Below are 144,179 nucleotides of genomic sequence, written 5' to 3' on the forward strand. Positions count from 1 at the left end.
ATAGTTAGCTCCTGTACTACATAGACATTATTTAACAGAATCTACTCCGTGTTTGACAGCTGCATAGTATGCTATTCCACTATTGTTTTAGTAGGTGTCCGATATTACCTGTACTTGCTCCATTGAGTTCTTCATATTTTGTGTGTCACTGCTATCCACCGTGCCAAACAGCTTTCCTTCACTTCCCTCCACTATCCAACCATTCTCTTTTCTTCATACTAGTGTCTGTGGTACTACCTGTTAAATGATTCAGCTGTGGCCTCAATTTACCATATGAGAGTAATTCTTGGTACTCTTATTTCCTCTGGAACTAACTCACTCACACAATCTAGAGAACAATGTTCTAGAATTTTGAGGCTGGCTCTGAATTGTATTCAGTACTCCTCCCCTGACGAAGTGTTGTCATATCAAAGTTATAACGATCCTCCTGCCTAAAATTGGCATGCCACCTAAAAGAAAGGAATCATTATCAGTTCTCTCTCTCTTCTGGAAATGCGTAAACATGGGAAAACTGTAAAAATAACTTCATCTCTTCTAATTTCAAATAGGGGAGAAACAAAATTTCTAAACCGCATGATACATATCACACCAATAAAAATTATAGTAACACTAAGAAAATATTTCTAACATGAAGACCTTATCACAAACTATTTATCCCAATTTCTGAATGTGTATCCCATTAAATAAAACCACAGTAATATGTTTTACAACCAATACATGAGAGGGACTGCAAGAAAGTTTTCTATAAGAGCCAATCAGCCACTGTTTTCATTTGCTTGCAGTATCAACGGAAATTATGCATCATATTTTCAACAACACTAGATTAAGTGATAATTATTTGAGAAAAACCGCCAGATTTTTGCCATGGTGCTAATTGCATAAATCTGGCACCAGATGAATTTAAAAAGCACCAGATTGTAACCCTAACTCGACCAACTGCGTTTTCGCTGCTGTGAGCTGAGTCCCAACCAGCTGAAATGGTGTATGAGCAGTTATGATCATTTCTGTCTGTGTGTGACCCCGTGTCTTTGCAAATCCCAAAGCTGTCAATCAAATGTTCAAAAATTTTAGATGGGAAATAATTTAAAGACAGTACTCTCTGTGAGAATCGTCATCAGTTCTCACAAGTTACATTTATTTACCATTATATATATAAAGATATATGTGCAGGTGAAAGTAATAGAATGAACTATGTAAAAGCAACTATTACCATGTACAATGGAGACAATAAACCCTGAAAATTAGTTACTTCTTATTATTGTGTATAATTCACAGTTCTGAGCATTTCTCCACTTCACTAACAACTAAACTTCCATCTGTTACATATTATAATATAGTTTAAGTTGGAACCAACAATGCGTTAAGACCATGAGCTCATGAACACAATAAGTTGCACATTCCTCATCAAGTATACAGAAAAATTAAAAGTATTCAGAAGCATGCAACTGAAATCTTTGCTTTGAAGAGCAGTTACTATTTCGAAATGAATGCATCAGATATCACTGCTCAAAGTAAAAGTCTGCTTCGAAACAATCTGAAAAGGTACTCCCCATATGCAGTTTGCGTGCACCCTTGTATAGAGCAAGATGATCTCCAAATTGCAATGTATACAAGAGGTTTTCATTCAGATGGGCATGGCTAAGCAGAACAAGAGGATAGGAATATATGGACAGAGAGGGGTGGTAGAAAGAAATGGACTAGAAGAAGATTGTAATAAATAAATACCTGAGTAATCCTATGTACTTAACTGGTTATCTATGCAATTACAGGTAAGTATTGTTAACAAACAAACAGCTTTTTTAAGTAAGTATTTTTATCAAACAGTTAATGGGAAGTTCGATGAAAAATACTGTTTATTTCATAATTTTTCAATAAATTAGAATATTTAGTCCAATTCATAACCTGAAACAGTCAACTTTAGAATTTCGTAACTATTATTTTTAGTGTTTAAACGGAAAGTGGAATCAAGATTGTGAAAGTTAAAATTCGTTAATTTTAGAACCAATGTGAAATTATTATTAAATTCTAGAAGTTTTTGTTAGTGTACAGAAACGATTTTATACGAATTACAAATGAGTGCAAACAAATGACAGTGTGAAAGAAGTACATTTGTATCATTAAATACGACCAAAAGATGTTAAAGCATCAACTTTGCCTATGTGAGACGGTATGAGTGTGTCTCCAGATACCTCGAGCAATGTGCATTATGACAAATGAAATCATGAACATACATTAGTGGAATCAATGTGTTTACATCTAATGTACTTGCAGCAGACTGAAATCGGAGGAAAGAAGATAATGCGTAATGAATGGCAACATCAATGACAATTTGTTCCATAAGTGTGTAAATATACTTTCTCCTTAGAATACTATGCACAGAGGAAATTTATATTATCAGTCATTCATGAACAGTGAAATTTCATCCTTCACCAATAGTTAAAAGCTGCTACTTACATATGTAGTATATGTCTCAAACTTATCATTGCATGGGCATATGAAAGACATGGATTTTCACCACCTTTGCAGCAGTAGTTGGTGATGGGTTAGGTTTTTGTTTACAGCATGAAATGATAATGAATAATCAATCATTTCATTAAAAAAGCAACAGCCTTAAATATAAGTATTCTATGATATAGAAGTTAAACTTATTTGTCTGTAGATGAGTTTTTACTAAAACAATGTGGTGCCTTAGTTCTACTTAGTCTGCTGTGTGAAGCGTGTACATAATTATGGAATTCGTCTATTCATCTTCAAGTGGGATTTTAAGGCACTTTTGAGTTCAGTACCTTCAAATGTTCATCTTCATTGAGACCATTTAACACAAGACACTTTGGCATGAAGTATGTGCATCCTTTTTTTTCCACCTACCCAGAATGCAACATTTCTCGTGCCTTGGCTCTAACGTCACACTTTACATTCATCTACAGTCCACACTACTGGTGAAGTAGTGATGTCACGTGAGCCTGAAGCTGGGTACAGACAGCTCCCAAGATGGTCACTCCTTAGCGCACTCTTATCTTATTAGCATTTTGACCACATGTGTGTTACTTCAACCAGTATTACTCCAGCACTAATAAGAATTAGCCAAAACTGAATTAAAAAAAAAACTTTTATGCTCTTGACAAGGGTTAGTATGTAGCAAGCATATTCTTACATCTGTCTAAGGCATTCTGATACGGTTGACCATAGGATGCCACTAAATAAGTTAAAATCATTAGCAGGGAGAGATGTAGTTAATGACTGTTTCGGATCACACTAGCAAATAGGGTACAAATATATGAGCAGTTTAACTTCAGGTATGACTCAGCTTATGGTGAAACAGTTACATGGGAGTAACACACAGTGAGGTATTTGGACCAACACTGTTCCCAATAAATATATATATAACAACATAACCAGTAGTGCTAGTCATGAAGAAAGGTTTCTCTTTGATTACAGAAACGTTGTAGTCACTGAATGAACAAGAGAAATACTTGCAGGGAAAGCAAATCAAACCCTCAAGGAAGTTTACAACTGGTCAGTATGCATCAAAGCTAAATTAAACATAAAAGCCATGAATTTCAGTTTGAACGGAAAAAACACTTCACTGTATTTGCTAAAAAATTTCTTGCAGTGCATACTGGTTATCAAAAATGTTCAAATGTGTGTGAAATCTTATTGGACTTAACTGCTAAGCTCATCAGTCCCACGCGCACACGCGAACGTCTGCCGGAACCAGCCGCACAGTCCATGACTGCAGCGCCTTAGACCACTCTGCTAATCCTGCGCGGCTACTGGTTATTAGTTAAAGCAGTGTGAATACAAATAATTGCAAATTGAATGTCATGGTTCTGTAGCACAAAGAATTGGCATAGAACAGCAGTATATTACATCATCTCATACACTCAGCCATATACCTCGCAGCCCTCTTATATCCACAGACTGTGCCACTGCACGTGTGACCACAGATAGGCCTACACAAAGACTACCGATGTTTGATAGTAATGATCTGTGCATATATTGGATTGCTTTATGATGGTATATATACATGCATTATTAGGAACTGCACTGTGGCGACCTCTCTTCAAGTTGAGTAAGAAAAACACCTGATCCATTCTTTGCCTGAACAAACCACCATCTCGCTTTATTAAATTCTTTGCCTAACAAATTTCCACTGTTTCCTTTAGCACAAAGTCCCATTAACATTAAGTCACCTCTAGAATTTCGTCATCATTATACATTAAAGTGTGACCAGTGTCTATACAGTGCTCTGCCACAACCCATTAATTTGGCTGTAAGATGAATGTACTTTGAATGCTACGTGCATCTTTCATCTTTCTGAGTTTTGCAAGGTATCTTGTAAACAAGTGATCCTTAATGGAAACCAAAGGTGTTGTCATTAGTGGAAGGCTTTAATTTGCGCTTTGTGGGGCTGTGTCCTAAACTTGCGAATGTACCATGTGTGGCAGGGAACACATGAATTTAAATATGTCAACTCGTTCCTAAAATCTTAGTACCTTGCATGTCAGTTGATAGTATTCATTCATTTCAAAAACTTTCAAGTGTGAATGCTCATCCTACAGATTACTCATCAGCAATGTTATGTGCTCTGTGAGCCAACATTCTGAGAACACCTATTGTCTGAGAAAGGTAGTGGTCATCCAGATCCAAGATTTGTGTAATTTCGCTTAATCACTGCAGGAAAATACCACGACGACTCCTTTGAATGGGCAGAGCCTATTTCCTTACGCATTTCCTAATCTGAGATTGTGCTCCGTCTCTAATGACATCATTGTCGACAGAACACTGAAAGCTAAAAGATAGTCGAAATTATTTAAATGTAAATACAATTCCATATGACTACTTCTAATAAACTGTATGTCACACAGTACACTCGTCATTGTGATGAGTCACCCTGTTCGTGAAAGGAAAACAGCTCTCCTTTCAATTTACATTGCAAATTTAATATTTTGTGGGTGAAATTTACACTATGTGATCAAAAGTATCTGGACACCCACAAATACATATGTTTTTCATATTAGGTGCATTGTGCTGCCACCTACTGCCAGATACTCAATATCAGCGACCTCAGAGCCATTAGACAACGTGGGAGAGCAGAATGGGGCACTCCGCAGAACTCACGGACTTCAAACTTGCTCAGATGATTGAGTGTCACTTGGGTCATACATCTGTACATGAAATTTCCACTCCTAAGCATCCATAGGTCCACTGTTTCCAATGTGATAGTGAAGTGGACACGTGAAGGGACACATACAGCACAAAAGGGTACAGGCCGACCTCGTATGTTGACAGACTGTTGACAGACTGTCGACAGATGAAGAGGGTCATTATGTGTAATAGACATCTATCCAGACCATCACATGGGAATTCCCAACTGCGTCAGGATCCACTGTAAATACTATGACAGGCGGGAGGTGAGAAAACTTCGATTTCATCGTCGAGAAGCTGCTCATAAGCCACGAATCACGCCGGTAAATGCCAAACGACGCCTCGATTGGTGTAAGAGTCGTAAACATTGGACGATTGAACACTGAAAAAGCGTTGTGTGGAGTGACGAATCACGGTACACAACGTGGCGATCCGTTGGCAGGGTGTGGGTATGGCGAATGCCCAGGGAACATCATCTGCCAATGTGTGTAGTGCCAACAGTAAAATTTGGAGGCGGTAGTGTTATGGTGTGGTCGTGTTTTTCATGGAGGTGGCTTGCACCCCTTGTTGTTTTGCTTGGCACTATCACAGCACAGGCCTACATTGATTTTTTAAGCACCTTCTTGCTTCCCACTGTTGAAGAGCAGTTCAGGGATGGTGATTGCATCAACATGATCAAGCACCTGTTCATAATGCATTGCCTGTGGCAAGGTGGTTACAAGACAATAACATCCCTGTAATGACTTGCCTGCACAGACCTTGACCTGAATCCTATAGATCGCCTCTGGGATGTTTTGGAACGCTCACTTCATGCCAGGCCTCACCGACTGACATCAATACCTATCCTCAGTGTAGCACTCTGTAAAGAATGAGCTGCCATTTCCCAAGAAACCTTCCAGCACCTGACTGAACGTATGCCCACGAGAGTGGAAACTGTCATCAAGGCTAAGGGTGGGCCAACACAATATTGAGTTCCAGCATTACCAATGGAGAGTGCCACAAACTTTTAAGTCATTTTCAGTCAGGTGTCCAGATACTTTTGATCACATAGTGTGTTTAGTTTAAAAAAATTCATGTCATTCCTCCTCACCATAGAGGCACACTACAAAGATGTCCTTAACTTATCTACAAACAAGCAGGGTCCAGCACCTTTTACTCAGAGTCACTTGTAAACAAACTGATCAACAAGGGTGACAAGGCTCTGTCCAGAGCCACACTATCACTGTTGAAAAATACTTATTAAATAAAAGTATGTCTAGATCACAATATATTTAAACAAATCTGTAATCTCTTTATCAGAGCTTTTGCTAAAAGGAGAGAGAGAGAGAGAGAGAGAGAGAGAGAGAGAGAGAGAGAGAGAGAGAGAGAGAGAGAGAGAGAGAGAGAGAGAGAGGGGGGGGGGAGGGAGGGGGGGACCATAATAAATAAGGAAACCACATCAAAACTTAATAATGAATCATAATTATATATATGATGAGCATACTTTCTGACAACCAGTCTTTAAAACAAGGGTATGTTTTTGCCACTGTCATATTTGGAGAGTGAATGTTACTCACTATTGGTCTCATAGGAATCCCTTACTTATGGATTTTTGGGACTTCTAATCTGGCTCTTGTTTATCCAGGGTGCATGCACAATGGCATGGTCCTTGTGTTTAAAAGGATGGAGGAGTCCTTTAGCTTCAGTCCACTGGCTCATTCTGAAGATATGTCCTAAGTAACAGATAAAGAAAAAGGTAGTTTATGGTTGCACAGCCAAATTCTTATAAATCAGATTGTCATCAGCTTTTTGTGCCATCAGAATTGTATCATCAGTGTGTAATAGCCTGATACTTTTAGTTACATATTATTCATATGTAGTCTCAATTTTTATCTCTGAAATTTTTTCATGGGAACAAGAGTGCAAAATTAAACAATGAACTTCAAAAGAAGACTAAGAATAGTAACAGAAAGATAGGAATCAAGCTTATTGTAAAAATCTTTTCCTAGTACTTGGGATAACTATACTATGTAAATATATTTTCCAATCAGCTATAGAAGTGGAAAATAGTCTAGATAATTATTGTACCAACAGCCTTATCCATGACCACAGAAAGATATCTAAACTTACATTTAGCGACAATAAACATAGAATTCGAAACAGCACGTTCTACCAAGAATAAAATTACAAAATAAATTGGCAGAAGGAGATAAGGAGGTAACAAAGTTATCAAAAATAGCATTTAGAAAGTATCTGTTGCACAATATGCTCTATACAGTGAAGGGTTTATTAGAGAAGTCAGTAGGGTCTGATGAAAATTTAACGTAAGTAAATAACAATAAAACATCTCTTAATTCGTAAGACAGTTTTCCACAATTTATTTTTCTTTTGTGGAAAGTCTTAGACCAAACCTCTCCAGTGCATGTTACTAACATCTCATCCTCTTTCTGAGCTCAACATCTCGTTAATTCTTGTGGGATACTGACTCAATTTTTCAGACATGTAAATTGAAAGTTGTGGTAGACAAAATGGAAAACATTCATTGTCATGTTCCTTGTAGTGTGAATGCTGCGCATTATAAAATTGTGTGTGTAATGTGTACAGTTATCAGTACTGGGAAATTAATGTAGTGTAGCAACAACTTTTTACACTATTAGGTAAGTTTTCTGCAAGAATATGTAAGCAAAACTGAACGAGGCTGCATTGCTTTAATTGCACTTATTTTGTATTCGGAAGGATGAAATCTCCACCAGGCCACCATGAATTCCATTTTTCGTTTTTTCATTAAATTATTTCTCGAAAGTGTGGTGATGGTAGCTTCTGTAAGGCCACAGGCGATGAACTTTCTATTGTTAGTCAAACTAGAACCTTAAGTAAGTTACATATACACACATATGGAACTGCTTTTATTCTGTAAGTCATATACCAAGGCATGTCGAATCTCCTTGTAAAAGTGATCTGTGGGAAAAATTTGGACATTAAATACGTAAAAAAACTTTTATCTGAACTTGACATACATGTCAGAAACAGTGCCTCAGCTTTTTAACTGAGTTTAGATACAATTTTACAGACTTATTTATGAGTAGATATTTCTTAACAGCCATGATCTACGCAAGTGTATCTGAGTAGCTCTCGTCCAGGAGAATTTGTCGTTCTAATTGCTGGACGTAGAACCGTGCCGACCAAAGAAATGAGCCTCCATATGGCAGATACCACAGGCCACGTGAACAGCCCTTCTAAGGCTGGTTGAGCACTTCGAAGTTGAAGCGGCAGTTCTCGTATTCGTCGATGTACTCCTGGCCGGGCTTGCCGTCGCAGGAGGGACCCAGGTAGTGGATCAAAGCGAAGTCGTGGCATTCCACGTTGCCGTTATTGTTGCAGTCCTGGAACAACGATGCCGTGAGTGCCATAATATTTACTTGTAAACAAACTAATGTTAGCAACAAAGCTACAATCGGAAAATCTTTACAGTAGCACTTTGAATTAAGGGTAGTGATAGTGCCTAGAAAGGCAAAGGGAAGTAGATTTTTCTCATTTAATCGACAATGATTCCAGTCTCAAATCCTATGCCAATGCACTCAACGTGAATGTAGCTACTATGCTTATCAATGAAAAGGTACCCCTAATACCACGCCACTAGCTATGTGGAAACTTAGAGAGGTAGGCCACAGGACATCAAAGCAGCACATGCAGCGTGTTAGTTGCTACATGACTGAAGCTAATTCCATTCCTACATGCCTATACATTTAATTTGGAATATACGAACCTTTTTTATTTGCTGCATATCCTTTTTCGTCCCTAAACTATGTATTTTCAGTTAGTCATTGTGGACCTAATAGCTTTCTTTTATGGGGAGAGGGGATCATAAAAAGAGTTTCTATACTTCGTTTAGGAAAGCTAACATATAAAAAAATCTGACGGAAGTTTTGCATTAGCTAGTTTTTGAAAACTGAACAGTTATACTTTCTACACTGACACAGCAATAACAATGCCTAACTAATTCACACTAGCGAAATACCCCTTCATTCTTCGTAAGCAGCAATTTACCCTGTTAATGTCAAACAGCCAGTCTGTAAATGAAAAAAAAATGCGATCTTTAAATTGTGGGAATTACTGCAGTCATATCTCAAGATACGAATCAGATTTGACACGTTAACTAATCACTGCTAGGTATGAAGGAAGTGGTCACTGGGAAAAAGGGTCTAGTGCAGCAGGGGATACAACCCGTCGGCTTTGAACAATGACGTCATTCCTTAGTCATAGATCGTAATGTCTTCACTTCGAGGCATAGATAATAAAGCAGTTCTGTGTTCTAATAAGCACTATCATTAAAATAATTGAATAAAATAATTGAATGTAAATGTAAAAGCGATCGCTTGATATTGGGTGCATCATTAAACGTGTGACTTAATTAACCTAATTATTTGTTTCAAGATATTGCTTAATAAAGTAGGATCAGTTTATTCTATCTCGTGAGATTTTTTTTTAAAACAGCCAAAAAACACTTATTAGGTAATGAAGGAAGCTGCTTAATAAAGTAGGATCAGTTTATTCTACCTCGTGAAATTTTTGTTTTAAAAAGCCAAAAAACTCGTATTACGTACTGAAGGGAGCTAGAACACTAAGAAGAATCGCTTCTCGGCTTTTGACAAGATATTGCTTAATAAAGTAGGATCAGTTTATTCCATCTCGTGAGATTTTTTTAAAAAAAAGTCAAAAAAACACTATTGCTTAATAAAGTAGGATCAGTTTATTCTATCTCGTGAGATTTTTTTTTTAAAAAGCCAAAAAACGCTAATTAGGTACTGAAGGGAGCTGTTTAATAAAGTATGATCAGTTTATTCTATCTCGTAAGATTTTTTTTTAGAGTCAAAAAACACTTATTATGTACTGAAGGGAGCTAGAACATAAAGAACAATCGCTTCTCGGCTTTTGACAAGATATTGCTTAATAAAGTAGGATCAGTTTATTCTATCTCGTGAGATTTTTTTTTTAAAAAAAGTCAAAGAACACTTATGCTTTTGACAAAATCAATGTTTATCCCTCTCGCATTCCTTTGTTTCTCAACATTCTCCTCAGCTCTTTCATCTCTGTAATACATGCTCTCTGGCGACTTGTGACGTCATTGTTCAAAGCCGACGGGTTGTATCCCCTGCTGCACTAGTCCCGGGAAAAAGAATGTAACTGTCCGAAGACTGAACTCAAGGTCTTTGGACTGGAAATCCAGCACTTAGCTACTAACAAACATCCTGAAGTATTGCATTAAATACGCACTAAATGAGTAATTTCGACTACGTTTGTGGGCCAACTAATAAAATAATCCTGTGATAATTGTTTGGTAGTAACATTGTGGTTTTTATATTCGTTCTTGTGCAACAAAAACACAAATTGTACTCTGAAACGCTGAATAGTCGAACAATAGTAGACAACGAAATCTTATTGTATAGGCATTTCTAATGTATTATCCCAGCACAAAATACTTTATTCACGCAGAAAGGAATACTTTATTTCCACAAACCACCTTCACGATTTGCGTCTTCCATGTTAATTTTAACCACCAACTGTCTGCGTCTTCATTTATCGGACATACTAGCGCTATGAAGTCAAGTTCATTACAATTTTTGCAATCAATAGTGGAACAATCTGGATTTGTCCTTAAAAATTACGAAATTCATAGTAGTTACGTTTTTTATAAATTACATGGATCAAAATTTAGTCTACAGAAAGTGGTGTGGAAATCAAATGGAGAAATCATCGCCGCAAATTCGACTTACATCATGATTCTTTTACCGAAGCTAAATTAAATAACATGAACAGAGTGCACGAAGATCTACTTTATTTCTGCATTCCAGTAATTATCTCACGAAACATGTGTTGGGGTTTGAGCGCTATGTTACGCTCATATCCCAACAGAGCTGTTCCTTGAGTTTCTGGACCTGTGTTGAAGTTGGAAATGTTTGTATGTTTTTATAGGAGACGGTTCTGGTTTCTTTCATCGGCACTTGTTCTTGATTACGTTAGTTCCTTTCAGGTGTTGACTACGCTGTCGGATGCCCAGGGCGGCAAATCTAAATGAGGCCTGCTGTCTACTTAGAAATTGGTGTATTTGTGTTTAAAATTTGTAAAAAAAAAAAAGAACCAGTATAATGGCTGATAAGAAATAGAGTGTTTATAATACGTGTTCTTATACTGTAGGAATTGTTATACATACTGCTGAAAAACAATACCCTAAAAGGACTGATTAGTTGCACCATGGTACAAAGCGTGATTGAGGGGTTATAATGTTACCGATTCATTTACCACGGTCATGGCTCTCAGGATGCCTGTCTGTGCGTCCTCTGATTTTGCAGGCAGTAGCTGTGCTGAGTTTAGAGGTTAACAGTGTTTGCAGCATTCATTCTAGGATACAACGATGTCCCATCGACGAGTTCGTTCTCGTGTTGAACAGTGTCCGCTATTTGAACGTGGCCACATTGCGGGCCTGTGGGAAGCTGGAAGAACGTATCGACGGATATATCGTGCTTATCTTCCGCAGTGCACACTAACTGAATTGTAATGAGCGCTCCAGCGAGTATCAGACAGTGGGTCCTACAACTAATTCCCATCTTGATGTAGAAGATGAGAACGAAAAAAATATAAGTTCTTTGCGATTCCAAAACTGATGATGCTAGAGGGAACACATGAGAATGCATGAATTCGAAAAAGATTTAAGGAATGACGCGGCACTATCGTAACCTTGAACCCTGGACAACGCAGTATCCAATCCATGTTTTTCCAGCTACTGTTCAGTACCTAACTGTATCCTCTGCTGTCCTCTACATTTAGTTTGCATACGTATGGAGCCTCTAACCCCAAACCGCCATAGATTCACTGAAAACATTCTGGCCTTCGTTAGGGATTTGATTACAGATTCTCTGGTTCTGGTGGGCTCCAAACGTCGCGGCTGCCGAATGAATCTGTGCCATCTTAGTTTGAGGCAAAACATGGTTGATAATTTCTACACAATCCAAGTAAATGTAAACGGCACGTTGCATCACAGCTGTTTGCTCGATATTGCTAATTATGTCTCTGGTGAGACAAATTTCTGCAGTTCGTTAAGATAGTTGAATATTAATGCGTTTAAGACACGATGATGCTGTTCTGCAGTGCCACGTCAAACTTTCCTTAAAACACTTATCTGTAGCTCGGCACGTCTTGTTTCAACGCTAAGCGTGCTGATGTTACCATTAATTAACCTGGTTTCCAGAAACTGATGATAATGAGCGTGTTTGTTTCGGCCTTCCCAAAGACTGAGACAAGCATTAAGGCTTTCTTCCACGTTCGTGTTAGCTCTTAACTGACTGCTTGTAGAACTTCACTTGCAACGAAATTGATCCAAATATCGTTACCACAGCCACACCATCTGTAATTAACACTGTCAAAATTTCGCATCGCGGTGCCAGTAACATTCCTATCCAATTCGACCGACCTTTCGTCACCAGTATCGATAAAATTCCTTGTCCACCTACACGGGCTCTTCATTTTGTTAGTGATAGTTCGATGATCTACTATTTACTTTTATTATTGTCTGTTTTACTTTCATTACTTTTTATTTCTCTGTAACCTCCTCAACATAGATACTATTCTCACTATAGTTTGAACAAGTATCTTCGTTTAGCACTTCTTGTCTGCCCTAGTACTGTGCATTTGAACACATTTGAAGTAAGGTGGAACTCCGTGCACAGTTAATATCTGTATATGTGGCTTCTTTCAGATATGTCCAGAAGAACAGACTCCATTTTTGATCCAGCAGCCACTCCGAATTAGGACGCAAATGAATTACAGACATGGGCAGCGAGTGGGCATTGATGGAAATAAATGGGGAAGTTATACCGATAAAACCTCACACTGTAAGAGGGAACTACAATGGCCATAAAATTACAAATTGTTGACAGAGAAGAAAGGAAGAAGGCGGAAGAAGAGAGGAGGGAAAGAAAGTAACTAGAATGGGGCATGAAGGAAGAAGCACAGGTAGACAAGAGACACTCAAGATAAAACAGACCCCATTAAGAAAGTAGTGGCAAGGCAGAGGGCAGGGATGAACCACCAAGCCCAGTCGAAGCCAGTCCAATCAGGGCGAAAGGGGGAGCAAGCTGGCCTGCCATCCCCTCCACCACTGATAAGGTTGAATGTCCCAACCTTAAATAAAGCGATAAAAATCCCCATCATGAAGAAATCGTAAAAATACATCAGCAGCTGTGGCATTGTCAGCTAATGGCACAGGTAGCGAGTCAGGAAGGCTAAAAGTCTGTCACAGGGCGGCTGAGTCGGGACATTCCAGTAAGAGGCGAACCGCAGCCAACACTGATCCACAATGACAGAGAGAGGGGTCCTCACAACGGAGGAGATAACCGTGAGTCAGCCAAGTATGGCCAATGTGGAACCGGCAAAGGACGACAGAGGCTTTACGAGAGGCCCATAGGAGGACCGCCACATAGTTTTAGAATCCTTTATCGCCCTGAGCTTGTTCGGTGAAGAAAGAGTGTGCCATTCTACATTCCAATGTCCTAAATCCTGACAACATAATGCCGAGGAAAGGTACATTTCTGGAATTCCAATAGCAAGAGAGGGCCCATTAGTAGCCAATTCAGCCAGTCGATCGGCACGTTCATTGCCAGGGATCCCAACATGGCCTGGGGTCCCAACATAGCCTGGGGTCCAAATGAAATCCACTGAACGTCCACGTTGATCAAGGAGAGAAAGGGAGTCCTGCATAGCTATGACCAACGGGTGGTGAGGGAAGCAATGGCTGACAGCTTGCAAACTGCTCAAGGAGTCACCACAGATAGTGAAGGACAGTCCTGAGCAGAAGGGGACATGGTCCAGTTAGCACAAGATGGCTACCAGTTCTACAGTAAAAACACTGACGCCATCTGGCAAGGAACAAAGTTCCATGTGTCTCGCATAGGTATTAGCATAACCAGTGTGACCAGCAAGCATGGAGTCATCAGTATAAGTCTGAACCCTGGAACTGAGGAGACGACAGAATTGGTGGCAAAGGGCCTCCAGAGGGACAGAATCCTTTGAATTGATGGAGAGATCAAGACAGCTGTGGTCGAGAGACACACGATGCAGGGGTACATGTGTGAGCAGAGAAATGAGGCGGTGAAGGGAAGTGTTGGAGCTCAGAAAAGAGCGACTGAATGTGGGCAGCCATTGGTAAGCCCACACTGTGGCCGCCGCTGCGGGAGGTTGATTTTCATGTATGAATAAAGGAGACTATAACTAGGGTGCTTTGGGGTGCAGCGAATTCAGAGTGCGTAAGATATCAGCTGTTGTTGGCACAAAGCTCGCAGTGGTGGAATCCCCGCCTCTGCAAGAAGGCTAATCATGGGGCTAGTCCGGAAGGCACCACTCGCAAGTCGTACGTCACAATGGTGGATGGGGTCCCTGGGCCCCCTGTAGATGGCGCCCACAATGGAGGAAGTGATGTAGATACAAAAATCGTCAGCATACAAAGAGGGGGACACTGTCGGCTCAGCAGCCGCCACCATTACATTAATGGCGACGAGAAAGAGGCTGGATGCTCAGCACAGAACCCTGTGGACTGTGGAGCCCCATTTTCTTGCCGATGGGAAGTGCTGTAAGAGGAACCAACTTGGACCCTGAAAGAGCGACAAGAAAGAGTTATGGATAAAAATGGGCAGGGCGCCACGAAGGCCCCATTCGTGAAGGGTGGTGAGGTTGTGGTGGAGCCATGTGATGTAGGCTTTATGCAGGTCAAAGAAGACTGCAATGAGGTGTTGCCAATGGGCAAAAGCAGACCAGATAACACAATCCAGTGGGCCAAGTTATTCACCGTAGAGCTGCCACAGCGAAAACCACCTTGAGTCGATGACAGAAGGTCGCAGGATTCAAGGATCCAAAACAGCCACCAACTCACCAGGCGTTCAAGGAGCTTGCAGAGGGTGTGGGTAAGGCTAATTGGATGGTAGCTGTCCAACTGAAGAGGTGGCTACCCAGGCTTCAACACAGGAATAACATTGCTTTCCTGCCACTGGATAGGAAATACCCCCCTCACTCCATGGACAGTTGGAAAGGGTCAGTATACGAAAGTGGCCAGCCATCGATAAGGGCTGGAGCATTTGGTTATGTATATGATTCAGTCCAGGAGCCATGTTGGGACAAAGGGCGAGGGCGCTGGCGAATTTCCACTCGCTAAATGGGGCATTATAAGGCTCCAAGCAGCGAGAAACGAAAGACAAAGGCAGTCGTTCCGAATGCTCTTCCAGGAGAAGGAACGTGGGCAGAAACTGTCGATGCAGAGGCTTGGGCAAAGTGTTCAGCGAAATGCTCGGCGACAAAGTCCGGATGGGTAAGGGCAACACCATGCACAGAGATTCCTGCAACGCCAGTGGGAGGACGATGGCCAAAAATTCGCCTGAGTTTCGCCCAAACTTGTGAATAGGGGGTGTGTGGTCCTATGGCAGCCACATATCGTTCCCAGCAAATCTGTTTCTGAAATTTGATTAGGTAATGGGCCCAGGCGAGGAATCGTTTAAAGACCAGAAGGAGAGCAGTAGAAGGGTGCCACTTGAAACATTGAAGAGCACAATGGCGGTCTTTTATGGTTGCAGGAATTTCCAGAGTCCACCAAGGCACCATCTTCCGATGAGAGGAACCTGAGGGAGAAGAGATGGCTGAAACAGCTGCAGAAAGAGTGTCAGCAGTCAAAGTCTGTGTAGACTCATAAATACTATGTGTTAGTACAGGGGGGATTGTAGCAGAGGAGAAGGCACCCCAATCAGCTTTAGAGAAGGCCCACCTGGGAGAGTGACTGAGCAAGATCTACTAAAGGAAGGTCAAAACAATCAGGTAATGATTGCTGTCACATAAGTCATCGTGGACACCCCAGTGAATGGAGGGAAGAAGGCCGAGACTGCAGATGGAGAGGTCTATGGCAAAGAAAGTGCCGTGTCCCACACTAAAGTGTGTGGAAGCGCTGGTGTTTAGGAGACAGAGGTCAAGCCCAGTCAGAATAGCTTCAACTGTCCTGCCCAGAGTAGTAGTCGTGTGACTACCCCAAAGAGGGTTGTGGGCATTGAAGTCCCCTCGAAGCAGGAAGGGAGAAGGGAGTTGCTGAAGGGTGGTTAGGACAAGGGATGTGGGCAGCCTGTCAGGTGGGAGGTAGAGATTACAGGTTGTGATTGGAGTGGCCAGATAGACCCTGACATCAATTGCTTCCAGAGTGGTTTGCAGGGGAACCTATGTACAAACAATGTCCCTGCAGACCAAGGTGCAAACAACACCAAAAGCTTGCAAGGGACCAATTCATTTTCGACAGAAAGTGTGGAACCCCCGAACGGTGGATGAGTAAGAATTGATAAAATTGCTCTCCTAGAGAGCAATGCAAGCAGCAGAGTAGGAGGAAAGAAGGGGCTGCAACTTCAGGAGGTGACGCAAATAGCCATTACAATTCCACTGGAGGATTCTCAAGGTGGGGTCCAAATGGGAAGCAAATTGACCGGAGCTGGTCACACCGCCGAGTCACCATGGGGTAATGTCCATATGGGTGGTTCAGACTCTGTTGGTTCATTGGCTGGAGGAGGGGAAGGCGGCACCTCAGGGGGTACTGGATGGGCCTTGCCCTTGTTCTTGTGTTTCTGCTTCTTCCCTTATGAAGGAAGAGAAGGGCAGACTGCAGCGAGGTCTGGCTCGGAATTACACCTGGTGATCTTGGCGCCCACTGGCCGCAGATCCTGTGGCCAATGTGGGGCTGCAGATCTCCTTTCAGGGGGGTGCTGGGTAGAGGAGTCCCAGCAGCAGAGGGGGAGCAGCACCCGAAGGGGTGGGTGTGGGTACTGATGGGGAGGGAGGGTAGGAGAGTGAGGTTGAGGTGGAAGGTGTGGGGTGAATGGGGTGGGGCCGGGACGAGGAGGGGGAATGGATGTAACAAGTAGGAGTTATAGGCACAGGATGGAGCCGGTCATACTTTCGACAAGCCTTGGTCTAGGCAAGTCGATCTAAGGTCTTGTACTTTTGAATCTGTCTTTCTTTCACAGACACTGGGCATGTTGGCGAGCATGGAGGATGCTGCGCATTACAATTTATGCACACTGGTGGGGGAGCACAGGCGCGTGCACCGCCCCCCGCCCCCCCCCCCCCCCATGGAGGGGGTTGCCACAGTCACTGCAGAGGGGATCATTGGTGCAGCGGGAAGACTTGTCCAAACCGTAGGCATTTAAAGCATCTCATCGGTGGTGGAATGTAAAGTTTTACATCACATCGATACACCGTCGCCTTTACCATCTCTGGGGGGGGGGTATCCCCCCTCGAAGGCCAGGATAAAGGCACCTGTATCTGTGCAATTGCTTTAAGGGGCTCACTGTACACGGTGGATTAATCGGACTCCTCGCCGCTCGAGCTTTGCGCGGAGCTCCTCGTCAGTTTGGAGGAGAAGATCCTGGTGGAAAATGATGCTCTTTACCGAATTCAAAGATTGGTGGGGTGCAACAGAGACTGGGATGTCACCGAGATGGTTACAAACATGCAGGGCTACAGATTGGGGAGCAGAAGATGTCTTTATGAGCAAAGAACTGGACCGCATTTTACTCATGGATTCCACTTCACCATACTTATCTTCAATCGTCTCCACGAAAAACAAAGACTTGGTCGTGGCAAAACTTTCGCCATCTGTCCTGGTACAAACCAGATATCAAGGGAAAGGTTTCAACCCAAGCGAAGGAGCTTGATCCTCTTCCCAGGGTGTGGCCAGGGAGGGGAAGGCCAAAGGATCAGAAGGAGGAGTGCCATGTCTTCTATCACTCTTAGAGGCGGCCACAGAATGGCCAGGATGTTCCAGGAGTTCTGATGCCCCAAACTGATGAGCATCGACACCTTGACATACACGAGGCGGTAACAGCTCAGGTACTAGCAGTGTGATCCCTGTGTTGTCAGGGGGCTCAGCCAAGTGGGTGCTTAACAGCCCCACCACATGGAATAGCTACTGTGCTGGTGACCTAGCAGGAAGAGGGGAAAAGGGTGGCGAGGGGAAAAGGGTGGCGAGGGGAAAAGGGTGGCGAGGGGAAAAGGGTGGCGAGGGGAAAAGGGTGGCGAGGGGAAAAGGGTGGCGAGGGGAAAAGGGTGGCGAGGGGAAAAGGGTGGCGAGGGGAAAAGGGTGGCGAGGGGAAAAGGGTGGCGAGGGGAAAAGGGTGGCGAGGGGAAAAGGGTGGCGAGGGGAAAAGGGTGGCGAGGGGAAAAGGGTGGCGAGGGGAAAAGGGTGGCGAGGGGAAAAGGGTGGCGAGGGGAAAAGGGTGGCGAGGGGAAAAGGGTGGCGAGGGGAAAAGGGTGGCGAGGGGAAAAGGGTGGCGAGGGGAAAAGGGTGGCGAGGGGAAAAGGGTGGCGAGGGGAAAAGGGTGGCGAGGGGAAAAGGGTGGCGAGGGGAAAAGGGTGGCGAGGGGAAAAGGGTGGCGAGGGGAAAAGGGTGGCGAGGGGAAAAGGGTGGCGAGGGGAAAAGGGTGGCGAGGGGAAAAGGGTGGCGAGGGGAAAAGGGTGGCGAGGGGAAAAGGGTGGCGAGGGGAAAAGGGTGGCGAGGGGAAAAGGGTGGCGAGGGGAAAAGGGTGGCGAGGGGAAAAGGGTGGCGAGGGGAAAAGGGTGGCGAGGGGAAAAGGGTGGCGAGGGGAAAAGGGTGGCGAGGGGAAAAGGGTGGCGAGGGGAAAAGGGTGGCGAGGGGAAAAGGGTGGCGAGGGGAAAAGGGTGGCGAGGGGAAAAGGGTGGCGAGGGGAAAAGGGTGGCGAGGGGAAAAGGGTGGCGAGGGGAAAAGGGTGGCGAGGGGAAAAGGGTGGCGAGGGGAAAAGGGTGGCGAGGGGAAAAGGGTGGCGAGGGGAAAAGGGTGGCGAGGGGAAAAGGGTGGCGAGGGGAAAAGGGTGGCGAGGGGAAAAGGGTGGCGAGGGGAAAAGGGTGGCGAGGGGAAAAGGGTGGCGAGGGGAAAAGGGTGGCGAGGGGAAAAGGGTGGCGAGGGGAAAAGGGTGGCGAGGGGAAAAGGGTGGCGAGGGGAAAAGGGTGGCGAGGGGAAAAGGGTGGCGAGGGGAAAAGGGTGGCGAGGGGAAAAGGGTGGCGAGGGGAAAAGGGTGGCGAGGGGAAAAGGGTGGCGAGGGGAGGGGAAGGGGGAGAGGAGCCTGTACCATGGAATCTAGGCTGGGAGTTCATCCCCAAATGGCTCACAGAAAACGTTGGAAATAAATCTCAAACCCCAAGGGGAGCAAAAACGTCGAAAAGGAGATGGAAACAGCAAACTAAACAATATCTCATATCAAAACAAAGCCGGGAGGGTAGCCAGGGCGATATAAAGAAGTCCACCAAGAGGGAAAGGAGGGGGCAGGGAGAAAGGAGCAAGGACAGGGAAGGAGAGGAACAGGGACGGTAATGCAGTCTGGAAAAAGGAAGGAGACTGCAATAGCTCGGGGCCCCATGCGCGCCACACACGTACCCACAATAGGAACTGTGGGCCCCCTGGGGAGAAATGGGGAAAGTTGAAAACTTGTGCCGGACCAGGGTTCGAACCCGGATCTCCCGGTCCGGTACAAATTTTCAACTTTTTCCATTTATTTCCATCAATGCCTGCTCGCTGCCAATGTATGTAATTCATTTGTGTCTTAGTTCAGCAGCGAAGCCGAGGAATTACTTCTTTTATTAGCCACTTTCATCTGCGGGATACCATTTTGTTAAATTCTCAAACTATTGGTACACACAAAATTAATAAAAAATTGCGCAATGCCACCGCCTCATAAGTTACTATCTTCTAGTGCATTTTAGTGAACTAAGACTTACCGCGTCGGTTAACAACGCTAAAACGACGTTTTTATTACTTAACGAAATAGCTCCTTCATGTCCTTTGGTAGTCTAAAAAAAAACACACACACACACACACACACACACACACACACACACACACACACACACACACACACACAAAGCTGCATTTTTCATTATTTTGATAATAGAGCGACGTACCTTGCCGTACCGCGCCATGTAGAGCTGCACGGTCTCTAGGGCGCAGAAAGTGTGTGTGGTGCAGCGCTCGAAAGCTGGAACACGAAGCACACTTATTACACGTCGCTTATCAATAACAAAAGTAAAAATGTGATTTCAACGGATCTCCTAGGGAAGTGACTACTTTCAAAGACACAAAGTATGAGCTATGAGCCGTATACAATATCGTCCCCATCAACAACGGTTCTCTTTGACAGCTATTGAGTTACCTGTACAGAAGTAAGACATCTGCAACAACAACGGTGAGTGCAGCCAAACGAATGGACGCAAAATTTTCGTTTAAAAATCGCTTGATATAGTTCAGATACATATGTATATAAAGTCATCAGTATGAATCATATACGGTTTCCCGAGGTTTGTATCCAGATTTCGATACCTGGTATTTCCCTCGTCAAATGCGCTGCACTGCTGTGTGTTTCTACAGAGCACGATGATGTCATCACAGACATTTCTGAGCCCACAAAACGTTCCCATATGTAGTTGATATACAAATATCTCCCAGCTGGGAGTGTGGAATAAAGGCTAAAAAGGAAAATAAAAGTTCACTGAAGTGGCTGGATCATCACTTACAAAATACCACAATGAATCAGCCTTCCTGACAGTACATTAAAACCACCTCCCTGATATAAAACTTTCTGGCAGATTAAAACTATATACCAGACCGGGACTAGACCCTGGGACCTTCGCCTTTCGCGGGCAAGTGCACTGTCGAATTATGTAAGTACGACACACAAGCCACCATCACAGCTTTACTTCTGCCAGTACCTCCTCTCCTACCTATCCTAATAGTTTACGGAACAAAGTCAGAGCCCACACAGTATCTTAAGTCTTACCACATTTTCGTATTGTCTGCTGAAATAGAGGGCATATCAACTGAAACTAATCTCTGCCCTCCTCCTATGAATACAAAACATTTAGGTGAACTGGCGAAATGAAATCTGTATGCCAGTAGTGCCACACTTTTGAGGGGCCTTCTGTCAAAGGAAGGAACCATTGGTCATTGTGCTGTGCCCTATTCCAAGGCGAGTGCAGTATATTTTGTCCCAGTGGCCGGACATGGTCGATGTTTATTTCACCGCAACTTAATGTCTGTCACTTCCATCTACTTTTCTCATCTAAGCATACCTCAACAGCGAAAATAAATCATGTAAGGGTACAGGACAATTTACATTTTAGAGACATGATGATCTTCCTTATTTCAGATGAGGATGTGAGATTAATTTTTATTTCACTAAATAATTTCTGTATTGCTTCAGTTTAATGTCTTGCTATCTGCTCTGAACTATTTGCACATCAATTTTTTAGAAGTAAATGTTAATAATTTTCTAAACATGAATTGACTTTTACAATGATCCCATCAGCATTAACAGAAATAATGTAATATTCTATGGCTTCTTTGTCTGTCCCTCTCTTTACCATATTCTATAAAGATTTGATTTTACTGCTGATCAGTTTCCAACAACGATGTGCATGGTATAGGACTTGCAACAATTTCTTGATATGTTACGGCACTGTTTGCATTACGCAAGTATTTGTGGGCGTTTTGTGCACGCGTTTTTTCGTTGTGAGGAGTCTGATACCAATAGTGACCCATGGTTTCCTTAACGAATTCCCATTATTACATTTAATACTCTTTTAGAGAAATTACTTTCAAAAATTGATACAAAATCTTTAAGAAATGTCTAACTTAGAGCTAGCAACAGGCTCATTGTGAACTTTACCTTGGTCACCACTTTTTAAGCTTTCTTTAAAATCTTCAGTAGTATTATTTTTAATCAGCCTCATTGGTTTCTTTTACTGTTTCTGGCTGTACATGTGGCTATGTTAGCTAATGTGACTAATTGTGCATCGTGAGCTGACAATCAGTTTACCACACTACAGTCGAACGTTTTAGACTTTCGCGCGTTGTGTGACTATTTATAATGGTACTGCCATCTTGAGCAATATAAGACTGCAAATTTATGAATGATGCTACATTATAGGTAGCTAACTGGACATTTATATTACTTTTCCTGTCAGACCCTCCCCCCCCCTCAAGAAATTTACAATACAATCATTGATTAATTTAATAATCCCTTGATTGCGAGTGATTCCGCGGGTAGTATGGTAAATTGCTAAACGAATCTGTAAGATAAACTCAGCTAAAACTACTGAACAGCGAAGTTAGTCCCTCTGCTACCCATCTATAATTATAGCCATATACACTCCTGGAAATTGAAATAAGAACACCGTGAATTCATTGTCCCAGGAAGGGGAAACTTTATTGACACATTCCTGGGGTCAGATACATCACATGATCACACTGACAGAACCACAGGCACATAAACACAGGCAACAGAGCATGCACAATGTCGGTACTAGTACAGTGTATATCCACCTTTCGCAGCAATGCAGGCTGCTATTCTCCCATGGAGACGATCGTAGAGATGCTGGATGTAGTCCTGTGGAACGGCTTGCCATGCCATTTCCACCTGGCGCCTCAGTTGGACCAGCGTTCGTGCTGGACGTGCAGACCGCGTGAGACGACGCTTCATCCAGTCCCAAACATGCTCAATGGGGGACAGATCCGGAGATCTTGCTGGCCAGGGTAGTTGACTTACACCCTCTAGAGCACGTTGGGTGGCACGGGATACATGCGGACGTGCATTGTCCTGTTGGAACAGCAAGTTCCCTTGCCGGTCTAGGAATGGTAGAACGATGGGTTCGATGACGGTTTGGATGTACCGTGCACTATTCAGTGTCCCCTCGACGATCACCAGTGGTGTACGGCCAGTGTAGGAGATCGCTCCCCACACCATGATGCCGGGTGTTGGCCCTGTGTGCCTCGGTCGTATGCAGTCCTGATTGTGGCGCTCACCTGCACGGCGCCAAACACGCATACGACCATCACTGGCACCAAGGCAGAAGCGACTCTCATCGCTGAAGACGGCACGTCTCCATTCGTCCCTCCATTCACGCCTGTCGCGACACCACTGGAGGCGGGCTGCACGATGTTGGGGCGTGAGCGGAAGACGGCCTAACGGTGTGCGGGACCGTAGCCCAGCTTCATGGAGACGGTTGCGAATGGTCCTCGCCGATACCCCAGGAGCAACAGTGTCCCTAATTTGCTGGGAAGTGGCGGTGCGGTCCCCTACGGCACTGCGTAGGATCCTACGGTCTTGGCGTGCATCCGTGCGTCGCTGCGGTCCGGTCCCAGGTCGACGGGCACGTGCACCTTCCGCCGACCACTGGCGACAACATCGATGTACTGTGGAGACCTCACGCCCCCCGTGTTGAGCAATTCGGCGGTACGTCCACCCGGCCTCCCGCATGCCCACTATACGCCCTCGCTCAAAGTCCGTCAACTGCACATACGGTTCACGTCCACGCTGTCGCGGCATGCTACCAGTGTTAAAGACTGCGATGGAGCTCCGTATGCCACGGCAAACTGGCTGACACTGACGGCGGCGGTGCACAAATGCTGCGCAGCTAGCGCCATTCGACGGCCAACACCGCGGTTCCTGGTGTGTCCGCTGTGGCGTGCGTGTGATCATTGCTTGTACAGCCCTCTCGCAGTGTCCGGAGCAAGTATGGTGGGTCTGACACACCGGTGTCAAGGTGTTCTTTTTTCCATTTCCAGGAGTGTAGTTATGTTCATGAAAAATTTCATTAAAATTGTAAACATACGTAGAAGTGGTCTCCTGTGTCTGTCCCATGCCAAGTGTCATAGGTTATATTCTGCATGCCGTGCATCCGTAATCTAGCCAGAATCGTACAAATGCACTGTAAAGCTGCAGCGTGGCTCAGCTTCCATATGAAGCCGTCGTTATCAGAAGGATTTTCTGTTTACGTTGGTTCACATGTCCTAGGGAAGTAATGACGTACCACAACAATCTGAATCATACCTGGTTAGCACAGTACTAATCGTTGTCTGATAAATGCCTCGATTTTAATTTGTAATGTGAAGTTACGGACTGATAGTTCTTCCCTCAGATTATCGTAACTGGGTACTCCATATGCTACGAATGTTTATAGAAAAAAATCACTTCAACCATCTTGCGTAGGGTACAGCATTCCATTTTTCTACGAAGTATCAGAACTCTATATCGTGTGTATAAAGTTTAACGTCTCTTCTTCGGAGGCAGAGCATCAGCTTAGCTTGAGGAGAATGGAGTAAGGAAGAAGCTGTCGTCATTTCCAAGGAACCACGCCAGAGTTCCGCCCTCAGGAACTAAGGGAAATTTCAGTTAACGTAAATGTTGATAGCTGAAAGTAAATGTGAGCCCCATTTTTATTTAACGTGTGTTCTGGGTGTCTGCCACTGCGTCATCCATCTCAGCAATACTTTCAGGTAAGGCAAATATAACTTTTTTGTTGATAGCGGATGTGGTAGAACACCGACTGTTGGTTGAAATGAAAAAGGTTCTTCAAGGAACTGCAACGATTCACGTTTTTCTGTAACGGTTTTCTTTCAGTTAACAAGAGAAAATTCGAGTCATTTCGAATAGGTACAGATTCATACGAGACAGCTACAGTTTGTTGTGAAACCTATCTACTTTCGATATGTTGACGGGACTACATGTTTAAAACAGGTGGTAGGCATGAAACATCGTTCGAAATTTTACTAAGTACTTTCTCCAAAAATTGTTTCGAACAGGACCCCATACGACGTTTACGTGGTTGCCGTAACATCCTCTACCTGTTAACAAGAAACAATCCTGATGAAATAGAGAGCATCATAATAGGTACAGAGATTGGTGACAACATGGTGATTGTAGCTAGACCTAATACCGTAACATTCAAATTCACCCAAAATAAATGCAAATACAACTGCATAAGAAATTTGATAAAAATATGCCGGACGCCTGCCTAACATACAGTCTGTTTCTTTCAAACTATGTAGGCGTAGATCAGATGTTACTTAAATTCAAAGAAATAGAATTGACAGAAAACGTGAGTTTCATGCCAATCAAATATTGAGAAGCGGAACAGATTCTCCATGGTACACTAAACACGTCACAACAATACCACAGAAGAAAGGGATGCCCTTTTTAAAACAAAAGAAAAAAGCAGATCTCCAATATGGCCGACGTTTTACAGAAGCTCTGAGTTTAACGCAAACTTCATTGTACCCCGGGTCACATCAGCACACTAGAAAGGAAATAGGAGTAATCATCAGAGTTACAGGCTCATGTCACTGACATACATTTGCAATAGGATTTTGGAGCACATTGCGTTCTAACATCGTTAAACACTTAGAAGAAAACGATCTGTTGATACATAGCCAGCTCGTATTCAAAAAATACAATTCTTTGGCTCTTTATGAGAGCTATCGATGGCTCCCTATTTCTAGATTTCCGTTATGGTTTCGAAACTGTACCTTGCCAAGTGGCTCGTAATAAAATAGCATGACTATTGAGTATCGTCTCAGTTGTAAGTCTGCGTTTGTGATATCTTATCAGAAAGATCCCAGTTAGTAGTAACTGATGGCGTCATCGACTCTGCCAGATTTGATATCTGGCGTTCCAAGAAAGCGTTATAGGCACTTTTTGTACTCCATCTGTATAAATGAGCTAGGAGACAATCTGAGCAGACCGCAGTCTGTTTCCAAATGACGCTTTCCTTTACAGTCTAACGAAGTCATTAGGAGATCAAACTAATTGCAAAATGATTTAGACATAACATCTGTATGGTACGAACGGTGGCTATTGTACCCGAACTATAGAGTGAGAGTTCCTCCAGGAAAGCATTAAAAATTCCATTAAACTTAGGTTACACGGTAAATCACACATACATGAGGGTTGTCGAGTCAACTAAATGCCTGGGAATTACAATTACAAACAATTTAAATTTAAAGCATCACATAGAAAACGTTGTGTGGAAGGCGAACCAAAGACTGTTTATTACAGGCAGAGAAATTAACACGTATCTACTAAAGAAACTGCCTACACTACGGCTGGCCGTTCTCTTCTGAGCATTGTTGCGCGATATGGGACCCTTACCAGATAGGATTGACTTACCAGGTAGGAATGACGAAGGACATCGAAAAATTCGAAATAGCAGCACGCTTTGCATTATCGTGAAATCGGGGAGATAGTGCTACGAACATGATACGCTAGCTGAGGTGGACGTCATTAAAAAAGCTTTTTCTTTGCACAGACATCTTAACACGAAATTTCCGTAACCAGCTCGCCCCTCCGAATGATTTTTTTAATCCTACCTAAATAGTAATTGCAGTAGAATTAGAGAAATCAGAGCTTGCACGAACATATTTATTCCAAGTGTAGCAATCTAAACGCTCTGAAAATGGCTCTATGAACCCTCTGCTACTCACTTAAGTATGAATTGCAGAGTTGTCATGTGCATATTGTTAGTATCGTTTGGTTCGACACATTTTGTGTAACGTTTTTCAGTGAGTATATTCGATACTAGCAGTGCGATAATCCTGTTCTGTGGTCTACACATTTACCACGTATGATTTCCTTAGAAGGTAGGATAGAGGGAGTCGCACAGTGATATACCTGCTGAATATGGTGCTTGTTTTCCCCACAGCCAAAGCCCCGTGTGGGCAGGTGCACTATCCTGATAAAAGAGGACTTTCTTCTGCACCGATCAATGTACACTGTGCAACACAAAGGATTACTTTTTCGGAAACCCGTAATTCGTCCCCCAATGCGACGTCGAAGTTTGAAATTTGGCTCAAAGGTGCCTACAGTCTTCCTCTGTTACTGGTGCAAAAGCATGGCGCACCCCGACGTCACCCTCGGGATCGGCGAAGCTTCAACAGCAAGGTGTCGATAAATGCAGGGGGGGGGGGGGGGGGGGGGAAGAGGTTGGAGCTCAGAAGTTCACGTGAGGTCGAAGGAGATCGAATGTTGTCACGTTGGCATCAAGCTTCACCAAAATTCCGACCAACGCCACCGCGGACCTATCTCATGATGGGAGAGATCGTCACACCCCTTCTTATGCAAATTTCACCACTTCTTTTGGCGCGCCTGCGATGGAGATCAGAGCCGCGACGCACAGCGTTGAAAGCAAGCTGTTTTCTTATGGCTGGCCGAGGAAAACATTTCAGACACACCACCGCTCAGATCTGATGCGGAGATGGGTCAGGGGGTGACATGAAGGGCGTCATTGAAACCACCACGTTCCTTGGGGCATTGATTCCTACACATCTTGCAGTCGTTAACGATAGCTCTCAGTGCGATAAGCAAGAGGACGACTTTCTCGACATTTGACACTGCTTACACCAACACCGACTCAAAGGAAGGTCTCGGCGCTTGTTGGTGACGTCACGTCAGCTAGGCACGGCGAACGCCAGGTCTGTTACAGGCATACTCATAATGGTAGTGTCTCCCTCTGACACAGGAAAATGTGTAACTACTGGCGGTAGTTGACCAACACACATTGTTCTGAGAGATTTCTGCAATCAATTAATTGTGCAATTCATTACACTTCTTTACAAATAATGTACTCCTGAACTTAAATTTCCACCTGTTTTAAGGATTGAATTACAAAAATAACTTCATGGTCCAGCAGCAACAGAATTCGTGTTTTTTAACTTATTTGTAAATCTGAGGAAGTTACGTTTGTACTGGGTTGCTTTTACAAGAAACTGAACATATTGGTGCTTTTCTTGAGGTATCTTGGTTGACTATGGGGTGAGGAGCACTGATTGTTAATGAAATATCTTGCGATTGTACACTTTGGGGGAGGGGGTGGCGGACAGAAGAAGAGGCAAAAGAGAAATACTTGTTTTATCAAATAAAATTTTTTATCTTATAAAGTTTCTCCTTCAGTTGCAAGAGGGGTATATTTATCTTTTCTAATGTGCATGTTTAAAAAAGTTTAAGTTCAGCAGTATTTTCGATGTATGAAGCTATTTTGTTTCCTGTTTAGAATTCCTTTCGTTGAAAACGACTGTAATCTAATGACTGGCAACAGCTGAACATTTACACATGTATATTAGTTCACATTTCCAGTGACGATGTCAAACGGAAATAAATAAATAAATAAATAAATAAATAAAAGGAAATAGTTCATTGTAAGGGGGTTGGGGTTTGGAGTAAGTTTCGATAGCAAAATGGATCAAGTAAATATAGTTACTTGAATGTAAAATTTTCGAAGCTTGCAATGGGGCAAAGCATCTTCTCATATTGATCTACGTTTGTTTGGACAGGATTCAGTAATACAGAACTATGATCTTCATTTGTAGCTTTACGATAGTAAGAAAATCTTTCATCTAAATAAAACTGCAGAATCCAAAACAATACCAGACATTTTGTCCAAAAATAAGGGATTTATAGTTATAAGCACGCCCAGGCGTTTCTGCCTGCAACAGACCTGGCGTTCGCCGTGCCTAGCTGACGCGACGTCACGAACGAGCGCCGAGGCCTTCCTTTGAGTCGGTGTTGCTTACACCCGCCGGACGATTCAACACTTCTCTCTTGACATTACGAGCCAGCAACTCCACTGGTCGTCATCGCATCCCCTTGGATTGCAGTGCGACTGTAGTTTTTGCTCTGATGTTCAAGGTGGAACCACTGAGGACCATTCAAAACCATTCGACGAAATCTGAATGTGATCCAAAGCGGCAAAGGGTGGTTATGCTTTTTCAGCCTCCTGTTTTGCGACCTCCTGTAGCCCGACCACGGAGGGATGCGACATTGACAAACATGTGAATAAAAGGACAAAGGGTTCGTCTGAGAACATGCAGTTGGGCAACATCGTCGGTACCAACCGCCCTCCTTTGCTGAGCACTTAAAAAATCGGCCTGTACAGTGATAAGCCACGACGAAGTTACAGGTGCCTGCATGTCGCTAGTGGAATTGGAGGTGTCAGGGATTGTGTGCTTGCAGGCGCCTAAGATTCCGTCATGGCTTGTCTTTGTACAGGCTGATTTTTAAAGCGCTCACCAAAGGAGGGCGGGTGACACCGAAGATGTTGCTAAACGGCGTGGTCTTAGAGTGATCCTTTATTCACAGAAGTGTCAATGTACCACCATCCGGTGATCACGCCACAGAAGGGCGCATGGCTGAAAAGGTGTAAGTAACGTTTGCTCTTTGAATCACGTTCCAATTTCTTCCACCCTGTAAATCAGAGCAAGAATTGCGGTAGCGCTACACTGCAAAGGAATGCAGTTCACGTTCTGTAGATAGCTGACCCACGATGTCTCAAGAGAAGGGTCGTAGAATATTTAATTAAAAGTAATTTAATAAATTTATTGAAGTTAATTTACGACAGCCAGGAACTGAATCCAGGCAGTTCACTTGTCAGGCGAACATTATGCGACAGAACCATACACAATGTCGAAAACAGAAACTTGCTTTGGGTAAGTAATGACACTCTGGAAGCACTTCTAACATTCTGCGTGGTGTCTGTTCTAAGTCGTGTCTCCCTACCACTTTCGCGCAACGACGCTCTGAGCGTGTTTTTTAGGGAATTGACTAGTTTGAACCTGGGACCTGTTGCTGGTAGGGAGACGTCAGACCACACATGACATGTAGAATTCAGAAGAGTTCAGTGAGACTAGCGATGATATAACCAAATGATTTCAGCGTCAGCTCCACTGCACTCCCTGTAAAAGAATCTTAATACTAACTAGATTTAGTGGAAGGGGTTCAAGGCTTTCCTATTTTTAGTTAGCTGGTAAAATAACGTCGAAAAAGCAGTTAAGTTTACCATTGGAAATTTTATTCTACTCACAAAACATTGTTTATAAATTGCACTATTGATAAAAGGAAATGTTTTAATAAAGGATGGTAAAAACCAACTGCGTTCAACAAAAATGTGAACGAATATTCCCTGAATGGGTTTCCAAATTCTACAATGGATCGAAGGATGATCTATGCTATATCACATCTACAATCTAGGTTTAAATTAAGTTTCACAAAAGAGAAAACTTACAAAATGGTCTACAGTGACCCTCAATTATCTTTCATTACTTATCTAACTTGCCGTAAATTACAGTGGCTGATGTGGCTTCTCAATAACTATATAACAGAAAAATCATCGCGTTTCAGATTTTTACTTCAAGTGGCAAATGTGAACACCATGAGCTTTAATTGACGATCGACATTAGTATTACGCAAAAAGGGGGTATAAGAGATGAGACTTCTGCAGTTCTGAGTGAAGCTTTATGCGCTGTTATGTGGCATCGTGTTCGTTCATTACCATGTCGGTGTTCGTCAGGGGGCGGCGGGCAGCACAGCTCCGCTCACCTCGCCGTCTCGGAAGCAACTCCCACCTAACTTCTCCTTACTACAATTTACCGAAGTTGGTTTAAAAAACTATCTGGCTGTGTTTTCATCTGACCAATCAGGGTCTCAATGTTAACCTTAAGCTCCACCTACAAAAATTCTGTCTATCCAATGAGAAACGTTATACTTTTCGTGGTGGGGGAATGTTTTTAAAGTTTGCAACGTAACAGAGACGCGAAAAAGTCTCACGCTAAAACTTGCAGTTGGGGTGGTCCTAGCGGTTAGCTGGCCACGTGGGTGTCTGTCCCTTATCGTAGGGCCTTCCAGCTTAACACGGTTGTGCTCTCTGCTTCTGTTCTCGTTTCTCCCGTCAGAACTGCGTCTGCCTCACGGTGGGAAGGTATGACATGCATTTAGGCATTTTTGTGTTAGTCTGTGGTATTCCATTTGCTCACTCGTTACTCGTATTACTTTGGTTAATTTAATGTCACGATTTATTCGGAGCTATGTGACATACTACTGGATTTGTTTATCATGTCAGGGTTTTCATGGAAGGTGTTGGATTTGCCTGACACCTTACACACTGTTTTCTCGAGAATTTTGAGAGTCGAATGGGCCTGCTTCAGGAATGATATTTAAGCACGGAACTTCACGTACCGGAAGTAAAGAAACTTTTGAGTAACTCACCATCTTCGGCATCCGGCGAGGTCCCCGGAACAATGGGTGAGCCAGCGTCGAGCCAGTACGGCTTGGTGATCTGGAAGAGGCCGCACACGCCCTTGTTGCAGCCCAGCTTCGGATTGCACCGCGAAGAGGCCTCACAGATGCACCCGTAGCACGAGTCGAACGTCGGGCGAGTCACGTTGGTACCTGGCAGTGGAAAGTAATTATGAATATGGGCGCTCTCAGCATTTGCCGTGCTCGAAAACTCCTTTTCTGAAGGAGTGTAAGTATCTAGATCAAGTAACTTCCTTTAAGCAATCTGTCACTGTTCGCTGATGACTCTGTAGTGTATAGCGAAGTGTCATTGTTGAGTGGCATTAGCATGATACATGATGACACTGAATTTCTGTTTGGCGTGAAGAATGCGCGGCTTGCTCAAAATGTAGAGAAACGTGAGTTAATTGAGCTGAGAGAGAGAGTCGTGTAATGTCCGAATACATTACTAGTGGCGTACTGCTTGACAGTTACGTCAATGAAATGTATAAGCGTAACGTACCAAAGAGACATGAAATACAGCTAGCAGCCAAGGTCGGTAGTAAGAAAGGCGAATGGTCTGTTTCTTAAAGGATGTCTTCTATGTCTTTTGAGTTGTACTAGAAGCTTTACTTACCTAAACCGGTTTTCGGGTTTATAACTCATCATCAGTGTATCTCGTACAGAGGAACAAACATCTGTATATTTGCAGACTGAAGTGACAAACCAAAATTTGTTCCAAGTCAGGACTCCCACTGACTAGGCAAATGTGCCACCCACTATGCCAGCCTTGCACAGTGACTTTGCAAAACTACAAACACTACCCTAGTATGCCTTCCTCCTCAATCCAAATTCCCATTCACGCCTAAGCCCAATTGGTACTCCCCCTAAATTAGATTAAAGCACCTATATTTGCGTGGTATACCACGGTCGAGAGGTAGAGTCTTAGTAATCAAAAACGTCCTCGCTACCGGGTTCTAAACCCCCTAGCGCCTAAATTTTGATTAATGATCAGCATTGGTGGCCGAAGACTTCCGGCATAAGAAGTCTCTCTCATTCTGCCAACGGCCTTGTCAAAGACGGTGGAGGAGCGCACAGAGGTTCAGGGCACACTTGTCTCTGGAGTGGGAAACTGCCCTATAGGCAGAAGAATCAGCAGTGATCAACGGCATGAGGAAGCAGAAGGCAGTGGAAACCACTGCACTAAAGAGACATAGCGTTTATCCACATGACATGTGACCTGCAACTAAGGAAGTGTCATGATGATCTCTCCATTGGCAGAAGATTCCGTAATGGTCCCCCATTCGGATCTCTGGGAAGGGACTGCCAAGTGGGAGGTTAACATGAGAAAAAGATTGAATAACCAACGAAAGGCTAGCGTTCTAAAACTCGGGGCGTGGATTGTCAGAAGTTTGAACAGGGTAGGGAAGCTAGAAAATCTGAAAACGGAAATGCAAAGGCTCAATCTAGATTTTCTAGGAGTCAGTGAAGTGAAATGGAAAGAAGACAAGGACTTCTGATCGGATGAGTATAGGGATGATATCAATAGCAGCAGAAAATGGTATAACGGTGTAAGACGTGTATATTTCTATTGTCTACTGTCAAGCCACAATTTATGAAAGATGTTTATATTTTATTAATAGGATTAAGTAGGAATAATTAATATTTGTCATGTTGGAAATAATTGTGGTAGCAGGGAACGTCTGCACCAAAGTATTGTTGGCAGGAGAGAGCACACATTGATATAATTTTAAAAAGGGCAGGAGAGACCGCGTATGGATAAATTTTAAGAAAAGAGCGGGAAAGACCGCGCATTGATACATTTTGTAATTGTAGCAGGGATTGTCCGCACCAGAAAGCATTATTGGCGGAAGAGACCGCACTTTAGCGTTCGTATGAAGTCAGTAGTAAGCGAGAAGTGGAGCAAGTCGGTAGCAGGTCCGAAGCGAGAGGTTGAGAGGAGTCGTGTGTGTGCCAGCGAGCAGGTATGATTTAGAAGAGATTATAAACGGATGTACAGAGACATCAACTATTATCATAAGAGGAACTAATATAATTGAATTATTTTTTTGAGAAACTCAAGACTACTGAAGGTAGGTTTGCACAATGCTAGTTGTAAGATTATTGTAAAAAGTAAGTCCCATTTGCACGTTTGTGAAATTATTTCATTCAAAATATAATTAATTTTTGCCAGCAATATTGCATTACTTATTATAATCCATCCCAAAAACCATCAACGTAAAACTTTGCAAAACTTTATCGTTGTCAAGCAAAAATTTTAACTATGAATTACGTAACTTCAGTCAAATTAATTAAAGAATAACGTCAGCTTTACTGTTAAAGAAAAATGTCCGCTTTGGTAATAAAAACAGCCACTTATTATGACAGCCCACCAGCATCTAATAGAGTACAGTAAAAGAGTGTAAGTATATTCATGTCGCAGTTCGATGTAGCAGTCAGATGGCGATCCAGTAACAGTAAAAAAGGTAAGGAACCGTTTTGAGTTATTGCAGGTAACGACTGAGGGCCACGACGACGACACATATGTTTCGTCGAAATAATCAGCAAATCACTTATAGTAAGTAGCATTTAAATTTGTATGCGAAGATTGAAAAAGAATTAATTTCAAAGTGAACATTTCATTTGTTATTATTAAGCAAGAGATAGAAATCCTAAGGGAAGAATTCATAGGTTATTGAAGGGAAGGTTGCGTACAAAGAGAGAGAGAGAGAGAGAGAGAGAGAGAGAGAGAGAGAGAGAGAGATGGATGGTTGGTTGGTTGGTTGGTTGTTTGAGGTTTAAGGGACCAAACAGCAAGGTCATCAGTCCCTTGTTTCAAATATGGTCCATTCCGCTAATGGGACACCTCAAGAAAGTCCGAACAATAAAAGGGAAAAGCTAAAAACGTAAAAGGACAGTCATGTTGTCAATGGTAAAAACAAAATGAGGGAAGTCAGCAGGAGAACGAACCCAACACTATGCCGAAGCAGCATAGGCAAGACCACCTGTGACTTAAAAGGTGCAACCGCTGGAATGTACGTATGGGAAAAGGAAACTAACCAATCCTTAAAAAAAGGGTAAACACAGAGTAAAAGGGGAAGAAAAGAGGATCTCGGTCAGGGAGGTGAATCGGGAATCTCCGAACACGGCGTACAGTGGGAGACGCCCAAACACTCACCGCCCTGCCCCAACACCACAGACACATTAAAAACTTTAAAACTGAGAATAAAAACCACTCTCCCGGAGGAAACCGAGAACCAGAGAGACCATCCGGGAATCATCAGCCAACATCAAAGGTAAAGTGTGGGGGAGTCTGTACTTAGCACGCAGAGCCAAAAGAAGGGGGCATTCAACCAAAATGTGGGCCACTGACTGGAAGGCTCCACAACCACATAGCGGGGGTGGCTCATCACGCAAAAGAAAACCATGGGTCAGCCTGGTATGGCCAATGCGGAGACGACACAGTGTGGTCGAGTCCTTGCGGGAGAGGCGAAAGGAAGAACGCCATGGGCCCAGCCAGTGTCACCTTAATTGCACGAAGTTTATTAGACAGTGGAGTAGCCTCCCAAGAATTGGCACATGACTGTGCGAAGTGGGATTTGATGTGAAGCCGTAAATCCGCTGCAGGAGGGGTTACAGAAAAGGGGGTAAGTAACTGCTCCCCCAGCCAAACGATCAGCGAGCTCATTACCCGGGATACCCACATGGCCCGGGACCCATAGGAAGTCAATGGAACAAGCAGCACGGTGAAGATCAGCGAGATGGTCATGGATGGCAGAGACCAAGGGATGGCGCGTAAAACACTGGTCAATAGCAAGAAGGCCACTCATCGAGTCCGTACATAACAAAACGCGGTTGAGTTGGGATTGTTTAATAAAGGTAAAGGCCCAGGAAATTGCCATCAATTCCGCAGTAAACACCCCACATGTTGGTGGCAGCAGATGACTTTCCGTTCCAACAAAGGACGTGAAGGCATACCCAACATGATCAGCAGATTTAGAGCCATCAGTGTAAAAAACAACAGCATCCCGAAACTCCCATAAAATTTGGCGGAAAAAGTAACGGAACACCACCGGGGGGATGGAATCTTTCGGACCGCAGCGGAGATCCATGCGAATTCGAGGCCGAGGAACTAACCAAGGAGGGGTGGAGGGGAGGGAGCGAGGAAGACAGGACAAAGAAAAAAGCTGAAAATCACGGTAAAGAGACGCAAGGCGCAGCCTAACCGGTAAACCCGCCCGAGGGCGGGAGTCGGGTGGGCGACGTCCATGATCTGGGAACAGGATAGAATAGGAAGGATGAGTGGAAGAAGAACGGATAGTGAGGGCATAAGACACCAGAAGCTGGGACCGCCGAACAGAAAGGGGGGGATCCCAGCTTCAACCAGGAGACTATCCACAGGGCTAGTAGGGAAGGCACCGGTGGCCAAACGGATACCACGATGGTGGACTGGATCCAGCACGTGCAGTGTGGAAGGAACAGCTGAACCATGAACTTGACAACCATGGTCCAAACGTGACAGAACTAGAGCACGATAAAGACTGAGGAGGAGGGAATGGTCCGCACCCCAAGAGGAGTGGGCAAGGAAGCGAAGCACATTGAGTTTACGGAAACATCCTACCTTCAGGAGTCTGATGTGGGACAGCCAAGTGAGCTTGTTGTCGAAAAGAAGACCCAGGAAACGAAACTGTGGAACCACAGGCAATCTTTGTGCAGCGAGACAGCTCTGGATCAGGGTGGACCGTAGTACGGCGACAGAAGTGGACCACCCGCGATTTTAAAGGAGACAATTGAAACCCGTGTGAGAGGGTCCATGCAGAGGCACGCCGTATAGCCACCTGGAGCTGCCGTTCTGCAGATGGCATCGAAGAGGAACTAACCCAAATGCAGAAATCATCCACATACAGGGCAGGGGCGACCGAGGGACCGACAGAGGCCACAAGTCCATCGATAGCAATGAGGAAAAGAAGGACACTCAAGACAGAACCCTGTGGGATGCCCATCTCCTGGGTCCGTGGAGAACTAAAAGCAGTACCAACTCGAACTCTGAATGACCGATGGAACAGGAACTGGCGGATAAAAATCGGGAGTGGGCCCCGAAGACCCCACTGATGACTGGTTAGTAAGATGTGATGGCGCCAGGCCGTGTCATAGGCCTTGCAAAGGTCAAAAAACACTGCAACCAAATGGCGGCGCTGGGAAAAAGCCTGCCGAACTGCGGATTCCAAGTGAAGTAAATGATCGATTGGAGATCGTCCCTCTCGAAAGCCAAACTGGTAAGGGGACAATAGATCCCGAGATTCGAGGACCCAAGTGAACTGACGGGCTACCATCCATTCAAGTAACTTACAAACAACATTGGTCAAACTAATTGGCCGATAGCTGTCAACAGATAGGGGGTTCTTACCAGGCTTAAGGACAGGAACCATGATGCTATCCCTCCACTGAGAAGGGAAGTCACCCTGGAGCCAGATACGGTTAAACACCCGAAGAAGATGTTGCCGTTGTGGAGCACTGAGATGTTGAAGCAGTTGGTTATGAATGGAATCTGGGCCAGAGGCCGTATCATGAGAAGAAGATAGAGCAGAAAGAAATTCCCATTCAGTAAAAGGTTCGTTGTAAGATTCTGACTCACAAGTGGTGAAACATAAGGTGAGAGCTTCAGCCTGCTGTTTTTTATGAAGGAAAGCAGCTGGATAGGAGGCTGACGCTGATGCCACTGCAAAATGGGTCGCAAGATGTTCTGCGAGAACTAATGGGTCTGCACAAATGCCATCTGGGAGGTGAAGGCATGGGAGGGTGGACTGCCGATGGCAACCTTGGAGAGAGCGAAGTGTAGCCCATACCCGTGACAGAGGGACAGTGGAACCAAGGGAAGAAACGAATCGTTCCCAACATATCCGCTTGCTCTGTTTGATTAAATAACGGGCTTTAGGGCGAAGGCGCTTAAAGGTAGTAAGGCTGGCTACGGATGGGTGCCTCTTAAAGTGTTGCAAAGCTCGACGGCGATCACGGATGGCAATGGCCGTACTCCACCATGGGACTTGCCGGCGACGAAATGGCCCAGATGAGCGCAGGACATTAATGCTAGCAGCGTGAACAATCGCGTCAGACACGTCACGTAGGACGTCATTAATACAACCCGACAAAGAGGGAGAAAACACGACCTGTACAGTGTATAGAGGCCAATCGGTACGTTGGGAAGACCAACGAGGTAACCTGTCCACCAGGGAGCGGGAAGGGAGCGAGATAATCAACGGGAAATGGTCACTATCACAACGGTCGTCGTGTGGCGACCAGTGTAATGAAGGGAGGAGAGAGGGAGAAGAAAGATAAAGATCAATGGCAGAAAAGGTACCATGACCAGCACTGAAATGAGCAGGGGACCCATCATTAAGAAGGCACAAGTCGTGGTCTGCAATAAACTGGTCTATAAGAAGACCCCATCTAGACAGAAAGGCACTGCCCCACAAGGGATGATGAGCATTAGAATTCCCAAGGAGAAGGAAGGGAGGAGGAAGTTGCTGAAGAAGGGCAGATAAGGCAGCAGGTGTAAGAGCCCTGTCAGGAGGGAGATAAAGATTGCAAACTGTGACCGCAGAGTCTAAGTGGACCCTAACAGCAACCACTTCCAATGTAGTTTGAAGAGGAATCCACGTGCTAGCAATGTCCGTAAGGACCAACGTACAAACGCCACCAGAAGCCCGCAGGGGTCCGACCCGATTTCGACAGAAAACACAGAACCCATGGAGGGTCGGTGAGTGAGCATCAGTAAAAAGAGATTCCTGGAGAACCACACAAGCTGCAGAGTAGGACGAAAGAAGGGATTTCAATTCCGAAAGGTGACGATAGTATCCATTACAATTCCAGTGGAGAACCACAGAACGATGATTTAAATGGGGGCTGAACACGCTAAAGCCAGTCATACCGCCGGGTCCCCACCCGTCACCGACAAGGAGGGGGTGACATCCATGAACGACAGGTCAGAATCCGGTTGTGAAGTCGGGGAAGGGACCCGGTGAAACCAGAGGCTCTTTGTCCCAGGACTTATGTTTCTTCTTCTTTTCATGCTGAGATCGAGGAGGGCTGTGTGGCATAAAGGAGCCAGCTGCAGCAAGATCAGGAACAGAAAGAGACCGGGCGACCTGGGGACTGACAGACCTCGGCTCTCGCAGTCGTCGCGCGGCAGCAGACCTTTGGCCTGGAAGGTGCCGGGAAGGGACATCCCGAGAGAGGCGCCCTTGACCGGCAGACGCCGAAGGAGTGGGACACTTCTCCGGCTGGGGAGGGGGAGCAGCGCCCAGAGGAGAAGGTGTGGGAGCCACAGGGGAGGGGGGGGGGAGGAGAGGGGTCTGGGATGGGGGTAAGGAAGGGGGAGGAAGGGGTGAAGATGTAACCAAGGCGTAACTAGATGTCATGGACACAGGGTGAAGGCATGTATATTTCTTACGGGCCTCTGTGTAGGTTAAACGAACGAGGGACTTATACTCCTGTATCTTCTTTTCCTTCTTATATACTGGGCAATCTGGTGAACGTGGAGAATGACTACCATGACAATTTACACACACAGGAGGGGGAACACAGGGACCTCCCTCATGGAGTGGACATCCACAGTCACCACAGAGAGTGGCCTGTGAACAGTGGGCCAAAACGCAAGCACTTAAAACACCTCATAGGAGGTGGGATGTACGGCTCCACATTACATCGATAAACCATAATCTTAACTTTCTCAGGGAGGGTATCCCCTTCAAAGGCCAGGACAAAGGCACCAGTATCAATACGATTGTCTTTAGGACCCTTCTAAACACGCCGAACAAAGTGAACACCCCACCGTCCGAGATTGTCCCGAAGTTCCTCATCAGTTTGAAGGATGAGGTCCCTGTGAAAAATCACACCTTGTACCATATTTAGAGACTGGTGGGGGGGTAATGGACACAGGAATTGTGCCAAGATGGTACAGGCACGAAGGGCCGCAGATTGGGCAGCTGAAGCAGTTTTGATCAGCAACGAACCCGACCGCATCTTGCTCAGGAAGTCCACTTCGCCAAACTTGTCTTCAATGTGTTCCACAAAGAATAAAGGTTTGGTATTGGTGAAAGTATCTCCATCAGTCCTGGTGCCAACTATATAATGGGGGAAAGGTTTCGCCCCTAGCCGACGGGCCTGACCCTCTTCCCAGGGGGTAGCCATGGAAGGGAAGGCCGAAGGGGCAAGAGAAGCAGCACTTGAAGAATCAGTGCCACGCAGAGAGACGGCCGCAGAAGAACGGCCAGAGTTTTGGACCCGTATGCATTTCATGTGCATAGCGTCCGCCCTGATACCACTCACTCCGATCAGGGGCTCTCCTCACAGCCACATCAAGGGCCATCTGGCACAGCGGCCATTGCCGGGAGTTCTGATGCTCCAGGATGACGAGCAACCACTCCAAGGCATGCATGAGGTGGTCACAGCTCAGGTATCAGAAGTGTGATCCCTGTGTGTTCAGGGGGCTCAACCAAAAGGGTACATAGCGACCCCACCACACAGGCTGGCTACTGTGCTGGCTATGCACCCTAGCATCAGACAACTACGTGAAAGAAGAGGTGGAATGTACTACGAGGGCGCACGTCAGAGACACTAGGTAAGGTGCTCTTCCCCAAATGGCTCACACTACGGAGGAAATATTTTGTAATGGAGGTCAAAGCCCAGAGGGGGACCAAGGAATGCCAAAAGAAGGAGATGATTACGCAACAAAGCCGAATTGTAAAACCAACAGAACCAGGAGGATAGTGGGGGCCAACATAAGCAAGGACACCAAGAGAGGGAGAGGAGAGGGGGACGGGAAAGGAGCAAGGAGGGGAAGGGGAAGGGGAAGGGGAAGGGGAAGGAAATGCAGCCCTGGAGAGAAAGAAGGCTGCAATAGCTCGGGGCCCCGTGCTTGCCACACACGTATCCACAAAAGAGTTGTGGACTCCCTGGGGGAGGGAGAGGGAGAGGGAGAGAGAGAGAGAGAGAGAGAGAGAGAGAGAGAGAGAGAGAGAGAGAGGAGATGGGAAGGTTTCAACGGGAGTAGGACTCGTTATGAATAGAAATGTAGGGCAGAGAGTGTGTTATTATGAATAGTTCAGTGATAGCGTTGTTTTTATCAGACTCTACAGGAAACCAACACCGACAATGATAGTTCAGGTATACATGCCGGTGAAGAGATAAAGTATATGAGGATACTGAAAGGGTAACAGTACGTAAAGAGAAATGAAAATCTGAGTCATGGGTGACTGGAATGCAATTCTAGGGGAAGGAGCAGCAGAAATGGCTACAGGAGAATATGGGTTTAGGACAATGAATGGGAGAGGAGAAAGACTAATTGAGTTCTGTAATGAATTTCAGCCAGTAAAAGCAAATACTCTGTTCGAGAATCACAAGAGAAGAAAATATACTTGGAAAAAGCCGGGTGATACGGGAAGGTTTCAGTTATATTACATCATTGTCAGACAGATTACGGAATCAGATACTGGGTTCTAAGGCGTACCTAGGAGCAGATATAGACTCGAATCATAATTTAGTAGTGGTACAGAGTAGGCTGAAGTTTAAGAAATTAGTGACCAAGGATCAATACTCAAAGAAATAGGATACAGAAGTACTAAGGAATGACGAAATATACTTTAAGTTCTCTAAGGCGATAGGCACAGCAATAAGGAATAGCTCTGTAGGCAGTACAACTGAAGAGCGACATCTCTAAAAAAGGCAATCACAGAAGTTGCAATGAAGAAAATAGCTACAAAGAAGGTATCTGCGAAGAAACAGTGGGTAACAGAAAAAAATACTTCAGTTCATCGATGAAAGAAGAAAGTACAATAATTTTCACGGAAATTCAGGAATACAGAAATAAAAGTCGCTGAGGAATGAAATAAATAGGAAGTGCAGGAAAGCTAAGACGAAATGGCCGCATAAAAAATGTGAACAAATTAAACAAATTATCGTCGGAAGGATTGACTGAGCATATAGGGAAGTCAAAACAACTTTCGGTGAAATGAAAAGCAAGGGTGATAGCATTAAGGGTGCAACGGGAATTCCACTGTTAAATGCAGAGGACAGAGGGGATAGGTGGAAAGAGTACTTTGAAAGCCTCTATGAAGGGAAAGATTTGTCTGGTGTGATAGAAGAAGAAACAGGAGTCGATTTAGAAGAGATAGGGGATTCACTATTAGAATCAGAATTTAACAAAGCTTTGGAGGACGTACGATCAAAAATAAAGCAGAAGGGATGTATAACATTCCATCAGAATTTCTAAAATAATTGGGGGAAGTCGCAACAAAACGACTATTCACGTGTGTAGGATGTATGAGACTGGCGACATACCATCTGACTTCCGGAAAAATATCATTCCCACAATTACGAAGACTGCAAGAGATCACAAGTGCCAGAATTTTACAATCAGCTTAATAGCTCATGCGCCCAAGTTGCTGACAAGAATAATAAACAGAAGAATGGAAAAGAAAATTGACGATGTGTGTGACGACGATCAATTTGGCTTTAGGAAAGGTGAAAGCACCCGATAGCCAATTCTGACATTGCGATTGATAATGAATGCAAAACCAAAGAAAAAACACGATACGTTCATAGAATTCGTCGACCTGTAAAAAGCGTTCGACAATGTAAAATGATGCAAGATGTTCGAAATTCTGAGAAAAATAGGACTAAGCTGTAGGGAGAGAAGGGTAACATACAGTATGTACAAGAGACAAGAGAGAATAATAAGAGTGGACGACCAAAACGAAGTGCTCGTATTAAAAAGCGGGAGACAAGGACGTAGCCTTTCGCCCCTACTGTTCAATCTGTACATCGCAGAAGCCATGACGGAAACAAAAAGGAAGGATATCAATGATACGATTCGCTGATGACATTGCTATCGTGATTGAAACTCAAGAAGAATCACATGATCTGTTGAATGGAATGAATAACGAGTACAGAGTATGGATTTAGAGCAAATCGAAGAAAGACAAAAATAATGAGAAGTAGCAGATATGAGAACAGCGAGGAACATTATATCAGGATAGATACTCAAAAACTAGATGAAGTTGAGGGATTCTACTGCCTAAGCAGCAAAATAACCAATGACGAACGGAACAAGGAGGGCATCGAAAGCAAAATAGCAATGGCAAAGAGGGCATTCTTGGCCAAGAGATGTCTACTTGTTTCAAACATAGGCCTTATTTTGAGGACGAAATCTCTGAGAATTTACGTTTGGAGCACAGCATTGTATGGTAGTGAAATATGCATGGACTGTGGTAAAACAGGAACAGAAGAGAATCGAAGCATTTGAGATGTGGAGCTATGGACGAATGCTGAAAATTAGGTGGACTGAAAGGTTAAGGAACGAGGCGGTTTTGCGCCGAATCAGAGAGGAAAGGAATATGTGGAAAACACTTATAAGAAGAGACAGGATGATAGGACATCTGTTAAAGACATCAGGGAATGACTTCCATGGTACTAGAGTGAGCTGTAGAGGGCAAAAACTGTAGGGGAAGACAGATATTAGAATACATCCAGCAAATCTTCAAGGGCGTTGGTTGCAAGTGCTACTGTGATAACGAAGAGGTTGGCACAGGACGGGAATTCGTGGCCGGCCACATCAAACCAGCCATAAGACTGATGCCTAAAGAAAAAAATGCCTGCGTTTCAGGCAGGATTCCCCATTTCGTTCGATGATGAGGTGCTATTCAAATCCAGTTGGAGGGACTCTGCAATGATGTTATTTTAGTGGGAGTACCAAGTGGGCTTAGGCGCGAATGGGAATTTGGATTGAGTAGAAATGCATACTAGTGTAGTCCGTGTTTTTTCCTCTCTATCAGATGCCACTGATGGATTACAAACCCGAAAACCTGTTTTGGCAAATAAATATTTCTAGTGCAGCTCATGGTGTATAGGTGTCTTGATAAATACCTGAAAGCTGCTGAGCACCAAGCATTCAACATTTTTTACAAGGTCTATTTCGTTTTAATGTGACGTAGCTCATCTGTGAAGGGAACCGTGTACAGAACACTATGTGTGTGTGCAAAAAAGGAATTTGCACCATTTTTCGGAGACTACATTACTACAGATCCCCCTCTCTCACTGTCGACCAAGTTCCAAAGTTCCAAGGTTGGGGAAGGGAGTACAGTGCTGAATGATCGTTTGTGGTAAAGACAGCCTTACCCCTCATCGCAAAAAAGGTAGTTGCTGCCCCAGGATACAGAGAGCTTAACATAGGTGTGAATAATGTACGGATCTGTTTCTGTGTATATATATATATAACTGGATAGGCTGCCCGCACTATTTCTAGTGACCGAGCATAGATGCCGTGACCGAATACGTAGCACGTAACTTCAAACACGTTACACGTGTCATTATTCGTGTGGTGTCTGTCTCTCTCTCTCTCTCTCTCTCTCTCTCTCTCTCTCTCTGTGTAATCATGCAGCGCGAGGAAGCCAGTGCAGTAAGATGTAAGATTGAAACCAATGTTTACACATTGAAGAAACTGGAAGGTCTAAAAAGCCTAGTATGGAGTAAATTTCTGTTGGTTGTAGACGAAAACTGTGCGTCTACTGGGTACGTATCGTACATAAACTGCTCCACGTTATCGTGTTTCCAGTCGGGAACCACTCATTTAAAGAAACACAGTTGCAAGAAACCTCACAAAGATACAGCTCCTTCACGGATATCGGCAGTAATAAAAAATAGTATTACAGCAAAGTGTGTTGCCATGTGTGCTACAGATATGAGACCTTTTAATGCTGTTTCCGGTGAAGGTTTCAGAGAACTAGGCCAAGAATTAGCACATCTAGGTGCGCATTATGGAGAAGTTAATGTGGCAGATGTCATGCCACATCCCTCTACTATAAGCAGACATGTCAAAGAACGAGCTGATGCAATACGAAACAGCATAATGCCTTCTGTTATTGCAGAAGTTCTTAATAAAATATGTGCTGCGACAGATGATATGTGGACTGGTTCGCAAAATCTGGTGCACTATTTAACGCTTACAACACATTACATTAACACAGATTGGTCTGTTGCGAACAATGTTTTATTTACAACAAAATTGCCGGGAGTTAAGAAGACGGGAGTAAATATTATGATAGAAATTGAAGAGAGGGTGGGTGACTGGGACATTTCGCCGGACATCTTGAAGTTTTTTTTTTGTCTCCGACCAGGGCGCCAATGTAATAAAGGCTTTGGAAAATCACGAAAGGATTCCTTGTGCTGCTCATTGTATAAACACACACTTAGCCATAGTTTCGATGAAAACTTCTTGCTAAATCATGCCCCGAACATCGCATCAACAATAAATACTGCAAAATGCATTATAAGGTACATTAAGAGAAGTAGCCTCCGCTCGTCTTTGAAATCATCCTTGAAACTAGAGGCCTACACACGCTGGAACAGCTTATACACTATGCTGGAATCCTTACACACTATTATCATAGATCCTTCAAGTACTGTGTCATCACCACCCAGAAAGAGAGTTCGTTTCAAGGAATGAAGGAACAACAGATCATCCGCAGCAGATGAAGTAGATCTCTACATTTTAATGTACCCCGGAGATGACGTCTTAAAGTGGGGGAGCAGACATGAAACAGATCTGCCAGGCCTGGCTGCAGTTGCACGACGTATTTTATGTATCCCAGCAACAAGCGCACCTAGTGAAAGATGCTTTAGTAAAGCCGGCATGTTACTAACAAATCGCCACAGCCAATTAAATGCGGAACGCGTTAGTGATTTACTGCTGATAAACAATAACTATAATTTTGTTTCTGTTACAAACATGTGAAAAGTACGACAAGTCACGTCTGTAAATGTTTAATGTTCTTTGTATACTTTCTTTATAAAGATGGTTGTCTTCTAGATTACAGGGACAACACTTATTTAATATTTCCTATTAATGAAAGGAAAAATATATCTTCTGTTTGGAAATGAGACTCGTCTTCTATCCACGATTGTATTGAAATATCATTTTACTTCCCAATTACTTTACTTTTGTATTAAAAGAGAGAGAGAGAGAGACAGAGATAAATACAGAGTGTGTGTGTGTGTGTGTGTGTGTGTGTGAGTGAGGCGTTGGATTTGCACAGTACGGTGCAGCGAGCCGGGGCGAGGCGAGATGAGAAGTCAGCGGTGACCGGTTATGCTCGGTTATCCGCGTGTTCGGAATCCGGACAACAGACATGGGGCGAGTACGTGACCGAGTCGAGTCGTGTGGGGCCGGACACGAGCGGCTCGGTCCCCCCTGTCAACAGGCGAGCTGTGACCGGTCAAATATTGAGCGTTGCAGCACTATTATATATATAATTTCGGTAATTGGCTAGTGCTCATGAGACGAGCCTTATTCATTAAATGACAGGAATTTTATTATAGTGTAAGGAAATTCTAACAGAAAGAAAGTTCAACATTCAGCAGAGTATCGACTTGCAGATTATCGTTGTTCGCGCTGGGCGCACGATTTGAGTCACAGCATTCATGAGATGCTGAAGTGGTGGAGTATGTGTCATGGCACAACGAGAAAATTACTGTTCAGCTAGGATTCTCGATATTTATGATTCGTGCGAGATCTTTTGCTTCATTTTATTTATTTTTTGGCTTAGTTAAATTATCAGTATGAAGAAATTTTTTGAAGGTCGTCATGGCACAGGTATTTTCAGACTATTTTTGGTTATAGATTTTTATGCAATGAACTACAGAATAAATATGTAGTCTGTTGAAATATACGGTCGTCATTGTCCGCTTCATCGTCGGATCCTGACAATTTTTAAAGTACCTTTAAAATCAATAGAATTATATTCAACAAGTAGAGACTGTGGTCGTTACAGTTTACCAAAGGGTAAAGCAGAGTTGGAATTGGAGAAGAGGATTTATTTCAGATGGAATGTTACATAGTTACTTACCCGAAAAAATCAAATGGTTCAAATGGCTCTGAGCACTATGTGACTTAACTTCTGAGGTCATCAGTCGCCTCGAACTTAGAACTAATTAAACCTAACTAACCTAAGGACATCACACACATCCATGCCCAAGGCAGGATCCGAACCTGCGACCGTAGCGGTCGCTCGGCTCCAGACTGTAGCGCCTAGAACCGCACGGCCACTCCGGCCGGACTTCCTTACCCGAAAGTTAGCTTTAGCACGACAGTGCTCTGTTAGGTGTGGTCCTATTGCTAAGGAAGGAGGGGGGGGGGGGCATTCCACTGCATTCACATCACTTTTCTGCTGTTTTACCCTATCATTTTTAGAGGGACCTTAAGTTTGGCGGCGGCTCTGAATAAATACTTACGCGATTTTGGCTGTCTTTAGTAAGTAAATCAGATCGCTCTTCCCTGGTCTTCTCAAAATGAGAAATTTCACATTAACCCTAGCAATACCAAGACAGTTTCTATAACGCGCATCACCGGGGGAGGGGATTTGTGTCGACCCGAAAAAGAAACCAAATTCGTTAACTGTTGTTGAATTACATTACCAAAATAATTTTTTTTGAAAGGTACTGATGTGTAAGTATGGTCCAGAACCTGAAAATACCTCTTAGCACGCTCTTAACAATATAAAGGCAATTTCAATAACGTGTAGGTCTTACTAGCAACTTCGTGCTCACAAAAAAGTTTTTTACAAGCTGGGCCACCATCACCACCCACCTCTCGTGACCCCTTGGTATTGCGAACAAATCATTACTAGAGATGAAATGAAGTGATAGATGAAAGAAGAAATCCTACGGCCTACTGAAGACTAGAATATGGATCTTTGTATTTTTAGCCTGACTAGCCGTCACCGAAACATGCGCCTGTGTCTACAGTTTTATAGCTGCTTGATTAAATATGTCTGTACGAAACGTTCCCCGTTTTCTGTTAACGCTGTCAGTTTCTTCATTGCAATCACTGTCACCACATCCGCTGTTTGGGACCACATCCTGCCAACATCTGGGCTTGTTTCCTCTGTCAGCAACTCTACATAGGCGCTACTCTTTTTGTACTATGTTACGTTGTCAATACCGTGAGATAAAAACTCAACGGAGTACGAAACACTACTTGGCGAAGAACGGGAACTTTAGTCAGATACTCAATGTTGTATCTAAGTGTACCGTCTCCAGGGGTTTCCACTCTCTTTGAAGCTGGGTGTAAATTAGACCTGAATCTTTGCTTTCGCCGTTCCCAACAGATGGCAGTAGCGGCAAGTGGTGGTGCAGGTGCGTCAACGTACGAGCCCCAACCCCACTATTTGCGGGAAACTAATTTTCTGCTTAAACATGAAGAAATCTGCGGTTGAGGCTCATAAAATGCTGGGTAAGACCTCTGGTGAGGAACCTGTTAATGAAGGAACGTGCAGAGAATGGGTTCAGCACTTCAAGAACTGCGATCTTCATGTCTAAGGGCGGAATGGCGGTGAAAGAACGTTTCTAAAACTACTGAAACCGACGGAACCATCACAGGAGATCGTTGTCAAAGAAACTGGTGCATCTGAGCCAAGCACTGAAAGACAAACGGCTATAGTCCACCGATAGACATGAGAAGGTGATTTTTCAGCATGACAATGTTCGACCCCATGTCGCAAAAATCGTCAGAACGTACTTGGAGACGTTCAAACGACAAGTCCTAGCTTACCCGCCGTGTTGTCCAGACATTGCTCACTCTAACCACTACCTTTTTCGATCAATGGCACACAGCCTAGTTATCTCAAATTTCCTGTCACATGAACAAGTGCATAATTTGATCGATTCGTGCATCTGCTCAAAAGACGTCCAGTTCTTCCACCGTGGAATTCGTATGCTACCCGAAAGCTAATCGTAAATGTTTAAGTTCTTCGCAATAAATCGTCTAACTTCGAGAAAAACGGTGGAGGCAAAGTTGTAGATCTAATATACGAAGATGTTCAGTATCTTACGCCACCAAACAACTTCTTTCCATTAAATGACATAAGATGTAATTTGTGTATCACAACAAGAACAACAGCGATTCACAACCTACAACAACCTACTACATATTTCACCATTCTGCTATCAAAATGCAAACTCCAGGACAAATGAAGTTCACGAATTAAAAAGCCTGTATATCTTAATTCTCCCTTTTTTCGATCACTAGAATTTTAGAACAATTATAATTAGTGATATTTAGAGAAACCGATCTGGTGAATCCAGGTGATGAGGGAAAGCAACTGTCCATGTGGACAAGAGCAGCGATCTGAAGTCCTGCTGTGAAATAGACATTTGTGAATTTCTCAGTTATATGTGCAATTACGGTCTGTTGTCGTTGAACGGTATTCTTTTAAGTGGATCATCCTATCTGACAAGGGAACCTCCCCATCGCACCCCCCTCAGATTTAGTTATAAGTTGGCACAGTGGATATGCCTTGAAAAACTGAACACAGATCAATCGAGAAAACAGGAAGAAGTTATGTGGAAGTATGAAAAAAAATAAGCAAAATATACAAACTGAGTAGTCCATGCCAAGATAGGCAACATCTCTGAGAATTTGCGCTCATGAGCGCCGTGGTCCCGTGGTTAGCGTGAGCAACTGCAGTAGGAGAGGTCCTTGGATCAAGTCTTCCCTCGAGTGAAAATTTTAAATTTTTTATTTTCAGACAATTATTATCTGTCCGTTCGTTCATTGACGTCTCTGTTCACTGTAACAAGTTTAGTGTCTGTGTTTTGCGACCGCACCGCTAAACCGTTTGATTAGTAGACGAAAGGACGTGCCTATCCAATGGGAACCGAAAAAGTTTGATCGCAAGGTCACACGTCAACCGATTCCTCCACAGGAAAACACGTCTGATATATTCTATACGACACTGGTGATGGCATGTGCGTCACATGACAGGAATATGTTGTCGACCCACCTAACTTGTACACTTGGCGAATGGGTAAAAAGATTCTTCTACCTTGCCCGATTTAGGTTTTCTTGTGGATGTGATAATCACTCCAAAAAAGTGATCGCATCGGACGGACAGATAATTGTCTGAAAACAAAAAATTAATATTTTCACTCGAGGGTAGATTTGAACCAAGGACCTCTCGTTCTGCAGCTGCTCACACTAACCACGGGACCACGGCGCCCGCGTGCTTCGGTTGTCCTTGATGTTGTATATCATATGCATAGACTATTCAGTTTGTATATTTTGCTTATTTTTTTGATACTTCCACACAATTTCTTCCTGTTTTCTCGATTGATCTGTGTTCAGTTCTTCAAGGCCTATCCACTGTGCCAACTTATAACTAAATCTGAGAGGGGTGCGATGGGGAGGTTCCCTTGTGAGTGTAACATACAGATAAATATAATAAGACAAAAATTTACGATTTGGTTCACATTGTTTTTCAGGACAAACGGTACGAGACATGCACCGCCGTTTCTTTTAAGGAGCTCGCGTCACTGAAGCACCTTGCATTATGCAACACTGCGACAATATACTCAAGTTGTAGAAAGATATGTAATTAAGATAAATATGATATTAAATGGAAGAATTACAGTGAACAGCTGAAGTACAAACAATAAGTTTAATATAAATCGATATCTAATGTTTCTGTAATAGTTTCAACACCGTTCATTTTAATCTCGTTCTTTCAAAATCATTTTGTATTAGGCCTACTGATCGGATACGGTAATGCTTTCCATGGTTCTTCGTAAACAGTATTGCTGCAGTTTTCGTAAGGTTTAGGGCGATTTTATTGTTCTTTGCCCGTTGTTCGGTGACAAGTTGTAGCTGCATCCTGTTGACAAGTTGTTCGATGTTCCTCCCAGATGTTAGGAAGGCCGTGTCACTGGCGTACAAACTGGCGGTGACGTGCTGAATGGTGGGAATGTCGTTAATATACAAATTAAACAGGCATGGTGATATCATCGCTCCCTGTGGGGTGTCAGGTAAGACAGTTTTCAGTGACGATTTCTTCCTATCTATTTGTACAAACAGACGCCTATCCTGCAGAACGCTATCAATCAGCTCTATGTAACAGTCGGGGAGACGGGTTTGATCGACTAGTGTGACTATAAGCTTGTCACGCCACACCTGATCATATGCCTTTTGATATCTAGGAAAACTCCAACTGTGGAGTTCCGACTATTCATGTTGAGTTGTATGGACTGACGCGAAGCATCTGAAGCTCCGCCGATAACCGTGGCTGGAAGCCAAACTGTTCATGGCGGATATTATTTTCTTCCAGATAGTCTTTGAGACGCTGTAGTAGCACCCGTCCCAGTATTTTGCAGATTGTGGGCAACAGACTAATCGGGTGGTAGCTGTCTGGCAACGTTGGGTTTTTTCCTCTTTTGGGAATAGGAATCGTCTTCACCGTCTTCCAGTCTGCAGGAAAGTAGCCGTTGAGTAAGCAGCTCTTGATAATTCGAGTTAAGAAAACGATGGCCTTCCTCGGAAGATGCTTAATATCGGCGTTGGTCACAGAGTCCTTGCCGGGCGCCGAGTTGTTCGTCTTCCTGATGAGTTTTATAATTTCAGCGGGAGTACTAAGAACAGGCCTCTTGTGTGGGGAGCTGGCGAAAGTTGGCTATTCGCTATCTGATACGGCCCTCTTCCCTTGCATACTCTGCATCCTATGGGGGCGGAGCGGTCAAGCGGTTTTCATTTACATCGGCATACAATTCAGCTTGGCCAAGAGAGTAGTTTAAGAGGCCATCGGGCCTCGTATTGCTCTCTTTGGTGGTCTCGGTTGGCGTAGTGCCCTGACAAGTTGCCACTCTTCCCTAATCTGTAGAAACATTTCGTCCATCTGTTTCCCAGAGGTCTTGCCGCCATTCTTCAGCTCGGCGGCGTAGCCGTCTATCTTCTTGATTTCTATATCGTTGCCATCGTTTTCTTTGAGTATTCAGGCGATGCTTGAAGTCGGTGAGATGAGGAGGCAATGTTTCAAATCGATGCTCATGACGAAACGTATCAGTCGCTGCACATCTTGTTGCCTGTTGGATTTTAGCTGTCAAAGTTGCCACAGCGATGTCAATTTCCGGAATTGTAGAGACTGCTTGGGTCGATCAGACATTGTTAAGGTATGTCGCAAAGAGATCCCAGGTGACAGATCTGGAGATAGGAGGAGGTATTGGGCGGCCGCCACCCTCGAGAAGTTCTCGTGCTAGTTTCTGTAACGGGTGGTTGTGATTTTGGGACAATGGAAGGAAAGCTGTACGATCCATTACGGCCATGAGGTCAAGATGGCAACCATCCTGTGCTTTGTTATTACACTTTTCAAGCAGTGCTCGTCACTACTCATAACCCTTATATTTCAATGTTCCACAGACACTCATCACTGACGTAACAGCGTGTGTTAAACTGATCGAAATTGCTACAGGGTTATTCTTTTAATTATAACTTTGAAGTTTATTAGTTTATTTATATTGCAATTTCTGTTCTCGAGGTCAGATCTTACTACATTGTACGAACACCTTCAATCCCGATATTGGAGCGATGGACGTGGACGAGGCATAATGGTACTTACATTCGTTCGACTACTTCATTTGCTTGCTCTTGGCTAATTGAGCTTGACTGACATCTTTCCAGACGCTCAACGACCAAGTGCTGGGCCTACATGCGTGCCATCCGTTTCGAATCTATCACATATTGATGGTACAATGCTCGACGCATCTTCCGAAATTTAGTTCAATTTTTTAAATGATGCCATCTTCAGTTTGAATCTGTCCATTCTTCTTGCAGGCTGCTGTTTTTCAAAAGAGTACGATGTATACATGCACAAGTTTTGTAGGAGTTAGAATATCTATTGTGTGCGTAAATGTAGGTGAATCAGCGAATGCACTATTACACCACTGTTACCATTACGTTGTGTCGATCCATTCCGCCGTTGGGCTGGAAGGATTGGTGACACAGAGCAGCTCGTAACATTTATACTTGAATCGAAGGAACAGTTACTGGAACTGTGACGAAAGGCACTTCTTCATAAGCAGTTCACAAAAATACATTATTATACGTGGCTGATGTGGTACTTTGAACTGTGGAAGGACAATAAACGTAAAGCACAGATGATTCATCTCTTCTTCCCACCTGTAGCGTAAGATTTCGTACACGAAGAGGATACCACATCTCCACGCGACGAACGAATAAGGAAAGACAGTGCGTGAGAAATTCAAGTGCCTGCTACACGAGCGCCTTCTGCGACCGGTGTTATTACGAACGACTGCGTGAAAAAGGAGAAGCGCTGGCGAGGTCAGAGCTAGCTGGAGCGCCGTATTTGGAGGTCCACAAACCTCAGACGCGGCGGTAGCTTGTGTACCTGTGGAACAAACTGACCGTCTCAGTAAATGGAAGGAAAATGTGCCATTCTTAGGGCAGTACTAATGGAATAAGATAATATCCGAAATAAGAATAAAATGGTAAGGTACTTGGTACAAAGTTAACTTTTTATATCTCTTGGGCTAGATAGTTCGGTTCGTATTGTGTGTGTGTGTGTGTGTGTGTGTGTGTGTGTGTGTGTGTGTGTGTGTGTGTGTGTGTCAACTATACGCTGTACACAGATACACTTCCCTCGCCCGATTTGAAGAAAGAGTGTCTAATAGCTACCAGTAGATTATTCAGATTATCGCTATTAATGTATTTAAATAGAAACAGATATGCACTTTTATAAAAATTACGTCAATGGGTTCATGTGTAACCTATTTCTAAGCCTCTACGAAGAATAAAAATGGTTCAAATGGCTCTGAGCACTATGCGACTTAACTTCGGAGGTCATCAGTCGCCTAGAACGTAGAACTAATTAAACCTAACTAACCTAAGGACATCACACACATCCATGCCCGAGGCAGGATTCGAACCTGCGACCGTAGCGGTCGCTCGGTTCCAGACTGCAGCGCCTAGAACCGCACGACCACTCCGGACGGCACGAAGAATACGAAAGAGATGTTAGAAATGGGGATGGTACAGAGAGTTACGTGAAATCGGGAAGAGATAATTGGTAAACATTTTTAAAAAGGGAACCGTAAAAGGAAGACTTAACACTTTCTTTTTCTTAAAATTACACCAAAACTACATTATTTTGTAAACTTTTTGTAGGTTAATAAGTGTCACAGATCATACAAATCATATCAAGTATTTTATATCTTTCATTTATTTTATTTTTTCAGTATTCAAAGCCACACACTGGTTGTGCCCTCGTTGAACATGAAATTATTCTCTGCATGTCCTAGCATCTGTTGTTGCACGACACTCTTATCATAGGTAAGAACCTATTTTGTTGGGCATGAAAGCAGTTTTTACAGTAACTTTACTAATACTGGGGAGTATTCCGTATTCCCTCCAGCGACATACATATGCACACAGATGAGATGCCTTGTCTCGCGGCAGAGTAACGCGGAAACCTGCCACGGGTGGGGCGCGGAGCGTAATACGGGCAGACCCACTGACCCACGTGTTTACTAGTACTTGCCGGCGGCAATAGGTCGGGCGGTCGGGCCACTTAGTTCTCGCGCTGAGATCGGCCAACGCGGACTCTGCTTTCGCATCGCGCGGTGCTCATGGTTCCCCGTGGTAGTTTCCATCAGTCGCACTTGTGCTCTCGCCTTGCTAGACTCAGTGGTGTAGAGATTCTCTGCTCCCCGTGGTTTGACCCGCACGTCGAGTTCTCTCCCTTTCTGGTTTCAGCTCCCAATTTCCCAGTAGTGCATACACCGTCGACAACAATAGACACGTCTGTGTCAACAGAACGGTTTGTCATGCCAGTGCAGATACAAAAGACTGTTTTTATTATTTCCTTGGATAGCATAAAATATTTACACCTTTATGATTTCATCATGTTATTATGGAAAATGTGTTAGATTATTAAATACAAAAATTGCAAATCACGAAATTAGGAACCGACTTCACTAACATTACTGAAGATATCAAATATTATATACAAAATAACAGTTGGAAACCCTTGCGCAAAAAAAAAAGGCTCTGAGCACTATGGAAGTTAACGTCTTAGGTCATCAGTCCCCTAGAACTTAGAACTACTTAAACCTAACTAACCTAAGGACATCACACACATCCATGCCCAAGGCAGGATTCGAACCTACGACCGTAGCAGTCCCGCGGTTCCGGACTGAAGCGCCTAGAACCGCACGGCCGCCGCGGCCGGCTAAACCCTTGCAGGAAAGAATGATTTAAGATATCATAACCATCAAATGCAACACCAGAAGGCAGGGGGGCTACTGTTTTCTCTCGCCTTACCCACAGAAATGGAAAGAATAACTGCAATTAATAATAAGATATTAATATTAAACATGATTACATACAAGCTAATAAATAGGTAAACAAGTTTAATTGAATGTAGTTGATGAACAATGAGATAAAAAATGGCACTTGTAAGGTGCCTCTTATGTGAGGAAGACATTTTTACCAGTTTTAATAAATTATTGTCTCTTATTGATGTATTCACGATAGTTAGTAAGTGCTGTTGTCCGTAGCCGGCCATAAGTCGGAGAGCATTTCCCACGCTGGCTGGCTAGGTGACGAAACGACCATATCTCGCGTGTAGTGGGGTGGGGCTCGGCGCTGGACTCGGCAACAAGCGTCAGCCTGGGAAATATACATGACGGGAAGTACCGCCATCTCGGCGCCAAAGTCACCGATTTTGTTTATTTATATTTAATAATTAAAGTCATTTATGACAACATGAATACTAGGAGCAGCCTCTGGATGTTTAAAACTATTTATCATAATTTTGCCTCGTTAAAATTCACACCCGTTCATTAACAAATGCATATCTTAGTAAGTACGAACTTGATCGGAAATCCACGAACTGTGACGAAACTAGTAAGAGATACGGACTGCGCGCCGAAGTCGGCAGTCGGCGTTAAGAGCACTTCCTGTCTTGTTCGATGGTAGCCATGCTCTCCGTTACGAGTAATTTGTGACATGAATGTTTCATTATTGATCTAATAGGACAAAGTGATGCTACGGCATTCTGAATGTTAATTTCGAGTAGATAGATACACCAAAGTTGATCGACAGCAATTTTAGATAATTAGCTTCCATCGACAGAGACATCCAATGCGCCAATGAAGAATCTGCACGGGACGACATTTACGAGAGCTGCACCGCGCACAGGTAGGAGGAAATCCGACGACACGACCCACCAAGGCGGATCAAGGAAGGTTCGACTTACACTCGCAAATTCCGGGTGGAAATGCTGACCAGTCATACTGTACGCCACATATACCACCCTCTACGGACTCGCGGCTAAGCTAAGTAATAACAGTATCAGTTTAGAAGCGAGAGAATCTTGCACACTGCACACAACGGCTGAGAAAATATTGTAACTGATCAGCTTATCTGTCAGAGCACAGATGTCAGCAAGGATGCCAATGTTCAGTCACCTCGCGGGAGACAAACCATCAAATTTTGTTTACTTACGACATTAAGGAACAAACAATATACTTAGTCTTTCAGTACAATTAATTCAAAACTGCACTTTGCCAATAAAGGCTCGTTTACGATGTTTTATATGAACTGTTTCATACAGTACGTAAATATTTTCACACTTAGAAAAAATTGTTTCGGGGGAAGAACTTTTTTTCGTGTTTTACATAATACATAACGTCGTAGTACATAACATCATTTTGACACTTTAGTTTGAAGGAACTGATTATTTGCTATTTTAGAATCAAGAGCTATTGGTTATCACGATAATAGAGGACAATATCCGCCGATCAGTTAAAATGTTTCCCCTCTACGGGAAAACACGAACATAGTGAAATTATGATTGCAGGTCGTAGACACATGAACGACGACATATGGAAGTCTGGGTCTGACTGATGTGTCCTCTAAGGGCCGTAGTCATTAAGGCGATCGCTCGCGACAAGCGGGAAATCTGGGTTCGAGTCCCAGTCGTCATTCCATTATACAGCTGGAGGTTGTTCACATTCGCAACTGCGAATACATTTCATGCAGTGAGTCACAGGTGCTAAATTATTGTTCAAAGTCACCTCGTCATTCAAAGACACCACATTTTATGGAAGCCAAAAGTAAACGTGTAACAATTGCTATCTTAACTGAAAGTTTATTCATAAATTTCGTATCCAAGAGACGAACTAGGAGGATTTGTATGGGAGGGGTTGCATTTATCATTAGTTTTCGAAAACAAAGCAGTATTTCTCACAAAATCAAATTTTGAGAAATTTGTTTATTAATCAACAAACATGCAAATACTTGCAGTTCATAATAGGTACCTACTACGTAGGACTCAGAGTAATTTGTGTGAAAATTATATTTCTTTCTTCTCAGACAGGTAACGTTTAGGTACAACGAAATACTTCCTGAACTCACATTTTTTTTTTTTTTTTGAAATTTTTGACATTGGCTGGTAACATTACATAAAGATAGCGAAGTGGAAGCTTTAAGCTTTCAGAACCGAAGGCAGTCTGGCATTTTCAGTTGCTAAGAGAATGGCGGCGAAAAGTGAAATATCTGAGAGTTTACAGCACTTGGGTCTAGGTACACCTGCTGCAATTCAGTATCCGTGTTCTGGTATTCTTCAGACTGATGCCGAACTGATTATTCTGTATGTATGGTGGCGCAGGGTGCGAGTTTGCTTGGTGAAAACCGTTCTTTCCCTGGGGGCAGGGAGGGAAGAGGGAATGCCAGCAACCGCCTTTCCCTGCCTTTCGTTGCATACGACTTTGTTTCTCATATTGTTACCTGAGAAAGTAACTATTTCTCTGGTGTAGTTTTGCGTTGTTAGCTGGGTAGCACGCAGTCACACGTTGTACGGTTTAGCACTGTACAGAATGTGTATTTCTCATTTAAGCGAAATTCTGTTGTCCGACAATAGGTGAGCGGAGTGAAATGTAAAGAAAAGCTGCAAGGGGTAAACTGAAGTATATTTCTGTGGCGTCACAAGTCAAACAGTTATTTTGTAATACTGCGGCAATATCTTTACGAACTTTACAAATGTGCATTCTTGTGCATCTAAATTCCAGGCGTAAAATTTCCGCTGCTACGAGTGAAACACCTCATTCATTCATTCATTCATTCATTTCCGTGGATACAATGAAGAACGAGAACCTTCAGGAATATGCAACAAGGAAACGTATTCACTAAGAAAAGACAATTAAATCACTGAAATATAATCTGTATACTTTATTAACAACAGAATATCGTTACAGTGCTTAATAGTGTTCATACTGAAGATAATTACCTTCGACAAATTAGGGAGAACGATGCTACGGAAAGTAAAAAGCTGCTGCCTCCTCAGACACACTAAATAATTGCAATCTCTCTCTTAATTGTAGCTTCGTATTTACTTTATTTCTCTGTTGCTTTTCGAACAAAATAGTTACGTACATGCTGACTGATTTCCAGCAATAGAGCGACAAATAATATGAATCAATTACTGGTGCCTTTTTGCACGCTAATTGTTACAGGTGCCAGCCACAAGGTAACCATTCAACATGTTAGTGAGTGGGAAGCAACGAACGGTTTTAGGTATTAAAAAGCTTCCATAGAAGAGTATTTTGAAAATTTTCGCTGCCAGAAAACTAGTAAATAACTGCAGTTGTGTTTTAGCAACACAAACAATACGCACTGTTGCCCAAATCAAACTCCTTTTCATCACGGTTCAAGATTTCAAGATGAACGACTATGTACAGCTTCTGTTTTCAGAATTTAACTGGAAGTGAAAGTAACACACACACACACACACACACACACACACACACACACACACACACACAGAGAGAGAGAGAGAGAGAGAGAGAGAGAGAGAGAGAGACAGAAGAGAAGTCTAACCGTGCTGGAGGGAGTCCAAACATAACAAGACATTGAAATTATAGCCAGACTCTTCCAGCAGTCCTCTAAAATAATTTACAATTCGTGGTGGAGGTGGTACAGGATGCATGTGTACTATAATATCTCATCCCACCCTACTGTTGAAGGGTGTGTCATACTACAGCGCTAGTGGAGGATATAAATACATGTGCTAACGACAGTGTAGCGTCTGAACGGTGTGTATAACAACTGCTGTTGACAGGCTAATTTCTAAGACGCACGAAAGTGTGCGCGCACAGCGATAAAAAATAGGAAACAAATACTTTGAACCAGTTACATGGAAAAAATTTAGCGGTATGGCGGCATCCGCATCGGAGAATCCTTTTACGGTATTATTTGACATCATTAATCTGTGTGGAAGGCTCTAATAGACCCAGTCCCACATCGAAGGGGACTATATTCCTCTCCGAGGATTGAATTATCAAATTAATTTTAGATATTATTTAATGCTTGAGCTAAGCAATATGTGTATCTGTCGATTTTGGTTAAACAATTGTCTAACTTTGAGTCACTATTCACACTCTTACTGAAGTATGCCTCACGCAGGAGTGTGCTGCAAGAATAACATGTACTGTCCACTGCCTAATCTCTTGGAGACAACTATTTAAAGAATGTTGCTTACTAACAGCGTCATTATACACTTTATAAGAAAAGTAGGCTGTTTAGGTTTTTATGTTGGTAACGCCACGCAGAGCTCTGTATGAAAATCACTGACCGTGCTGTGTCCAGTCTGTGGCTGGTTGGCATTGTTGAAACATTCGCTTGTGTAGTGTTGGGCAGTTGGATGTTAACAGCGCGTAGCATTGCGCAGGTGATTCACGAAAGGTATAGGTTATCGTTAGTCAGGGCCATTCTTCTGTAGGGATTATTGAAAGTCAGATTGCATTGCGCTAAAAATATTGTGTGTCAGTTTTGTGATGATCAGAATAAGTAAAGAGAGAAATGTCTGCGAACGTTCAGTTTTGCTCAGCTGTTTGAAAATCAGATAACGTAAGAGGTTTACCATCACAGTAAGTCATAATTTTTCTTAGGGGACGTTACAAAAGGTGGTTGTGAAGAATTAAGTCAAAACTGGTAAATGATAGTACCAATCATAAACATAACACGACCAACAAAAATAGCTCCTCGACCTGCAGCTTGACCTTACTCTTTCACTAAGAGGACAAGATAGTATAGATGTAAAACCATAAAATTGTTTTAAGATCTTCCTAGTGAATCGATGGTTCCAGCATACAATAAATACAGTTTTAAAAAACTAAAATCTTTTTTGCTTCTTAACGACGTTTACTCTACAGATGAATTTCTGAGTAGATAATATTTACATGTGGTTAGGTTAGATTCTTTAAGTTTTATTGTAGATAATTAAGCATTAAGAACAGATCAATTACGTCATTGTCGAGCATATGGTGATGTTTTAATGGAGAAAACCTATCTTACTGTAAACTGCCTGACAATTCACATCACAACGAATTTAGCAAATACGATCCACAGAAAATTGTTGTTGTTGTGCTCTTCAGTCCTGAGACTGGTTTGATGCAGCTCCCCATGCTACTCTAACCTGTGCAAGCTGCTTCATCTCCCAGTACCTACTGCAACCTACATCCTTCTGAATCTGCTTAGTGTATTCATCTCTGGGTCTCCCTCTACGAGTTGTACCCTCCACGCTGCCCTCGAATACTAAATTGGTGATCCCTCGATGTCTCAGAACATGTCCTACCAACCAATCCCTTCTTCTAGTCAAGCTGTGCCACAAACTCTTTCTCCCCAATCCTATTCAATACCTCATTAGTTATGTGATCTACCCATCTAATCTTCAGCATTCTTCTGTAGCACCACATTTCGAAAGCTTCTATTCTCTTCTTGTCCAAACTATTTATCGTCCATGTTTCACTTCCATATATTGCTACACTCCATACAAATACTTTCAGAAACGACTTCCTGACAAATCTATACTCGATGTAATAAATTTCTCTTCTTCAGAAACGCTTTCCTTGCCATTGCCAGTCTGCATTTTATATCCTCTCTACTTCGACCATCATCAGTTATTTTGCTCCCCAAATAGAGAACTCCTTTACTACTTTCAGTGTCATTTCCTAATCTAATTCCGGCAGCATCACCCGACTTAATTCGACTACATTCCATTATCCTCCTTTTTCTTTTGTTGATGTTCATCTTATATCCTCCTTTCAAGACACTGTCTATTCCGTTCAACTGCTCCTCCAAGTCCTTTGCCGTCTCTGACAGAATTACAATGTCATCGGCGAACCTCAAAGTTTTTATTTCTTCTCCATGGATTTTAATACCTACTCCGAATTTTTCTTTTGTTTCCTTCACTGCTTGCTCAATATACAGATTGAATAGCATCAGGGAGAGGCTACAACCCTGTCTCACTCCCTTCCCAACCACTGCTTCCCTTTCATGTCCCTCCACTCTTATAACTGCCATCTGCATTCTGTACAAATTGTAAATAGCCTTTCGCTCCCTGTATTTTACCTCTGCCACCTTTAGAATTTGAAAGAGTATTCCAGTCAACATTGTCAAAAGCTTTCTCTAAGTCTACAAATGCTAGAAACGTAGGTTTGCCTTTCCTTACTCTTTCTTCTAAGATAAGGCATAAGGTCAGTATTGCCGCACGTGTTGCAACATTTCTACGGAATTCAAACTGATCTTCCCCGAGGTCGGCTTCTATCAGTTTTTCCATTCGTCTGTAAAGAATTCGCGTTGTATTTTGCAGTCGCGACTTAATCAACTGATAGTTCGGTACTTTTCAGATCTGTCAACACCTGCTTTCTTTGGTATTGGAATTATTATATTCTTCTTGAAGTCTGAGGGTATTTCGCCTGTCTCATACACTTTGCTCACCAGATGGTAGAGTTTTGTCAGGACTGGCTCTGCCAAGGCTGTCAGTACTTCTAATGGAATGTTGTCTACTCCCAGGGCCTTGTTTGGACTTAGGTCTTTCAGTGCTCTGTCAAACTCTTCATGCAGTATCATATCTCCCATTTCACCCTCGTTTACATCCTCTTCTATTTCCATAATATTGCCCTCAAGTACATCGTCATTGTGTAGACCCTCTATATACTCCTTCCACCATTCTGCTTTCCCTTCTTTGCTTAGAACTGGGTTTCCATCTGAGCTCTTGATATTCATGCAAGTAGTTCTCTTTTCTCCAAAGGTCTTTTTAATTTTCCTGTGGGCAGAATCTATCTTACCCCTAGTGAGATAAGCCTCTACATCCTCTAGCCATGCCTGCTTAGCCATTTTGTACTTCCTGTCGATCTCATTTTTGCGACGTTTGTATTCATTTTTGCCTGCTTCATTTACTGCATTTTTATATTTTCTCCTTTCATCAAGAAAATTAAATATTTCTTCTGTTACCCAAGGCTTTCTAGTAGCCCTCGTCTTTTTACCTACTTGATCCTCTGCTGCCTTCACTACTTCATCCATCAGAGCTACCCATTCTTCTTCTACTGTATTTCTTTCCTCCATTCCTGTCAACTGTTCCCTTATGCTCTCCCTGAAACTCTGTACAATCTCTGGTTTAGTCCGTTTATCCAGGTCCCATCTTCTTAAATTCCCACCTTTTTGCAGTTTCTTCAGTTTTAATCTACAGTTCATAACCAATAGATTGTGGTCAGAGTCCACATCTGCCCCTGGAAATGTCTTACAATCTAAAACCTGGTTCCTAAATCTCTGTCTTACCATGATATAACCTATCTGAAACCTTCTAGTATCACCAGGGTTCTTCCATGTCTACAACCTTCTTTCATGATTCTTGAACCAAGTGTTAGCTATGATTAAGTTATGCTCTGTGCAAAACTACCAGGTGGCTTCCTCTCTCATTTCCTAGCCCCAATCCATATTCACCTACTACGTTTCCTTCTCTTCCTTTTCCTACTATCGAATTCCAGTCACCTATGACTATTAAATTTTCATCTCCCTTCACTACCTGAATAATTTCTTTTATCTCATCATACATTTCTTCAATTTCTTCGTCATCTGCAGAGCTAGTTGGCATATAAACTTGTACCACTGTAGTAGGCGTGGGCTTCATGTTTATCTTGGCCACAATAATGCGTTCACTATGCTGTTTGTAGTAGCTTACCCTAAACTATTTTTTTATTTATTATTATACCTACTCCTGCATTACCCCTATTTGATTTTTTATTTATAACCCTGTATTCGCCTGAGCAAAGGTCTTGTTCCTCCTGCCACCGAACTTCAGTAATTCCTACTATATCTAACTTCAACCTATCCATTTCCATTTTTAAATTTTCTAAACTACCTGCCCGATTAAGGGATCTGATATTCCACGCTCCGATCCGTAGAACGCCGGTTTCCTTTTCCTGATAACGATGTCCTCTTGAGTAGTCCCCGCTCGGAGATCCGAATGGGGGACTATTTTACCTCCGGAATATTTTACCCAAGAGGACGCCATTATTTAACCGTACAGTAAAGCTGCATGCCCTCGGGAAAAAGTACGGCTGTAGTTTCCCTTTGCTTTCAGCCGTTCGCAGTACCAGCAAAGCAAGGCCGTTTTGGTTAGTGTTACAAGGCACAGAAAATAATAACAATTAAAAACGGAGAAATGCACCTTGGCATACAGTTGAAAGCGTACGAATGTGGTTGGTAGTGCAGGATGAAGATTTCCAAGTACTTCCAACTCCAAATTCCCTCGATGCTAATTCACTTTCAAATCTCTGGGAATACATCTATTATGTTTGTTATGTGAAACCTCTGCCACGCACCCTGTAACTCTGGGATAGCCGAGAACTGTACTCACGTGCAGTGCGCAGGCACTCATGCCAGTTGCTCTTTCCAGAGTGGACACTTCCCGCTCTATGCCACGCTGTCCGGCAGGAAGAGGGGGTGGGGGCAAAACAGCTAAAGCTCCGGATCTTTTCCTAGTTCATATTCTTCAGAAACAGATCGCAAACAAACCAGATATTTTAGTATTCAATTATTTTTGGCCCAATGGAGACATAAAATCTATCTGGCACAAACCGTCGGCATACAGAGGGATGTGGACAGTTTGCAGATTTGTGTCACTCAGATTGACACGATATCTTGAGTTATTCAGTTTCACAATCGAAAAGCCTTGCATGCAGTTGTGTTGCTTGGAGAACTGCAACCTCATTATGGCGATATGGAAACTCTCCAAGGAAAACAACGTACTTGATGGTTGTAATTAAACTTTTACTACTTGAGCCAGTGTAGACGAGAAACAATTTACTATACTCGTGCCCATCTTTATAGGATGGAGTTTCAGACTGTGAACTGCACGATTTGAGTTGTTAGTAGTGTGTCATGACTTGCTGGTAGGAGCCGATATGGTTACGGCGACATAGTGTTGAAACAAGGGTCAGAGTACATTAAGGATGTCAACACTGGGCCGGACAAGCTGAGTCAATTGTAAAGCTGTTTTATCAAATCAACTGCAACAGTGCTGCTGCTCCTCAGGAGTATCGATGCATTAGAGAAATATGTAGACATCCTCTTTCCCCTCCGAGACTGAAAATGATTTGGAAGATCGAGTTTGTAAGTAGGCTGTTTAGGTTTTTATATTGGTAACGCCACGTAGCGCTCTGTATGAAAATCACTGGCTGTGCTGTGTGCAGTCTGTGGCTGATTTGCATTGTTGTTGGCCATTGTAGTGTTGGGCAGTTGGCTGTTAACAGCGCGTAGCGTTGCGCAGTTGGAGGTGAGCCGCCAGCAGTGGTGGATGTGGGGAGAGAGATGGCGGAGTTTTGAAATTTGTAAGACTGGATGTCATGAACTGCTATGTATATTATGATTTTTCAACACTATTAAGGTAAATACATTGTTTGTTCTCTATTAAAATCTTTCATTTGCTAACTATGCCTATCAGTAGTTAGTGCCTTCCGTAGTTTGAATCTTTTCTTTACTTCGACGATTGTGTAATTTTATCTCTAGTCCGGTGTAGGCAGTCGTGAATGCAGATGATTGTCAAACTGGGCAATGTTTGTAACCTAAAATGGAGACATAGTACGCAGTGTGTACTGACAAACAAACAATAATTTGGACGAGGAATGAGGTCTCTTAAGAACTAAGGGCACATAGAATGTGTGAAAGCAAAAAGCGACAAGTGCTGTGCTTCGTTACTCTAATAAAAAAATCCGTATGTTCGAACAAAAAACCAATGGTCCTGCGTTCTGAAACACTGCACGCTCTTCACGATTGTTTGTGAGAAAAAATAACTTGAGTGTAATGGCAATAGACTTATCAAAGTTAATCCACTGCTTGCGTTCATTTCTGAGACTTCTCACTCTTCTCCCAATGCACGAGATTTAAACGTCAGATGGCGTTTCATTGGCGCTGATTCTGGAGAGCGCAGCAGTGAAAGCTAAGGGAAGATGTTCTGAACCGTTGCATGACCGTTGCTCAACGGCCGCAAACATTTTCTCGGCCCAGTCTGTACGTCCAGCTATGATACAGGGTGTGAATGGTGATAGTTTACAGCGTACCACAGTGGTGTATGGGTAGTAGAGACGAAGAATTTCATGTGGGTAGGGCTGGTTTAAGGCCCAAGCAACACAGTCCGCTGCTTGGAGCGCCAAACTGGGAGTGGCGCCGCATCTAAGATTATAGCTAGTAGCTGCAAAATACTAGCACGAATTCTTTGAGGACGAATGGAAAAAACTGGTAGAAACCGACCACGGGGAAGATCAGTTTGGATTCCGTGGAAATGTTGGAACACGTGAAGCAATACTGACCCTACGACTTATGTTAGAAGAAAAATAAGCAAAGGTAAACCTACGTTTCTAGCATTTGCAGACTTAGAGAAAGCTTTTGACAATGTTGACTGGAATACTCTTTCAAATAATGAAGGTGGCAGGGGTAAAATAGAGGGAGCAAAAGGCTATTTACAATTTGTACAGGAATCAGATGGCTGTTATAAGACTTGAGGGACATGAAAGGGAAGCAGTGGTTGGGAAGGGAGTGAGACAGGGCTGTATCCTATCCCCGATGTTATTCAATCTGTATATTGAGCAAGCAGTAAAGGAAACAAAAGAAAAATTCGAATTAGGTATTAAAATCTATGGAGCAGAAATAAAAACTTTGAGGTTCGCCGATAACATAATTCTGTCAGAGACAGCAAAGGACTTGGAAGAGCAGTTGAACGGAAACATACCGACACCTCGAAACATACTGACACCCCAAAATATAATCTCAAAATGTGATTTTAACTCAAAACGCCGACCTCCAGAAAAAAAAAAGAACGCCGACCCCCAGGAAAAGAAACGCCGACCCCCAGGGGAAAAAAAAAAAAATATTCGCCGACCCCCCCGGGGGGAAAAAAAAAAATTCGCCGACCCCCCCCGGGGGGGGAAAAAAAAATTCGCCGACCCCCCCCCCCCGGGGGGGAAAAAAAAATTCGCCGACCCCCCCCCGGGGGGGAAAAAAAAAATTCGCCGACCCCCCCCCGGGGGGGAAAAAAAAATTCGCCGACCCCCCCCCGGGGGGGAAAAAAAAAACGCCGACCCCCCCCCCCCCCGGGGGGGAAAAAAAAAAACGCCGACCCCCCCCCGGGGGGGAAAAAAAAAACGCCGACCCCCCCCCCGGGGGGGAAAAAAAAACGCCGACCCCCAGGAAAAGAAACGCCGACCCCCCCGGGGGAAAAAAAAAAATATTCGCCGACCCCCCCCGGGGGGAAAAAAAAAATTCGCCGACCCCCCCGGGGGGAAAAAAAAAATTCGCCGACCCCCCCCCGGGGGGGAAAAAAAAAAAACGCCGACCCCCCCCCCCCGGGGGGGAAAAAAAAACGCCGACCCCCAGGAAAAGAAACGCCGACCCCCCCGGGGGAAAAAAAAAAATATTCGCCGACCCCCCCCGGGGGGAAAAAAAAAATTCGCCGACCCCCCCGGGGGGAAAAAAAAAAAATTCGCCGACCCCCCCCCCGGGGGGGAAAAAAAAAATATTCGCCGACCCCCCCCCGGGGGGGAAAAAAAAAAACGCCGACCCCCCCCCCCGGGGGGGAAAAAAAAAACGCCGACCCCCCGGGGGAAAAAAAAACGCCGACCCCCCGGGGGAAAAAAAAAACGCCGACCCCCGGGGGAAAAAAAAACGCCGACCCCCCGGGGGAAAAAAAAAACGCCGACCCCCCGGGGGAAAAAAAAACGCCGACCCCCCGGGGGAAAAAAAAACGCCGACCCCCGGGGGAAAAAAAAACGCCGACCCCCGGGGGGAAAAAAAAACGCCGACCCCCGGGGGAAAAAAAAAACGCCGACCCCCGGGGGAAAAAAAAAACGCCGACCCCCGGGGGAAAAAAAAACGCCGACCCCCGGGGGAAAAAAAAACGCCGACCCCCGGGGGAAAAAAAAACGCCGACCCCCGGGGGAAAAAAAAACGCCGACCCCCGGGGGAAAAAAAAACGCCGACCCCCGGGGGAAAAAAAAACGCCGACCCCCGGGGGAAAAAAAAACGCCGACCCCCGGGGGAAAAAAAAACGCCGACCCCCGGGGGAAAAAAAAACGCCGACCCCCGGGGGAAAAAAAAACGCCGACCCCCGGGGGAAAAAAAAACGCCGACCCCCGGGGGAAAAAAAACGCCGACCCCCGGGGGAAAAAAACGCCGACCCCCGGGGGAAAAAAACGCCGACCCCCGGGGGAAAAAAACGCCGACCCCCGGGGGAAAAAAACGCCGACCCCCGGGGGAAAAAAACGCCGACCCCCGGGGGAAAAAAACGCCGACCCCCGGGGGAAAAAAACGCCGACCCCCGGGGGAAAAAAACGCCGACCCCCGGGGGAAAAAAACGCCGACCCCCGGGGGAAAAAAACGCCGACCCCCGGGGGAAAAAAACGCCGACCCCCGGGGGAAAAAAAACGCCGACCCCCGGGGGAAAAAAACGCCGACCCCCGGGGGAAAAAAAACGCCGACCCCCGGGGGAAAAAAACGCCGACCCCCGGGGGAAAAAAACGCCGACCCCCGGGGGAAAAAAACGCCGACCCCCGGGGGAAAAAAACGCCGACCCCCGGGGGAAAAAAACGCCGACCCCCGGGGGAAAAAAACGCCGACCCCCGGGGGAAAAAAACGCCGACCCCCGGGGGAAAAAAACGCCGACCCCCGGGGGAAAAAAACGCCGACCCCCGGGGGAAAAAAACGCCGACCCCCGGGGGAAAAAAACGCCGACCCCCGGGGGAAAAAAACGCCGACCCCCGGGGGAAAAAAACGCCGACCCCCGGGGGAAAAAAACGCCGACCCCCGGGGGAAAAAAACGCCGACCCCCGGGGGAAAAAAACGCCGACCCCCGGGGGAAAAAAACGCCGACCCCCGGGGGAAAAAAACGCCGACCCCCGGGGGAAAAAAACGCCGACCCCCGGGGGAAAAAAACGCCGACCCCCAGAAAAAACGCCGACCCCCAGAAAAAACGCCGACCCCCAGAAAAAACGCCGACCCCCAGAAAAAACGCCGACCCCCAGAAAAAACGCCGACCCCCAGAAAAAACGCCGACCCCCAGAAAAAACGCCGACCCCAGAAAAAACGCCGACCCCCAGAAAAAACGCCGACCCCCAGAAAAAACGCCGACCCCCAGAAAAAACGCCGACCTCCAGAAAAAACGCCGACCTCCAGAAAAAACGCCGACCTCCAGAAAAAACGCCGACCTCCAGAAAAAACGCCGACCTCCAGAAAAAACGCCGACCTCCAGAAAAAACGCCGACCTCCAGAAAAAACGCCGACCTCCAGAAAAAACGCCGACCTCCAGAAAAAACGCCGACCTCCAGAAAAAACGCCGACCTCCAGAAAAAACGCCGACCTCCAGAAAAAACGCCGACCTCCAGAAAAAACGCCGACCTCCAGAAAAAACGCCGACCTCCAGAAAAAACGCCGACCTCCGAATTCATCGTACATTCTCGCACATAGTTCATCTTGCGGAAACGGAAATTTGCGTTTCAAACCACCAGTCGCAACATTTTCCCGCGGCCTGTTAGAAATAGGTTCGTTTCAGCAGTTGCCAGATAGCGCCAGATAACGGGCGTCAGCGCGCTTGCGCGGCTATGACGCAGGAAACCCGATGTTCCTACATGTAAAACATTAAAAGATCTTATTACATTATGACATAAAACAAACAAGACATCAGAGGATACTTTAAGAGCATCGGAATTTCGTTAACCATACTAAAATGCATAATTCGGCTTAAAGTGCACATTCCTAAGTCCAGATTCGGATGCAAATTTTCTTGGAGTACCAGTACTGTATTATCTCATGTTTGGTTCTTTATTATATTATGGCTTAATGCCATACGTGCACTTGAAAGGCAGCGAACAGTTGAAACTAGCCCACAGTGTGAAATTAAACACATTGTTTCAAATAAATTGACTGCCTCAGCGGAAAAGATTTATTAAAAGCCAAATCTCTTTATCAAACCGACAAAAATAACTTCATTGTTCTGCAAGGCTATTAATGCTTGACTGTCAGAAAGTTGGACATAAAATCTGAAACTAATAGCATATTTTAGCCTTCCGTAATTATGCGAACGTATTGTAATTCATTTGCTAGCTCCCGGCTACAGAAATCCGTTTTGTTTTCATTTAACGTGAGAGCACGAAACATGAAACCACTGAACGTAAACACAGGTCACGTGGTGGCGACCCTCCTCCCCACCACAACTCAGACTGCTCTGTGCATCAGCCACGGATCAACGATATTTCCGAACCGGGAAAATACTAGTGGCAGCCAGCCACATTTCTGTAACCAGAAGCAACTGCGCATACCCAACAGTCCGCCCGCAACTGCTCAAACGAATCTGACTTAAACAGTTGTCACGTCACGCTCATCGGAGGCAATTTGTTGTTATGAAGCATTGCAGTGTCTCTCTAAAGCCTTTGACACACTTTCCTGTTGGCAGACGCTCGTCTGAGCACTGTGTTTTGTTGTTGTATATGGCGCATTTCCTTTTCAACTTAAATTTCATTTCCGCTCTATTTTTCTCTCTCGTTTATGTTTTGTTGCTGCAGAATTATTCTGCAGTAGCGGGATACAGTAATATCCTTTGTTAGAGTATCGGTTCTTACCAGCCATAATCACAAAAATTTAACTGAAAACTGCAACAACGAAAAATTCCCGGAATTCTAAATAATTCCCGGGTTTTTTCCCGGTTTTCTCCCGGATGAATAAATTCCCGGGTTTTTCCCGGATCTCCCGGGTCGTATACACCCCTTGTGTACTAGATGAGATTTCAAAATTTTAGAAGTTCGATAGAGCGCACTGCCTTGAGCGATTGCATCTAACATTTTCTTTGCGGTGTGAATTTAAATTCATTCAGTAGTTTAGCGAATGTAGACACGAAAAAAAATTCTCTAAGATCGAAGAGTCGGGGGGGGGGGGGGGGGGGGGGGGAAGAGAGAGAGAAAGAGAGAAGAGAGAGAGAGAGAGAGAGAGAGAGAGAGAGAGAGAGAGAGAGAGAGACTTACAAGCACGTACTACCGAAAACGAATTACTTGATAAATTATCAGAGTCAGGCACAACAGCAGTTGAATGAATGTGGATAAAGTGTTTCCCAATTCCTATTACAGGCTTCTAGGGGTCGTAGAATGGACTCGCCAGAACAAGGAAAATAAGGGTCGGATTTTTTTTTTTTTTTTTTTTTGGTTTTAGGGCGCAAAACTGCTATGGCCATTAGCGCCCGGTCCGAAGGGTCGGAAATGTACCGTTGCAATGTGAAACAAGTTTTAATATCGGATCACTTCCAGATTTCCTGCATCTCAGTACGCACACAGAGGAGAACCGTCAATTCACATAAGCGGCTTGGTACTGCATATTTGCTATGAAACGACATTATTGTACCATGGAGAAAGAATTTGAAGATTTAAGTGACAACGAAAGAACAAAAAATCGTAACGATTGACAGACTCGTTTAATTATTCTGTACATCAAGGAACACTGTGCTAAATTTGTAGGCAAGGTGCACGTGAAGAAGATGGTGGTTTGCATAGTAAAATTTCGGAAGTTGCACATTTTTTCATCGTTAGTTGCAACCGTTTTCAATGGAGACCTCATTTTACTGCAAGTCAAGGGGTATGCCTGGACTGATTTTTTTAAATTTAAAACTCACTGTTAAATTTATGAAGGCAAAAGGAGTGCAGGAACGAAAATTAGAACATTCCGAATGGAGTGCAGACTTCGCATTTTAAGTGGACTTCAATGGACACTGCCCACAGTAACACATTGCAAGGTAACTTCTTTCCAATTTGATGAGGATGAATTTCGAAAGAAAAGGAGGATGAAGTTTCTAACAACCCTACCACAACAAAGGTCAAACTTTAATAATGATTGTGGTGTTGCTCACGCTGCTAAATACTGCATTTTCGGGCAACAACAGTCATTATGTGACAGGTGTCATTAGAGCACAGTTAATAAAGTCATTTCATGTAATAATCAAAAAACTAGGCACTCATCTTTTTGTTTCCCACGCTGATCTCGTCATAAAATCATGGCTCAATCGTTGAAAATCTAGGTGGTTATGATTCCAAGCTCGGATGTAAAGAGGCCTAGGTTTTATTCTGCTATATTCAAAAGTTTTGTAGACGCGCTTCTCAAACCATTCTTGGAGATTACACTTTTGCTGGACAATGGTGATGTAAAAAAATAATCAGCACTCCGAAATTAAGTTACACTTCCTTTTAATTGCTTTTATTGCAATATCACGCGACACACTAAACATCACTTCACAATACAAAACATAATTGAGAACATCTTCCTCACAGTCACTGTTTAAGTTCACATTTTATAAGCTGACGACAATATTCGTCTTTCCAACATGACGTCCACGTCTTGACTTTCTCATGGTCCGACTCTCAAACAAGTTAACAACCAACTAACAATCGCTTACGCGCCCAAAAATCAGAGTTTCAAGTACGTCAAAGATCATAGTGACAAAAGAAAGAATACACATAAGAATAATATCATTGCAATATAAACATATCGATGTATCACAAATGAAATCAAACCCGAATGTTGTCTCAGAAATATGTTAAGTAGTTAACAGAAATACAGCAGAATATTACTGGTATCGAGAGGTTCAGGTGAGGTGCCGTAATGGTTGCGTAATTCAAGTACCATTACAAGGTCCAGTTCCCTAAACTCACCAGCGTTACTGAAAACTTGAGGTTTGAAGAATTCATTGTGTCCTTGAAAAAATTACCATAATGGTTTTATAAAGGTTTTGAGGACACGGTCAACCTTACATCTGTTTTCGAGCCTTTTTAAGAGGCCGTTTGCCGTTTCATGTGAAGACATCCCTGTGTACGTGCAGACGTAAATGATTGACCTGCAAGGTAATTCCAGTTATGTCTTTACGTTAAAACTGTCTAGGACATCTAAATTGCTTCATTCAGGCGTAGTTTCCAAGGTTCCAAAAGTACTGCCATATTGCGATTGACATTGTTTGAAAGACCTTTTTGCGATTCTGAAACAAAGTCAGTCACGATTACGGGGGAACTTTATGCAAAACTGTGAAATTGTTAGCATCTGCCCATATGCCGACAGTTCGTACCAGATAAAAACTGTGCTGAAATATCGTTTGGTTTGTGGTCTACGTTGTTGACGAATGTGAATTATAAAACCAAGCCGTATGAAGTGCTGCTGCACTGCCATTTAAATGCGGCGCGTTCCCAGTTTTCCCCTCTTCCCTCTCCTCATTCTCCGACAGCATGTCGTGGCGGTAGGGGAAATATGCAACAAGTCTGAGCCTTTGGCACTGATTCCTTGTCACGGCCCGCGAGCCGAAATCTCGGAATTTTAAAAAAGTTGTTAATATTTTGTAACTTGATTTCATAACTCGTTGGATCCTGAATGTAATCGTATGAGTAGTTTAATCGAAAATGTAGCATCCACATTCATATTAGTAACTTAAAAACATATACTTTGCATATACTATCTAAATGTGTTTACCGGTCAGGATCAATGTAAACTACCTTTATATTGTAAGTGGATAACTATTAGTCGTTTGAAGTACTGTAAAAGTTCTATGCACTTCTTGTCAAATGCAATTATTGGAGCAACAGGTTTTCAAACATCTATCCAGTTATATCAAAATTAGCAATTTTAGTGTTGTTCTCTCTCTTGGAAAAATTTCTGCGGACGCTCATGGCTCATTGTCAGACAGGAGTTCGATCGTGTCTCCTGCCACATGGGAGATGTAAGGTGTACTGAAGTTTCGTCAAATGGTTCAAATGGCTCTGAGCACTATGGGACTCAACTGCTGAGGTCATAAGTCCCCTAGAACTTAGAACTACTTAAACCTAACTAACCTAAGGACATCACACTCATCCATGCCCGAGGCAGGATTCAGGATTCGAACCTGCGACCGGAGCGGTCGCGCGGTTCCGGACTGTAGCGCCTAGAACCGCTTGGCCACTCCGGCCGGCGAAGTTTCGTCAACACGTATGTTTGCAAAGACCTTTTTCGTGAATTACTTACCTGTAGCATAATCCGAGGTGAGATTAGGTTAGATTAAAAGTGATAGTTTGGTTTTGAGTTGAAGCTAAAAAATTTGTCAATTTCTTTCAACACGGTGCGAATTCCACAATTACATTTTACGTCCCCGACGAAAGTTCTTGTTTCCCGTAGTGGTCTGATGCTTTCAAGTCTGTAATACGTTTGAAATTGTTAATGACATTTCCACGGAAACTTTCTATTACCATATTCTTCACCATTTCCGTCACCTTTATCTGCTACTGTGCCAAATCCGTCGTCGTGTCTCCGTTCGACGTGTAGGTGTAACTCTTCCTGACGTGCAACGAACGAAGTCAGGGACATTATTTCTATCCGTTTCAGACTTTCCTAAGAGGGACGTACACTTCATTTACTACTGAAAACTACACAGTAATACCGTCAAATATCAGCTATTGATAAATCACTATATGCCTACGGAGGACTAGAGATGTGTTTAGTTCCTGTTTACGTGGTACAATACACGTATCGCATGCAACGGTCGGATTTCAGTCCTACCATAACACTGAACGAGAACCTGACAATATGAATTTTAACATGAGATGGTGACTTTCTATTTAGATTATTTGAACTGCGTAAAAGTACAGTTTTAGGCGAGATTTAAACTAAGCTGTCCTGATAGCACAAAAAGCAGATTTAAAGCCTTGTTTGTGTATGATCTTTGTCGCTCTAAAGCCAGGAAATACAGTAATGCCTTTCGAGCTTAATGACAATTCATCTCATAATAGTCCAAGATTTTAAAGACAAATGTAGCTTTACAGAGGTTATGTATCAGGTATATGTGATGATGCTAGAAATCTGCAAATCGGTTATGCTTTAGTAAAATAAAGACCATTTACTTGCAGTCTTAGGCAATTCCTTTTTTCCTAACAAAATTATGTGTTAAAAAAAACATTCATCTTTCTTGCATGGTTTCACATTTACTCCATTTCCTTTTATGTTCAACGTGTTCCCCTTCTTCATCAGTACACCTTTAGATTCTGTAACTATCTAAAACCTGGGAAGTGCTCATCTTCCTAGATTTGCGAAAGACGTTCGATTTCACACCGCATAAAAGAAAAACGTCCGTATATTAGCGTACACCTTTTTACAGACGTGACATTTGCAAAGCCACAAAGTGCCTTTTCTTGTGTTTATTGTAGTCAGTGACGTGAATGCAGTATTGTTAATGGCAATGAATAATATGAAGTCCAAAATACTTTACAGTTACTGAACACGTTTAAAAACCCTATTTTTATTTATATGACGTAAGAAAACTTATGTTAGTCGTAGGTTAGGTCCTATAGACTAACCTTTCCAGGTGAAGTAAATGAAAAATAAATATGATACCAGATGATTGCATTTTCATCTGAGTTCTGCTAGGTCAAGGCTATGGTGAGAATGAAGTAGTAGCACCCGAGGAAGAAAAGTCTGGAGACTAAATTTGGCTACTTGGCTTGGGAATGCCTTTCGTACCGTACGTCACTTCATATCACAGACACCACACTGACGGTAGCTAATAATAAGCAGTCAAGATTCAATTGTTTCTTCCAGCTGAAAATTGCACAATTGTCAGAGTTTAAAATATAACTGTAAATATTCCCAGAAATTTAATCTCATTCTAGATATTTTGTTTGAATGACAGGTAAAAATTATTGTAATGAACCGCTGACTTTTGGTGGCACGAGGCCACTTTGATCCGATACCAGCATCTTTGTAGCTACACAGGTAAATATTTCATAAGATCAAATCTCGTTTGCTCGCCGCTTATTGAAGCAGCATTTCGCCTGGGCATCAGCTACAGGTAACTGGCTTTTCTCAGTAAGAAAAGTGTACAACGGCCATACAACTCTTAACAGAACATGATTGTCATCAGTACGGTTATTCCCGAATTTACGTTCTGGATATCCGCCAATGAAGCGAGATAAGCAAAGGCAGCGAGCGAAAACAGGTGCATCAGTCGTTGAATGAGCGAGTACTCACTGCTAGCAGGAATCGTGGCTGCAGCGGCAAGCAGGGGCAACAACACCAACATAATCACCAGCTGACCCACGTCGAAAGTCGCCGCAAAGTACTTCGTCATGTTGCAGCGGGTGTAGAAAGCACTACGATCTAGACCACTTCGCCGCTACGGTGCGTGTGGACATCCGGAAAAGTTGGCAGGTCATCCACGCAGCCGCTGCTGACCGCGGCGACATCTCACGGCGAAGTGGCCAACTGGAGCCGGAGGCGGTGTCTTCTGCGCTGACGTCACAGCTGCCTCGTCCCTGCCGCCGAAGGACGACGCAGCTGGAATCCGTGCGAACCGGCTACGTGCGTAAGCGCGAGAGAAAAGAAAGCCGTCATTTTCTTCATAGACAAGGAGGCACTACGTAAAAATTTTGCTTAATACAATCTTATTTTGTGATGCAGAAATTTATAAAATAAAAAATTATATTGGAGCTATGAGTAACGCAGTTCGTACGGCAAATGGGGAAAATACAAGTTGTCACAGACTGCAATGAAATGGACTTCATTTTACTATACCATGATCGATTTTAATGGTTCATGTCTCAGCATACCTGATACATAGGTGTTCAGTATGTTCATTCTAGGACCATTTCTTCCAGATTCCAGTTGGCTATCTGCTGCCGGCCGAGATGGCCGAGCGGTTCTAGGCGCTCCAGTCTGGAACCGCGCGACCGCTACGGTCGCAGGTTCGAATCCTGCCTTGGGCATGGATGTCCTTAGGTTAGTTAGGTTTAAGTAGTTCTAAGTTCTAGGGGACTGATGACCTCAGAAGTTAAGTCCCAAAGTGCTCAGAACCATTTTTTTGGCTGGCTGCTGAATCACACTTGTGCCTATTCCAGTCTCACATAAGCCGCTTGGGGTGACGCTTCATGAGTGGTGCTGTGAGTCCCCAGCATAACAGTGCACTTTAGTGAAGGGCAGTTGATGTCAGTGAGAATTGATCCTAAAGAGAACATGCCGCACGTCCATTGATGTGTATGTATCAGGTATATGTGATGATGCTAGAAATCTGCAAATCGGTTATGCTTTAGTAAAATGAAGACCATTTACTTGCAGTCTTAGGCAATTCCTTTTTTCCTGACAAAATTATGTGTTAAAAAAACATTCATCTTTCTTGCATGGTTTCACATTTACTCCATTTCCTTTTATGTTCATGTGTTCCCCTTCTTCATCAGTACACCTTTAGATTCTGTAACTATCTAAAACCTGGGAAGTGCTCATCTTCCTAGATTTGCGAAAGACGTTCGATTTCACACCGCGTAAAAGAAAAACGTTTTGACTAATAAAAAGCAGTGCCTTATAATGAACGGCTAATGTTCTAAGAATGCTTAAGTAACTTCAGTTGTGGCCCAAGGAAATGTAACGTAACTGATAATGCCCTTAAAACGTATGTACGTAGACAAGTTACTAGATTGGATGAGCAGCCCTTTTAAATTATATTGTGAGGATGGAGTTGTCAACAGGAAAGTTATTCCGTATCTGCTAAACGAAACGCATATAGTGCTCTATTGCGACCTATTCTAGAGTAACGTCTAGTGTTCGGTGTCCCCATGAAGCGGGCCTGACGGAAGACGTCGAAAAAAGTCGGAAACGCGTTGCTGAGATTGGAATAGGGTGGTATATCCCAAACAGATATGTAATAAATATGATCAGAAAACTTAAATGAGAAGCTTCGGCAAAAAGAAGAAATTGCTCCCACGAAGCTCTGTCGCTTATGATTAGATATTCAGACCAAAAAAGTGCAACAATTCCTATTCCTCTGTCGCACGACTCTCTTAAGTCCCACGTTAGAGATGGACACATGTTTGGAGGCATATTTGCAGTCACGTTTCCTTCCTTCTATACACGAATGGAATCGTGTGGCAGACATAGGACCAAATATTCTATGCCATACGGTGTATGATGGCTTTCAAAGTATGTGTGTAGATATACACTGAACAGCCAAAGAAACAGGTGCACCTGCCTAATATTGTGTAGCGCCCCCGCCAGCACGCAGAAGTGCCGCAACACGGCGTACCAGAGAATCAACTAATGTCTGAAGTAGTGCTGGAGGGAATTGACACCATGAATCCTGCAGGGCTGTCCATAAATCCGTAAGAGTACGAGGGGTGGAGAGCTCTTCTGAACAGCACGTTGCAAGGCATCCCACATATGCTCAATAATGTTCATGTTTGGGGAGTTTGGTGGCAGGCGGGAATGTTTATACTCAGAAAAGTGTTCCTGGAGCTACTCTCTAGCAATTCTGGACGTGTGGGGTGTCGCATTGTTCTGCTGGGATTGCCCAAGTCTGTCGGCTTGAACAATGGACATGAATGGATGCAAGTGATCAGACACGATACACGATGCTTACGTTACGTGTCGCCTTTCAGAGCCGTATCTATACGTACCAAGGGTCCCCATACCACTCCAACTACACACGCTCCACACCATTACAGAGCCTCCACCAGCTTCAACAGTCCCCTGCCGACATTTAGGGTCCATGGATTCGACCAGCACACGTCGACCCGCTCGATACAATTTGAAACGACGCTCGTCCGACCAGGCAACATGTTTCCAGTCATCAACAGTCGAAAGTAGCTGTTGACGGGCCCAGGCTAGGCGTAAAGTTTCGCGTCGTGCAGTCATCAAGGGTATACGAGTGGGCCTTCGGCTCCGAAAGCCCATATCGATGATGTTTCGTTGAATGGTTCGCACGCTGACACTTGATGGCCTAGCATTGAAATCTGCAGCAATTTGCGGATGCGCTGTACTTTTGTCACGTTGAACGATTCTCATCAGTCGTCGTTGGTCCCGTTCTTGCAGGATCTTTCTCCGGCCGCAGCGATGTCGGAGATTTGATGTTTTACCGGATTCCTGATATTCACGGTACACTACTAAAATGGTCGTCCGGGGAAATCCCCACTTCATCGCTACCTCCGAGATGCTGTGTCCCATCGCTCGTGCGCCGACTATAACACCATTTTCAATCTCACTTAAATCTTGATAAGCTGCCATTGTAGCAGCAGTGATCGATCTAACGACTGCGCCGTCTTCTGCCTGTTTACATATGTCTATATTTGAATACGCATGCCTGTACCAGTGCCTTTGGCGCTTCAGTGTAAAAAGGATAGAAGCCGCAAGTTAACTGCTTCATGCGTTCTCAATTGCCGCTTTTATGTGTTAATCTTTGGTGACTATACGTCAACCTTAATCACACACCACAGTAAAAGGTCCTCACATTCCGGCAAAGTGGATGATTTCCATATTTGCAGTGCTTTTATCTACAATAAACTAAGGCCCAATCCTCCAAAAAACTGTTTTCCGAGTAACAGCAAATAAAACAATTTCGGATTATCTGAGCTTGGCTCGAAGGCGGCTTACCCAACCCGCAGTATATCACGAACTAAATGGAATTAGTAATGCACTGATCAAGAAATAGCTCATACAACTGCCTGTCTTTTTAATTTTCCAACAACCTTTGCAACAGACACGGAAAACATGCAATGAAGTCTGTATAGTGCACGTAGGTATGTTAGGGCTAAGGCAAACACTTGCCGGCAGCATGAAATGTCTTTCGCATTTGTGATGAATAGCATATACGCCACATTCATAAATCGTTTGCCAGGTGAAAATTATTTCTTGTTTGGTTAAACAAACCAACTGCAAAGTACAATGCGCTCATCTGTCAGGGCAGTGGAAATCTTTTATTTTTATATTTTTTTTCAGTAATGGCTACAGAATTACTTCAACCCTCGTTACTGACAAAAATACTTTTTTTAATTTTTAAATGTGAAGTGATTTTTTTTTACCATTACATACGTGGGTCGAGTAGAGATTGCATGTCCCTGTCACATTAACACTCGTAACCAAACACAGTTTTTTTAATTGCTGAATTTATTTCACTGGTGCATGGATAAGAATCACTAAACCGACTTATGAAATTAAATTTCTATAATATACCTGCCTCCTCCAATTTTTTCAATTGACTATTTGTCAATTCACAGTATGTACAGGTATGCAGTCGTAGTTATTTCACGGGTAAGGATATCAAAAATTTAATTTTCTACAGGCATGTTTTTGTCTTATTCACATTTTTGTGAGCAAACTGTAAACAGAAAGACCCCGCTCATAACTTCGTTTGACTTCATATAGAACTATAAGTGTTTGATATTAAGTAGTCTACAACGGAAAAAGTTCCAATAAACTAGCCGCACTGTTAAAATGTGTTCAGAATTTCTTGAGCTTCGGATGACGAGCGATGCAAAAGCGGAAGCACTCAAGACAGTGATTGTTTGTAGCATGAACTGTACGCGACTCGAAAAACATCGTTATTCCGACTATTCGTAAGACAATGCCATAATGTGTTCCAGCCTGTTTACACGACGTAGCGCCGTACTATCATCTGTAACCATTTCTGGATTTCCGCCAATACGTATCTGACCTTGCAGAACCCAGACACGTATGAGTAATACTGGCGTGTTATAAAACGAATGATGTCAACAGTCTTTTGTTTGTTGGTTTAAAAACAAATGTGGTTGATTACAATCTATTTATATGTCGTGTTCCGTAAATCTCATTATTTAAGTGAACCTTTTCATCGTTAGTCTTCAAGGATGAGAAACTGATCGAGTTATACTTAGCGAAGAGAAACTGTTGTCATTAATTAATTCTGGTCACACCTTGAATAAATGTCAATTCTGCTACACAGGATGGAGTACCTAAGACAAGCCACCCCATATGCATCCAGAACGAGTAAATACCAGGTGTAGAAGTATGAAACCGGAATTTCCCTATAGGTGATGCTAGCCGTCAGTGCAGGGGTCGTGAGACCGCGTCTGCAGCGCCATCTGCTTCCTGTAACGGCTGATGACGGATGTCAACACACAGTAACCCAAGTTCCATACATCGGTAACTGTTTCAAACCCTGTGACTTACGAACTTAAATTTGCGGACAGCATTGGTTTTCTGTTATCGTTTGAAGAAAACTGCTGCAGAATCGCATCGAATTCTTGTCGAAGCTTGCAGTAAACGTGCTCAAAACACGGTGTTTCGGGTGTTCAAAAAATTCAGAAGTGGTTTAACCGCTTCATCGTTTTGGATAGGACGAGTGGTGAAGATCTGCAGAATGAAATCGAGATCGATGACCAAGCGAATTTCGTAGTGGGCTCAGGGTTGTATGAGGAACTCGAAGGTGTGGACACGGTTCAATTAAGTGCCGGTTGTTTACAGCGTCAGTCGAGTCTAACGACTGTAACCTGACTGGCTATCCCGCGCCTGACAAGACAAAGTGTTTTTCGTACAAGAGGCCACGTCATCCGGCAGTATTTCCTGGACACCGAGCGAGATGTCGCAATGATACGGCACCGGACTCGCATTCGCGAGAGCTGGGATTAAGTCCCCCTTCCGGAGATTCAGAATTGGGTTTCCCACGGTTTATCTAAATTGTTTAAGGATAAATGTCAAGACAGTTGCGTTGAAAAGGATACAGCCCATTTCCTTCTTCGTTGTTAACTCAATCCGAGCTTCTGTTTCGTCTCTCATGACACGGTCGTCGACAATACGTTAAACTCTAAACTTTTCTTTCTCACCTTTGGGCGAGAGCGAAGAGCCGTTATCGGCAACCGCACGTGGAACTTACTCAGCGTGACCTAGATAAGTTTAGGGTACCACACTTTCAAATCTTTGAGGGGTTCCAGAGATTCTACTCCTACCACATCGAAGTCTAAAATTCTCTTATAAGCCGAGTATCACATCTTAACGACACACCGCCTGTCGTACAGGTCATTAAGGTCCTGAGTGCTAACGTCGAGGATGTTTTTCACGCATAATCGACCATCTACTCAAGATGGGTTTCAGAAGCATCGTCATCGTGAGAGCTCTTCTGCTTAGGTGCAGCAAGATGTTCCGATCTGCCAGTGGCATCTGTAAATGTTCTTCACGGTCCCTAAAACTGGGCGAGAGCTTTCGCTTTTAAAACTGCTTGGGTGCTGCATGCGATGAGTAGTTGCCGCTAGATAGTTATTTAGACTTTACTTTCACTCTAATTAAGTTGTCCTGCCTTGCTCAGTTGCGCGTAATACAACGTTGATAACTGTCAGGTTATGTCTTTCTATATGCAACTGAATAAAACCGTTTTTATTATGCCATACATGTTTCGCATTTCCTTATTGAAAGGCATTATCAGTGGCAAAGTTTGCAGATACTGTTACACGCGTACCAGCAAGATAAGCTTGAAGTTATTCGAGTTTTTCTCTGGCATGTACTTTTCCTCTAATCTGGTCACATGCTGGAGGTCGCAGTACTATAATTTCACTTATGAAACATAAGCACATTTTCAAGCTACGGACTTTTTTCATCTCAGTTTTCATTTTCTTTGCGCTAACTGCTGAGAAGCGCTATTAGTCTTGTGTCACTAGTTGTAGATATTGTAACTAAAATTGTCAGATACAACCTGGAACTATGGGACAAACCACTTCACTTTTACGAACACCTATGACAATACAATCACAAACCACCTCTAGAGAAGAATACATGCAAATAATTAGAATCAACAATAAAAAGCGCCTCCTACCCCTGTAAGAAAATTATCACATACAAAAAACCAAAGCAGGAGAGAAAACCCTGCTGAATGATCAAGCAGGCATAACAAACAAGTCACTGTTTATATTAATAGATAAAATAATAGAAAGCACTCCAACAAAGGATTATTGTCATAATAATACTACCTAACCCCTTTCCACTCACTCGTCCATAAATGCCTCACAGAATATTTAAATCTAAACTCAAATGAGCTGAACACACACACACACACACACACACACACACACACACACACACACACCAAATGAGAGAGAGAGAGAGAGATACAAAGAATAGAAATGAACAGACGTTAGTTTGCTGCGTACACTTCGTTAAGTTGGCAACACGTACGTAAACTAACCAAACGGGAAGAGACATAAAGTGAAGACATAGTAGTTACGACTTAAAATCACATATTTCGGTAAAGTATCTACAACTAGTGACATAAAACTAATAGTGCTCCACAGAAATTAGTGCAAAGAACTTGAAAATTGTGAATAAAAACAGTACGTAACATGAAATTATGCTTATGTTTCATAAGTGAAGTTATAAAGTGATATTTAGCATGTGACCAGATGAGAGGATAAGCGGATGCCAGCCAAAAAGTGGAATAACTGTAAGTAATGGCTTATTTGCGTAAAAATAAGACGTGAACTATTTTATAATCTACAAATATCGCTTATCCAAACAGAACTGTACCATTTCTAGATTCCACTGAAGATACCTTAAAGTAAAAGGTGAAACGCGCCTGGAACATGTAAAATATATTGCAGGAAGAAAAAGGCGATTTTTATTTGCAAATTGTACATAAATTCTTTTTTACTCCTTAGCTCCAGGTCTCCCCAGTCGGCAAAGAATCAGTTCAGTTACTCTGGGTAGCTTTCCATGTGTTTATTGTTGCAAGTACTGTGGAAGTTGGTTTTCGTTGTCTTGGCAGCGTCATTGACAGGTAAAGAGGAGGTTGTGGTTTCGGGTCCCATCTCAGGCATAAATTTACGTCATAAATTTCCCGACCAAAGAAAAAGCTGTCAGAATGGGAGGAGGAGGTGAAATGAAACTTCAGCGGTTGAGAGGGTACGTGATGTTATTTCAGTGATTACATAATCAAACCAAATTTACAAAGAACTGGCGAGCATGAGCCAACTTATAAGCGTGAGGCTGAACCCCCTTTGGCCGCGCACTGATTTGGTTGGGACGGTTTCATAAAGCTGTTGTATCCTCTCCTGAGCCAAGCTGGTCCACAACTGTTGTAACTGGTCCGTCATGTCCTGGATACCGCTCTGGGATAGAGTAAACGTCCGATTTGTCCCACACGTATTCTGCCAGGGCCAGATCTGATGATCTTGCTGGGCACGCGAGTACCTCAAAATCTCGCAGACAGTTCATAGGGAGGGGACTGATGACCTCCGACGTTAAGTCCCATAGTGCTCAGAGCCATTCGAACCATTTTAGTTCATAGGGACACGTGTCAGTTAGGGACGAGCCATGTCCTACTGAAAAATGGCAGGTCAGTACTCTCGCGTGAGAGGTAACGCATGGGGTCGAAGGATGTCCGAAACGTAGCGTTGTGGCATGGGAGATCCCTCAGTCACTAACAGTCGTGATTTAAAGTCATACGCAACGCCTCCTCTCATCCTGACGTCAGAAGTAACACACTTGTACGTCTCCAAAAGATTGGAAGAATGGAACCTCTTCTCATGTCACCGCCACGCTCGGCGACGATGGTCAATCAGGTTAGTGCAGAACTGTGATTCATCGGTTTACAGGCGACTCTTCCAGATTCTATCACCAAAGCAAACGCAACCGTTTGCGTAACGGTGTTAACGGCAGCCTACGCATGGAACGGTAGTTCCATAGTCCGGATGTTGCTAGTCTCCGACCAAAGTGCAGGTTGACACAGAGTACTTACTCTAGGCAGTCCATTACTTGTTCTCCAGTGACAGGCGCGGGTGTGAAGGGGTTGCCTTAGGATGATCAGACGTTGTCGACTGAAACCTTGACGGTTAGTATGCCAGGCCTCAAGTTCCCTTGCAGTAGAAAATCAGGCCATTGTCACATCTGAATACCGCACAAATCTGGATATTGCACAATTCCACTAGCCGACCAAATGGACATCCACAATGAAGTACCTTTGAAATTATGTTAGATGCTGATACCATTGTCTCATATGAGTATGCTGCATCTCCGTGTCCTTCACAGTGATCACTTAACATCTGACTCCGTTCACGCCCATTATCTACCCTGCCAGATCTGGCAACAGCATTAAACGCGAACAACACTGAGGTACTCTGGTGGCCGTTTCACCCGTCACAGACAATTGCAGCCGCCAGTGGTGTGTACGTGACCGAAGTTACATTGACATCCAGCCATTTCCTCTGGGTGCTTCACTTTTTATGTCAGGCAGTGTAGTAATAGGTATGATCATATACAGGGTGACTGAAAAGTAACTGTACACAATTCGTGAGTGTAGTGTATGCATCAAAATAAGCGTAAAAGTTACATAAAGTTTTCTCTGAAATTGCTTTATTTCAGAGTTATGTGGTAGAGTAAGGATCACAAGTGCAACACAAATAACACAAAATTAATTCTTCTCAGAGAGCAATGACACGAAGGATCCCGAAATTCAACACAATTATGTACTGTATATTTATCGCAGAACATGTTCAAAATTATGTCCATGTACACGAAGACAGTATGGTGCTCGACGTCTTACTGCTCTCGGAATGTTGCAGGCTCCGTTCATCTCATTCCGTACTGTTGCACAGCCCTTTTCAGTTGCAGCACTATGCACAATCTCCTTGAGATGGTTCCAAAGGTAAAAGACCACGGAGTCAAGATCTGGAGATGTGATGGAACGAGCAAATTGTCCTGCACGACTTACCCACTTACCAGGATAAGCAACATTCAGATACTCTTGGTTCCCAACTGATATGTGCAGGGGCACCATCGTGCATAAACCATAAGTTGATTCGTATAGCGAGTGAGACATCGTGAAGCAGGCCATCCAATTCATGTTCCAAAAACTGTTGATACACTCTGCCAGTCAGACGCTTTGGAATAAAATGTGGTCCGAGTAACTGAGTGTTCACTATACCACACTGTAAGGGGTTCATTACCATTTGCTAGCGCACTTGAGCAGATGTAATTTCGACGGATTGCTCAAGCGCTGCTTGCGATATGGAATATCTATGCTACAATAGAATGGCTCGTCAGAGCAGTGTTGGCAGTAAGTCATGTTCAGTAGCTCGCAGAGAGCAGTCGTGTTTTGCAGCTCGCACAGAGCACTTGAGTTCTGCAGTTCGGACAGGGCAGTGCAGCGGTTGACGTGTGTTAGGCCGGTCGTGCAGAACGATGGCAGTGCCTGAGCGATGTAGTATAAGGTTAAAAAAATATTTAACCACAATTGTAATGTTAAACTCCCATGTAATTCCTTGCAGAAATGTTTCAATAATAACTTTTGTTCTGTAGAAAACTTTTGCCAGTCATTTATCTGAGTTTAAAGATTTTACATATTTTCCTGTGCATACTCATGTTGATTAAGCAAAAGAAAATCAGTTGTTTTCCTACAAATCAAAATCTGATGGCCAGCATTGCACTGGGCTGTGCCAAAAATTTCTTATAGGAGCAGATATATAGATAGCGTTATCCGGCGACATCATTGTGAGGTAAGAATTTTTCAATTTATTCAGGATGATTTCACAGGGCCATGACGCAGCGCTGCTGAAGTCAAAACTTAATAATCTCGATATGCATTCAGTCTTTAATGGAAGGTCACATTAAAACTTGAAATTTTATTATTGGAAAGAAATTGTTTATTGGGAACTTAAACGAGATATTTTCTGTTACACTAAATGTGAATATTATAATTATTTTTCTGTTGGGTTACAATACCTAATGTTCACTGTAAAACGATGCTGTTGTCCCTCTACTGTAGTTATACGAGATTCTCATACACCAAAACATGCATGTTATGAGCGTTCATGATACCTGCATGGGTAAAGAGGCTGTCATCCACAAACAGAATTCAATAACTGAACAGTGGATCAGGAGCATGGCGCTCGATAAACCACTGACAGAAATTCCAATGTCTAGACTAGTTGACAAATGTCAATTCCTGCACCTTCTGCAGGTGAAATGGGTGAAATTACTGTCTCTGAAGCAGGTGCCATACAGTTGATTGAAGAACCTCTATTGTGGCAGTTATGTGACGGTTATTTATAACTGGATCATCATGTACCATTTCCAGGATATCCTCAACACTCCCTCCATCCAGTTGAGGATGGCCTTACCGTAGTGCAGCACAAATAGAGTATTCCCTTAAACGCCTGTCCACAGATGTGAAAGTCTGATGGTTTGGTACTCTTCTGTTTGGAAACATTTCCATATATCTTCTTCTTGAAGCTTATGCATTACCTACTGCTGCCCCATAAAGGAGGTGTATATCTGTGTATTCACCTTTTGAGAACACCATTGTACTGTACACAACACCTGCAGTCTACGGACTACCAACAGATTGAATGTACATAGTACTTTTGGTGACACTACACTGCAACAGCGCCATAGAGTACAAGAGATCAGGTCGAAATCAAGTAAAAACAAAGGCATTTCGTGCCAGTATCAACTGAGCAGTGTAGACAGGGTGTACAAAGCAACATCAGTTGACAAGCAGGTGAACACCACATGCCACAGCCATATACTGTATCATGTTGTAATAGCGTTGGAACAATGCCGATCCTGAGCCATTTTGTTTGTGCAGGTTGGATACATCCAGGGGTAAGCATACCCTGTCCGCTTAACCTACTGTTATACTACTTATGACTCCCTGAGATTGATTTATGACTTCCTGTGGATAGTCCGTCCTTCTGAGAGACCTCCACCTCTCCCCCTTCTCCCCACCCCAACCCTCTGGGAAAAGGCACACTTTCTTGTCACCCCCTGCCTAGTTCAGAGTCTTTTGCCCCCCTCTTGGGGAATTGTATTGAATCTTCTCACACAGCACATATGTCTGCTTCTGTTGCCACTCAATCAGCACACGAGTTACTTTGCTATTCACCCATCTAGCCTACAGCTGTAGGCAGGAGGCGACAGGTCAGAGCATTCATTGTGTCTGGTGGTCACATGAGGCTAAGCCACATCTTCTGGTCAGTCAAAGCCTCGTGCCCTCTCCTGCTGCTGGCCGCAGCACACTGCGACACAAAACAGGTGTGGCTCGACGTACACTCCCCAGTTTAGAAAAGCCACTTTATCCAACCCGAAATGGGGGTGTTCTTGTCGATGGGATAGGCTATATTCCCCTAAGTATTCGCTCACCAGGTTAAAAAAAAATCTGTCACGTCCTGTATCACAGGACTAGAATATTAAACTAAGGTTTGGCTCATGATGGAGTGCTAAAAGTATATTCTACCTCTATCACCGGATGCCTCCTCACTTTCGAACTCACTTAAAGTAGCTAAATGCCTAATTATCTACTAAGTCTTTTAAGGAAGCAGCGCAGAGGGGTTGGAAATCTACATCTACATCTACATGATTACTCTGCAATTCACATTTAAGGGCTTGGCAGAGGGTTCATCAAACCACAATCGTACTATCTCCCTACCATTAGCGCGCGGGAAAAACGAACAACGAAACCTTTCTGCTCGAGCTCTGATTTCTCTTATTTTATTTTGATGATCATTCCTACCTATGTAGGTTCGGCTCAGCAAAATATTTTCGCATTCGGAAGAGAAAGTTGGTGACTGAAATTTCGTAAATAGATCTCGCCGCGACGAAAAACGTCTTTGCTTTAATGACTTCCATCCCAATTCGCGTATCATATCTGCCACACTCTCTCCCATATTACGTGATAATACAAAACGAGCTGCCCTTTTTTTGCACCCTTTCGATGTCCTCCGTCAATCCCACCTGGTAAGGATCCCACATCGCGCAGCAATATTCTAACAGAGGACGAACGAGTGTAGTGTAAGCTGTCTCTTTAGTGGACTTGTTGCATTTTCTAAGTGTCCTGCCAATGAAACGCAACCTTTGGCTCGCCTTCCCCACAATATTATCTATGTGGTCTTTCCAACTGAAGTTGTTCGTAATTTTTACACCCAGGTACTTAGTTGAATTGACAGCCTTGAGAACTGTACTATTTGTCGAGTAATCGAATTCCGACGGATTATTTTTGGAACTCATGTGGATCACTTCACACTTTTCGTTTTTTAGCGTCAAATGCCACCTGCCACACCATACAGCAATCTTTTCTAAATCGCTTTGCAACTGATACTGGTCTTCGGATGACCTTACTAGACGGTAAATTACAGCATCATTTGCGAACGAATAAGAGAACTGCTCAGATTGTCACCCAGGTCATTTATATAGATCAGGAACAGAGAGGTCCCAGGATGCTTCCCTGGGGAACACCTGATATCACTTCAGTTTTACTCGATGATTTGCCGTCTATTACTACGAACTGCGACCTTCCTGACGGGAAATCACGAATCCAGTCGCACAACTGAGACGATACCCCATAGGCCTGCAGCTTGATTAGATGTCGCTTGTGAGGAACGGTGTCAAAAACTTTCCGGAAATCTAGAAATACGGAATCAACTTGAGATCCCCTGTCGATAGCGGCCATTGCTTCGTGCGAATAAAGAGCTAGCTGCGTTGCACAAGAACGATGTTTTCTGAAACCATGCTGGTTACGTATCAATAGATCGTTCCCTTCGAGGTGATTCATAATGCTTGAATACAGTATATGCTCCAAAACCCTACTGCAAACCGACGTGAATGATATAGGTCTGTAGTTCGATGGATTACTGCTACTACCCTTCTTTAACACTGGTGCGACCTGCGCAATTTTCCAATCTGTAGGTACAGATCTATCGGTGAGCGATCGGTTGTATATGATTGCTGTGCAATTTGTCGGCTTTCTTCCATGATTCTATTTTACGTTTCGGAATATAAGGTAGCGTTGTACCGTTAGCGGCAAGTGGTGTTCGCGGCGGATGTGTTGCCCAACTACTTTTCTCTTGTCGGTGATATGGTCTCTTCCTGTTCATATGTCGCAACCAAGATGTGCTGCTTGCAGGAATATTGTGAAGCTTTGTCCGAGAAATTGTATTTTCTATAGAAATTTGCTGTTTTATGAAGCACCCAGGAACAGCTAAGTGCACAGTTATGTACAGAAATTCATTGTGGGAATTATCCACCACAAAATTTTATCGTCCAGACAAAACTTGGCGCATCTGTGATATCATGACAGATACGGTGATCAGCAACTTGCGATTGTTTGCTGATGACGCACTAGTGTGAGGGAAAGTATCATCGTTGAGAGACTGTAGCATGATATAGGATGACTTAGAATTTCTATTTAGTCTGACGAATGGCAGCTTGTTGTAAAGATAGGAAACTATAATGTAATGCAGATGAGTAGGAAAATGAATCCTACGATGTTCGAATACTGTATTTGTGGCGTGCTGCTTGACACAGAATAGTACGGTAGGTGAATGGTCGACTTCGGTTTACCGGCAGAATTCTAGGAAAGTGTGGTTCATCTATAAAAGAGGCTGCGTATAGGAACACTAGAGCGACCCATTCTTGAATACTGCTCGAGTGCTTGGGATCCCCCCAAGGTCGGATTAAAGGAAGACATCGAAGCAATTCAGAGGCATAATGCCAGATTTTTTACTGGTAAGTTCGATCAACATGCGTGTATTACGTAGACCCTTCGTGATAAATGGTAATCTCTGGAGCGAAGAGGACGTTCTTTACGCGAAACACTAGTGAGAAATCGTAAATTTATGTAATAACAGAGTGCAACGTAGTGACAAAAAGCTAATTTAGTAACATACCTATAATCATTACTTAATCCAAATATTGTATACATAAAACAAACACGTATTACGGACCACTGATTATACTCCACGAATAAAAAGAAGAGAAACGCAGTGCAAACAGCCTTTCAGTTAGTTGCATAGACGGGCCATATCTATAAGATTACTGAGAAACTTAGAGAACCGTCATTTGTAGATGACTGCGGACTGATTCTATTGCCGCTGACGTGCATTTCATGTAAGGACCGCGACGACAAGTTAAGAAAAATTACGGCTCATTCGGAGGCATACAGACAGTCGTTTTCCTCTCTCTCCATCTGTGAGTGGAACAGAAAAAGAAATGAGTACTAGCGGTGTAAGATACACTCCGCCATGCTCCATACGGTAGCTTGCGAAGTATATATGTAGCTGCAGATGTTGAGTCCTGTTAACTAAAACAACCTGGAGAAGGTTATTCTTTGTAGAATTCCGCAGATTAATTTTTTAACTCGTGAGTCCTGTTCACTAAAACAACCTGTGCTGCATTTCTGCGCCTCAGTCTGCAAGAGAGGAACAAGTATTTCGTGTACAGAACAACGATACAAACTATAATAGGCTATCTATTTAGTGAAGAGCATCGAAGTCTAACTTTTTAGAGGCTAAAACCTCAATAAAATACGACCATTGATGATACTACAAATGCGCCTAAATATCTTTGAGCAATAAGAAAATTCTGTAGTTTCTACGAACCGCTGGAACCCAAATCCCATAATTTATTCTGCTACTTTTAGAGTGTTAGAAACTAGAGGATGACCATTCAGAAGTTAATTTTTTAACATCGTTGCTATTATCCAGGGCGTTTAGGCAGAATCCAATGTCTCATCCCCCTTCGCATTTATTGTTGTTCTTTGCAAAAATGTTCGGCAAAAATAGTTTGTTGTAACAGGACTTCTTGTCAAGTGAGTGCTGGCTTGTCAGTTGACTGGTGGATCATAAATACAATACCAATAGGGGTAAGGTAGGAGTGGGTTTAAAAATAAATAAAAAAAGGAATGTGGGTAAGATATTACGAACGGCATAGTGAATGCATTAGCGTTGCGCAGACAGAAACGAAGTCAACGCCCGCCATAGTAGCACACGTTTATATTATACCAACTAGCTCCGCAGGTGGTAAAGAGATTGAAAAACGTGTTATGATAACAGACATAATTCCGAAAATTAAGGGGGACGAAAATTTAACTGAGATTGGTGACTGAAATTCGGTAGTAGCAAAAAGAAGAGAAGGAACAAAGGTAGAACATGGACTGGGAAAAACACATGAAAGGGGAAGCCGCATGGTAGAATTTTGCACAGAACTAACCACTGCTGAAACTTTGTTTAAAATACATGGAAGAAGACTGGATACGTGGGAGAAACTTGGGTTCACCGGAAGGTCTCAGATACAGTGTGACTATTATTGAAATATATGAAAAAAATGTAAGTTAGTTACAAACTACGGAGTGCACGCAATTTATTCAACATGTAAACGTCAGTACAGATGTTCGGATTTGGGTTATGACATGTTCGATATGGCTGCCATCATTGGCAATGATGTGGCGCAGTCGAACAGCGAAATTCTGCATGATCTGCTGAAGTTTCGAAACATTGATGCTGCCGATGACCTCCTGAATGGTTGTTTTCAGCTCAGCAATGTTTTTGGGGTTATCGCACCGCAAAAAGGAGTCGCATGTATTCAGATCCGGAGAATATGGCGGCCAATCGGGGCCCATGCCAGCGGCCTCTTGGTACGCCAGAGCCAGAACGTGGTCTCCAAAGTGCTCCTCCAGGACATCAAAAAACTCTCCTGCTTCGAGGGGATCGAGTGCCGTCTTACATGAACCAATCTTGTCGAAATCAGTGTCACTTTGGATAATGGGGGTGAAATCTTCCAAAACCTACACGTACCGATCGGTGGTCACCATGCCATCAAGGAATATCGGACCGATTATTCCGTGACTGGACACTGCACACCACACAGTAACCCGTTGAGGGTGAAGAGACTGGTCGATCGAGAAATGCGGTTTCTTAGTCCCCCAAATGCGCCAGTTTTGTTTATTAACAAACCCATCCAAATGAAAGTGGGCTTCGTCGCTAAACCAAACCATGCATACGCATACTAATTCCCATCATGCCTCGCGGCCAACCTTGCAGTTTGAACATCCTAACGCAAACTGTTCAGATACTTTGACGATTTTATTCCACATAGTTCAACAATTGTCACCCAGTACATTATATAATGGCGGGACACATTTAGAAACCAGATATTTAACTGAAAAGATTTAAAGGGCAGATGTGGAGCCTGAATATAATTTATTAGTTACGAACTGCAGGCTAAAACTGAAGAAATTGCGAACAGGTAGGAACTTAAGGAGATGGGACATGAACAAACTGGAAGTACCAGAGGTTGTTGAGAATTTCAAAGGGACCATTATAGGCACCAATTGATGGAAATAGGGAAAAGAAACAGAATGGGAGACGAATGGGTATCTGTGATATACGCAATAGTGACGTGGCAGAGGACCAAATATTTAAAAACACAGTGCTCAGTAGGAGTTCTTGGATGTACACGATACACCGAATTTAAAAAAAACCCGAAGGGGTGAACCATAAAAATGCAGCTAATGAAGCAGACAAAAGGAAATGTAGGCGCCTAAAGACTGATATTGAGTGAAAGTGCAAATTGGCTAAGCAGGTGTGGCTAGAGTAGAAACGCAAGGCTGCAGAATTCATGAGTATGGAAAAGACAGAGGCTGCCTATAGGAAGATAAGAGAGACCTCTGGAGAAATCAGAACATCAAGAGGTTTAACAAAGAGAGGTCCCTAGTGGTGGGATCGGCTTTCTGATGCCATCTATATGGACATGTAGGTTAAGGTCCCAGGGGCCACAGCCTGCAGGCATTCACCCAGGTGAGTCCTCGTTTGTGACTAATTAATGAAAAAAGTTTCGGAGTTTTGCGTGATGTGCTAGAGTTGGCAAGAAGCAGCATTCAGAAAATCGGTTGCACAGAGTAATGGATAAGGTTTTGGCCTCACAGACAAAAAGTTGTCGGTTCGAAATTCAGCAGGTGCTCACTAAATTTTTATTTTAAAATCTTATTCGAAATGATGTTGGACGCTCTTTTTATTCAATTAATTGGATTAAAAGTAATGTTTTATTTTTTTCAATTGCTCTTACTTTCGTTCCTAACATTTCTTCCACTTTGAATTTTTCTTCATATAATTTTAATCATTTTTATGTATTAACTTCGATTTAATTACTACCGTTTTGTCATCCTATATTTTTGTCCATGTTATTGCATTCATACTTTGCATTTCTCATTTTGCTTGTATTTCGTTTTATTTATAATCCCTTCTTTCCTTTAATTCTGAATCTACGTCACTTTACCTATAACACAATAAGATTTTGCTTTTAATGTTTGTTTTGCGGTGACCGTCCAAAGAAATGTACATATTGTAAGGAAAAATACAATTTTGACACCATCGAACGGTCAATATAAACAGACTACTTCGTCTTTTGTTTTTTAACCAGTACGTCCCCAGTTTCAAATGTTTAAATGTTGTGATAGATAAATAATAAAGAATTAAATTCACGTGAACAAAGATTCCAAGTGGAAAAAGAATGAATGGAAGAAAAAATGAAAGCAACTGAAAAAGTTAATACGGTCATTAAAGTGATGTGACAAAGCGTTAAAAATAAAAAAAAGTAAATTTAGCCCAAATGACAATACAAACAATGACCAAATTTGTTTTGATAAAGATTTAAACATAAAATTTTAGACAGAATCTAATGCGTTTCGAACCGATAATATTTTGCGTGGGAGGCCAAAACCTTAACCATTATGCTGTGCAACCGATTTGCCGAATCTTTCCTTTTCTGCAGCTGCAGAACATCACGCGAAATTCCAAATTTTTTTCGACTGTTACTCGCAAACGGGGGCTCACGAGGTGTGATAGCTGGGTGTGATACCTGGGATCTTAACCCACATAACCATACATTTGATTTCAAAAAATCGATACACCGCTGGGGGTCTCTCCTTGCAAACAAAGAAAGGAGACTTGAAAAGTGTTCATAATACAGAGAACTTCTTTAGAAGGGAAATTAACATTAACACAGTTTTATGTAAATGGAAGAGGAAGTAAATGAAGATGAGATCGGAGATGTGGTACTGCTGCAAGAATTTGAAAGAGCGCTTAATGACCCATGTCGGAATAAGGTTGATGGAGTAGACGACATTCCCTCAGAATACTTGAAATCCTTGGAGGAACCAGCTATAACAAAACTATATCACCTGCTATGCGAGATGTATGAGGCAGAAGAAATACTGCCTGACTGTAACTTCCTGGCAAATTAAAACTGTGTGCCGGACAGAGACTCGAGCTCGAGACCTTTGCAAACGTGGGCGAGTGCACTACCATCCTCCTTTTTTTCTTTTTTTCTGGTTGGTCGTTGAATTTTTTCGGGTCCAACGATCCATGATGCTTGTTCAAGTTAATCGTTGATCCATTAACTCAGTTTTTTTATTACAGAGGGTAGACAACCCTCTGACCGAACACGCTGAGCTACCGTGCCACCGTGCCGGCAATTAGACACCGGCATTCCGTGGAGATTGCCGCTCATCTGAGCTACGCAAGCACGACTCGCGACCCGTCCACACAGCTTTAATTTCGGCGGTACCTCGTCTTCTACCTTCCAAACTTCACAGAAGCTCTCTTGCTGATCTTGCAGAACTAACACTCCTGGAAGAAAAGATACTGCGGAGACATAGCTTAGCCACAGCCGGTGGGGGGTTTCCACTATGAAATTTCCACTCTGTAGCGGAATGTCTGCCATGAAGTTTCGTATTAGCGCACACTCCGCTGCAGAGTGGAAATTTCATTCTGGACTCTCAGAATGTAATAATTACATTTCCGAAGAAGGTAGATGCTGACAGTTATGACTATCTCCGAAGTACCGGTTTAATAAGTCATGGCTGTAAGGTTCAAATGGTTCAAATGGCTCTGAGCACTATGGGACTTAACATCTATGGTCATCAGTCCCCTAGAACTTAGAACTACTTGAACCTAACTAACCTAAGGACATCACACAACACCCAGTCATCACGAGGCAGAGAAAATCCCTGACCCCGGCGGGAATCGAACATGGGAACCCGGGCTTGGGACAAGGCTGCAAGGACCTGACACGAATTACTTACATAATAACGGAAAAAAATGTTAGAAACCGACCTCGAAGAAGACAAACTGGATTCCAGAGAAATGTAAGAATACGCGAAGCAATACTGACTCTACGACTTAGAAGACTGTCTAACATAAGGCAAACTTACGGTTATAGATTTAGGAAAGCTTTTGAGAACGTTCATTGGAATACATGCTCGGAGGACATGAAAGAGAACCACCGGTTGAGATTAGAGCGAGACAAGGTTGTAGCCTGTTTTCGATGTTATTCGAAAATGGTTCAAATGGCTCTGAGCAGTATGGGACTTAACATCTGAGGTCATCAGCCCCCTAGAACTTAGAACTACTTAAACCTAACTAACCTAAGGACATCACACACATTCATGCCCGAGGCATGATTCGGACCTGCGACCGTTCCAGATTGAAGCGCCTAGAACCGCTCGGCCACAACGGCCGGCGGTGTTATTCAATGGCTGCAATTAACAATCAGCAAAGCAAACCAAGGAAAAATTTGGAAAGTGATCAGAAGTTCAGGAATAAGTAATGAGGGCTTTCAGGCTTGCCGATGACAATGTAAATATCCCAGTGACGGTAAAGGACTTGGAAGAGCATGTGAACAGAATGGATAGTGTCTTAAGAAGATGTTATGGGATGATCATCAACAGAATAAAACAAGAATAATGGAATGTAGTCCAATTAGATTAGATAATATTGAGGGAATCACATTAGGAAATTAAGAAATTAGGCCCTGGAAGTGGTAGTGTGCTTTCACTATTTGGACAGCATAATAAACGATGATGTCAGAAGTAGAGGGGATTTTTTTTGAGTCATCTAGTACCATGAAAGTTATTGCCTGATGTCTTATCAAATGCTCTTACCATCCTGTTCCCTCTTCTTGTCAGTGATTTTCATACATTCCTTTCCTCGCTGATCGTGCGGAGAACCTCCTCATTCCCTACCTTATCACACCACCGAATCTTTAACGTTATTCTGCAGCGCAACATCTCAAATGTTTCGATTCTATTCTGTTCTGATCTCCCTACAGTCCATGTTACACTACAGTCCATGTTCCCCTACCATACGATGCTGTGCTCCAAACGTATATTTTCAGAAATTCCTTCCTGAAATGAAACCCTGTGTCTGATACCAGTAGAGTTCCCTTGGCCAGGAATCCCATTTTTGTCATTGCTAATCTACTTTTGATGTCCTCCTTGCTCAGACAGTCACATTTTATTTTGATGTCTACATGGCAGAATTCCTTAACTTCATCCACTTCGCGATCATCGATCCTGATGTTAAGTTTCTCGCTATTCTCATTTCTGCTACTTCTCATTACTTTCGTCTTTCTTTGATTTACTCTCAGTCCATATTCTGTACTCATCACAATATTCATTCCATTCAGCAGATCCTGTAATTCTCCTTCGCTTTCACTCAGGTTACCAATGTCACCGCGAATCTTATCCTTGATACCCTTTCACCTTGAATTTTAATTCCGCTCTTGAACCTTTCTTTTATTTCAGTCGTTGCTGTTTCGATCTATACAATGAACAGTAGGGACTAATGACTACATCCCTGTCTTAGACCGTTGTTAATCCGAGCACTTCGTTCTTAAACGTCTTCTAGTATTATTGTTCCCTCTTGGCTCTTGTACATACTGTGTACTACTCGTCTTTCCCTATAGCTTACCCTTGTCTTTCTCAGAATTCCCAAAATCTTGCTCCACATCTCATAGTCGAACGCTTTTTCCAGATCGACAAATCCTATGAACGTGTCTTGATTTTTATTTTGACTTGCTTATACAGTTCTTTTCCATTCTTCTATATATTATTCTTGTCAGGAACTTGTATGCATGAAATGTTAAGCTGATTGTGCGATAATTCTCGCATTTTTAGGTCTTGCAGACTTTGGAATTATGTGGACGATATCTTTCCGAAAATCAGGTGGTACATTACCTGACAATTATATTCTACACATCAACGTGGATAGCCGTTTTGTGTCCACTTCCCCCAACGACTTCAGAAATTCTGATGGAAGGGTTACATGTCTCTTCTACATTATTCGATCTTAAGTTTTCCAGAGCTCTTTTAAATTATGATTCTAATACTGGATTCCCTATTTCTTCCCTATCGATTCCTGTCCCTTCTTCTATTACTTCATCGGAAGGATTTGTTATAGGACAGGAGGCACGAAAAGAATCCAGCTGGATTTACATTATGGTCAGACTCAGATTCTTAAATTAGATACTGGACTGTAGGAGGTACCCAGAAGCAAGTAGAGAGTCAGATCACAATTAATAATGATGAAGAGTAGACTCAAGTTCAAGAGAACTTTCCATACCGCAGTGACAAATACCAGTTAACTATAAACAATAAACAAAGTATTTTTTTATTCTTGTGACAGACATCATCTTTAAGATTATTTACCATGCCGAAACTTGACAGTAACCTTATATTAAGCAAATGGTCATCTACTTCTATGAAGGGGGAAGGAATGAAGAGGTACGTCTGAAGTTATCTGAGGCTGTAGATAGTCTGATAGTGAATGCCACAGTAGGTAGTTCAGTTCGAAGAGAAATGGACCTCTCTAAACAGGGCAATCGCAGAAGTTGCACATACCGATAAAGGTACAAGGAAAGTAACAGTGTTTAAATACTGTGTAGAAAAAAAAATTCAATTTTTCGCGGAAACATGGAGGTATAGCTATATTCAGGAAAAGACGGGAGTACAGCAAGGAAATATACGTGTTGAAAGCGCTAGGAAGTCAAAAATAAATGGTTGCTACAAAAATACAAATAAATCAAGACATAAATGGTCTTCTAAAGGACCGATTCAGTATATAGAAAAGTCGGAACAACCTACCATGAGAACAGAAGCAAAGGCGTCAACATTGAGAATGTAATGGCAATTCCTTTTCTAAATGCAGAGTTGAGGAGAGCAGGTAAGTGGAAAGAGTACATTGAAGGCCTCTATAAGGAGACAAGCTGTCCGATGACATGATAGAAGAACGAATGGGATATGATGTGGAAGACATAGGACATCCAGTATTACAGTCAGATTGTAACAGTGCACTGGAAGACTTGTGATCAAATAAGGCAGTAGACATAGATAATGTTCCTTCAGAATTTATAAAATCATTAGGGAAAATGGGAACCAAACTATTATACAAGCTGATGTCTTGAATCTATGAGACAGAAGATATACCATTATTCTCGGAAAATTATGATCCACAAAATAGCGAAAATAACAAGCGCAGATAAATGAGAGAACTTAACAGTTCACGCATACCAGTTACTAACAAGAGTAAGATGCAGAAGAATCGAAAAGAAAACTGAAGATCTGTTAGACGGCCATTAGTTTGGGTTTCGGAAAGATAAAGGAACCAGAGAGGTAGTTCTGACGTTTCGCTTGATATTGGAAGCAAGATACGCTTATAGGATCTGTCAACTTGGAAAAAGTGTTCGACAGCGTCGTGGTGCAAGATCTCTCAAATTCTGAGAAAAATAGGAGTAAGCTACAGGGAAAGACGGAATATACACAATATGTGTATGAATCAAAAAGGAACAATAAGATGGACAGGCGAAGAACGAGTGCTCGGATTAAAAAGAGTGTAAGACAGAGATGTAGTCTTTCGCACCTACTGTTCAATCTATATATCGTAAAATCGATAATGGTAAAAAAAGAGAGGCACAAGAGTGGAACTAAAATTTGAGGTGCAAGGATATCAGTGATAAAATTCGCTGATGACGCCGCTGTCCTCCGAAAGTGAAAAACAACTACAGGACGTGCTGAATGGAGTGACCAGAATAATTAGAATGGGATGTGAACAGGGAGCAAACCAAAGTAAGACAAATGAGATCAGGAGTTGCAGAAATGAAATTAGTGATAAACTTAACATAAAATATGGTGACCGCGAAGTAGATGAAGTTAAGGCATTCTGTGCTACTTTGGAAGCAAAATAGCACACGACGGACGAAGCAAGGAGGAGATAAAAATTACACTCATAAAGGCAAAGCGGGTATTCCTACAAAAGATGTCTACTAGTATAAAACATCGGCTTCAATCTGAAGAAGAAATTTCTGAGAGTTAACGTTTGGAGCCTGGCATTGCATGGCACTGTATCATGGACAGTGGGATAACCGGAACAGATGTGAATCGAAGTATTTGAGAAGTGGTGCTACAGAAAAATATTGAAAATAGGGTTGGCTAATAAGATAAAGGGGGGCCAGCGGCCTTTCCGCAGTGGTAACACCGGTTTCCGTCAGACCACCGAAGTTAAGCGCTGTCGGGCTGGGCTAGCACTTGGATGGATGACTATCCGGTCTGTCGAGCGCTGTTGGCAGGCGGGGTGCAGTCAGCCCTTCTGAGGCAAACTGAGGAGCTAGTTGATTGAGAAGTAGCGGCTTCGGCCTCGTAAACTGAAATACGGCCGGGAGAGCGGTGTGCGGACCACATGTCTACATCTACATCCATACTCCGCAAACCACCTGACGGTGTGTGGCGGAGGGTACTTTGAGTACCTCTATCGGTTCTCCCTTCTATTCCAGTCTAGTATTGTTCGTGGAAAGAAAGATTGTCGGTATGCCTCCGTGTGGGCTCTAATCTCTCTGATTTTATCCTCATGGTCTCTTCGCGAGATATACGTAGGAGGGAGCAATATGCTGATTGATTCCTCATTGAAGGTATGTTCTCGAACCTTCAACAAAAGCCCATACCGAGCTACTGAGCGTCTCTCTTGCATAGTCTTCCACTGGAGTTTATCTATCATCTCCATAACGCTTTCGCGATTACTAAATGATTCTGTAACGAAGTGCGCTGCTCTCCGTTGGATCTTCTCTATCTATTTCATCAACCCTATCTGGTACAGATCCAACACCGGTGAGCAGTATCCAAGCAGTGGGCGAACAAGTGTACTGTAACCTACTTCCTTTGTTCTCGGATTGCATTTCCTTAGGGTTCTTCCAATGAAACATTGGGCCTTCCGAGGCCTGTTCGGACGTAGCTCAGTTTAGTTTTAGTTCATAAGATAAAGAATGAGGAGGTTCTCCGCAGAATCAGCGAAGGAAGGAACAGGTGGAAAACACCGACAAGAAAAAGCGATAGGATGATAGGAGACGTGTTAGGACATCAGGCAGTTCATGGTGCTAGAGGGAGCCGTAGAGGGTAAAAACTGCAGGGCAAGACAGAGATTAGAATACATCCAGCAAATAATTGAGGACGTAGGGTGCAATTGATTCTCTGAGACGAAGTAGTTTGCACAAGAGAGGAATTCTTCATTCAGAAGACTGATGACGAAAATGCCAATGTAGAGCAAACAGTGCATTGGAGAAACCTTAGTCTGAGCATTCCGAGAGCTTACGCTTGACTATGAGTTAAAAAGTACATATTACTTGCTCCAAACTACACTCTGCAATATGGCCACGACGGTAAATTTAGAGTAGCTCGGATTTCTGCAGAAGAGAATATACTATATTTCAGCTGACTGAAATGCGTATTCCTTCTCACATCTCGTACAGTCCCTTGCGAATTACGGACATAGAAGTAGATGATCATTTGCTTAATATAAGGTTACTGTGAAGCATCGGCATTGTAACTAATCTTAAAGATGATGTCTTTCATAAGAATAAAAAAATACGCTGTTTATTGTTTATAGTTAACTGGTATTTGTCACTGCGGTATGGAAAGTTGATGTCTTCAAGTGACTATAGCTCGGCAGTTAGTACTGGAAGGTCACGAGTTTAATGGCATTAAGAAGCACACATGACCGGTTTACGATGACCTCAAGGTAGCTACTTCCCGGGAAATTACGCCACCGCCTCGGCACATTGCGTAGTACTCAGTGCAAGACATGTCCTATAAAAACTGTTCGGATTCTTTGTAACAGCGGTGAAGCTATTTAGTTTTTTACAGTTACATTTCAAGAATGGACGCCGCCTTGCGTAACTTACTCAATGTAACAACTCAAACATAAGTTTTGCCTGCATCACATCAACTGAAGGTTACTGCATATCAACACCGTCTGTTTAATGAAGTAAATGTAATCTTCTGATAATTTCCTATTAGTTATTTCAAACCTTAAAGAGATTTACTACGCTTCTGCACAAGCCTGGCTTTTTCTTTTAATCACCCAAAATTTATGCCTTGACTGGTTGTTGGTTTCCATTTACGTAGCGCTCCAATAGATCAGAAGAAAAACACAGATGTGTTATCGAAGTCTCATTTTACTGTAAAGAACAATGAGAAATCATTGTAATCGTTTGTAAAGAGAATGGCTCTCCATTGATATCTGCAACCCGAATCACATTTTTGCGGCTCCTTCGTCTCCTCTCTCTGAACCCCTCCTCCCCCAATCCCCTCCCCCCTTCCTGCGCCATGCGGCGCACTACTCATACCAGAGAAATAGAATACCATGGGAAGGCAACATTGAGATGACAGTCAAGTAAATTACATAACTCTCCGGCATGATTCATCTCGTCAAAGGAAAGGAGCGTGATGTAGTATAGTAGAAGATAACGTGTCAAATAACTACGAAAGACCATGTGACAGTTAATATTAACAGCTAGAAACGAAATTATCCCTGATTACAGCGGACGAACATTCTTCCAGCGGTGTAGTGGCATGTAATTAATATATAATACAAAAGTAAGGGAACAATGCGCATGCCACTAAAACTCATAGAGTCCCGGTACGATCAAGGGAGTTACATGGTGCGGTAGCCCTCTACCCCTATCCACGAAGACGGTTCTCGTTTTTCCCTGAAGTAGGTAATTTTGAAGATATAATGGCTGGGAAATTTCGATCTCTAGAAATTTGTAGAACATTCCAGAACATTCGAGAGTATTCGAAAACATTCCAGAACATTCGAGAGTATTCGTGAGCATTCTACATCATTCCAGAATATTTCATATGCAGGATGTTCTGGAATATTCGGGAATAGTCTGGAACATTCGGGAAGATTCCAGAATGCTGGGGAACATCCCGGAACATCCTAGATCAGGGGTTCCCCACAAAATTTTCTCGAGGACCCCCTCATGATTGGTACCTTGTCATATCACAGTATCAAGTGCCTAAAAAATCCAAATTTAGAGCCAGAAGTTAGCGTTCGCTAAAAGCTCTGCTCATGCAGGAAGCGGCCAAAACAAAAAAGTTGTTATCATACGAAGTATATTTAATATATATTTTTTATTCTAATAGCATCTTGCGGACCCTGTGGCATAGCTCGCGGACCCCTGGGAGTCCCCGCACCATCTGTTGGGAACCACTGTCCTAGATCATTGTGGGACAAGTTGTCGAATGTTCTGGAACATTCGAAACCTTTTTGGCATGTTCGGGAATTCGCCAATAGTTTTTATTTTTGGGTGCGAGCAAAGCCACGGGTAAAAAGCTCATCCTAAATCCGTGGAACAATTTCAGTCAGATTTGGTACACATATTAGTTATAGTCTGGAAAGAAATAGTGTAAGGGTAAGAACCATCAGCCTCTTACGCGGGTGAGTGTGATAACGTGGAGAGAGAAGGGAGGATGAAGAGATGGTCAGAAAGCGAGGGAGAAGGAGGACATAGGCACGGATAGAAGGAGGAGGAGATAGACACAATTAGGGGAGGGGAAATGGACAGAGAAAGGGAAGAGAAGATGACCAGAGAGCGGGGAGAGGAGGAGATGGACACAGAAGAGAAAGGAGAGGAATGTACAGGGAGAGGGGAGGAGGAGATGCACAGAAAGAGGGGGAGGAGGAGATGGATGGAGAGAGGGTGGAGCAGAAGGACAGGGGGAAGAGGAACTGATTGACAGAGAGAGGGAGGGGTGGAGGTGGTGGACAGGGACATGGAGGATGGATAGAGAGAAGAGGGTTGAGAGCTGGATGAAGAGAGGGGATTGGTGGAGAATGGTCAGTCTTCATTTGGTTCAGTGCCTCCTTTTCTACATAAAAGATATACATCCAACAAAGAAAAAATATCGAAATGTATAGAGGATATGGGTAATCACAGTTTTCAATGAAGAACAGCGAGGAACGTTCTAGAAAATATTCAGTTTTACCTAAATACTAAGTCGCATGCGGCTAATTTCTACTTTAACAGAAGTACGTCAAACCAATTTTGTGTTCTGTGGGTCAAATACAGAAACTCCGCCTCACTGTTCAGCACTCGCGCTTTTGCTTTTCTACCTTCAGTTTCAATTAAACCCTTAATTTATAAAAACATACAGGCTGTGGACGAATATATGGAAACTCCAAAAATAGAACACATCACCATAGTTAATACAGTGTATGAAAATCCTTAGTAACCAAAAGTTTCCAGTCATCTCGAAATGGAAAAATATACGAGTAGGTTCAGCATGGTTTTCAACGGAATCTCATACCATTGCAGCTCAGGTAACGATGATGAAGTTGGATAACACCGTCGCATCCTTCTCTCCAAAGGAGAGCACAAAAACTCCATATTGTTGAGGTCTGGTGACTGTGGTGTCCAGGGGACATGCGAGAATCCATCCTCGTACTCACAGACCAATCCTGGATGATGCGAGTTGTGCGAACAGAGGCCCTGCCGTCATGGAAAACAGCATCATCATTGGGAAACAAACATTGTGACATGGGATGGACCTAATTAACAAAAACGATCACATTTGCAGAGTAACCATGGGGCCCATGGAATATCTTGATATGTAACCATGGGGTCCATGGACTATCTTGATATGTCTACCTAAATCATATGGCGGACCACATATTTAGAAGAAGGCAAATATGCTCAGAATTAGCTATTACTGTCACCATACGGCCCAACAGAATATGAGAACATTGAGATAAGGTTATCATCTCAGGGAGATGGGCAGGCATTAATATATTCCACCTACAGATAGCTACCTTTAAGTAACAGTCAAGCTCTGACATAATTATCAGAATCTGACTATAATCAGAAGAAAGGAGAAGGGAGATCGTAACCACTACGATAAGTGAGATCTTCAAACTATCAGAAGTTATATAAATTGCAAGGAAGCAGCAGTTCACTTTTAGCATAAATATTTCTCACACTCAATTTAAATAATTGGTCCCACCTAATCTTATTCAGTATTTCCAGCTAACAGAACATACACTATGTGATCAAAAGTATCCGGAACCCTGGCTGAAAATGACTTACAAGCTCGTGGCGCCCTCCATCGGTAACACTGGAATTTAGTATCGTTTTGGCCAACCGTTAGCCTTGATGACAACTTCCACTCTCACAGGCATACGTTCAATCAGCTCCTAGAAGATTTCTTGGTGAATGGGAGCACATTCTTCAAAGAATGCTGCACTGAGGAGAGGTATCGATGTTGGTCGGTGAGATCTGGTACGAAGTCGGCGTTCCAAAACATCCCAAAGGTGCACTGTAGGATTCAGGTCAGGTCTCTGTGCCGGCCAGTCCATTACAGGGATGTTATTGTCGTATAACCACTCCGCCACAGGCCGTGCATTATGAACAGGTGCTCGATCGTGTTGAAAGATGCATTCTTCAACAGTGGGAAGCAAGAAGGTACTTAAAACATCAATGTAGGCCTTTGATGTGATAGAGCCACGCAAAACAACAAGGGGTGCAAGCCCCCTCCATGAAAAACACGACCACACCATAACACCATCGCCTCCGAATTTTACTGTTGGCAGTACACACGCTGGTAAATGACGTTCACAAGGCATTCGCCATCGGATCGCCGCATTGTGTACCGTTATTCGTCACTCCACACAACGTTTTTCCATTGTTCAGTCGTCCAATGTTCACACTCCTTACACTAAGCGAGGCGTCGTTTGGCTTTTACTGACGTGATGTGTGGCTTATTTGCAGCCGTTCGATCACGGAATCCAAGTTTTCTCATCTCCCGCCTTACTTTCATCCTACTTGTAGTGGGTCCTGATGCAGTTTGGAAATCCTGTGTGATGGTCTGGATAGATGTCTGCCTATTACACATTCTCAATCAACAGACGAGGTCGGCCTGTACGCTTTTGTGCTGTACGTGTCCCTTCACGTTTCCACTTCACTGTCACATCGGAAACAATGGACCTAGGAATGTTTAGGAGTGTGGAAATCTCGCGTACAGACGTATGACACAAGTGACACCCAATCACCTTACCACGTTCGAAGTACGTGAGTTCTGCTTTCTCACGATGTCTAATGACTACTGAGGTCGCTGGTACGGAGTGCCTGGCAGTAGGTGGCAGCACAATGTACCTAATATGAAAAACGTATGTTTTTGGGGTTTTCCGAATACTTTTGATCACATAGTGTATGACAGAAAACTTAATATATTCTGAATCACCTTATACAGTGCTTGTGCCATTATATTCTCTATTTTTTCATCTGTCATCTGGCCGGCTTGATGCAGCCTGCCACGAACTCCTCTCCTGCGCAACCTTTTCATCTCATTAGCACTTGCCACCCACGTCCTCAATTATTTGCTGGATATATTCCAATCTCTGTCATTCTGTACAGTTTTTACTCTCTACAGCTCCCTCTAGTACCGCGGAAGTTATTCTCTGATGTCTCAACAGATGTCCTATTATCCTTTCCCTTCTACTTGTTAGTATTTTCCATATATTCCTTTCCTCGCCGATTCTCCGGAGAACCTCGTTGTTACTTGCCTTATCAGTCCACCTAATTTTCTACATCTGTCAGTATTACACAAGTCTATTACGTAAGTATTAAATCAGCATTAAATAAGTCTAAGAGTGGCGCAGTGATCTTGCCTCTATACAACGTGAGTATGAGCCGTCAGTTGCCCACTGTTTTATAGTGGCCAGCTGCACAAACCTAATAACATATTTAAAATACGCTCAGATCGGATGGTCGTTGCCCTTTCGGGAATTTTTCTTTTTTTCAGCTTCGTCAATGAACTGTCGCGCTTGGATGGCTGGTGTAACAAAACCCGAACGCCTTCTATAAGCGAACCGTCACACAGAGTGCCATGGGGTCCATGGAATACCACCATATGTCTGCCTAAATCATCACCGAACCCCCACCATGTTTCAATCTTGGTACATAAACTCGGCCAGAAGTTCATAAAAACAAACGTTCGACCAAATGACTTTCTTTCATTGCTCCACGGTCCAGGTTATCTGGCTTCGGCAACTCGTTTTTTCTGGGTACGGGCGTTTGCATCACCGATGAGTGGTTTTGGAATTCCAGCTCGCTCAGTAGTTTCCTTATTCTGGAGCTCCTTTCGTGGTTCTTTGGTGCCGACAGAGTTCGTAAGTGCGACACTAAGCTCTACAGCCGTACCTGTCGTGCTATTATTTTTTCTCACAATCCTCTCCAATGGCCGTCCGCTATAATAACTTAACACACACGTTGATCCGCGTGTGACTCTGCAGATGATGTCTCTCAGCTTTCTGGGGTATGCGGTATAGTTCTTCCATACGGTGCCTCTTGAAACACCAATCACTTCGGCTACCTTTTTTTACGACCGGCCAGAGTGGCCGAGAGGTTCTAGGCGCTTCAGTCTGGAACCGTGCGACCACTACGGTCGCAGGTTCGAATCCTGCCTCGGTCATGGATGTGTGTGATGTCGTTAGGTTAGTTAGGTTTAAGTAGTTCTAAGTTCTAGGGGACTGATGACCTCAGATGTTAAGTCCCATAGTGCTCAGATCGATTTGAACCATTTTTTACGGAAATAAACACCATACGAACACCAACAATTTACTCATGTTCGAAGTCACTAATGACGGACTCCCAACTACACAGAACACTTGTCTGACTGCGAGTGAGACTTGCAACGTACTGCTGACATTTCACAGCTGCCGTTCGTGGTCAGATACAACAGTAAAATCTGCAGTCTGGGCTAGCATCAGCGTTTACGTTCAAGCATAATACAGTTCTCGCACTGTTTCCACATTATTGTCCAACTTTTGTATATGCTATAAGCTGCCACCTAACTTCTTCTAAATTGAAGTCGAGTTACATGCTACCATGTATCCTGAAATATGCCCTGAACTGAAATGCCCTCGCATATAAAGGGTGTTAAAAAAAAGGTGTCGAATACTTTGACAGGTGGTAGTATTCGCTGAAACGAGAAAAATAAGTCCAATAAACATGGGTCGGGAAACGCGTCGTTTCCGAGACAAACACGTATTTACAGGAAGGGCTGTGTGACGCTTGGTTGCGTATATTCCACACAAAAAAATAGTTTTGCATCACCTCGGTTCCAAGAGTTCCGGAACCTGTATAGAAAACATCATTTCCGCCCCTTTTATTGCTCATGAAAACTACACATTGCATGTTGTACCACCATACAGTGAGACCTTCAGAGGTGGTGGTCCAGACTGCTGTACACACCGGTACCTCTAATATCCAGTAGCACGTCCTCCTGCATTGATGCATGCCTGTATTCGTCGTGGCATACTCTCCATAAGTTCATCAAGGCACTGTTGGTTCACATTGCCACACGCCTCAACGGCGATTCGGCATAGGTCCCTCAGAGTGGTTCGTGGGTCACGTCGTCCATTAACAGCTCTTTTTCATCTATCCCAGGCATGTTCGATAGAGTTCATGTCTGGAGAACATGCCGGCCACTCTAGAAGAGCGATGTTATCGTGAAGGAGTCATTCACAAGAAGTGCATGAAGACGAATGTCTCGCCAGTATACTGCCGATATGGTTGCAATATCGGTCAGAGGATAGCATTCACATATCGTACAGCCGTTACGGCGCATTCCATGACCACCAGCGGCGTGGCCCAAATAATGCCATCCCAAAACAGTGGGGAATCTCCACCTTGCTGCATTCACTGGGCAGTGTGTGTAAGGGTTCAGCCTGACTCGGCTGCCTCCAAATACGATTGTCTGGTTGAAGGTATATGCGACACTCATCGCTGAAGAGAACGTGATGCCAATCACGATCGGTCCATTCGGCATGTTGTTGGGCCCATCTGTACTGCGCTGCATGGTGTTGTGGTAGCAAAGATGCACCTCGCCATGGACGTCAGGAGTGAAGTTGCGCATCATGCAGGCTATTGCGCACAGTTTGATTCGTAACACGACGTCCTGTGGCTGCACGAAAAGCATTATTCGACAAGGTGGCGTTGCTGTCAGGGTTCCTCCGAGCCGTAATCCGTAGGTAGCGTTCATCCACTGCAGTAGTAGCCCTTAGGTGGCCTGAGCGAGGTATGCCATCGACAGTTCATGTCTCTCTGTATCTCCTCCACGTCCGAACAACATCGCTTTGGTTCACTCCGACATGCCTGGACACTTCCCTTGTTGGGAGCCCTTCCTGGCACAAAGTAATAATGCGGACGCGATCGAGCCGTAGTACAGATCGTCTAGGCAAGGCTGATCTATAGACAACACGAGCCGTGTACCTCCTTCCTGGTGGAATGACTGGAACTGATCAGCTGTCGGACCGCCTCCGTCTAATAGGAGCTGCTCATGCATGGTTATTTACATCTCTGGACGCGTTTAATGACATCTCTGAACAGTCATAGGGACTGTGTCTGTGATACAACATCCACAGTCAACGTCTATATTCATGAGTTCTGGGAACTGTGGTGATGCAAAACTTTTTTTGATGTGTGTAGTACAGTCGTTGCATTCACGCTTCGTCAAACGTGTCGGCAGGGTACTATAATGTCTTACTCACAGTACTCTACCCACCACTCGCTGGTCTGCAGCCACTTGTGTAGTTCGGGTCGTGCATGGAGCTACGTTGGTTTGTTGTGTTTGTGTGCTTTATGGTACAGTACTGTCAACCCTGGGTACATATATGTGGTTTTACCTTCTTCCAAACGTGGATTCACTATCGTGTTCACTGTTATTGCGTTGTTTGTACGTCCAGATGGTGTAGTACATTTATATTTTCTCTCTTCCGCCACTTGTTAGCAGTGGAAGGCTACTACCTCACAAGTGAAATGGCGGGTACGATATTCTGCTATGGTTTGGCAAATGGACGTAGCCTGCGAGTCCGGCCCTCTTACTGAAAAACACCCACAGCGCAGAGTGCCCTCTGATAAGCTGTTCGTCAGACTTTTTCAGCATCTGACGTACACAGGTACGCTTGCACCTCGGAAGACTGACATTGGAAGGCCCCGCATAATTCGCACGCCTGAAATGGAAGAGCGAGTGCTACGTTCGGCGGAAGAAACCCTTGGGACCAGTGTGCGATGATAAGCAGCAGGAGAAGGCGTGTCTCACTCTCTTATCTGGAGGGTGCTTCATTAACAATTGCTGTACCCATATCATCTACAGCGCGTTCAGGCCCTAAGGCCACAGGGTCATCATGGCAGATGGCGATTCTGTCACTCGCTGTTGCAGAAGTCTGTCGCAGATCCGCTATTCTCATCCAGTTTGCCGATGAGACAGGGTTCACAAGATATAGTGTTGTGAATTTCCATAACCAGCATGAATGGGCACTTATAAATCCCCTAGTTACGCAAGAAAGAGGACATCAACATTGATTCTCAATCAACGTATGGACAGGCGCTTTGGCGATAGACTAATAGGGCCGTATGTGCTACCTCAAAGGTTAACTGGGGCACCTTATCTTGACTTTCTCATTAATGTACTGCCTACCTCGCTGGAGGATGTGCCACTGCAGCAACGATTATAAATGTGGCTCATGCATGATGGCGCACCAGCACACTTTCATCACAATGTGCGCCAAGATCTGCTGCAGACATTTCTGGAGCGCTCGATTGGTTGGCGTGTGTGTGTGGGGGGGGGGGGGGGGGGGGCAAACATTGGCCTGCTCGTTCCGCAGATATCAATCCCCTAAACTTTTGGTTGAGGAGACACTTGAAGGAATTGTTCTACGCCACGCCAATCAACAATGTGCGGACACTACAGGGTCGCATCTTCAATCCGTGCCAGTAAGTACAACAACAACTGGGTAAACTTCAAAGAATGCGTAATTCCTTACGCCGAAGGGCAGAGGGGTGCATTGTCATGAACGGATGTCACGTTGAACGCCTCCTGTAAACACGTGTTTATTGCAGAAAGTATGCATTTCAGGAACCATGTTTACTGGACTTATTTTTCTTGTTTCGATGAGTACTACCACCTTCAAAGTATTCGGCAGTTTTTTGAACACCCTGCATAAAGTTTAGACCCTGTTCTTACGGAGGAAAAAATACGGGTAGCTTACTTTGCACAACGTGATGATAATGGGAATAAAATAGACATGCGACTGAATTTCATGAACGTGCTAAGTTCTGATTAGCATATAGACGAACATTAGCAACATATGAATAACTCAGCTTGTGGCCAAGTTAGGTGCAATCGGAACCAGTCTGTTAGGCTAGCTCAAATGGCTCTGAGCACAATGAGACTTAACATCTGAGGTCATCAGTCCCCTAGAACTTAGAACTACTTAAACCTAACTAACCTAAGGACATCACATACATCCATGCCCTAGGCAGGATTCGAACCTGCGACCGTAGCGGTCCCGCTGTCCCAGACTGAAGCGCCTAGAACCGCTCGGCCACTGCGGCCGGCGTTAGGCTAGCCTTTCTATTCAGAAATTTGAAATTTTTGATGACACGAGCTGCCACGTTGTATGAAATATAACATCATGAACTACCAGCATCTTCAGTCAATTAAATTCTTCTGGGTTTGAGTCTCCATTGTGAACTATAAAATTCCGACGTTTCGGCGATTACTGCAAGACGCCTTCCTCAGGATGTATTGCTAACAACGCAGAAAAATTTTACTGACTGTGACAACGGCCGCGGAAGCCTACGTTACACTTACCAGCACCTTCTCCGTCGTCGCTGTAGGCACCTTCTGTTCTGTAAAATTATGTAAAGAAAATAGACGAAGCATATTACTTACTGTTGGTTATGAAACACATGTATAGCAATCGCAATGACAGTTCAGGAGAATTGCTATCTCTGCTGAAGGCATAATGTGAGACTGCTCGATGGTGATTTCAAAGTGCAGTTCTGCAGTAAAGATACCAAACTTTAAAATTCGTGGCAAGGATTTCTCACTGCAGCCCATAATTTCATGAAGTTCCAGTAGTCGGCGGCGCTACACGTAGCCTTCAAAATGGCGTCTGTAATGGAGTGCATTCCAATCAGAAAGCCGTAATTGTGTTTCCTTTGATGCAAAACCAGAGCATCGCAGATATTCATAGGCACTTCCAGACAGCCTACGGCAGGGCCGGCCAGAAATTATGGACACTTGCGGAGCTGCTGCACATGTGCAACTTCCTGGTCACAGTGTGCACACTTACCAGACATGTAAACAGGGGAAAGGAACCGTCACTGCTCGCTTAGTGTATGTCTGTAAGAACAGATTTCGCTGCTTCGCTTTACCCACTGGCTGGGACACACTGTATCTGGGCCGGCCGCGGTGGACGAGCGGTTCTAGGCGCTGCAGTTCGGAACCGCGCTGCTGCTACGGTCGCAGGTTCGAATCCTGCCTCGGGCATGGATGTGTGTGATGTCCTTAGGTTAGTTAGCTTTAAGTAGTTCTAAGTTCTAGGGGACTGATGACATCAGATGTTGTCCCATAGTGCTCAGAGCCATTGGAACCATTTGAACACTGTACCTGGGGCACTATAGCGCTCTACTCATAGTGGCAATGCTATCATGGGAAGTATTGTGATATTCCATCGTCGTATCAACAAACATCACGGTTCTAAAACAAATAGTAGAAATAAATGGTGCATAAATTTGCAGGATTTTTTTTACGCCCACGTTAGGTACCTAAATACATTTCATGTCAAGGGTCTCAGACATGTCTCTCAATAATTAAGAGAAAATTTTTAAGCATGTAAGTATACAGTGAACAACCGGTTTAATACCAAATTTTTCAGATATAAATGTTCGCCTGTGGGACGTGGAGCAGCGCGACAGAATGTCAATCTTAAGAGCCCGTGTTCGATTCCCGACTGGGTCTCAGATTTTCTGCGCTCAGGGACTGGGTGTTGTGTCGTCCTAATGACGGCATGGTAGCTCAGCGTGTTCGGTTAGAGAGCTGGTTGGCCTCTGTAATAAAAAAACTGAGTGAAAGGATCAACAATGAACTTTAACGGATGTCATGTGACGTCCGCAACGACCAAACACAAAAAAAAGTGGTCAGCGTGACAGAATGTCAATCCTAAGAGCCCGGGTTCGATTCCCGACTGGGTCTGAGATTTTCTCCGCTCAGGGACTGGGTGTTGTGTTGTCCTAATCATCATCATTTCATCCCCATCGACGCGCAATTCGCCGAAGTGGCATCCAATCGAGAGATTGGACGGTCTATCCGACGGGAGGCCCTAGACACAAGACATTTACATTTTTATTGAGAAAGGACGGACATCCTAAACACGTTTATCATTGGCGATGAGAAACGAGAAAGTTAATGTCGGGCATAAAAGCACAGCTCATAGATAAACGCGAGCAGTTTCTAAGATTTCCTTCACTAATACTAGACAGGAACCCTGATTTATTCATTTTCATTGTGGAGAAAAATCTTTCACACACTTAAGTAGATCCGAACATTGACACAACTCTCGCAGCTTTATGATGCAGGCGTGAAAATTCTTGCTGCGGAAAGCCTCCATAGAATTCTTTTGTACTTCGTACTGCAAAAAACATGATCTCCAGCCGTGTATTGCACTGCAGGTCGATCTGTTCCATCTGTAGATGAGTCGAAGTATCTTCAGCTGATGCTGAAAACGGCCGTGCAAAGCAACGAATGATAGGAGACACACTCGTAAAATCTACAAATCGTGCTCGAAAATGCTCCTTAATTTTTACAATTACTGACACGTATTCTCGAAATTTAGCAGTTTCGCGTACCAAACCAAGACTAGGGAAATGTGTAGTGTTTGCAGACAATAGTTGGCTCTCCCAAAGAGCAAACTTCCTTTCAAAAGCATTTACTTTTTCCAACATTTCAAATTAAAATATTTTCGCCTTGTAAACTGATGTCCAGGCTCTTCATGTGGTACGTAATAACCACGAGAAATGCAAGGTCTGATATCCAGCAAGGGTCTTCTTATTTCGGTTCACTCTTTCGGTTCTCATGAAAGAAATGTACTAGGGCTAAACGTAAATCAAAAAATCTTTTCAGTATTTTACCTCGACTAAGCCAGCGTACTTCTTTGTAGTAAGGTATGTCGCCATACTCCTCTCCCAATTCCTCCAAGAACTGCCGAAACTGGCGAGGCGTATGCCCATGTGCTTTCAAATAGTTTACAGTACACACGATAATTTGCATGTCATTTTCTGACTTTACTGATTTTACGCAAAACGCCTCTCTATGTAGAATGCAGTGAATGCCATATACATCTATTCTATGCGCCCTAGCTTTCTGCGCATCATTGCTATGAGTCCTATCTGATGGCCTCGCATTGCCGGTGTTCCATTTGTGGTCACTGGGATTAACCGATTCCATTCCATACCGACTCCACCAATCGCTTGCTCGACAGCTTGGAGTAAGTGTAAACCTGTCGTAGACCCTTTCAGAGGCACAAAACGTCCTGTGTTACAGGCAGAGCGTTATCTACACCTCGAATGTATGTCACTGCCTGAGCTGTATACATAAGATCTGGTGCTTCATCCAACGCAACAGAGAAAGCAACAAGGTCATTTGCCTCATGTGCACCGTGCACATCGCCGGCCATAACGCTTATACATCATGTCATTGTTTGTTTGGAAAGGCCGATTTGTTGAAACCTGCTACCATTCGAGGGACATAAAAGTTCTGCAGCATCAATGAGACGGCTTTTTACAAACTCCGCTTTGGAGAACAGTTTCCTGGATCTTGCTACTCTTAATGCAATTTTTAAACTCGCTCATAGTGCAAATTTACTGTGATTGTTGTTCTGGAAAGGCCGGCCAGAGTGGCCGAGCGGTTCTAGGCGTTACAGTCTGGAACCGCGCGACCGCTGCGGTCGCAGGTTCGAATCCTGTCTCGGGCATGGGTGTTTGTGATGTCGTTAGGTTAGTTAGGTTTAAGTAGTTCTAAGTTCTAGGGGACTGATGACCACAGCAGTTAAGTCCCATAGTGCTCAGAGCCATTTGAATCATTTTTTTGTTCTGGAAAATTGGGAAGAGTACGTTGTACAATAAAACAGACACGAATGTAACACGAGAAACGAAGACCTCAAGAGGTATCAATTATAATGACTTACACTAAAAATCTGTTGATTTGCCCCACCCATTTTCTTAAACGCACTTAATTTAGCTTGTTGTTCTTTGCTGTTCAGTACACTACGCTCGTCATTATGAAATGAATTGTAGTGTCTTTCAGTCGTGAACTTGCACTGGCTGTCTATTAATCGTCGTCGTAACAAACACTGTGAGTTTTCACCTTGTGCTGTAAAGAAGAATAGCAGTTTCCAGTCGTGTTTAAATGCCTGAGAACACTGATCTCCCGTTCTTTGCTTTTTTACAATACTTGCCATTTCGAAATTCTTCTCAAGTAAGGCTACAGTGGCCAGAGCGGAGCAAGTCTCGATGTGCTCCGGTTTTCCTGGTATCGCCTAAACAAGGAAGCGGAACCGTCGCCGCTCATTTGGTACACGTGTCTAATCACAGATGCTACTGGCTGAGATGAGCGCACCTAGCCGGCCGAAGTGGCCGCGCGGTTAAAGGCGCTGCAGTCTGGAACCGCAAGACCGCTACGGTCGCAGGTTCGAATCCTGCCTCGGGCATGGATGTTTGTGATGTCCTTAGGTTAGTTAGGTTTAACTAGTTCTAAGTTCTAGGGGACTAATGACCTCAGCAGTTGAGTCCCATAGTGCTCAGAGCCATTTTTTTTTTTTAGCGCACCTGCGCCGCACTTCCGCACTTTTGCACAGTGTGTGGCATTTGGCCGACGATGGTGTACGGGGACCTGGCAGTGAACAAAAGCACGGTGACTCGTTGGACGAGATGTCTATCATAGTCGTAACAAGGCCGCGCAAATCTGTGCGTGTCGGCCGCACATACCTCTGTCCCATAGAATGTTAGAACGTGTGGATGATCGACGGATCACAGTCAAACATCTCGCTGCTCAACTGGATATCTCTGGTGGTAGTGCTCACGCATTCGTCCACCAGTGGGGCTACTTAAACGTATGTGCCCCCTGGGTTTCTCGCCGCCTAGCAGAGGAACATAAAGAGCAACGAAGAACTATCTATGCGAAACTTCTTGTGCGTTACGAGGCTAATCGAGACAGTCGATGAAACATGGATTCATCAGTTCGAACCGGGAACAAAACAGCAGTCCGTGCAGTGGTGCCACACAAACTCACCTCGGAAGCAAAACTCCATAGCCAACCAGTAAAACCATGGCGACGATGTTCTGGGACTCTGAAGGGGCTGTTCTGTTTGATGTCCTCCCTCAAGGTGCAACAATCAACTCTGAAGTGTATTTTGATACCAACAGGAAATTGCAGAAACTATTGTAGCTTGTTCGTGGCCATAACAGTTCAAACTAACCTCTCCTTCTCCATGACAACGCAAGGCCTTGCACACGTCTGCGCTCCCGAGAGGAACTCATAGAGCTTCATTGTACTGTTTTTCCTCAATCACCCTACAGCCCTGATCTCGCACCTTCCGATTTCCATCTGTTTAGCCCAATGAAGGATTCACTCTGTGGGAAACGTCATGTTGATGATGAGGAGGTTATTGATGCAGCAAGATGTTGGCTCCGCTGTCTACCAGTAGAGTGGTAGCTTGCGTGCATATAGGCCCTCCCAGTAAGGTGGTTAAAGCCGCCGCAATGAACGAAAATGATGTTGGAAAATAGGATTTTGTAGCCAAAAGAGTGGGGAATAATATGGTGTGTTGTAACCCCAAATAAAATCAATCTGCTTTCAGAAAAAAGTGTTGTATTACTTATTGAAAGCACCTCGAACAACAGACTCTGACTTCGGTTACACAAAAATCTTAATCAGCTATAACGGCGTCTTACCACACCTGCACCTGCCGAGCATCGGCGTCCAGCTATCACATTCTTTGTGTATTCAAACCAAATTTTTTCCACTAGGCTATGCGCCGCATGCGCCTCTGATTGGCTTGCCGAAACGGACACCTCACTACATGTCTGTGGTTACAGTCTACTTAGCTTGTCAAAGACTGTCATGCTTTCAGAGATCGATTGCTCGATACAGAATTTATCTTTGCGAAGTGTCTGCTATTAAACAAAACGCGAAAGACGATCAGTACTGAAACTTGTGATAGGCAACAGTCAGTACCAGTCTTCAGCCTTTTGTTCCGATACGCAGCAAATTCAGCAATCGTGAAACTTCCAAAGGCAAGCACGAACTCTCCCGCTTCCAGAATAACTGCAGAATGACCACACAAGTTGTGGAGGCTAATCGTACAGCATGGCACGACAGGGAACACGTGCCGCAGCATTCTCTATATTCACCACCTCATACCATTAGTCTGGGACGCGGTTGGGGCAGTGCAATTTCATTGGCTTGTATAACGGGACATTTAGGTCATTGGCGCACGCCGCAAGCGTTGGTAGCCTGTGGCGGTACACCTGCCCTGCCTAACGGTTTCTTAACGAGCAGAACGCAAAGCGGGAAATTCCGTCACAGAAGCATCGTAGTCGATTCCATTAACAGGCATTAACCAAGCAGTCAAGGTCAATCTTTGGGATGTATGTGGACAGAAAGATCCACACAAAAATTACAATAGCGGGAAGAGCCCAAATATCACTCGATGTACCTAATGCGCATTAAAAATCGGTCGGTGCGCGATAGCACACCGTACCAATTTGTTCCAAAAAGAGATATGCGAGAATGCGTTTTTTTTCAGGTGGTCATATCTCTAGATCTACTGCTTGTAGAGGTAAGCAGTCCAGTGTTTTGGATAGCCACTGGCCTAGTGACCATTTGTATACCTGTCGGATGAGCGGAAATACGTTAACTACCCTACAGTTCAGGATCAAAAATTTAAGGATTGCACACTCCCATCAGCCCTGGCAAATTGAGAAAATCGGTTGATTCTTTTACATTAGGTGTGGTCTAGGGTCCACCTTAGGTGACTTATCAAAGCACCATTTGTTCATGCGTGGTTCCTGAGAAAACCCCGAAAAACCAAGGTTTTTCGGTACCAAAAGTTACAGTTATTTCTGTTCATGGTAGATCGTAGAAATCGTTACCATATGTTCTACAGGTGATATTCGGGGACGTACGACACTTTTTTTAGACATTATGGTCCATTACCGAGCTCCAGAGGTTCAAAGTTACCGTACTTGTGCAGAAAACCACAAAAAGCGGTTTTTAGCCGTTTATGCACAATGGGCGGCACTATCTCAATAACTAACCGAAGAAAATGATTCAAATTTTAACTGTACACTCTTTAGATACTCATCTAGAAAAGCTGTTTTCCCATTTTCGAACATCTATATCTATTATCCAGATACCATGATTTTTGGGTACCGAAAGTACCAATTATGGAGATGGGCACTGCTACAATTTCTATTCATGGTGGGTCGTCGAAATATAGACCACCTGTTCTTATGGTAATGTTCTGGGTGACTCTCGAATAGTTTTTCGATATCGTTGTCCGTTGCCCAGATTCAGAGGTTCCGAGTTACCGTACATATACACTAAATTATGCACTTAATATCCCGTCTGATACGTAAACGTAGTTTCAGTTGACGTGGTGGACACTTGGAAGGGATTCTAGGATTATCGCAAGGATTCTGACGTCAAAAAACTGTGTTTTAATCGCCATTTTTCACCAACAAAACTTTACGGCGCGATGTCTCTGTATAATGGGCACATCACTCCTATACAAGCTGCCCTGACTTGGCAAAATAAATATTTTGTCATGCGAAATTCTTTCTACTTACAAATCGAACACTGTATTATTTGGCACGCTATAGGTGTGGCCTAAAGATTTTGTGCATTTTTGTGTAAAGTAGTCTCAAGTGAACGTGTGTTAGATGCGATATAATTTTGTGTTAACCTTATATTATGCGTATTTATTTGTTGTTTATATGTGTCTAAGTATATAAGTGGTTCAAGTATATAAATAAACCGTCAAAACGTTGCTGACCTACACAACTCATTCTATATAAGCAGCACACCTTGCAGTAACAGAGAAAAGAAGGGAACCAGTTGAAAAATGCTTCTATCAGACCACAAAAAAGGCACATTTGCTCATCGTAAAAAAAAAAAAAAACAAAAAAAAAAAAAAACGCTCTGACAGATAAGTGTGGAACTAGTGGCCTCAGTCCACATTCCACCTTTCTCACCAAAAATTTTGGTACATGTTCGCACTTTTTTGTGCTCAAAGAAGGGAGCAGAGAGACAATGACGGTGGAAGACAGAGGTGTGGTGGCGGTACACTCGACTCCAGAGAGTACCGCACCACAGTCGCTAAGCCGCTTTCGAAACACTCGTAGCGCAACAGCTGTAGGGTTGGGCAGTACGAACTGAACCGAGGTCCGCCAGGGGCCGCAGCTACCAACTCATGGGCATCACGTGTGCGGATAGCGATTAGTCGATGCCTCGTTAAATACCAGCACTGAGCTACGGCGGAGAGTTCTCTACAGTGCGCCGAGTTGTGTGCATGCAGTCTCCAGTTACTGCCGAGTCTACAAGCTGTAGTATTCGTCCCTCGTCTCCGAGACTTAGGCTCCGTAGGCACCCGCTCTGGAATCTACACTACTGGCCATTAAAACTGCTACACCACGAAGATGACGTGCTACAGACGCGAAATTTAACTTACAGGAAGAAGATGCTGTGATATGCAAATGATTAGCTTTTCAGAGCATTCACACAAGGTTGGCGCCTGTGGCGACACCTACAACATGCTGGCATGAGGAAAGTTTCCAACCGATTTCTCTTGCCTGGTGAAACGTTGTTGTGATGCCTCGTGTAAGGAGGATACATGCGTACCATCACGTTTCCGACTTTGATAAAGGTCGGATTGTAGCCTATCGCGATTACGGTTTATCGTATCACGACATTGTTGCTCGCGTTGGTCGAGATCCAATGACTGTTAGCAGAATATGGAATCGGTGCGTTCAGGAGGGTAATACGGAACACCGTGCTGGATCCCAACGGCCTCGTATCACTAGCAGTCGAGATGACAGGCATCTTATCCGCGTGGCTGTAACGGATCGTGCAGCCACGTCTCGATCCCTGAGTCAACAGATGTGGACGTTTGCAAGACAACAACCATCTGCACGAACAGTTGGACGACGTTTGCAGCAGCATGGACTATCAGCTCGGACACCATGGCTGCGGTTACCCTTGACGCATCACAGACAGGAGCGCCTGCGATGGTGTACTCAACGACGAACCTGGATGCACGAATGGCAAAACGTCATTTTTTCGGATGAATCCAGGTTCTGTTTACAGCATCGTGATGGTCGCATCTGTGTTTGGCGACATCGCGGTGAACGCACATTGGAAGCGAGTATTCGTCATCGCCATACTGGCGTATCACCCGGCGTGATGGTATGGGATGCCATTAGTTACACGTCTCGGCGCTTTGAACAGTGGACGTTACATTTCAGATGTGTTACGACCCGTGGCTCTACCCTTCATTCGATCCCTGTGAAACCCTACATTTAAGCAGGATAATGCACGACCGCATGTTGCAGGTGCTGCATGGGCCTTTCTGGATACCGAAAATGTTCGACTGCTGCCCTGGCCAGCACATTCTCCACATCTCTCACCAATTGAAAATGTCTGGTCAATGGTGGCCGAGCAACTGGCTCGTCACAATACGCCAGTCATTACTCTTGATGAACTGTGGTATCATGTTGAAGCTGCATGGGCAGCTGTACCTGTACAGGCCATCCAAGCTCTGTTTGACTCAACATTCAGGCGTATCAAGGCCGTTATTACGGCCAGAGGCCGTTGTTCTGTGTGCTGATTTCTCAGGATCTACGCACCCAAATTGCGTGAAAGTGTAATCACATGTCAGTTCTAGCATAATATATTTGTCCAATGAATACCCTTTTATCATCCGCATTTCTTCTTGATGTCGGGATGGTTCCTTTGAAAGGGCACGGCCGATTTCCTTCCCAATCCTTCCCTAACCCGAGCTTGCGCTCCGTCTCTAATGACCTCGTTGTCGACGGGACGTTAAACACTAACCACCACCACCATCTTCTTGATGTGGCAATTTTAATGGTCAATAGTGTACGTTGGCATCACACAGAGGTACAGTGACTTGACTTCAATATTTTAGAGGACTTATAATAATTTCAAACGTATAATTGTACTGGATATTTCACAAGAAGAAGCATCATTTATGCTGAGTATTTCTTTATATTTAATGAATATCATATTATTACTAATTGCTGGGAATATTTCTGACTGAAGATAACCTACGCCGTCCTCCTGCATTCCCAACAAGAGGAGACAGTGCCAACTGAAGATAAGGAGGGAAGAGACAGTGATGGTGGGAGAGAGAAAGCAGCAATAAAAGAGAAAGAGAGATGGATGAAGAAAACAGAAGTGGGAGCCAAAGACAGAAGGGAGAGTGGAAATGAAAAACAGAGATGAATGGAGGTCATACATAGGTTTGGGGTTGTCTGGACGCCCCGAAACCGGCGAACTTTAACACGAAAAAATTTTCCCACTTCCCACTGTGTCCTATGCCGACGTGTTAAAGTCTTCCGATAAGGCATCAAAACCCAGAGCAAACCATCCCTAAGGACACGTGTGGAATGGAGCAAATGGTGTTTTAAGAGACAGAAGATTGTTAGCTAGAAAGAAAAAGACAGTGGAAATGTGGGAGAAAAAGAATGGGATAAAGGCAATGACAGTGGGACAGAGAGACAGTGAAAGTGACAAGGAAGGAGCAAGAGAAAGGGATGAAAACAGTGACAGTGGAAGAGATACAAGTCAAAGTGCCAATGGGAAGAAAACGAAACAGTTACATATATATGGTGGCAATAAGAGGGAGACGCTGAGTATGAAGGCTTCAGTACAAAAACAGACTGGGTAAAAACATTTAGAATGTTCTATATTAAAATAGTATGTGTATGTTCACATTACAAAGTCTTTGGTGACGAGGCCGGAATGAGGATTGAGATAGCTGGCTCCCCTCTTTTCCCTCCGAGTTTTTTTCTTTTTTCGTTTTTTAAGAGGAGTATAGTCGCCTCTTTTGTGCTCCGGCAGGATCATTTTTCAACTGGTTAACATTTACTTCGGCAGACAATTATTTTGGACTGAAATCATAGCAAAGAATGCACTAGGATTGATAATCAGCTTTCTCAGATTAAGGAAGTTATTTATACAGGGTGTTTCAAAAAGAATATACGCATTACAAAATATTATGTTATCGCTGCCACACGATTCGGTTATTGGAGGACCGAATACATTGTCTAGTTTATATTCATTGCCGCTAGATGTTGGTTTCATTCTGTTTGCTTGGTAACTGTCACATGTTCCAAAATGGCTACTCTGCAGCAGAAATCATTTTGTGTTCTCGAGTTTTGCAAAATGTAATTCCGTGATTACAATGGTACAATAGAAAGACGTTTCATATTGACGTCCCAAACAAATCCTCCATATGGATGGAGCATTCGGAGATGGTATCGACAGTTTGGGGTACACGGAAAGAGCCTCCCCGCAGGTCGTTCAGTTCATGTCATGGAATACCAAACGATCGGATGTACCCTGGGCAACGTTGGAAGACATTCCAGCGGCAAATCTTTCCACCATCAGAACACTACATCTGATAGGTTTTTTTTCTCAAAACCAGCCCTTACAGTAATTTCCTTCAATATAGAAGGAATATCAACAGAGAAAGAAATATTGTTAGCTAATGTGTGTAAAACAAAGAACTGTGACCTCCTCCTTATACAGGAAACTCATAGAGGTCCAAAGGACAGAAGAGCAAAGGTTAATGGAATGACTTTAACCACTGAGAGACCCAGCACACAATATCGCAGTGCAGTATTTGTTAAAACAGGCTTGAATATCACGTCTGCCGATGTAACTATGGATAGAGACACAGAAATTCTGACTGTAGCCAATAACATACACGTACAAACCCCCAAATAATTAATTTAGCTTCAGACAACTAGATAATTTTCACTTACACCCAATAAAGATAGTTATGGGAGATTTTAACTGCCACAGGGTATCATGGGGCTACAGAGAAACAAATCAAAGCGGAGGAGACCTTGAAAACTGGGCAGATTGCATGGGTCTACAGCTCATACATGATCCAAAATTGCCATACTCTTTTGGTAGTGGGAGATGGAAGCGTCGATATAACCCAGATAATATCTTTGTCAGTGGAAATATTGCCAACCAAGTGAAGAAAGAGATGGGAGATCCAATCCCTAAAACACAACATCGTGCAATTTTCTGTAAAGTAGAAGCAGCCATTCAACCTACATATGTTCCTTTCAAGAGAAGATTTAATTTTAGACAAGCACAAGAATAAATTTGATGAGGAACTTGACTCCAAAATCATCGCCCTTGACCCCTCCCCAGGAAATTATGAATTTTTATGAATTTAGTTAAAACTATCTCCCATAGGTACATTCCTCAGGAATGTAAAACAACTTTCATACCAGGACTGAATAAAGATACGAAGACCATTTTGGACAAATATGAACGCCTTTTCGAAGAAGATCCCTTTTCTGATGAAACAATACAAACTGGAGAAGATTTTATGTTAGCTATATCAGCAACAAGAAAAGAAAAATGGTGCAATCTTATGACAGAATTTGATATGAAACAAAATAGCAGAAAGGCATGGCAACCGTTGAAGAACCTTAACAATGACCCATCGACCGCTCCCACAGTTATTTCTGATGTAACGCCATATCAGATAGCGCACCAATTATTGTTGAATGGGAAAATAAAGAAAAGATATGTAAGCCAAAGACATCAAAGATTTCCTGAAGAGAACGACTATATTGGCACACCTTTCTCTCTGGGAGAATTAGAAACCGCAATACACGCAATGAAGAATAACAAAGCCGCTGGCTTAGATGACGTGAGAATGGAACAAGAAAAAGTTTGGGTCAAGATTCTAGACATGATGAACATATGTGTCTCAAGACTGAAAATACCATAGATTTGGAGAAAAACCAAAACTGTGGGTCTGTTGAAACCTGGAAAACAGCCCACAGAAGCTAAAAACTTCCGACCGATATCACTTCTGTGTCATCTTTATAAATTCCTAGAAAGAATGATACTTAATCGCATCTCAGCACATACTGACCAAACACTGATAAGAGAAGAAGTGGGCTTTCGTTCAGGGAAATCTTGTTGTGGACAGATCTTGAATTTGACACAATATATAGAAGACGGCTCGCCTATGGCGCCATCAACCATAAGAAACTATTAGGAAAGACCTATGCTGTTACGTTAATCATCTGACGCCATTTATGAGATGTCTATTACAAAATAGACGCTTCTTTGTTGCTCTTCAAAACAAAAGAAGTCGATGGAGGATACAGAATCATGGCATTCCACAAGGAAGTGTGTTAGCCCCATTGTTATATAATACCTATACCAATGACCAACCAATTGAACCTGTCACAAGATCTTTAATATATGCTGATGATACAGCAGTTGCTGCCCAAGGAAGAACCTTTAAGGAGGTGGAAGAAACTCACTACAGGTCTTCAAACACCGTCTGCCTATTATGATCACAATTACCAGAAAACAAATCCCTCTAAAACACAAGTGTGTGCTTTCCATATACGAAACAGAGATGCTAGAAGGAACCTAAACATAACCTGGAGAGGACAACAACTGACCAACTGCGATATCCCAAAATACCTGGGAGTAAAGCTAGACCGTTTCCTCACCTTCAAAGTCCACTGCAAGGACACAAAAATGAAAGTATCTGCTAGGAACATCATTCGGAAACTGACAGGTAACAACTGAGGCGCACAACTAGATGTTCTTCGCACATCTGCACTGTCCTTCCGCTTTTCCGCTGCTGAACATGCAGCACCCGTGTGGCAGAACACCAACGTTGTCAATCAAGTGGACATTACCCGTAGTGAAACAGGGCGTAAGGTCACTGGCTGCTTGCAGGCAACTCCTATAAATAAAATATATCATCTCATGGACATAGCAGCTCCACATATCAAAAGAAGAACAGCAGCAGAAAAAGAGAAGCGGAAACAGGAGACAGATCCAAGACACCCCTAGTTCGGATGTGAATACCAACATCCAAGATTAAGATCAAGAAAGAGTTTCCTCCGTGCAACAGAACCACTCTTAACGACACCTGGAAATCGTCAAATACAGCTTTGGCGTAACTCACCATCAGAGAGGTACTGGAACAACTCTAAAGAAGAGCTGGCTAAAGGACGTCATCTCCCATATAAAACATGGAAGGTCCTCAACAGGCTGAGAACTGGTGTGTCCCGATGCAAGGTCAATTTGAAGAATGGGGTTTCTCAGCAGGAGATGAACTATGCGAATGTGGCGAATAGCAAGATCACCAACACCTGCCCAGCTGTAGAAACCTCCCAGCCCCATGCCCGATGGACGATCTGGTTATCGCCAATGATGCAGCAGTTCAAACGGCGGAATTTTGGATTTCATATGGAATTTAATCATGTACTTATATTGTTTGTAAATTGATGTCATATGAAATTTAATTATGCACTTATATTGTTTGTAAATTGCTGTCTATCGGCTATATATGTACCTTATGTTCTGGACACGAGTAAATAAAAATCGACAGTTTGTAGACACAGGGTGTGTGTGTGTAAAGGAAAGAGCCCTGGTCGCGCTCGTGTTTCCGACGAAAATGTCGGGCGCGAATCTAAACCTCTTTCATCGTATCCTACAAAACCAAGTCATCGTGCTAGTCGGGAGTTACAACTGGCCTCCAACAACAATTTGGCGTGTTCTTAGATGTCGGATGGTTATGTATCCCCCGTGCCAGATATAAGTCCCTGCAGTCGCACAACATCCTCGGTGGCGCAAGTGGATAGAGCGTCTGCCATGTAAGCAGTAGATCCCGGCTTCGAGTCCCGGTTGAGGCACACATTTTCAACTGTCTCCGTTGGCTTATACAAACGCCTGTATGCAGCTAGGGGTACTCATCCCATTGTCATTTCATTCTAACGAGCTGCGTGGTCACCGATGGTATCTGTTCTTTTGGACATGTCCGAAAGAACAGATACCATCTTCATATATATTGTAAGTAGGCTGTTTAGGTTTTTTTATTGGTAACGCCACGTAGCGCTCTGTATGAAAATCACTGGCTGTGCTGTGTGCAGTCTGTGGCTGGTTTGCATTGTTGTTGGCCATTGTAGTGTTGGGCAGTTGGCTGTTAACAGCGCGTAGCGTTGCGCAGTTGGAGGTGAGCCGCTGGCAGTGGTGATGTGGGGAGAGAAATGGCGGAGTTTTGAAATTTGTAAGACTGGATGTCATGAACTGCTATGTATATTGTGACTTTTCGACACTATTAAGGTAAATACATTGTTTGTTCTCTATCAAAATCTTTCATTTGCTAACTATGCCTATCAGTAGTTAGTGCCTTCAGTAGTTTGAATCTTTTATTCAGCTGGCAGTATTGGCGCACGCTGTATTGCAGTAGTTCGAGTAACGAAGATTTTTCTGAGGTAAGTGATTTGTGAAAGGTATAGGTTAATGTTAGTCAGGGCCATTCCTTGTAGCGATTACTGAAAGTCAGATTGCGTTGCGCTAAAAATATTGTGTGCCAGTTTAAACACAGTCTTGTATAATTTTTCTAAGGGGACGTTTCATATGTCGACCCTTAGCCGAGGATACCTCACTGGAATCTTCTGATTTTTTCTTGTAGTTTGTGTAATTAGTGTAAGTAGCTATTGTTTATTGCTAGCGCGTAATCATAGAGAGAATTTCCTTTGTAGTTGTAGTTTTTCATTGTTGTACAGTAAAACAGTTGTGACATGCATGTAGATTTGCACCAAGTATTTCGCAGCTGCGCTTGCAATTAATTAGATATTATTTTCAGTGCTATGTTAATGTGTTTTCTTATTTTGCTCTTCAAATTGTGCTTTTCCGTGTTATCGTGTGAAATATTGTGTCAATAATGGCGTGTGAAAAACGTAACACTAGGCTCCAAAGTAAACTGAGAAATAATAGTGACGACGAACGTAGCTTATCCGCACCACTGTGTAATGAATTAACAGACATTCAAAGTAGTAATTTGGCAATTGTGCATAGGGAAATGGAGCGGGCGACAAATAATGGCGTAGACAGTGAAACAAATAGTGAACAGGGAAGCATTATCGATCGATCGGTCGGCAACAGCTCGCCTCAGAAATCCGAAATGACAGTACACAATCTTGCAAATACTGTAGATTCAGGTTTTGCGTCCTCACCGTTTTCTCAAATAAGTCAAGACACATTTTCTGCTTTTCAAAATGCGAATATTGTCGGTTCAAATGAACTGCCGAATAGCACTGAGGAACATGTTTCAGACACCAGTGCATTGTTATTACAGTTAATCCAACAAATGGGACAAACACAGCAAATGCTTCAAAAGTTAGACACAATGGAACAAAATCTTCGAAAGTTAGACACAATGGAACAAAATCTTCAAAAGTTAGACACAATGGAACAACACCAGAAACAAACACAGCAAAACCTTCAAAAGTTAGATACAATGGAACAAAATCTTCGGAAGTTAGACACCACGCTTGAACAAACACGAGAAGATTTAACTAATGAGTTACATTACATTGAATCGAAATGTCAAAAAGTCTGTAATGACGTAAAAACACAAATTTGTGAGCATTTTCAACCTATATTTTCGCGGCATGAAAATGCATTACAGAACCACAAAGCAGCCATAAAAGAACTGCAAACTATTGTTCATGAAAATCATGAAGATAAAATTGACTCAGTTGCATCTACCGATTCGGTTACGCAACTTGCAAAAACTCAAGAAAACTTAAAGGACACAGTAGATACGATTTCAACACAAATGGACACTCTGAAACTTGGTTCAGAAAAACACACTGAGGAAATAAGTACACTATCGGAGAAAGTAGCCGAACTTTCAGATCAGTTCACTAACTTATCTGCAAAGGTAGATGATGAACTGAATGACACAAGACCTGTAGCCTTCACTGACACTGAAGAGTAAGAACAAATTGGAAAATTCAAACAAAATCAAAATCAAATCAATACACTGTACAAAAGAGAAATCTGGGAAGTACAAGATCAGTTGGCACAAGTAATACAAGAATTACATATGTCAGAGGACACTCGCGCTCCAGTACGGGAAGAGGGACATAGAAATACGGAACAACCACAAAATAATAACACAGGACATTTCGGAAATTATGAAAGAAATTGGCAAGGCGCATTGAATTTTGAGATGGAACCGCTGAAACGAAGTAACAATGAGCGATGTGCGACTCGCCGACACGATGATTTTGACTATAAGCTGTTCATTACTACACGTAAATTGAAAACATTTAATAATTCTGGCAACGACATTCATCCACAAGCATGGCTTCATCAATTCTCTCATTGTTTTCCTTCCAACTGGTCATTAGAGCACAGATTAGAATTTATGTGTGGCTACTTAGCGAATGAACCAGCTGTAAGAATGCGATCGATCATTCACAATTGTCACAGTGAAGGAGAATTTAATCATGCCTTCCTCTCAGCATATTGGTCTCAAGCTACACAAGACCGAGTAAAACATAGCATCATAATGATGAAACATTTCGAACAATCTGAATTTTCCAGTCTTGTGAAATATTTCGAAGACATGTTACATAAGAATCAGTATCTTTCAAACCCATAAAGCCCCTCAGAACTCATCCGCATTTGTTTAATCAAATTGCCTGAACATTTACGACATATTATTTTGGCAGGACGTTGCAAAGACGACAATGAAGTTTTTCAAGGACTCTTACAAGAATTGGAAATCGACACTGACAATTGCGGGACGCGAAAACAGGAGCACAACATTTACAAGTCATACCCGTCACAATTCCACGACGAAAGAAATAATAACTGGACACGACAAGGCTATTCTTACAACGCAAATCGTGAACAAAACAGACACCACCCATATGACAACCACTGGCAGAGTAATAGTTACAGAGAAAGATCGCATTTCCATAGTAATGAATATGACGGAGATAACCATAGAAACAGACAATATGGGAACGAAAATAATTATTATAAAGGGAGACAGAATAACTTCAGACGCAACGGTCCACCACGCAGTTACGATTCCGGGAGAAATTCTCTACCACATTGTAACAACAACTGTACATATAATAATTTTTTCTTGTGATTTTCGATAAATTAGTGTAAGGAATGTTTTGATTTCATTTCTTTTTCTTTTCGTGTCATTATGTTAAAGAATCTGTAAGCAACTTTCGATGTGAATATTAATATTTATGTCAAATTTCAAGCAATGCTATAACAGAATTGAAGTGTAACCCATGTTGAATCTATTGTAACATGTTTAAAATTGTAATTGTGCGCCTGGTCCATACGTAGGCAATGTATTAGGATATGTGGAATGCAAAACCTTTGGTGAATACCCTGTCTGTAAGGGGAGCGGTAAAAGGCGGATGGTAGGCGAGCGCGGGAAAATGCACACGGGCGCGGCACGGCATAACGGGCTCAGCAGTCGTACTCGGAGTTGGGCATCGGTCTGAGAAACACGCTCTGGATCGAGGAGGCTCTCCTGGAAAACGTGATTTCATTGAGCCTCGGATGTGCCGTTTCCGACGACTATACAGCATGGCTATGTTCCATAGGCACTAAATGGAAAAGGATTGCGACGCTAAGAAGAAGCAAAGTGCCGATACATCAAGAGCCATAGCTGTGATTGTATGTGTGCTGTGCGCCTCGCCATCTCGCCGCCCGCCAACCGCCGCATCGACACGAACAGGTTGAAACATTTAGTACTGTGTTAGTGTGGACCAGTGTTACTTTTGTTCCTGACTGTTCAATAACAACTTAACTTTTACCAGACTTGTCCTATCATTTAATTATCCTCATCACTAACCTAGACAGGGTCCTTTCCACATGTTGTGCAATCCGAGTGTCCAGAAATGAAGATTTAAAGTTTATGTTAATAAGAATTACCTGCAGACCTATCTATGCTAGAAAGATGTTTAAGGAACTTTATTGTTAATGAATATACAAGTAAAGAACATAGGTTTGACAATGTTGGAAGATAATGTTGAAATTGGTTTAGTAATGAAGTATAATTAATTTGAGACAAAATAATGGTAGTTAAATAAGCAAGAAATAAGACAAAAAGAGTAGTAATTCATATATTGGAAACCTTGAGTGCTTAATGAGTTCAATAGTCAAAGAATTTCAATACAGTGACAATTACAGTTTCAGGGTCCCCCCCCCCCCCCCCCAACCCCCCCTTTTCGTTTCTATTCATTTAAATTCTGAAGTGTACTGAACTGATTTGACCAGCAAAGTTAAAGTCAATATAAACCCTAAATTTATCAGTGTTTTACCCTTCTTAAAATTGACATTGTATGTGTGTTTCAAAAGTGCTATTTCTAGGGTAACCTATGCCCGATTTCAGTCGGATCAATAGACAAAACGCAGTTTGTAGTAATCATTATAGTGTAATGTTGTGTATTTATAGCTTGTCCAAATTAGTACAGAAAGGGAAAATATTAGTTCAGTAGATTTTTCTGGTTCTAAAATTTACCATATAATGCAGTATTACTACGTGTTGTTATGCTTGTACGTACATCCACTTGTACAAGGAAAAAACTCACTTAATGCCTAATTAGGCTGGCGACCGTATTATTAACAATTGGTAGCATCTGCTGTGTATGTTTCTTGCCCATCCTAACGTGTAGTTGCACTTTAGACTTGCTTGACGTATCATTGTTGTTACTGAGTGGGTGTAAGTCTGATTTTGCCTCCATTCAGGTACACGCAGTCAACATATTTACTAAAACCCTTTCTTATAAGGTGAAGCCCGTCAACTTACCATAGTACAGGCTTTAAAGAGTTAACGTACGCCCGAGCGTAGACGTTACAAGTGGCTTCCCGGTGACAGGACATCCAATTGTTATCGGTCACAAATTAATGTGAATACCGAGCAGTGGATGTTCAGTGCCACGAATTGCAATATTATTTAGTAAAATAAATAACAGTGAACGTAAAATACGATAGTGTAGTGCAATTTGCATTCAGTATGGACGGGAGAGTAGACAGAGTAGATGTGCCGAGCGTAATGGAAGAAGCGCATGGCAATAGCAGGAGTTTACGCGCCCAGATAACAGATGGCGTTAGCGAAAGGCAATTGGCGTATATACAATATCACGAACATGTTAATGAACAGATTGAAATGTCGAGATTGCCTCGAACACAGCAAGAGATAAAACAAGAAGTAGGGGATGACTTTGTAGACGATAGTGGGCACGTGAACGAATCCACTGACATGTTTGATTCTCCACAGATAAAGAAAGAACCGAAAGAAACTTTTGAGGTAGGATCGGAACACACTGATTCCGTAGAACAAAACAGTATGAAAATTTTAAGCATGAACGATTTATTTGAATAATTAACCAAACAAATTGTAGGACACAGTGATCAGCTTCGAAAACAAGTCAGTAATCAGGTTAGTCAGCTCAAAACACAGAATGATCAACTTGAAACACACGTTGACGAGCAGCTTAAAACACAAAGTAATCAGATTAAAGCACAGGTCGAAGAACAAGGAATTAAAATTAGTAAACAAATAGAACAGGTAGAACAAAAAGTGGGCAATTTAAGTTCTGTGGTAAATACTATGAAATTTGAAATTGACACGATTAACAAAAATATGGATATTATGCAGGGGGAAATTGACAACATTAACAGTAGGTTTGATGTTGAAATTCTCAACATCCAAGAGAAAGTAGAGCCTCTAGTTGAAACGAAAGTAGACGAAAAAGTTTTCGGTCTTAAAACTGAGATCGTAAACGAATGTCAACACGGAATATCACAGTTGAAAAAGGCAGTTTCAGACACTGAAAGAGAATTAGGCGAAAAGGTGACCGGATGTGTACTAAAGTGTGAACAAAATACATCGAAAATTCAAGGCAAAATTTTCGATCTTGATGGTAAAATTAAAGATACGCCTGGTGTTGTCTGTAATGGCACACCACTTACGAAGCTATTGGAAGGTGAGGAACGCTTCGATCCCGCCAAGAAACATAACGGATGACATCCGTTAGATTTCATCAGAAATTGCGAGAGAATATTTCCTGAACACTTGTCTGACCAGGAAAAGATAAACGTAGTAATTAGCGCCTTAGCAGGTGATGCTAAGCGCTGGGGAATTAATTTGAATACCGAACGAATGACGTTCGAAGAATTTAAGCAAAAGTTTACGGAAGAATATTCGTCCGAACAAAAACAAGATCATTTGTGGCGCGAGTTTATCATGGCCAAACTTCATGATAACAGCGGCAGGAATTCTTTAAAAGATTTCTGCGAATATTGGTACCGGAAGTTGACGCATTTAAGAGGAAGAAGATCCGATTCTGAAATAATATGGGAGTTATATAAAAAGCTTCCAGAAGATTCGAAGAGATACGTGGGAAGCAATCATCGTAGCTTCCAAGCGTTTCTCGAAAGGGCGCGAAAGTCGTGCCAATTATCAAAATATTGGTAACAGGAATAATCGTAATAATGACGAGAGAAATGACGGCGAAGGGTTTCGCGTCAACGTGGTACAGAGAGGAAGAGGCAGAGGAAGAGGAAGGGGAAGTTATCTAGGTCGCGGTAGAGGGTATACCGCGCAAGATAATAATGATGCGGGAAACTGATTTCCGCGAACGTTGCGGGCCAAACGGAAGCAAACAGTACATACCGGCCCCGATTTAAGAAATGTTACCGGGCCGACAGTAAAGTTATGAGACAGGTTAGAGACAGGCGTGGAACGACGCAACGTGTTGTTGCGAAACAAGCGTCAGGTGCGGGCATAAATGAGTAATCGTTGCCGCGCAGAGCGCTACATGTTAACAGGCGAGTGAAGCATCAGAGGGCAACGGCCCAGTCTAGCAAAACAGCTATTCAGAGAGAAACCGATAGCAATGCGGCAGCGTTAGATACGAGCACTGCCGTTAAGTACTGGTGCATACATTACGAGTGGTAATTCCGTGGCGAAGGAAATAGTAGATGAAACGGTGGAGACACAGAGAGGCGCGGTTAGCAGTGTTAGCAAAAAAGTAAATGGCGAGAATGATCTAGCAGAAGTAATTGATTGGTGATTGCAGATCGACGATCTGTACAAGGCCCTAAACCAATGTGAGTGGTAGGATTTTAAGAAGGAGTATGAGGCAAGGAAGTTGATTAGTGAAAAAGGAGATAATAGGGACGTCGATAAGGTGACGTGGCCCAAAGATGAAGAGGAGAAAGAAAACAGCGCCGCGCTGAGTACGCGTGCTGCCGATAGGACGATGATTGAAGACAGGAAGGAATTGGAGGATGTAATACTAAGCATTGACGAGGAAGTAACTTCTGTTAATGATCCGCCAACAGTACGAGCTGCTATCGAAAAGCACCGTGAGGAAGGAGCAGGTAATTACCTGAAAGTAATTGAAGTCCACGAGGATTACACGAAATATGAATTAACAGTAGATGCGAGTAAAGCTGATAATGAGGACGTTTTGCCGAAAGAGGATACTGAGTTAAAATCTAAACCTGACGAAAACGCAGATGAAGAACTTCGTGCCTGTCTCAGAAAAGCTTTTATGTTAGAACCTGAAAGCGATCCAGAATGGTCGGATTCGGACGACAGTTCAAATGACGAATATTTCGGTACTGGTGAAAATAATGGTGATGCAGCTGATTGCGATATTGTACCTAATGATGACGATGTTTCAAAACAAAATCCAGATGTTGAGACTGAACAAAGAAAGAAAGAGCCACCGGACGACTCAGTGTTTATTTTGCAACGAGTTCAAGTAAGTAAAGACTTTGAACTCCAGAAACCTAAAAAGCCGCCAGATATAATTGATTAACAGGTCAGGAACGTATCTTGGGGCAATGTCACAGTTGACCAACGTGTGTTGTGGAAAAAACAGGAAGGGGCATGAATTAGAGTCTGGGGCAGATTTATATCGGAATTTGAGAATGTCATGAACACCTTACATCATGAATCTACTGGGTAAAAGTTTAATTGAAGAAAAACTAGAGTTTCCACCTTGTACAAGTTTGGGGTTGAGTCAAAAGAAAGAATTAGTCAGAAATAGGGCAAAGCAAAAAGCTGAATCGAGATCTAAAAGACATGATAAAAATCTGAAAGTTTCAAAATTTAAAATTGGAGATTACGTTCTTTTAAAAACGGACGCCCGAGTGTAGACGTTACAACATGACCGACAAACAAGAAAATATGTAAACTACCGACAAAACGACAGACCTGAATTCCATCAGAACTGGCGAGCTTCAAACAGGGCAGGGCCTTCTCGACAAGGTGAATTTGCAGAAGTTAGGTCTCCTGATCCTAATAACGACGCGCGCCAACACAGAGACAGACAATGAATGACTCGCACCGCAGGCAGCCGCGTGCACCGGCTGGCTCAGAGAAAAGTAACATAGACGCTAACCTTGAGAAAAATTCCAGCATTCTTTACCGACGTATACCGCATGATAATTGCGTTCAGGTTGAAACTCTGCGTACTAGGAAGAGTAAAGGACTGCACCACATTTCACATGTAAAACCGTTTATTGAAAGATAATCTGCTTTTTAACTTTATCTTTGCCATAAAACATTTCACTTCACATTTCTAGTATGCCTTGTCAGAATTAAGAAACTGTCACCATGCAAAAATGTTTGAAGTTAAATATCCAATCAAGAACCAAGAGAAGTTATTTAAACAGAAATTACGAATGCATTGTTATAGTGAACAGACGTCACAGTGTTATTGTGTGTGTACATTCTTGCTTGTTAGTTGCACAATTACGTAACGACTATAAGGCTTACATACTTAGAACGTATACTGGTACTGCTAATGAGATTTTAATGCAACATTTTGGTTTACTTGAAAATACATTCTGGATTTAGAGTACTTTCAGTAAGATACCAGATGACACAGTGGTTAGTTTATGTGACAGCTACACGATTTTATCACGACACTACTAATGAGTGACAATTTACAATGTTGCTTTTGCAGTGTTTCTGTTTTATATCTGCACAGTTTTTCTGTGTTATTCTGGAAAGTAAAACATGTTTTAGTAGTAACTTTTGTGGTATAGCTACAATGAGACTGCCTTTTCCGTAGCACAACAATATGTTACAGCACAGTACTTTCTGCATCACGGCAATAAGCATAATAACTAAGATATCTATACGCAAAGCATTTCACTTTTGTTTATCATGAGGTAAGTACATTGGCTTCTGCAGAACTTAGCTTTCGGAGGACAATAACTACGACACTTCCACAGAGATTATCTTACAACAAGACGCACAGTTTAGCGCTACAGTACACGTATTTGAGTGATTAATTTTGTACTTGAACCATTTATTTTTCAAGATTTTTGAATTACAAAGAAAGTTTTCCGTGATACATTTCATTCCATTGATGTAATCTGTAACACGCTTACTTTGTGTACCATGTGTTTGGCAAGCACAAGGAGCCCTAGCTAATATGGTATTTGCTTATACAACTTTACACATCGGTACCATATTTCTCTAACACACAAATTACACAGTTATCTGATCATTTAACTGGGAGAGACAAACATTTGTTTTACTACATCAGTGACAGATGTTTACGTAATTACACAGTTGGATAACTTCACGCTTATGAAATTAAATTTTGTCTGTACTTTGTGAACTGTTCATATTTTTTTGGAACCATTGTGATACTATGAGAGCTTTGAATGATGTATTTGGTAAGGGATCATGATTTTTGAAGTACGTTTGAGGTAGATGACTTTATTGAAGATTTTGAAATTATTGAAAGAAGCTACGACGTTTTTCAGATTTGACTGAGGTGTTATGATGTTATTTTTACGATGACGATGTGTATTATGCTGTTGAGGTATGTTTATGATCAATAAGCTGAGAATCGTACTTTAAGAGTTTTGAAATGTGTGTAAATGTGTGAATGTATCACAATGCAGGCGAAAATTTTTTGCACACTGTTATATTCATAGGATTTTGATTCTACACATTTGCAACGTAAATTCTCGACCGGTGAAATTTTTTATATGAGACTGTCACTGTAGTGCAAACTGGTGTCGTAAATATTTCGGCAAGAAAGTTAAGTGCCCTTCACGTAATGCGTCGTGGGCACCCAGCTGCGCGACAGTCACCTGGAAAAAAGTCATTAGTGTGTGCCTTTCGGAAGCACAGGTGGAGTAAACAAAAGAGAGGCCATTATCCTCGCTATTGACATTTCTTTCGCAAATACGACACGCTCAAACTTGAAAACATATGATTACACCGTGGAGCTCTTAATTTATGATATTTACTAAAATGCCTAATGAAATGATGAGAAACATTTTACATCCATTCTCTTTCTAGTTGAGAGATTGCTCATTTTGTTTAATATCTGGTTTCCAGCTGTGTTGCAGCATTGGCTTTATAAAATAAAATTAAGTGCATTTGCTAATGTGAACACTTTCTGCCAACAGATCTATTAAATAATAATTTTATGATCCATATTCTTCGAAAAAGGAGCACTTGGAATGGAAAAAACGATAAGAAGGGATTAAGAACCGTAACTGCATACATAATTTTCTTTTCAACTACTTGGTAATTTTTTTGGTAGAGTAAGTTATTGTGATGCATCACTCTAGTGTTAAGATGTGACATAGGTATTAAACATGGCCATTTTTACTGTAATATTTTTTCTGCTTGAGCTTTGTCATGTTTAGATATAAGTTATTGCATTTGCTGCTGCTGTTTGCCAGGCATAGTGCTACTAAGTTTCACTTTGTATTACTCTGTTAAGCCAGTTCTACTACTGATTTATTTTTCTTGTTTGCTGCACAGTGCCTTATATTAGTTGTAATAATGCAATTGCTTTGCCAATTTGCATTTTTTTGTCATTGCTGTTTGTGTTAATTGTTTTGTGCTGCTGCATTGCCTCATCCCTTAGTTTGTGCATCTGAGCTCAGTAGATTTAAGTTAGCTTAAGATGGGGTAGGCTATATAAGAGAATGAGTTGCGATGAATTGGAAGAAATGCATTGAGAAACTATAAGAAAATTGTTTGGCCAAAAAAGTATTTTCAAAGAGGACATGAACAAAAAAGTAGGGTTTAGGGACAACAGGTTTAGGTAGGATTTTCTTGGAAATAAATGATGATGTAAGATAATGGAAAATAAATAATGAGGTAATAAATATGTGAACATATAAATACAGAAAGCATGCTTGGATAGGATTTTTTTGGTGGAAACAAATGTTTAAATAAGACGAAAGATCTATGGAATGAAGTTTTGGGTTGGACTGCAGTACCAAATGTTACACTGAAAACGAACCCTGTCTTTCCTTTTGTATTATTCCGCTATTTGTTTATGTACCCTTTTCCTGTCTTTACATATTTAGCTAATAAGATTTATGTTGTAGAATTTTTCAAATACTATGTTATTTTCTTTGTAAAGATGTTTAGACATTATTTATTCTGTTCTGTTTTAATGCTCATGTGTGAAGTTGATGTTTCGAGAGTTATTCTGATCTTTTATATATGTACTCATGTCATAATTCCTGTAACACTGATGTATATGTTATTTCGATTCTTTTGTAAAGCCTGTACTACAAATGTTATCTGTGTTGTTATGTTCTTTAATGATGTATTTTGTACCTTTATAATTGTATTCTTATGTTATAAAATTGTAATTGACACCAGTTCATCAAATTAAGTAACTTGTAAGTTACATTTCACTGCACACGTTTCTGTTGGTCATAGTATATGCACAATGTGTGAGAAGTTGGGACTGTCAGTGTTTGCACGTGTGTTAATAATTCAGCAAGGTACTGGATAACAGCATTGCTGGTTCTAAGGACAATTCCTAAAACTTTGTGAGTGCACAAGTGGTGCTTATGGACTTGCTATATTATCCGCAAGACTCTTCAATGGTGATTGCGCACCTGCACAGTCACAACAGATGGCTGCTGGCCATCTCTACAAGGACAACAGTGGGTCTGCGTCTTTGATGACCCACCAATACCAACATTTCTACAAGGACTACAGTGGGTCTACACCTTTGCTGACTCACCAGTACCATTATTTCTACAAGGACTGCAGTGGGTCTGCACCTCTGGTGGCCCACAAATACCACAATCTCTACCAGGACTACAGTGGGTCTGCACCTCTGGTGGCCCACCAATACCGTAATCTCTACCAGGACTACAGTGGGTCTACTCTGTGATGACCTACCTACCAATATTCTTCAAAACTTCGATGACTCTGCTGTGGGTTTGCTCTGTTGTGGCCCATTACCTGTCTGCATGTCAAGAGTCAGCACTGTCTTTCTGTTGGAAGGACAACACAACTTCTTCAAGACTGCATGGAAATCCACTACTTCTGTGTGCATTTTCTTTTACTGCTCAGACTTTGAGAAAAACACTGCAATTTTACTGTGATGAATGATCAGGACTGTCTTTATGGCCACTGCCCAAAACAATTCGTGAAATTTTTTGTGGGGAGCATGGGGGCTATGTAAGTAGGCTGTTCAGGTTTTTATATTGGTAACGCCACGTAGCGCTCTGTATGAAAATCACTGGCTGTGCTGTGTGCAGTCTGTGGCTGGTTTGCATTGTTGTCGGCCATTGTAGTGTTGGGCAGTTGGCTGTTAACAGCGCGTAGCGTTGCGCAGTTGGAGGTGAGCCGGCAGCAGTGGTGGATGTGGGGAGAGAAATGGCGGAGTTTTGAAATTTGTAAGACTGGATGTCATGAACTGCTATGTATATTATGACTTTTCGACACTATTAAGGTAAATACAGTGTTTGTTCTCTATCAAAGTCTTTCATTTGCTAACTATGCCTATCAGTAGCTAGTGCCTTCAGTAGTTTGAATCTTTTATTTAGCTGGCAGTAGTGGCGCTCGCTGAATTGCAGTAGTTCGAGTAACGAAGATTTTTCTGAGGTAAGTGATTTGTGAAAGGTATTGGTTAATGTTAGTCAGGGCCATTCCTTGTAGCGATTACTAAAAGTCAGATTGCGTTGCGCTAAAAATATTGTGTGTCAGTTTAAGCACAGTCTTGCATAATTTTTCTAAGGGGACGTTTCAATATATATATATATATATATATATATATATATATATATATATATATATATATATATATATATATATAATTAAGGCTCACCGGCCATTTGATAATCTTCTTCTGTGCAGAAGCACAAACAGTGCCCGTACTCTTACGGGAATCGGCAGTAAAGCAGCGAGTAATGTGTAGAATGGTCAGGGTCACTATGAATATAGTGCGTGACAGTAAGTTGCGAATGTGGGTCTCACGGGAGGCTTGCCAGAGATAAGTCCTTGCAGTCGCACTATCCTCTGTGTCCTTGGTGGCTCAGTTGGATAGAGCGTCTGCCGTGTAAGCAGGAGATACCGGGCTCGAGTCCCGGTCGGGGCACACATTTTCAACCGTCCCCGTTGAGTTATACCAACGCCTCTAGCAGCTGAGGGTATTTATTTCATTTTAATTTCAGAAAAAAAGTACCATGTCCACTCAATAAAGACGTTGGAATACGAAAGTTCCATTACAAAGACTACAATGCAAATTTACAGTAGTTCTCCATGTTGATGTTGTTATGGTCTTCAGTCCTGAGACTGGTTTGATGCAGCTCTCCATGCTACCCTATCCTGTGCAACCTTCTTCATCTCCCAGTACTTACTGCAACCTACATCCTTCATCTCTTGGTCTCCCTCTACGATTTTTACCATCCACGCTGCCCTCCAATGCTAAATTTGTGAGCCCTTGAGGCCTCAGAACATGTCCTACCAACCGATCCCTTCTTCTAGTCAAGTTGTGCCACAAACTTCTCTTCTCCCCAATCCTATTCAACACCTCCTCATTAGTTACGTGATCTACCCAACTAATCTTCAGCATTCTTCTGTAGCACCACATTTCGAAAGCTTCTATTCTCTTCTTGTCTAAACTATTTATCGTCTATGTTTCACTTCCATACATGGCTACACTCCATACAAATACTTTCAGAAACGACTTCTTGACACTTAAATCTATACTCGATGTTAACAAATTTCTCTTCTTCAGAAACGCTTTCCTTGCCATTGCCAGTCTACATTTTATATCTTCTCTACTTCGACCATCATCAGTTATTTTGCTCCCCAAATAGCAAAAATCCTTTACTACTTTAAGTGTCTCATTTCCTAATCTATTTCCCTCAGCATCACCCGACTTAATTCGACTACATTCCATTATCCTCGGTTTGCTTTTGTTGATGTTCATCTTATATCCTCCTTTCAGGACACTGTCCATTCCGTTCAACTGCTCTTCCAAGTCCTTTGCTGTCTCTGACAGAATTACAATGTAATCGGCGAACCTCAAAGTTTTTATTTCTTCTCCATGGACTTTAATTCCTACTCCAAATTTTTCTTTTATTTCCTTTACTGGTTGCTCAATATACAGATTGAATAACATCGGGGAAAGGCCACAACCCTCTCTCACTCCCTTTCCAACCACTGCTTCCCTTTTATGCCCCTCGACTCTCATAACTGCCATCTGGTTTCTGTACAAATTGTAAATAGCCTTTCGCTCCCTCTATTTTACCCCTGCCACCTCTAGAATTTGAAAGAGAGTATTCCAGTCAACATTGTCAAAAGCTTTCTCTAAGTCTACAAATGCTAGAAACGTAGGTTTGCCTTTCCTTAATCTTTCTTCTAAGATAAGTCGTAAGGTCAGTATTGCCTCACGTGTTCCAATATTTCTGCGGAATCCAAACTGATCTTCCCCAAAGTCGGCTTCTACCAGCTTTTCCATTCGTCTGTAAAGAATTCGCGTTAGTATTTTGCAGCCGTGACTTTTTAAACTGATAGTTCGGTAATTTTCACATTTGTCCACACCTTCTTTCTTTGGGACTGGAATTATTATATACTGCTTGAAGTCTGAAGGTATTTCGCCTGCCTCATACCTCTTTCTCACCAGGTGGTAGAGTTTTGTCAGGACTGGTTCTCCCAAGGCCGTCAGTAGTTCTAATGGAATGTTGTCTACTCCTGGGGCCTTGTTTCGACTCAGGTCTTTCAGTGCTCTGTCAAACGCTTCACGCAGTATCGTATTCCCATTTCATTTTCATCTACATCCTCTTCCATTTCAATAATGTTGTCCTCAAGAACATCGCCCTTGTGTAGACCCTCTATATACTCCTTCCACCTTTCTGCTTTCCCTTCTTTGCTTCGACCTGGGTTTCCATCTGAGCTCTTGATATTCGTACAAACGGTTCTCTTTTCTCCAAAGGTCTCTTTAATTTTCCTGTAGGCAGTATCTATCTTACCCCTAGTAAGATAAGTCTCTACATCCTTACATTTGTCCTCTAGCCATCCCTGCTTAGCCATTTTGCACTTCCTGTCGATCTAATTTTTGAGACGTTTGTATTCCTTTTTGCCTGCTTCATTTACTGCATTTTTATATTTTCTCCTTTCATCAATTAAATTCAATATTTCTTCTGTTACCCAAGGATTTCTACTAGCCCTCGTCTTTTTACCTACTTGATCCTCTGCTGCCTTCACTACTTCATCCCTCAAAGCTACCCATTCTTCTTCTGCTGTATTTCTTTCCCCTATTCCTGTCAATTGTTCCCTTATGCTCTCCCTGAAACTCTGCACAACCTCTGGTTTAGTCAGTTTATCCAGGTCCCATCTCCTTAAATTCCCACCTTTTTGCAGTTTCTTCAGTTTTAATCTACAGTTCATAACCAATAGATTGTGGTCAGAGTCCACATCTGCCCCTGGAAATATCTTACAATTTAAAACCTGGTTCCAAAATCTCTCTCTTACCATTATATAATCTATGTGAAACCTACTAGTATCTCCAAGATTCTTCCATGTATACATACATATTCTCCATATAAGATAAAAATTATTCCATCATTCTCACTTTTTAGTAAAACCGTAACGTTATTATTACTTGAGCACACTTTGTGTTCAGCAGCAGAGTCATTACAAAAATGGTTCGAATGGCTGTGAGCACTATGGACTTAACTTCTGAGGTCATCAGTCCCCTAGAACTTAGAACTACTTAAACCTAACTAACTTAGGGACATCACACACATCCATGCCCGAGCCGGGATTCGAACCTGCGACCGTAGCGCCTAGAACCGCTCGGCCACCCCGGCCGGCAGAGTCGTTACAGCATGGGAAATAAAATACTTGAAACAAGAAGGTGCAAAATATCTTACTGCAAGTAGCGCAAGCTGTCTCGTAGACGAAGCCAATCGAACTAACTCACTCATCAGAGACAGCACACTTATGTTTACATAAAATGTAATGTTACAGGATATTCTTCTACTAAACTAATAAGAAAAGCGAAAGTTAGTAAAAAATTATATATATAGTGACATGGCCAAATATCTCACGAAATAAACATCAAACTAAAAAACTACAATGAACGAAACTCGTCTAGCTTGAAGGGGGAAACCAGATGGCGCTATGGTTTGCCCGCTAGATGACGCTGCCATAGGTCAAACGTATATCAACGGCGTTTTTTAAAAATAGGAACCCCCATTTTTTATTACATATTTCTGTAGTACGTAAAGAAATATTAATGTTTTAGTTGGACCACTTTTTTCGCTTTGTGATAGATGGCGCTGTAATAGTCACAAACGTGTAAGTACGTGGTATCACGTAACATTCCGCCACTGCGGACGGTATTTGCTTCGTGATACATTACCCGTGTTAAAATGGACCGTTTCCCACTTGCGGAAAAGGTCGATATCGTGTTGGTGTATGGCTATTGTGACCAAAATGCCCAACGGGCGTGTGCTATTTATGCTGCTCGGTATCCTGGGTGACATCATCCAAGTGTCCGGACCGTTCGCCAGATAATTATGTTATTTAAGGAACCAGGAAGTGTTCAGCCACATGTGAAACGTCAACTGCGACCTGGCACAAATGATGATGCCCAAGTAGTTTTAGCTGCTGTCGCGGCTAATCCGCACATCAGTAGCAGACAAATTTCACGAGGATCGGGAATCTCAAAAACGTCGGCGCTGAGAATGTTACATCAACATCGAATGCACCCGTACCATATTTCTACGCACCAGGAATTGTATGACGACGACTTTGAATGTCGTGTACAGTTGTGCCACTGGGAACAAGAGAAATTACGGGACGATGACAGATTTTTTGCACGCGTTCTATTTAGCGACGAAGCGTTATTCACTAACAGCGGTAACGTAAACCGGCATAATATGCACTATTGGGCAACGGAAAATCCAAGATGGCCGCGACAAGTGGAACATCAGCGACCTTGGGGGGTTAATTTATGGTGTGGCATTATGGGAGGAAGGATAACTGGCCCCCATTTTGTCAATGGCAATCTAAATGGTGCAATGTTTGCTGATTTCCTACGTAATGTTGTAACGATGTTACTACAAGATATTTCACTGAATGACAGAACGGCGATGTACTTCCAGCATGATGGATGTCCGGTACATAGCTCGCGTGCGGTTGAAGCGGTATTGAATAGCATATTTCATTACAGGTGGATTGGCTCACCGGATCTGACGTCCCCGGATTTTTTTCTGTGGGGAAAGTTGAAGGATATTTGCTATCGTGATCGACCGACAACGCCTGACAATATGCGTCAGCGGATTGCCAATGTGTGAACATTACGGAAGGCGAACTACTCGCTGTTGAGAGGAATGTCGTTACACGTATTGCCAAATGCAATGAGGTTGACGGACATCATTTTGAGCATTTATTGCATTAATGTGGTATAATCACGCTATAACAGGACGCGTTCTCAGAAATTATAAGTTCACAAAGGTACATGTATCAGATTGGAACAACCCAAATAAAATGTTCAAATGTACCTACGCTCTTTATTTTAATTTAAAAAACCTACCTGTTACCAACGGTTCGTCTAAAATTGTGAGCCATATGTTTGTGACTATTACAATGCCTTCGATCACAAAGCGCCATCTAGCGGGCCAACGATAGCGCCATCTGGTTTCCGCCTTCAAGCTAGACAAGTTTCGTCTTTGTAGTTTCTTCGTTTGACGCTTATTTCGTGAGATATTTGGCCCGGTCACGATCAATGGACCACCTTATATTCTCCCTCTCTCCCCATGCGGTGGGGTTTGAGAGAGAGGAATTAGAGTTTTGCAAATGTCGGTCCAACTGACCAATGTTGTTTGCGTCAACATTTGTAAAACTCTAATTCCTCTCTTTCAAACCCCGACCAATGGGGAGAGAGGGAGAGTTTTAGTTTTAGCGAATCAAAATTTACGAAGTAAATATGCATTTTTCATTTAACCGTAACCATTTTCCACGCCAGCATGAGAACATGGATTTTCTTGAATTACAGCGCCAACTAACAATAATCAAAAGAAATGTTTAAGACAAAATGTACGTTTTTTTTATGTAGAATCTTATTCTGCAATAAAAAATGGGGCTTGGCATTTGAAATTTTTAAGTTGCCTCCCATCCCACACCCATGGGGCTGGGGTGGCGGGCTAATTTAGCACCAGCATATGTCCCCCTCGGAAATAATCAACTTTGGAACTACACATTTTTTCGTTTGTAGCTTATTTTTCGAGTTAATCTGTTTTGTCAACTTAAAATTTACACCCTGTATATGTTCGAGTGCGCGCTCTGTGAGTCGGCACCTCAGTTTGTTACGAAAGCAGTGGACCTACTGCGCACAACGCCGAGTGAATGAACCACTCGATTGTTGTGTCGACCAGCGGCGGTGTCTAGGCAACAGTCGTTTCCTCTCAGGCTGCGGCTCGGGTCGTTTCCGCGATGGCCAGGGTGGCGCGCAGGCTGGTGCTGCCTCTGCTCGTGGTCATGATCGTGGGGGCCGTGTTCTGCACCGAACGACGCGCCTGCCGCCACCGGAAAGAGCCGTCTGAGGATGAGCTGCTGGAGGACGAGCCGGAGACCGAAACCAAGGTGAGCTCACCGTCTCAACAACAATCTCCGATACTGTGTTTTCACCAACGTAAAGGTAACAGCTGCTGTGGTGTCATTTCTTGGCGTGAATTTTGGATAATTTCCAAGACTGATTGCCTGTCGAAGTCGCTGGGTCCAAACGAAACATATCGAACGTGGGATGGTAATTCGATTATGCGAGGGCCGGCCGCGGTGGTCTCGCGGTTCTAGGCGCGCAATCCGGAACCGCGTGACTGCTACGGTCGCAGGTGCGAATCCTGCCTCGGGCATGGATGTGTGTGATGTCCTTAGGTTAGTTAGGTTTAAGTAGTTCTAAGTTCTAGGGGACTGATGACCACAGCTGTTAAGTCCCATAGTGCTCAGAGCCATTTGAACCATTTTTGATTATGCGAGTGGCCGGGTGTTGTGAGTATGTTTACGCTGGTCACTACAACATCAACAAAAGAAGAGCGTTACAAAAATACCTTTAATTGCAAAGGAGACGACTTACCTTACTCGCCGTCGGTGTTGTCGTCATGTGAAAGTCCATTACGGTGATCTGGATGGATACTTTGGAAGAGTCGAACCATGTATTCTTCCTGATACTCGTTCGTTTTCCGCACTGTCCGCAATGAAATTGTTACGGTATTTCAGCATCGAAACTGTTCTTACGGAGTTTTACACACTTCGCACCACCACAGTCTACACGGTCCCTTTTTCCTTGTCTGGTAGTACTCCATATTTTCTGCAAAAAGTCGAACAATTTTCTACACTGCATAAACATGTAATTAGATTCTTCCATGTGAGAGAATCCGCCGAAGGAACGTCAAGAACACCAGACATCCCACTCAGTAACGACATAAATCGTCCGGGTTACCCTAGCAACTCACAAATAATTCGCGGATGTATGTAATTTAGAGCAAGTACGGGAACGACGGAAAACAGATAAAAATGACGATCACAAATAATTGATCACAACGCCCGCCACCGGGGTCGCATGTTCGATTTACGATCGCACGTTCGATATGTTTCGTTTGGACCCAGCGTCTTCGATAGGGAATCATTCTTGGAAATTACCGAATTTTGAACTACATTTCTTTACAGCGTTTATTGTCATACTTTCGTTGTGGAATTACTCTGCTGGGAAAATTACTACACCCTTTTAGAGGTTTCCAATTCACTCAAAATTTATTGTTACAATAGTGCAGATGTAGTACATGAAATGACTACATTTGCAGATCAGTGGCACAAGCGATTCTGAGGTACCAGGTATTGACTCATGCTGAAACACACGTGTTAATACTTGGTGTAGCCTCGACAGGCGGCAACGCAGGTTCTGACTTTGGCATCCAGTCGATCGTGCAGGTGGGCAGTACTGTCATGGAAAAAGTTATTCCATGCCTGCTCGACCTGTCCACGTAGTTCTGCAGGAGTTGTTGCTTGACGAGTTGCGCGAGTCACTTCTCGTCCCACCATATCCCACACGGCCTCGATTGG

At 43.1% G+C, this 144,179-nt stretch overlaps 1 protein-coding gene across 1 annotated transcript; it reads right to left on the reverse strand.

The window, feature by feature from the left end:
• Positions 1 to 8,184: 8,184 nt before the first annotated feature.
• Positions 8,185 to 74,443, reverse strand: LOC124595306 (invertebrate-type lysozyme 6-like). The gene is made up of 4 exons (XM_047133993.1): positions 74,218 to 74,443; positions 31,023 to 31,205; positions 20,119 to 20,192; positions 8,185 to 8,510 (listed from the first exon to the last, which is right to left on the reverse strand). The coding sequence occupies exons 1-4, from the start codon at positions 74,315 to 74,317 to the stop codon at positions 8,364 to 8,366; spliced, it is 504 nt and encodes a 167-aa protein (XP_046989949.1). The 5' UTR covers positions 74,318 to 74,443; the 3' UTR covers positions 8,185 to 8,363.
• Positions 74,444 to 144,179: the final 69,736 nt, after the last annotated feature.

Source organism: Schistocerca americana, chromosome 2, assembly GCF_021461395.2.
Source record: "Schistocerca americana isolate TAMUIC-IGC-003095 chromosome 2, iqSchAmer2.1, whole genome shotgun sequence".
In the NCBI taxonomy this organism is placed as follows: Eukaryota; Metazoa; Arthropoda; class Insecta; order Orthoptera; family Acrididae; genus Schistocerca; species Schistocerca americana.

Bases quoted from the DNA above. Each gene is read 5' to 3' on its own strand.
- LOC124595306 (XM_047133993.1), bottom strand. From the start codon at position 74,317: ATGACGAAGTACTTTGCGGCGACTTTCGACGTGGGTCAGCTGGTGATT. The intron at 31,206-74,217 runs GTGAGTACTCGC...TTCCACTGCCAG, and splicing joins AGCCACGATTCCTGCTAGCA to GTACCAACGTGACTCGCCCG. The intron at 20,193-31,022 runs GTGAGTTACTCA...TTCGTGTTCCAG, and splicing joins CTCGCCGGATGCCGAAGATG to CTTTCGAGCGCTGCACCACA.